Below are 144,179 nucleotides of genomic sequence, written 5' to 3' on the forward strand. Positions count from 1 at the left end.
TGGTCTTTCAAAACCAGTACTGCGATGGCTGAAGGAATAAAGCAAATTCCCATCACTTTCTAAATTGAGCCCAACACCAGTTCTTGCCAATTCTTTTCTTTGCTCCATCTCATAGGCTCCCTTTCTTCACCTAATCTTAGACCAAGGAAAGAACCAGAGACATTGATTTTTAACAGTTCATTTTTTATATACTTTTAATATTTTTAGGACACGTGCTGTGCTGTGTTGCGCTTAGATGCTCAGTCGTGTCTCTTTGAGACCCCGTGGACTGTACCCGCCAGGCTTCTCCATCCATGGGGATTCTCCAGGCTAGAATAATTGAGTGGGTTGCCATGCCCTCCTCCAGGGGATCTTCCAAACCCAGGGATCAAAACCAGGTCTCCCACATTATAGGTGCATTCTTTACCAGCTGAGCTACCAGGAGAACCCTTTTAGGACATACCTGGGGACAAGGTTATTTTGCTTCCCAGGTTTTCAGTATTTTTACCTATAAAGAGATGGGTGATTTGTAGGTTTTCCTTTGTGTCAAAAACTGGGCATGATTCTTGTCTTCTAAGCATGCTCATCAGCCAGCTTTGTGTCCAGTGTTTCCCTTCTGAAATTCATGTGTGCAGAGAGTTACATGTGTGAGAACACATGATGAATTTGGAAAACTACCACAAAGCATTGTCTGTTCCCATAAGCCTGTCTTCTCTTTTCACCTTCTTTGATGTCTGAGGTTCTCACCATGAGATTTCTTGGAGTTAAAATTATCTTTCTACAAGCTCTGTATAAACTATCCAGTACATAAAATATATTTGGAGCAATAAGTACTGCATTGATTATAAAAGTTTTAAACCTGATCATGAAGAAAAAAATTTCACTATGAGGTAAGCATCAGACTGATAGATTGATTTCCAAGTGGCAACATGTAAGTATTTAACAAGACGCTGGCCAGAATACAACCAGTCCTAAAATTGCATTATACTTTCTATTGCAAAAATAAATAGGAATATTTGTGTGTGAGGGATCGTTATTGTAGTTACTGTCCTTAGGTTAACTTATATGTTCTCCGATGCACTGAATTCACATCTTTGAATAATCAGTTCTCATGTTGCCTGACAAGTAACTGAACTGATCCTATTTAGAAGATATGAGGGCTTCCCTGGTGGCTCAGATGGTAAAGAATCTGCCTGCAATCCAGGAGACTCAGGTTTGATTCCTGGCTTGGGAAGATCCCTTGGAGAAAAATAATGGCTATCCACTCCAGTATTCTTGCCTAGAGAATCCTACAGACAGAGGAATCTGGCGGGCTACAGTCCATGGGATCACAAAGAGTTGGACGTGACTGAGTGACTCCCACATACACACACACAAGATCCAAATGGAATGTTATTTTAAAAAAGAAGAAAACTTTTTGCTTCTAAAATATCTAATTTTTCTAATTCATAGTGAAAGAAGTTTCCTTATTTCTTTCACGAGTATAGGGACCAGTATGTGGAGAACACTTCTCAACCTTAAAGAGAATAGAATAAATTATTTAGCTGTATTCTTTGTAAACTCATAGCTAGTTAAAAAACCACGTGGAGAAAGAGGAGCTATTAAATATTCTCTGCTTCCAAACACTCCAGGCCAGGATATCAGGAACTATTTCTGTCTCTCCTTTTGACAAAACCCTGTCCTGGGAACAAGCAATTGCCAAATGTATCTGTAAAAAGGGCTTCCCAGGTAGCTCAGTGGGCTTCTGTTGTGGCTCCGCTGGCAAAGAGTCTGCCTGCAATGCAGGAGACTCAGGTTTGATTCCTGGCTTGGGAAGATTCCATGGAGAAGGTAAAGGCTACCCACTCCAGTATTCTGGCCAGGAGAAGTCCATGGACTGTATATTCCATGGGGTCACAAAGAGTCGGATACAACTGAGTGACTTTCACTCACAGGTGGCTCTGTGGATAAAGAATCTGCCTGCAGTGAAGGAGACACAGGTGAGGTGGGTTCGATTCATGGGTCAGGAAGGTATCTTGGAGAAGGGAATGGCAACCCACTCCAGTATTCTTGCTTGGGAAATCTCATGGACAGAGGAGGCTGGCAGGCTACAGACCATGTGGTTGCAAAGAGTCAGACACAAGTGAGGTGACTGAGCACATACACACACCTGTATATCTGTAAAAACCTCAAGGGAATATGGGGTCAAGGATGTGGCTTACATGATTTTCAAGTTCTTGTAACATTTTCATGCTGTTTATTTTTCTGTAAAACTGCATTCATGTTACAATTTATTATAGTCATAAAATCAGAATTTTGCTTCCCTGGTAGCTCAGCTGGTAAAGAATCTGCCTGCAGTGAAGGAGACTCCAGTTCGATCCCTGGGCTGGGAAGATCCCCTGGAGAAGGGAACGACTACCCACTCCAGTATTCTGGCCTGGAGAATTCCATGTGGTCACAAAGAGGTGGACATGACTAAGTGACTTTCACTTTCAAGATCTTTGAAACTACAGTCAATTTTAAACATCTTCATTTCTTTTGATGAAGTTGATACATATACACGTTAACTTTCCCATATCACAAATTAGTTAGTGGTAGGGCCAAGACTGGAAATGAGGCTTCTGATCTCTAATGACTCTGGTGAATTAAACATAAACTGACCACTGAGGTAAATAGAAAAGCCATCTCTGTGTGGTTCTTTGTGCACTGCAGCGGTGGATAGGGAAGATGGAGTTTCTGCTCTGGCTCCATGGACCTCAAAGCAACAGTTGGAAGTTAGGCCAATAAATAATATTTTCTAGAAAGAATACTTTCTCATGGAAGTGATTTGGAACTCCAGTTATGTTATTACTGTTTTAACATTATCTGCAGACAAAGTGGGTTGACTCCCAGTGCCCTGTAGTCAGTATGCCCAAGTGTCAGTAAATGAATAATATGCATTTAAGTTCTAAAACTGTACAGCAGCCTGACTGCTGCTAATTATTAGATGAGACTCAGACCAGAAAAACTTTGAAGAGGGGCTGAAATTGGGGTTTAAGCAGGAATCCTACCTCTATTGAATAATGAATTTCTTTCTCCAGAGACACTCAAGGTCCGTCTTTGGCTCTGGAGTTGTAAGAACACCCAAATCTAAGACCAAGAGAATAAATATTTGTTTTTTTAACAAGCTCATCCTCTTATACATTCTAACACTATGCAAATGTGTTCTTGGACTAGAATAGTTAAATCTTCGGGTTTTTAAACTTTGCCTCTCATCGATTTATTCATTGCTTGTTACTTTGGATATGAAAGCAAAACTTAGCAAGTCAAATACTGTTGGCAGAATACTCAGGTCTATAGCAAACAAACTGCCCCAAACATAAATCCACTCTACAGTCTACCAAAGTTCAGCTTCTGTACCAACTGAAACAGAAGGTCCAGCTCGGAGATGCAAAGGGGCTGGTTGGCTGGGGAAGGGTGGGCAGGGTACATAAAAAGCAGCTGAGGACCATCTGGGGAAGTCAGCCTCGTCATCCGGCTACGGTCAGAGCTCTGGGCTCCCCTGACAGAGTATCTTCACCATGAGTGGGTGCCCCTTTTTAGGAAACAACGTTGAGTGAGTACTTACCTCTATCCTGAGTATGGTTAAGCTCTTAGGAATGTCAAATATGAACAGTAATTTCAGAATTTCAAGAGCAAGGATGAAAACTGTCAGCCTTCTTCCACTGTTTAATCACCTACTTTGAAAAGTTAGGAATAAGAGAATTCTCGTTGCTCCTATTATTCAGTACTGTGCTTTCTCAAGCTCTATTTTTCCCCCTTTCACTTCTTTCACCTGCAGATATGCTTTTAAACCACTCTCTGCACAAGGCAGTGAAGAAGACAAATCACAGGCCGGTGTGAATAGAGCCAGTAAAGGAGGACTTATCTATGGGAATTATCTGCAAGTAAGTGGCAGTGTCCTTACAAGGATTATCTTTCATTTTTAGGCCCTAAACTCAACTAGGTGACATTTTCATGTTTGGGGATTGTTTTGTGTTTGTTTTTGCAGTTGGGCTTCCCTGGTAGCTCAGCTAGTAAAGAATCCGCCTGCAATGCAGTAGACCCCGGTTCGATTCCTGGGTCAGGAAGATCCCCTAGAGAAGGGATAGGCTACCCACTCCAGTATTCTTGGGCTACCCTGGTGGCTCAGCTGGTAAAGAATTAGCCTGCAGTGTGCGAGACCTGGGTTTTATCCCTTTGTTGGGAAGATCCCCTGGAGAGGGGAACTACTACCCACTCCAGTATTCTTGCCTGGAGAATTTCATGGACCGTATAGTCCATGGGGTCGTAAAGAGTCTCAGTCACCAAATAGTTTTCTGGATCTAAAGATATCTCTTTTTATACAAATGTATGCTTTTTTGAGCATATATTTTTGTTAGAAAATTCTAAAGACTTGTATGTAAAGATTCACCTGTTCGACAAAAGTACAATAACAGCAGAGAAAGCATAAATAACTGGCTGGCATTGCATGACCTGTTCACGTGAGACCTAGTTACTAAATCCCAGCCTAGAATTGCAAATGTAGCCAGACAATTTCTCTTTTAGATTCTTTATTGTAAAGTGGAAATGTTGAAGACATATGTTTAGATGAAAGAAGGGTGTTACAAAGAGGTATTTGAACATTATTTTATCTTTTTTTTTTTTTGGCCACTTGGCATGTGGGAACTTAGTTCCCTGACCAGGGATTGAACCCCCATCTCTTGCACTGGAAGCATGGAGTCCCAACCACTAGACCACCAGGGAAGTTGCTAGAGATAATTTTTAAGATGTGAAATGATTAGAGTCCTTGATGACTTTGTTGATGGGTTTCTAAGGATGAGCTGATAGGCAACGTTAAGACCTTCTTAGAACTGACGCTTTAGGAGAATAAAAGAACAGCAGACACATAGTAGGCTAAGAAAGTTATAGAGCTTTTATGGCACTGGCTGCAAGAGATAGAAGGGATGTGATTTCTCAGTGAGGGTAATAGTACGTATTAGGATAGATTCCTGGGCTTCTCCAGTGGCACTGTGGTAAAGAATCCACCTGCCAATGCAGGAGACTCTAGAGACTAAGGTTTGAACCCTGAGTTGGGAAGATCCTTTAGAGGAGGACATGGCAAGCCACTTCAGTATTCTTTCCTGGATAATGCCATGGACAGGGAGCCTCGTGGGCTACAGTCCATTTGGTCGCAAAGACTCAGACGTGACAGCACACACACATACACAGATACAATTTCTTCTGAAAAGAATAAAACTCATAAATTCAACTCACTCCTTGTGAAGAGACATTAATTGTTTAAAAGAAAGTAGATTGGTTCCTGAGTATTTGGGAGACTTTTTTATAGTATCATATTCTATTTATTAAAGTTGGTAAAAATCAAGTTTTGCAATTTCAATATCAATCTTTTTGTAATCTTTTTTCCAATTTTATCGAGATATAATTGACATATAACTTCACATAAGTTTAAGGTGCCCACATGTTGATTTGATTACACTTACATATGGCATAGTGATTACTACCAGAGCATTAACTAATGCCTGTATCATGTCACATAATCACCTTTCTTTTTTTTTGTGGTAAGAACACTTAAGATCTAGTATACAATGTGTTGTCATTAACTACAATCATTATGGTATACATTAGATCCTAACTGTAACTTATTCATCATGTAAATAGAAGTTTCTGCAAAATCAGTTTTTCTATTTTTTTCTTTGAAGTTGGAAAAAGTTTTGAATGCACAGGAGCTTCAAAGTGAAGTAAAAGGAAATAAAATCCATGATGAACATCTTTTTATCATAACTCATCAAGGTAAGTTGCACACAGGGTTGAGCAGTAACTATTCGTAGTAGTTTCCCATTAGTAATGAGGAAAATTACAATGCTTTTAACTGTAAAATGGTGGAAGAGTAAAGGATCACCTGTGTTAGGATGCTTGCAAATACTTTGCTGTTAGATAAATCATCATAGATCCTCCTTCTGGGATTTATAACAGTCTTCTTTTTGTAACCTCACTACTTATTGGATCAGGTAGGACTTTGTCCTTAATCCAAAGAAACTTCTTATCTCTTGGAATTCACAAAGAATCTGAAAGTTAAGATGTCACTACTTGTCAACTCAGAGCTATTTTCAAGAAATAGATCACTCACATTTACTGTAACTTTATACGTCCTACAGAAATCTGGTACTAAACAGGAATATAAATTTTATCTAAAACGTGTATTCATTCTCTCCAGACTTCTAACCTCTGGGTAGTGGTTTTCTAACGTAGGAGTCCATGACTTTGGAAGTTTAGGAAGTCTTGGAACTCTTTGAATTGTGTGCAAGATTTCACAGATTTCACAAATATGTGTCTTACAGAAGTCTGTGACATTAGGATTTATTCTAAATCCTTTGTGTCATAATATTGTCTTCTGGTTGATCACGGCCCCGTGTCTCATGCTGATCAGTGCTGCCTTTCTAGATGTTTCTTTGTCTTATCAGTTCTTTCTGTCTTTTCTTCAAATGATTGTTTTCTTCACTGACTGGCTAATATAATCAACCCCTTTGAGAAAAAAAAACAAGGAAAATAATTGTCTTAATGTGTTACTTCTCCTGTTTTTTATGTTGACATTCTGTTGGTGGCTTATACCAAGACAAAATCAATGAGGGCAGAATGACAGCAGGTCAGCATATATCTAGAATCAGAAATCTATTTCGAATCCCATCTCTACCATTAAAGATGATGCAACCTCAGTCTGGTTTCTGGACCAGTAATTCTCTCCGTTTCCCCTTCTGTACAATGGGAAGAATGATTACATCTTCTCATTCACAGAGCTCTTGTGAGGATGACATGAGATTAGGTGTGTTACACACTTAGTTCAAGGTACAGCATGCAATGAGCTCATAGTAAATGGTAGCTTGCATCATTTGATGGAGAAACTTTCCTTCCATCAGAACACAAGGTCAGAAGGTCGTGGGACCTGCTACCCAAAGTTATACTTGAAAAACTGATAAATAAACTGATCAAAAAATATTTGATTTGCTCATTTTGTCTAAATATGGAAATTAGATTTCCAAAGTCTCCTTAGCTCTAATTTAAAGGTATATTCCCTTCATTAGTACAGAAGCACAGCCTTTGCCCAAACAGAATGCAAAAGCAATCGTTAAAATGATTCATTTCCATGTTCCTCTAATGACTATGTTTGCTGTTTAATTTATCTATTTATAAAATAATCACCCAGTGTTTTTCTGTCTCAAACATTATGCCAGGAGCTGAGGGAAACTGATGAATATGACAGAGTTTCAGCCTGTTCATAGCTTGTCCTCCCTGTAAAGTCTAAATCTCTAGAAACAAAAATGTTGTCATACTCATTAGGTTGCGTGCATGCATGCTTAGTCGCTCAGTGGCGTCCAGCTCTTGTGACCTTATGGACTGTAGCCCACCAGGCTCCTCTGTCCATGGGATCATCCAGGCAAGAATACTAGAATGGGTAGCCAGTTTCTTCCCCATGGAAACTTTCCAACCCAGGGATTGAACCTGTATTGCAGGGATCAAACTCCTGTATTGCAGGCAGATTCTTTTCTGCCTGAGCCACCAGGGAAGCCCATTCATTAGGTTAATGATTATTAATATCTCACTTTATAGATATTCATTATTACTTCTGCTTCTCCACACACCTCCAGGTTCCACATGGGAAGATAAGATTATTTGCTGTACCAAAAGACATTTACAATATTTTGTTGAAAGAAATCAGTTTGAAAATAACATAAAGCATATAGATAACATACCTGACATATTAAAACATTCATTAAAAGGAGGCTATTTTAACTTGATCACTAATACTTGTTTGTAGCATAAAATAGGGTTATGTTGGCATTTATTGACTTTTAAGTTACATTTTAATTTCTCTTTCAATGTGTTAGCCTTGTCTTTCATATAATTATGGTCAAAAGGCTCATGACTGATGATGATCTTCTCCTTGCAGCTTATGAACTCTGGTTTAAGCAGATCCTGTGGGAATTAGATTCTGTTCGCGAGATCTTTCAGAATGGCCATGTGAGTTGCTATGTCACAGTATTGCTTTCATACTTTTCTTGGAGAGTGTAGAAAATATTATTCATGGGAAAAGTTTAACAACAAATGGTGGAATTAGTATTTAAGGGGAAAAAAGTTTCTAGTGTAGAGAGTTTAGCCATGTTCTTCCAGTGTAATTATCACCATGCCCTTGCTTTAAGATCCCTTTCAAATTTTATTTTCAAGTCCCTTGTTTAGAAATCAATTTTTTCCCCTGCAAAAAGTTATTATGAATGACGACGGACTGCCAGGACAGCTAATGTAGATTCTTTAATCAATAGCTACCAAAATTGTATTTCTAATGAATGTTTGCTATGGGAAGATAGGAGCAATGATGAGGGAGTGCGACAGGAGGAGAGGTGGGGTTAGGGAAAGAGAACAGACAAGATGAGGAGGATGAGCCAGAAGAGAATAAGGAGGAACAGGGTGGGAGGAGGAAGAGTCAGAATCCTGGTGATGTTCCCTCAGTTCCCTGATTTCATTTGCTTTGAAATCAGTGGGAGTTGTGTTCCAGAATTTACTTAAATTGTCCTTCTATATAATTTTTCTAGTTTTAAAGAATAAAATGATTTTAATGTTGCAGGCATTCCTTGCAAACAATTCAGAGCTGCCATTAGTTTAGCATCTACTTAAGGCACATTTTAATGCAAATGTTCCCCTTTAAAGTAGAGATAACATCCACAGTAGTGCATTGTTATTTATACTCTATTTAGTGTCTCCCAGAATCGAGGATTGATTACTCAGTGTCTTGTCTCCTAACACCCAGGTCAGAGATGAGAGGAACATGCTGAAGGTGGTCACCCGAATGCACCGAGTGGTCGTCATCCTCAAACTCTTGGTCCAGCAGTTTTCCGTCCTGGAGACCATGACGGCCTTGGACTTCAATGACTTCAGGTGTGCACTCGGCTCTGCCAGCATGCAGGGGTTACCCTTCCCTTCTGATGGGCTGGAGAGAACGTGCCTGCTGTTTCGTGTGGTGTTAAGGAGTCGGTCCTGCTGACACTCTGTCACTGTGAGCCCTTGGGAGCCGTCATCTCGGAGCACTTGAGTAGCTATTGAAAATATTTCATCTCTTCCTTTTGCATAGGAACATAACAGAATCCATTAAATTCAGCTCATCATGTGTACCCTGGTTTTATCCCAAAAGGATTTTAGACAGCTTAGCAAAATGGCTTAAAAGGCTGATTTAATATGCATAACTAAATTTAAATGATTAAAAACCAAAAGTACAAGAGAAACAGGAATGATATATAAAGAAGCACGTCAGCAAAACTGACAGTATAAGTTATGGATGGAACTACAAATTTTATTGTTTATGTGTTTTAAAATTTTTATTTTATGTTAGACTACAGTTAATTAACAATGCTGTGTTAGTGTCAGGTGTTCAGCAAAGGGATTCAGTTACACATGGACATGTATCTATTCGTTTTCAGATTTTTTTCCCATTTAGGTTATTATGGAATGTTTAGCAGTCAAACTATAAATTTTATAAGAAAACTTTTTTCATAACTAAGATTTGAGAAGAAATTTTAAGAGCATGGGGTGCAGAAGCATTGTCCTCTACATGGTTGGTAATCAAATGAAGAGAAGTGGAATTCCTTTTTAGTATATACTTAACGAATTGAAGTCTTAGTACCAGTTATAGGGAGAACGTTTATAAGGATGTGAGGGTTGTGCCTGGTGGGAGTAATCACATTTTGTGATGCCCAGTTTTGTGCTAGGCAACACCCTATTCATTTCACTTGTAGTGCCTCGCAGTGCTGAACTTTAAGGAGAAACTGAAGAAAATTTATAAAGGACCTTTTAGCAGTACTGAATAAGAAGTATTGCTCAATGTCCATCTGTCTTTATCTTAGGAAAAAACTTAGTATACACACATGCATGTAGATGTATGCCTGGGTCTATATAAGTACACGTGTGAATACACATACACAGATATAAACACACATTGGTACACGTACGACGTTTCACAAACTATGCAAACATCAGCCTACAGAGACGATGATGGCTACTTGCTCATTGTCCTGATTTGGATCGAGTCCAGGTCATGGGTTCAGCCCTGGGCTGTTGTGTGTCTGTGCCTGGTGACACCTGCAGAGTCACATGACCACCCCCTCCCCCCCTCCCCAAGAAGGCAGCGTTACAGCGATGATTTACAGTGTGCACCTTCCCCTGCTCTTCTCTCCCGGGACCTGTTCTCAAAGAGAGTACTTATCCCCGGCGTCCGGCTTCCAGAGTCTGCAGTTCCGCCTGTTAGAAAACAAGATAGGGGTTCTGCAGAGCTTGAGGGTCCCTTACAACAGAAGACACTACCGCGACAGCTTCAGAGGGGAAGACAACGAGCTTCTGCTGAAGTCCGAGCAGGAAAGGACGCTTCTGCAGCTGGTGGAGGTGAGTGTGCGGACGTAACGTTTCGCTCAGCACGTGTCGTTCACTGAGCTTCTGCGAGATCCGGACTTCAAAACTCCTATCGAAATTGGGTTCATTTGTTGTAAATAAGAGAAGAATGAATTTATAAACATACTTCAACTGGCAAATTCCACTAATTAAAATAGTAAGAACTCTCTTGAGAACTTCAGAGATATTTCTATAGTTAATGATATGTTAATATTTAATAACCTCTATATCTTATTAAAACAATCCTTTTAAACATTCCTGCTAAGCAACTAGCATTGGGTTAGCTGATTTTTAAACTGGGTATGGTTATTTATTTAATGAGCTTTACTTTAAAATATTCCATAATTGAAAAGTCCCACAAGTTGAGTATGTTTGTTAATTAAACTACATCACCAAGGTTCATCACTAAGGTTCTGTCCTTCAGAATTTCCCCCAGTCATACCTAATTCTCTGTGGGTCTGTACATGGTCCTGAGGAATTATTAGTTTCTGCACAAGAAAATTATTAGATAAGGATTGTACAGTCTTGATTTCCTGGACAAAGGCCTTTACTTTGCAAATTAAACTTTTATTTTAGCAAATTATGTTCTGCTCACTAATCCCCTGGGCACTGTAAATACAGATTTAGGTTAATATACTATTAATGCCATTTAATGGCTATAGAAAAAGAATCACACAGTTAAATTCAAAACCAAGAATAGGCTACATGGGAGCTCACAGAGATGCATGGACTCATTTTTATTTCTAGATTAAAAATCCTGTGGAATCTTGAAATAATTGAGTACCTAGCTGATTTCAAAGTTGCTAAGTACACAGTGTCCTTGCATTTAGATCAAATCAAATTATATATGTTATGAGTCCTTCAGCTCCTAAGACATAAACTATTTTGAGAATAAACCAGTATACCTCATTAAAACAACATATACATATGTTCATAGATTTATAGAACAAAATTGGGATTTCTGTAATAATTGCTTGTTATTAAAAAGTAAATTTTTAATATGATTGCCTTCTAGATTAGGAGAAAAAAACACTGCTTTTTATAAATGAAGAAATTGAAGGGGGGAGGGGATATAGCTCAGTGGTAGAGCATTTGACTGCAGAAATTGAAAGGAAAGAGAAACATTTACACAAAAAAAGATTAAGGATGTATTGACATTTTCCTCAAAACCAGGAAAATTTTATATTTCAAGTTCACAAATTTTTGTTACAAAACATTTTGCCTATTTTAAATTTTACAATGTATTCACTTGAAAAATATTTACTTCAGGCATGGCTGGAAAGAACCCCAGGTTTAGAGCCGCATGGATTTAACTTCTGGGGAGAGCTTGAAAAGAACATTGTCAAAGGTTTGGAAGAAGAATTCACAAAGATTCAGGTATTTGTGAAACCATAAGTAAACATAAGTTCACTACAGGAGAAGTTTGGGAATTTTATTTTAATTTTATTTTCTCTTAGTCTTTCGTTTTCCTTATATTCTTTTTCTTTTACATGTGCATCTGCTTGTAATATATTACACAAGTGATTTAATTTTATTGATGCATAATAAAAAATAAATGAAGGAGTTTATTGTAGGTAAGATTTTGAGGAGATGAGACTAATAGACATTTTTCATTTTTATTGAAAATTTCATGTTATGATTGCCCACAGAAGTGGGCTCACAAAGGAACAGTCAACCAATACATTAATTCACGCAACTTCCCCTTCACTCGTGTGTGCTGAGCTCTTTCTATTGGCTGAGTTCTTCCTCAGACAACGGCAAACTTCTCTCAGTTAAAACAATACTGTTGATTCTTCAATTTCTCTCATGTTATGGGGCCCTCATCCTTTCTTCATGACCAAATTTTTGGAAGAGTTGTTTCAATTCTACATCTTGAGAGGCTATGTGCACCATGCAGTGTTGTCACAGTCATGGGTCAAATTCCCCTTCTCTTCTTGGTGACCCTGTAACATACCCTTCTGCTACCTAGTTTTCTTTGCTTCCTTCCCTTCATTGGCAAAATGTAAAATATGAGTATTTACGTCAGAGGGATATTGTGAACATTACATTGGATTCATTTTTGCAGGGTATTTAGAACAGCAGTGAGTGTAATTATTTCTTTTTCTCTATCTGATTCTCACCCTGGTTCAGTCTGCGTTCCTGTCATTCATTCACAAATGATCCCGTAGGTAAATCCAATGGCCGTTTTATCTTCATGTTATTTCACTTCCTGCTGGCTTTAACGCTAATGACTACCTACACTTTCTTGAACATTTTCCCCCCAAGGTTTTGGTATCAACATTTTGTCCTCACCTAGTTTTCTGACCCTGACTTCTCCAGCTCTTCCATGGGTTCATGTTTTGTTGTGAAACCAGTAACTGATGGAGATTCACAATGCGTGGGCCCAGGTCCCTCGTATCTGCTTTTTCCTCTCCCACCGGGTGAACTAGTTTACACCTGCTGCTGCAGCATCTGCTCAGACACCAGTAATTCTCAACTATTTGAAATGAAGTGAAGTGAAGTCGCTCAGTCATGTCCGACTCTTTGTGACCCCATGGATTGTAGCCTACCCGTCTCCTCAGTCCATGGAATTTTCCAGGCAAGAATACTGGAGTGGGTTGCCATTTCCTTCTCCAGGGGATCTTCCCCACCCAGGGATCAAACCCCGGTCTCCCGCGTTGCAGGCAGACGCTTTACCGTCTGAGCCTGTTTATCTCTAGCTTATTTGGCTCTTTGAATTTCAGATTCCATTCTTCTTCCCCAGATAACTCTTTCCCAGTCTTCAGGTCTTGGTTCAAGGAAAACTTCAGCAGGAGGGTCTTTCCTGACCTCTCTGCTACTATAAGTTGTTATGGTATGACATTGCTCCTTTACTTCACTGCCTTTGGTTGCAATTATTCAAAAATTTGTTTTTTTAAAAAATTGAGGTATAGTTATTTTACAATGTCGTATTAGTTTCTGCTGTAAAACGAAGTGAATCAGCCGTATGTATACATACATCCCCTCTGTCTTGAGACTCCAAACCCCCCATCCCACCCCTCGAGGTCATCACAGAGCACCAATCTGAGCTCCCTGTTCTATACAGCAGCTTCCCACTAGCTATCTGTTTTATGCGTAGTAGTGTATACATAGGGCTTCCCAGGTGGCGCAGTGGTAAAGGATCCACCTGTCACTGCAGGAGATGCAAGAGAGGTGGGTTTGATCCCTGGGTCAGGAAGATTCCCTGGAGGAGAAAATGGCAACACACTCCAGTATTCTTGCCGGGAAAACCCCATGGACAGAGGCTGCAGTCCATGGGATCACAAAAGAGTCAGACATGACTGAGCACAAACATGCATAGTGTATATATAATCCCAATCTCCCAATTTATCTCACTCTCTTGCCCTCTGTTTCCAGTCTCCCGTGTCCACACATCTGTTCGCTACATCTTCATCTCTATTCCTGCCCTGCACTGTTTACAATAGCCAAGATCTGGCAACAACCTAAATGTCTGTCAACAGAAGAATGGAAGAAGATGTGGTACATTTATAAAATAGAGTATTACTCAGCCATAAAAAAGGAACGAAATTAGGTCATTTGTAGAGAAGTGGATGCACCTAGAGTCTATCATACAGAGTGAAGTAAGTCAGAAAGAGGAGAAATAAAGCATATTAATGCATATATGTGGAGAAATGGTACAGATGAACCTAGTTGTATAGTTGTAATTTAACTTAAGTTTTCAGGGTTTCAGTCCCACCAGATGGAGAACAGGGGACTCAGTTTTTCCTCACAATTTTTTCTCTATCACTAGCTTGACATTTACTGAATAAATGAATAATCTATTGGCCATATAAGGCACACACATTCTGACCACATGATATGCTTGATCTGGTAAATGGAAGTCAGCTGGAGTAACTGATTTTTGCTCCAAGTAACTGAGTTCTAAGAGCATGTGTTCAAGGCAGGAAAATGCAAGTTTCCTTAAACGAATCAATAAATATCAAATGAATAGGGATATAACAGTGAAAAATATCTAAGGAATTGTATTTATAGAATACTGCACTGAAGATAGAATTTCAGTAGAATTAGTAGTTTCTCTGAGTAGGAATTCTTAACTTTTCCTAAGTGGAATTAATTTACTTCCTGTATTAAATAATTGTTGTCTAAAATTAGACATTATTGACCACTCATAGTCACTCCAGTTTTGCCCGAGTTCATTTATCATGACATTTATGAAAAGAGTATTTGAGTTTAACAAATCACTTAAACTTAAACAAAAAGAACCAGTGGGCATGAGGGAGGGCCTGGCTCATAATTTCCAAGCTATAGTCTTAGATGATACAGTGCATATCCTAGGGACATCTTTTCTACATCTGGGCTAGTCTATTTCTCACAAGCAGTATTTTCTAAAATAAGAATTTATTTTCTCTTGAGAGTATTAATGCAGCTTTTATCCCAAAGGCTAAGGAAGAGTCAGAGGAAAAGGAGGAACAAATGGCTGAATTTCAGAAGCAGAAAGAGGTATTACTGTCCTTATTTGATGAGAAACGTCATGAGCATCTCCTTAGTAAAGGTAGGCATTTCTATTCAGAAGTTCCTTCTTCTGGAATATAAGACTGTGAGACCAAAATACCAAATCTTACTTGCGGGGGGATAAAATGGACATTGATATTTCCATTCATAGAAGTAAGGAATTTTAAAATTTATCTTGCAAGTTATCTTTATCAACTTTTTTTTTGAAAGTGACAAAATATATTTAATAAACTTTATAATTGTATAATTTAGTTGCATTATTTTCAATGAGATATTCATAAATGATACAGGAACTAAGTATTTAGAGGAAAAAAGGTCACGTCCTTTTGTCTGTGGCTGTTTATTGCATGATTTCTAACTCTGTCTATTTAAAGGTTTTGAGAATTTAACATGCATGTGTAGATACATGTATGTATTATTTTGTCTTTTAAAATCTAATACTAAAACAATGTTTTAAAAGATAGTTTTCCAAATTCAAGCTAAGGGATAAAATATTTAAGTAACATTCACATTATTTTCTAAAAACATGAACAATTATTTAAGGTGATGATGCCAAATTAACATGAGTTCCTTAAATTACCTATTACATTAAAACTTGTTCCATGTCTTGCAGGAGAAAGAAGGTTATCGTACAAAGCACTTCAGGGGGCCTTGATGATATATTTTTACAGGTAAAAACAAGTCAAAAGAAGGGAATTTGAAGTAAAAATTGGGGAGTAGATATAGATAATGTATCCAGTATAAAGCTTATACATTACAATCATAGTTTTTAAAAAGTCATTTAGATTTGAGGAAAGCTTAGAAAATAATTGTGAAGTTTCATGAGGTTTTTCTTTATTTTAAATAGTAAGAGTCCAATGTTATCCCTGTCATGGGTTAAACACACACACACACACACACACACGCACACACACAAGTTAATCAAATATCCTTTTCATTAAATTCTGTGACATTGTGTCCTAAGGACCCAAAGTTGAATCTGTCTCAGAATCTTAGCCATGAAATAGGTTCTGTCATTTAACGACATTGTTATTCCTGTTTTGTAAAATGAAAAAGAATGAATGAGAAGCACCATATAAATTGCTGTTCTGTTTGCTCTGCAATTTCAATCTAATTGTTGTCACCTTGTGTTTCATAAATTGAATGTGTTAGAGCAATAGATGCCATGCTGGTATAAAGAAAAAAAAAATCTATGTTTACAGCATGTCTTATTTGAATTAATTTAGTGTCTTAATCCTCTCTCACCTATTTTTCAGAATGGCAGGAGCATAAAAACCAGTTTTGACTGTTTTCCTCAATTCTTAGTAAATATATGCCATTCAGGCTTATGTATCCTCTGCAGAAAATACACCGAGAGGGTTGACAAAGGAGATGAAAACAGAAAAAATATATATATATAAATCAAATCATATATATATATAAATTATATATAATATACATATATATAATTTTATTTTATTTATATATATATTTATTATGCATATATGTATTAGAGGAAACTTTAACAGGCAGTCTTTGCTTTCACAGTTTAATATCCTTGCCTGGAAGAAGTTTCTGACTATTATTGGCTAGAAAACCTGAGATGGTATCTGTGTCTGCCTTTTACGAGAAAGGGGTGAGGTGTGTCTCTGGTTATTTCATGTACTTCAAGTAATGTTTTAGAATCTTTAAACACACACTGCAAGATGAATCGTGTTATCCCCTAAGCCTGGGAGAGTGATCCAAGCTGTCACAGCTCCCCAGAGGCAAAGGGGATGTTGGTTTGGGGCCCAACGGATTGTAGAGTATGTGTTCTTCCTGACACACTGGACTTGGCTGGACATGTTTATGGTCTCGATGATGATGGTGGTGATGGTTTGTTCCCTAGGGAAGAGCCCAGGTTCCAGGTCCCTTTCCAGCTGCTGACTTTCTTAATGGATGTGGACTCACTCATGACCAAGTGGAGATGTAAGCCCTCCCCCCCCAACTTGACCCACAACCCTGCTCCCCTTCAAGCCCCCATTACCGCTCTGTCGTCCACTTTGTGTGTGTGTGTGTGTGTGTGTGTGTGTGTTTGTGTGTGTGTTGAGGGGATGGGCTACTTTGTGAAAAAACAGTTCAGCAATTTCTCTGAGGGCCACCCACCTGGTGCACATGGCAGGCAATTTTCAGGGCTCACATATCCTTTGGGGGCCCAGGAAAATGTTGTGTGTTTGATCATCAGAAGGAAAAGTGAAGTGGCTCAGTCATGTCTGACTCTTTGCGACCCCATGGACTGTAGTCTACCAGGCTCCTCAGTGCATGGATTTTTCCAGGCAAGAGTACTCAAGTGGGTTGCCATTTCCTTCTCCAGAGGATTTTCCCAACCCAGGGATCGAACCTGGGTCTCCCTCATTGCAGGCAAATGCTTTACTGTCTGAGCCACCGGGGATCATCAGAAGGAAAAAGTAAACTTCAGGTCAAATAAAATGTTTTAATTTATAATAGTAATGTACTCATCTTTGTGTCAATACAATTTGAAAATATAATGCCAGTAGTTGTGTTTTAATGGACAAAGGGCCCCATGAAGGCGATAGGAACAAGGGCTCATAAAAGTCACAGTGTGCCCCCCGCCCTGGCATCCAAGAGCTAATTCTAGGGGAGAATGGATGCACTGCACAGCCTGGACCAGGTGGAACGCCGGGCAACCTCCCCTTGTGCCGCATCGGCTTATATACGAACCTCCCATGGAATGATGAAGGGGAGCCTTTTCTCAGAGGCAATAATCATTCTGACCCCTCGTCCTCAGCGCCCTGGAGCTAATGTGTGTGTTCGCCTAGATAACCACGTGTGCATGGTGCACAGGATGCTCGGCAGCAAGGCGGGCACCGGCGGGTCCTCTGGGTACCAGTACCTGCGCTCCACCGTGAGGTAAGCCGGCGTTCCCCCTCACCTCCGCGGGGCCACCAGCGCCTGTTTCTCCACGGAGACATGCTTTATCTAGGCAAGTCAATTACATTTGCTCCTGTTTGAACTGCTGGCAACACATTTATCCTTAAATTAAGAAATTCCTACAGGAGCTTTTGGAGATCATTGTAAACATCCTTATTTCTGGAAGGTCATCAATTAGATCCTGGGATGAGAGGGGGCACAGTACCAATATTTTCATCACCTGTGAGGGAGGGAACCAAGTTAACCCAAGAAGAAGTGTTTTTAAGTCATTCTCCCTCAGGTTTGGGCTAGACTAAAACAGGTATCATTAATATCACCAATGTCTTCTTGGCCAGATGAATGACACAGCTTGTTTACTGAAATGACTTTTATAGTATTAAAAACCACTTCCATGTCTCCAGAGTGCCCTTTTCATATTATTTACAAGGAAAGAGGGTAACATTTACTGAGCACTCAAAACATGCTGGAGAGATTTCAAGGACACTTATTTTCTTATTTAGTATTCCCAATGTTATAGATAGATAGATATATAGATAGACACATCTGAAAACTGGAAAACTTATATGGCCCCTTGGGAAAGGAGAATCAGCTCGAGAATAAATGAGGTGTTCACATTTAATCTCTAAAGTTCTTAAAAAAATTTTTTTGAAGTATAGTTGATTTATAATGTTGTGTTAATTTCTGCTGTACAGCAAAGTGACCCTGAAATTCTTTGTAATTCACCTATTTCCATCCCTAATCTTACCACCTGATTGACTAAATTATAAAATGCAGTTTCAGTTTTCATTATTTTTATACATCTTCATTTTCCCAGGAATAAAAGTTAGATTGAATGATTCTAAAAATTTATTAGTTTGAATTTTTATAATCAGTACGCATTTTCTCCTTCCCTGGAAATAAATTCTGTGAGCATGAAACCATAAATGATCATAGAAAATGAGCACAACCATCAGTGGTGGTGAGAATAGTGAACACAAACCACCTTCCTAGTGTGTCACTTTCTCAGTAAATCATCACAAAGGCCTGGTGAGAGGAAGGGATTGTGGTTTTTATTTTATGAAGTTGGAAACCAAAACACTAAGCTTTGGACAACTTGACCAAGGTCACATGAATTGCAAATGACAGCAAAATATGAACCCAAATTTGATTTTAAAGACAAATGTTCTTCTTCAAGTGAAATGCAAGTGAAAACAGTTGGCTAACAAACACAAAAGCAATTTTAAAAGTGAAAACCACTGTTATAGACCTTTATTATATAATCTAAGGTGGTTTTTCAATGTATCAATGCACTCATGTCTGTTACTTGGCAGCTACTTTACAGGTGGGAAATAGTTTCCAATGAACAACTGGGAATTTTTTTTGCTTTCAATTTATTATTTTGCATCCCACCCTTTAAAAGCCAGAAACAGGAACACATCCTTATCTATATGAAGGTAGCATGACAGTAATAACCCTAGGTTTTGTTCTGGCCCAGTCTGGTCCGGATCACTGAAACATGTAATATTGTTTTATGGACATAAACTTTGGATATGGAATAAAAATGAAGCAATCTTAATACTAACACTACTTGATATATACAACACATAACATATATAATATGATAGAATATAGAGATTTATTTATGGTAAAATATCATTATTTGAAAATTTAAAAAATCTTTCATATCAATAATTCTAAAACATCTGTATATATGTGTTTTTCCAGTGACAGGTACAAGGTATTTGTAGATTTATTTAATCTCTCAACATATCTGGTTCCCCGACCCTGGATTCCGAAAATGAACCCAGTCATTCATAAGTTCCTTTACACGGCCGAATACTGTGACAGCTCTTACTTCAGCAGTGATGATTCAGATTAAAATCATCTCCAAAAACCTATGAAGAATATTGCTTTCTCAGTCTGCATTTAAAAAATTTTCCATGAATTTTCATGATTATACAGAGTCCTAATATAATATATATACTTACATATATATACATATATAGCATATATTAAACATATAGCACTGTAGCACTGCTTCAAACCTAGAAATAATTTTATCACCTCATGTTTGTGATAACAGACTAAACATTAAGATAAGAAATTCAGTTAAATTATAACATTGTACATAGTGTGTTTTCCTGTTAAAAACAATGTCCCTAGTACTTATCTTAATGTAACCATGTAATGTAATGGTTATCTCATTTCAAACATTGTAAGCTTGTAAACTTAAGCTGTTTCAAATATTTTATGCAATAAAATGTGTCATTCTGTACAAAAAAGTGTTCAGTCAAACATTTTTGCAAGTATTAAGATTGTTTTTTGACATATATTCTTTTGGAAACATTGCTTGCATTTGTTAGGACTCTTGGTGACCAAGGACAGAAATCTATCTGAAACTTACCTCGAGTGGGTTCACTGGGCAGTTACTCCAGGAGATCCTATATGTGAGAAAAGCTTGGGAAGCTTGGAGCCCCCAGGGATGGATGTGGGCCCTGGAGACCTCAGTTCCTGGCACCTGGGGGGAACTTGGTCTCACCTCTCTTTCTCAGTAGGGGTTGGCCTTGCTCTTCCCTGTTGCGGACCAGTTCTGTCCTCAGGCTGTGTCCATGCTTCAGCCCCTTTAGACTCCCAGAGGGAAAAGTTCTCTTCCCAGCCCCAAGGCTCATGGTCTGGGAGGCAGAGTGCTCCCTAAGGCATGGCAGAATTGAGGTGACCAGGGGTAGTCTTTCCAGAAGAAAGGAGATGCAGATAAACTAAGAAATGATCAAGTTCATTTATCATGAAAAGTGTGAGACCCAGAGTTTAGATCAGACAGGAGTTCTTTTCTTCTCTTTCTAGCATGGCCTGCCAATACTTAGTGGAATTTCTGTTATGAAAATACTATAAAAAAAATTTGGGATGTAGAGTAACCTTGACCTAGGGTGATTATCTCTGGAAGAAGCAGGTTCTTGATGGAACTGAACTATTCTTTGGTCTCAATTGCAACTTTTTCTTATAAGAATCATACTGTCTAGTTTATCTCTAAATTACATATAATTGCTTTTGTCTATATGTGTGTCTGTATACATATGTAGTACCTGATGGTGATTAAGCTGAAAAATTCAGAGACAAATAGCATGGTGGCCGGTGGTAATCCCTTAAGTTTGACAGTAAATGTATCTATTAATTACCTATTTTGATACAACGAGGTTAACCCCCAGTTTCCTATGTATTTAATGGGGATAAAGTTTACAATTTTTGCTTTTTCTCATGAAGTAATGAACAAATATGTTAATGGATGTTCTGTCACCAAGATGCCTTGGAAGTTTGAAATAAATGTTATTTGTCAAGACTTATTGTTTTAATACGGAGAAGGCAATGGCATCCCACTCCAGTACTCTTGCCTGGAAAACCCCATGGACGGAGGAGCCTGGTAGGCTACAGTCCATGGGGTCACTAAGAGTCGGACAAGACTGAGCAACTTCACTTTTACTTTTCCCTTTCATGCACTGGAGAAGGAAATGGCAACCCACTCCAGTATTCTTGCCTGGAGAATCCCAGGGATGGCGGAGCCTGGTGGGCTGCCGTCTATGGGGTCGCACAGAGTCGGACACGACTGAAGTGACTTAGCAGCAGCATTCTTTTAATAAGTAATCTTATTTAATTATTTTTATCTCATTTCTTGGTGTGGTAGGTAATACAGCGTAAGAGTTTTTTTCAAATGATGTATCACTAATTCTTATGTAAATGTCAAAACCACTTATGTACTATGTGTACGTACTCAATTGTGTCCGACTCTGTGCAACCCCATGGACTGTAGCCTGCCAGCTTCCTCTGTCCATGGAATTTTCCAAGCAAGGACACTGGAGTGGGTTGCCATTTCCTACTCCAAAACCACTTATAATGCCCCATTTAAACTTGCTTCTAGTGTCTACAATGCATTTTTAATAATTCTTAAATAAATCAAGAAATCAAGGCTGCCCAATTCAGTATTCACTCTGAGATCACAGTGAAATCACACCCAGGAACATCTTGATGTTTTTCATTATGGCTTCTACTAAATACATGATGATTTCATTGCTCTGCTCTTGGCCTCACTGGGTGAATGCCCAGTAGCTTGTCAGAGCTGGACCATAGCACACACCCACGTGGAATAGTAGCTGGTGATGTTGAGAAGCCAGTGAGAGTTAAAGCTTAGGCAGGCAGTCCAAGGCCCTTTAAGGAGGTGAACAGTCTTGCTCATGCTTTGCTTAAGCCTTGTGCAACAATGTATCTTGCCCGAGATACATATTTAGGTCTGGAACTAATGATCACACAGCACAACGTCTTACTCATAGAAATGCTTTTCTTAGGCTCTATGTTAATGATTATAATTGTAACAGATCTTGCCTGGGAACCTGTTTCTCAAGACTTGTACCCCTGATTGCATAGCAACAGTATATCTCACCCAGAGAGGTTGTCCCGAACCTGTTCTGCCTGGCTAATCTTGTACCAAAGTTATATCAGGATATATGCCTTGGGAAAGGGTCTGGTGGAACTCTGACAACCTTGAGGTATTCTTTTCATCTACTCTTAGCAGCTAGTTGAGAAGCATATAAGGTCCCGCTTAAACTACTGAGGCGGGTACTCTCCTGCCCCCTTCCAGTGCCTCTTGGTGGAAGATTTCTCTATCCCTGTTACTTTAATAAAATCTACACCAAGCTCTGAGTGACTGAGACTTTGGTCCCGGAGTTAAATCTCCTTCGGAGACCACGAATCTGGCAGCACCATTTACTGTAAGCTATCATCTTGCGGGCTTGTCCGGGATCTTTAAGACAAGGTAAGAATACTCAAGAGCTGGGACTTGTTTTTCTCTTTTACTGTAAAGTCTCTACTTTACTAGCTCAGAAGCATATGAACCGAACTTCTTTTCCCCGGTCAGCTTTTCCTTGTCTCTCTGACCATTTCATAAGTGCCTGGGGAATTGAAACTACTAACCTAATCTGTTGACTCATAGACTTTCAAGGGACTTGCAATCCATACTGATACTGTGTACTACTACTTAGACCCCAAATTTGGATTGATAGTCACAAAGCACCTACACTTGTTAGAAGCCAAAAGTTACACCTGGGTTGTCTTTTCATGCACTGCAGACAGGAGCACATTCAGGACCTGGGTGGAGCTCTGGCTCCAGGAACATCTCTCAGGATAAGTGCTCTCTTAGCTGCCTGCCTCAGGGGTCAGCAACCTGAAAGTGAGTTCTTGTCATGGCTGTGCCTCCAGTCCACATGGATGGAGGCACTGCTGGCAACTATGAGATTTCTGAGGACACAGGTTGGGAGTCCTAGGATCTGGTCAGATTGGAAGTGCAATGGGCTTCTTCCTTGGTAAGGTTAGCTCTTAGCAGACCAGAGTATACTCTCTGGTGGCTTTTGTCTCAACTCCTTAGATATTCTTTCTGCGGTATCTGTGGAAATGAACTGGAAGGATTGGCCCTAACAGCTCAAGCACAAAAATCTCTTTTTCCTCGCTGGCTGGCCCTTCACCACCTCTTTTGCTATTACATATCACCCCAGGTGGCGTCAGAGGAGGAGCAAAAAATCAAGCCAATGTTTTAATGGTGAGGAACTGGGTATCAGTCTGGGATTCCATCAGATCTACCACTGGTGCATCTCCACCCCCACCTTGGTGGTAGAATGGGGAGGGACGGTAATGACACACCTGCGTTGGTAAGAGATAGGTTAACTCTGGCCAGGGAAGGAAGCTTAGGTGGAAGACCTGCCTCCGCCCCCATCTAGAGCAAGGAGGGACGCCTCCCGTAGAAAAAACCCACAACTCTGGGTGCCCTTTTTTCTCTCTTACAGATGGGAGCTAACAGTTCCAGAACCACCCTTTTGAATTGTATCTTGAAAAACTGGGATAAATTTGATCCCTGGAGACTAAAAAGTCCCTTATACACAGGCTTTCTTTGTTTTAAGAGAAGACCTCACCTCCCCAGAGAGACACCCTCTGCCTGGACAACATCTTATCAGTCAAGTCTACCTCTGTCATCAGAGCCAACTAGAACACTCTCTGGTTTAAAGTTTAGCTATGAAACTATGACTACAAAAAGGAGAGATGACATTTTTGACACTGAATGGCCATGATATTCTTTAGACCCCAGAGAAAACTGGTTAAAATGAAATCTTTTGAAATTACAAAACTGGTTCTTAGGAAAAAGCTGGCTTGTTAACATACTTTTTGTGGAGCCCTGATCCTGCCTGAGAAACAAAAACATGCCTGGGAAAAAAACTGAAGTTAACTCTTATCATGTCCTTGAGATCCACAGCCCACTCTGTCTGGGACTCTAGCCATAAGCAAACTGGTAGAACTTCACGCCAAGGAAAAAAAGGCAAAGAGACATTTTAAATTTCAAGTGGAAAACTGTGAGATTTCTGTCTGTCTAGATTTATGTGTGTCTCAGTGTGTATTTACATCCTTGACAACATTGCTCAAGGCTAATTGGTCAATGAACTCTATTTGATTGGCCTAAAGAGAAGTAAGCACATACATATCAAACAATTCTAAATTCAAGAAATTAAACTAAAATGAATTTCAGGCTTGTGTGAACTGGGAAATATTCACTATTGAATTGATACCTGGTATTGATGTATGTTTATTGATCTAATTAACACAGACAATGTGAAGATACTTTTGCAAATGATATAGCCTTGGGCGATTTGTATTTACCAACCTACAGAATGATGATATAAAGTACAGTTCATGGTTGCTGAAAGAAAGTAAGACATGTGGTTTCAATAAAAAAGTATAAGGAATGGAATTATATTCTATTAAGGAAAAAGGAAGTAAATCTGAATTTACAGGTGGCTGTCCTCTGAATGGGCAAATAAAGTGATGAATACAGAAAGTGTGAAAAACTTTTGTGGCAAGTGGAAGAGACTTTTGTGCATGATACAAGTTTCTTAAGGTATTAAACTGCCTTTGAAATCTTTTATTGTTACTCTAAGTGAATGACTATTGTTTTACAGCAAATTAAAGCTGGTACCAATCTGGAATTTGGTTTTCTCTTCCTGTTAAAAGAACAAAGTTTTCCTGGAATGTGGTTTTTGATAACAGACTATGGCACACATAGATAAATCTCATTCTGCTTCTACAAAAATTAACCCCTCATAGGGCATATAAAATGGATAAACCATGGCTATTAAACCAAACAGTTGGGGTTATAGGAAATCCAAGACAGCCACTTGACTTTTCCCGGCTCCCTGACAAACTTCACTTTTATTTGATACGATAAAGCCTTTCCTGGCTTCAGGGTTAATATTTCACACTGGATAAAAATGGTTAAAATATGTTTCTTACAATCTCCAATGATTGGGGCACCCACTTTGCTGGCCAGGTCATACAGACATTGGCAAAAAACTTCACGAGCTTCTTGGGGACTATCGTTTTCACTGACGGCCTCAGTCACTGGGCAGGGACAGCAGAACAAAGGGATTGGTGACACGAGATTGAATAGGCTGCTATAATATGACTCAATTTTTATGACTTTTTGTCTGACATATTACAGGCTTCTAATCTTTGTTTTCAGATATAAAGAAGTTCTTCTCCTTAAGTTACTGATGGTTTAAAACAATTTAGTGACTTATCCCTGTGGGTAAAATTAAAACATTTTTGTTTTCTCTCTGTCTCATCCCTCCAGAAATTGGAGACACTTGGGTTCTGAACAGCCTCATTAAGGTAAAAAACAAAAACAAAAACAAAAACAAACCAAAACCTGTCTCCTGACATATACAGAAATCTCAAAGTATACTGGGGAGCTCTAAAAGAAAAAAATCTACCCAACTGATGTCAGCCCTACGGCGTCTATTATGTTTCACTAAATATTAAGTTCTAGTTTTGTTCCCTCGTAGCTCAGATGGTAAAGAATCTGCCTGCAGTGCAGGAGACCCGGATTTGATCCCTGGGTCGGGAAGATCCCTTGAAGAAGGAAATGGCAACCCACTCCAGTATCCTTGCCTGGAAAATCCCATGGACAGAGGAGCCTGGTGGGCTGCAGTCCATGGGGTTGCAAAGTGTCAGGCACAACTGAGCGACTAACACACACTTGTGTTTACTAAGACTCACTTCCGAGATAGTTCCTTGTGGTTATGTTACATTGCTAAGAGGTTTAATTAAGTTATTAAAAAGGATACTCTGAGTTTGTTTCTAAACTTTATCTCAGTAGTCTTTGAGTAAACATCAGATGCTCCAGGGCCTACAACCAGGAGATTAACAACAAGATACAGTCATTTAACAAACTAAGTCAGATGACCTGGAGATGTCACTGGGCTACACCTAATGGAAGTTCTTGACTCAAGTTCTTACTTATGACTTTACTATTACTGCTAACTATATTGTTTTCTGCATTGCCTGTTTCAAGAAGTGTTGTCCCTTACATTATGGAGTGTTACTGAGCCACTGATATGATAGTATACAGTTCCATATGGTGTGACTCTGTATATGAGAAGAAGCAACAACAGGGAATATTTCCCTGGACCAGGAGACTAGTGAGACAGGTACAGTCTAGAGACTTTTGCTACTCACAGGACCTAGTCCAGTAACAGCACATTGAGTGGCCTGCCAGTGAAATCTTCAACAGCTCTGGGAATGAGCCCTTCCAGCACCGTGGGACAAGGTGGTCATGATACGCCCCGCAAACCATGGTCAAACTCATGGCCATAAAGGAGCCCTATGACTAGAAACTGGCACTTGCTGTCTGCCTCTACAAAGACTGAATCCTGGATACTACAGCTACTGACCTTCAACAGCCCCTGAATGGAATTCAGGGTAGAAATCAGAAATTAGGCACGCACTCTGTGCTCTGGAAAAATGGACAAAACAGGCCTTTGGACAGTTAGATATTTTCAGGTAAAGATTTTCTTGAGCCCAAATTCTTGCATCTTCTAATAACTAGAAAAATGCTGAAATTGTGAGTAGTGACAACTACTTTGGCTGATACGTGAATACCACAATAAGAGGCTAAAGCCTACTTGGATGAACTTAGGCAACTGGCTACCTAGCTATAAGTCTCCCTAAGACAGCTGTGTACATGGGGGTTGAGAATCGTTCTTCTAAAAAGAAATGGTAATATTTGTCTGTTAACTTTCAGGTTGTCACTCTTTTAACTGCTTCTAACTAGGTTTGCTATACCTACATTCAACATGTAAATGAACACACCAAATGGCTCCAGTCTTATAAATAGGGCAGCCCAAGTGTTGACTCTATCTAGACCATGATCAAAGTTACTACCAAATGTAACCTGATTCGTTGACTCTTGCTTGGACTGCTGATTACAGAATGCTTTTACTGACTTTTGGTCTCTGCCTTTTCACCTACTTGTCTAGTTTGTTCTTTCTAAAGGATACAATGGCTTCCCAGACAAAGTAACGGTGATGCAGAGAGTCTGGTCACTCTTCAAAATGGACTCCCCTGATATTCCACTCTGGTCACAGATACAATCTTGGTTTACAAACCCTCCTTGGTGGAAAACTATCTTGACTGGAAAAATTGTAATCATCTTATTCTTCCTGTTTTCTCCCTATATCTGTAACTTTATAATGAAATTTGTATATAAGTAGCTTGAGGGATTTAAGTTACAAATGATTGTTCATGTTCCTACAGTTTATACTGCCTTCTCTAGCTATTACTCAGGGCTCTTGAATCAGAGACACTCAATATGAGGGTAAGGAGAATATTTTGCCTCAACCATTTAGGGTCTGCACACCTTACCAGCAGGAAGAAGTTATGGAATGATTTCTCCACCCCATCCCTGGTAACCATATTCTCCTAAAAGAAAAAGGGGGGAATGAAAGAGTTAAAGCTTAGGCAGGCAGTCCAAGGCCCTTTAAGGAAGAGGTGAACATTCTCACTCATGCTTTCCTTAAGCCTTGTGCAACAATGTATCTTGCCTGAGAACTGGCCTTTCTTTAGGTCAGGAACTAATGATCACACAGCACAATGTCTTACTCATGGAAATGCTTTTCTTAGGCTCTATGTTAATGATTATAATTGTAACAGATCTTGCCTGGGAACCTGTTTCTCAAGACTTGTACTCCTGATTACAGCAACAGTGTATCTCGCCTGGAGACATTGCAGGGAACCCTTCTCCCTGGCTAATCTTGTGCCAAAGTTATCTCAGGATGTATGCCTTGGGAAAGGGTCTGGTGAACTCTTGCAACCTTGAGGTATTCTTTTTATGTATTCTCAGCAGGTAGTTGAAAAGCATATAAGGTCCTGCTTGAACTAGTGAGGCAGGTACTCTCCTGCCCCCTTCCATTGTCTCTTGCTAGAAGCTTTCTTTATCCCTGTTACTTTAATAAAATCTACACAAAGCTCTGAGTGACTGAGACTGTCTTTGGTCCCAGAGTTAAATCTTCTCCTTCGGAGACCACGAACCCAGCAGCACCATTTACTGTGAGCTATCAACAGGAAGTGGCTTCTTTGGGAAATCTCTTTTAGAGGAGTTGATGTGTGATCTTAATATCCACTGGATCATCGAAAAACCAAGAGAGTTCCAGAAAAACATCTATTTCTGCTTTATGGACTATGCCAAAGCCTTTGACTGTGTGGATCACAATAAACTGTGGAAAATTCTGAAAGAGATGGGAATACCAGACCATCTGACCTGTCTCTTGAGAAACCTGTATGCAGGTCAGGAAGCAACAGTTAGAACTGGACATGGAACAACAGACTGGTTCCAAATAGGAAAAGGAGTACGTCAAGGCTGGATATTGTCACCCTGCTTATTTAACTTATATGCAGAGTACATCATGAGAAACGCTGGGCTGGAAGAAGCACAAGCTGGAATGAAGATTGCCGGGAGAAATATCAATAACCTCAGATATGCAGATGACACCACCCTTATGGCAGAAAGTGACGAAGAACTAAAGAGCCTCTTGATGAAAGTGAAAGAGGAGAGTGAAAAAGTTGGCTTAAAGCTCAACGTTCAGAAAACTAAGATCATGGCATCTGGTCCCATCACTATGGGAAATAGATGGGGAAACAGTGGAAACAGTGTCAGACTTTATTTTTTTGGGCTCCAAAATCACTGCTGATGGTGATTGCAGCCATGAAATTAAGAGACGCTTACTCCTTGGAAGGAAGGTTATGGCCAACCTAGATAGCATATTTAAAAGCAGAGACATTACTTTGCCAAAAAAGTCCGTCTAGTCAAGGCTATGGTTTTTCCAGTGGTCATGTATGGATGTGAGAGTTGGACAGTGAAGAAAGCTGAGCACCGAAGAATTGATGCTTTTGAACTGAGGTGTTGGAGAAGACTCTTGAGGGTCCCTTGGACTGCAAGGAGATTCAATCAATCCATCCTAAAAGAGATCAGTCCTAGGTGTTCATTGGAAGGACTGATGTTGAAGCTGAAACTTCAATACTTTGGCCGCCTCATGTGAAGAGTTGACTCATTGGAAAAGACCCTAATGCTGGGTAAGATTGGGGGCAGGAGGAGAAGGGGACGACAGAGGATGAGATGGTTGGATGGCATCACTGACTCGATGGACATGGGTTTGGGTAGACTCAGGGAGTTGGTGATGGACAGAGAGGCCTGGCATACTGCAATTCATGGGGTCACAAAGAGTTGGACACAACTGAGTGAACTTTTAGGCATGGAGAGACCCTTAAAAGGCTAAAATGGGGGGATAACATGATTGTGGTGTCTTTTAAAACTGTCAACCCAGGGAACACAGAGCAGATGGATTGGCATCCTATCCATCACAAACACCTGGGGAGGACTGATAAAACAGTTTTCCATCCTCAGGTGACTCCTGGTCTGGGGACCACACTTGAGAAGCCTTGGATTAAAGGACATGGACTTAGTGGGTCAATTCCTGGGCAGTGGGGGTGAGAGATGCTAAAGAATATGCGCGGAGGAAAGGATGGAGAGAGGAAATGGAGAAGTGGCAGGTGATCAGGTGATGGATCAGGTATAGCCGAACTGGTAAAACACCCAAGATTTCCCTCAATCTTATTGATTGGGTCATTATATAATGCTCACGAGTTACCAAAAACAGAGACTCTAAGAGGTGTGGGGAGGGTTTTTTTGTGTGTGTGTGTGTATTTCCTAAGGAGGGAAAGGAGATTGTTTGCAGACATTGCAGTTCAAGTGTCTATGTGCATGCATGCTAAATCACTCCAGTCATGGCCGACTCTTTGCAACCAACCCTATGGACTGTAGACCACCAGGCTCCTCTGTACATGGGATTCTCCAGGCAAGAATAGTGGAGTGGGTTGCCATGCCCTCCTTCAGGGGATTTTCCCGATCTAGGGACTGAACCCATGTCTTTATGTCTCCTCCATTGACAGGAGGGTTCTTCACCACTAGTATCATCTGGGAAGCCCAATGTGTCTATAGAGAAAATTTAAAAAATCAATATGTGGATTCAGAGCTGAGGAAACTCCTGTGTGAATGTAAAACACATTAACACTGTGTTCACAAAATGTAAGTCATACACAAGGACAGAGTCTTCTTAACTCAGAGTCAAATATAGGTTGTTTCATTATTGATTTTATAAAAATCCACAAAAGCTGAAAAGTATGCATCATTCTGTAATTAAAAATATCATTTGTAAAAGAGTATTAGAAAATAATTTACATTTTACAAGAATTAGTACATCATCACAAACTAGGACAATCAAGACATATTCCTTTCTGGTATAGTTGGATATTTAGAATATTAATCAAATAAAATATCAATTTTCATTCTGAAGCATTTCTAAACCTGAGTCAACACATATTCGTTTGAAATTGCTTCTGGCTGGTGTAAGGAAAAGAAATAGTGTCCTGTTGTGGATTTTCTTTTTCTAATAAGGAGACTGATAAAGGCCAACCATGAGAGAAAAAAATAGGATGTCTCACCTGTTTTCAGTGGTTGTTGCTACCTTTACAGTTTTGCTTCTATTGAGATTGGAAAGTGACCATGGATCTTAGAGAGGAAATGTTTAAATATGTAGTATTTGATGCAGCTGTGCTAACTCCTATGATACGATTGTACTTATATTCAATCAGAAGAGCAGCTTTCATGCTCTGAGATTCTTACACAGCCACACTGACTTAGCAAGAGAGGAGACAACCTCAAGAACCAGGGACGAGCTGAAAGCCCAAAGGATGCACAGAAAAGTAGCTAGGATGGGAGTCTGCAAAAAACAAGAAGAAAGCTGGAAAAACGGGGGCTGGGGAGCTCACATTTTGGCTAATACAGTCTCAAATTACTGAGACTGAATTTTGAAAGGAGTGGTGCCTCCACATGACAGAGGAGAAGACAGGTGAGGTCCTGACATGGGTAAAGCCTTAGAGACAGCTGGAGCCAAATAAATGGTTATAAAATAGAAATGGAAGGTAAAAAATGAGACTTCTTTAGCCAGGGAAGCCAGACCATGAGGAAGATTTAAAGTTTCACAGTTGAGAGTAAGAGAAAATGTGAGAACATATAGGAAGGCCCACTGGTCCTCAATCCAGGGAGAACCAAGGAGGAAATAAAATGCGCTGGAGGGACGTCCCTCGTGGTCCTGTGGTTCAGACTTGGTGTTTCCAAAGCAGGGGTGCAGGTTTGATCCCTGGTCTGGGAGCTAGGGTTCCGCATGCCATGAGGCCAAAAAAATCAAAACATAAAACAGAAACAATATTGTAACCAACTCAATGAAGACCTTAAAAATGGTACACATTAAAAAAAAATGCATTGAAATCCTACTGATAGTGAAACTTCACAAATAACAATTTGTCTCTCATGCAAGGCTACTTGAGGTTTTCCCATTACATAGTTGCCATACGGGTTACTTAGTTTGATCATATCAATTGTTTGTTTTTGAAAAGTGATTGTCTTTTTGGCTCTTTCTACATGACCTCTGCACTGGTCAAGGTGTGAGCACCATTTTGGGGGGTAAAGCAACTGGCATTTCACAACTCTTATGAAATTCCCTCTGGGAGGCTGGGAACACCTCTACGACAGGCACACGCAGATCTAGGTTGGCTGTTCTTGTGTGTAGGGGCAGCTGAGGCTGGTGACTGTATCCCATAAAGGAAAAGGACTGCTTATCCTCTCTTTAATCCTGTTGGAAATATGTCATAAAAACAAACAACAAATAGAAACAACAATCAAACAAAACCAGATAATAGCTGCTTCAGAATGAAGAGACCTAAAACACTTTCTAATCCGACCTTCCTCCCAGGAGGAAACTGTTCCCAGTCTTCCCCTCAGGCCGTGGTGCTGGTCTTCTTCCTTCTGGCTTGGGCAGTCCACTCTCTCTAAGAGAATTTTCATAGCTTAGTTTCAACATGACCAGGTCCTAGAACCTGTCTTTGTGGGAAGTTGCAAAAGCATAATGATGAAATGCCAAGAATGAAGTGTCAGATCTCATTATGAACCTTCAGTTTTGTATTCGACTCTCAATCTGGCAAACATATTACACGAATACAGCCGAAACAGAATCTGCAATACCTAAGAAAAAAAGGAAATCATTGGTACTACTCTATTTTTTCTTTATATGTTGTTTTTTTTCCACTAATGTGAATGAGTTTATTATGCACCACTATGATTTAACCCTTCGTCACTAATTTTTTAAATTTAAATTTATTTTTAATTGAAGGATAATTGCTTTACAATATTGTGTTGGTTTCTGCCATACATCAACATGAATCAGCCGTAGGTATGTCCCTTCCCTCTTGAACCTTCCTTCCACCTCCCACCACTTCCCACCACTCTAGGTTTTTACAGAGCCCCAGTTTGAGTTCCCTGAGTGACATAGCAAATTTCCATTGAATATTTATTTTACATATGGTAGTGTATATGTTTCCATGCTACTCTCTCCATTCAAAAAATATGCAATGCTCCACTAATTCGCATGTCATCCTTGCACAGGGGCCATCCTAATCTTCTCTGTATCATTCCAAATTTAGTAAATGTGCTGCTGAAGTGGGCACTACATCTCTTTTAAATATTAAATTAAAAGTTTTGATTTGGGTTCAGAAAGTTAATATCTACTAAGAAAATAGCTTACTGCTTCTAGCTACCTGTCCATATAAACATGGCAACCTCAAAAGCAGATATCAGCAGAGATGCTTAATGTTTTTATTTCAAGACACTATTAAAAAAACCTAAAACAACTTATTAACTGAACAGATGAATGTATCTGAAATATGGAATGCACTTGTATATACTTTAGAGGCAATATAATAATTTATAGGATTATTTTAAATATAACTTAAAACCGTTAAATTCTAAGACTTGAACTTCAACAAAATTTCAATCAGTCACAAGTGTGCGATACTTCCTTAGCATGAAAGTGCAGGGATCACACTGCCATGCCAGAAGGGATGAAACATCCTATTTGAAGACTGGATTTGTCTGTGATTAGCTGTGTCTTTAAAACTTCTTGGGGCCACAGAATTGCTACCTGCCTTGGATGGTTGTTCATGAGAGTAATATGATCATATCAGGGATTTAACTTTCAGGAAATACTTTCAGAAAGGATGTGGGCTCCTATATAATGACTAACCAGGCAGGGTGTGCAGACTTAATTGGGGAACAGAAAGAAATGACCCCAACCACCCTTTGTAGCTGGGGGCTGGGAGAGGTTGGGACAGGGTACAGAGTCATGATTGAGGTGAAGATGAACCAGTGTCTGAATCATGTTCCTGCAACTCTCCTTCTAGAGCTTTAACAGCAGCTGCCCCTCAGCCCAGATGCAGGCACCACATTCCACAGTCAGAGATAAACTGGAGGTAGCAAGGGTTCAGGAACCACATCAGCCTTCTACCTGCAAAGCCCCCCAGGGATGCTGAAAGGAGAGGCGCGGCTGGGGTCTGGTGCTCTGGCTGCAACGCTCCAGTTGCCACTTGGTGGAACAACGGAGCTGTTGTCACTAGGTTGAATCAAAATATAAGCTCTCAGGGACTTCCTTAACTACTGGTGGCCCAGTGGTTAAGAATATGCCCTTGCAATGGAGAAGGTGTCGGTTCAATCCCTGGTTGGGGAGCCAAGATCCCATATGCCGGAGCAACTGAGCGTGCATGTCGCAACTAGTGAGCCAGTCTGCTCTGGAGCCCGCGCTCTGCAACTAGAGAAGCCACCACATGCCACAGCGAGAGAAAGCCCGCAGGCTGAATAGAAGACCCAGCACAGCCAAAGTAATACATATATATATATATAGTCATATACATATAAAAGATACATAATACATATATATATTTACATATATATATGAAAGAAGCAAAAAAATATATATGCTCTCAAAATTGGAGAAGGCAGTGGCAACCCACTCCAGTACTCTTGCCTGGAAAATCCCATGGATGGAGGAGCCTGGTAGGCTGCAGTCCATGGGGTCGCGAAGAGTCAGACACTACTGAGCGACTTCACTTTCACTTTTCACTTTCACGCATTGGAGAAGGAAATGGCAACCCACTCCAGTATTCTTGCCTGGAGAATCCCGGGGACGGGGGAGCCTGGTGGGCTGCCATCTCTGGGGTCACACAGAGTCGGACACGACTGAAGTGACTTAGCAGCAGCAGCTCTCAAAATTTTCCATAACTTTCTCTCTTTTTTTTAAAAAAACTCAGAATTTATTGTAAGAACTTCAGTAAACTGTTCCTCAGGTAAAAAATCTATTTGGTCCTATTCAAGAGGATTGGCTTAAATTAGCATATTTGTTTCATTGCTCTAATTTCTCTGTGCAAATTTTGCACTTTCAAATAGAGAACTATGCTCCAGCTATGGGCAATACACTGTTTCATATTTTATCCACTTCAGTAGCAATGTCAAATCAATAATAAAAACATCTAAAAATGACTCTTTATCATTTTATCATAAATATCACAAGCTGGGGTGTTCCACAACTTTTAAAAAGTTATATATTTGTTAGAACTAATGAGAAATTAAATAACTGCTCTCACACATAATATGGTTTGGATCAACTCAATTCAGTAAAACTTGCTGATTTTCCAGATCAAAAGTTTTAGAATAGGGCTTGAATATAGATTTTTAGAATACATTTAAAATACTTAAATAGCTATTTTAATTTATTAATTTAATTTAATAACAAAAATGTTATTATTCAACAAAAGAGTGTGTCTGGTATTTATTGAAGCCTCTCAATTCCAGGGAACAGAATTTTTTGCTAGAATTTTATAGGTGGCAGGAGGTATATTAAATCTGAAACAACATTAATGCTCAGATTTTCACTCAGTTTGATACAAAGAAAAAGTGATTCTTGATGATCCGAAGGTAGGCATTATAATACATAAAATAATGGACAGTCATATAGTTACAAAAAGCAAATTTGGAATTGGAGACATTTTTGGAGTTCAGCTTCTTAAGTGGGTTTTTGGAAGTAGTTAACTTTGGTAAATTATTGCTATATCTTACAATGTTCTGCTCATTACATTGGTTTTTACTACAGTCCCTCTTCCTTTTAAAAACATGAATATGTGCAGCGGTGTCTTTTTTAAAAAAAACACTTTCATTTTTATCAATTATCTGAAGGATGACCATTACTACTGTAACAGTGGTTTGAGAACCCTGGATGCACACTATGAATGGGACAGGCTCATAATTTTAATCTATTCACAGCCTCTTCCTTGACATTGAGCCTGGAATTTTCAATATAAGTTCAAGACTCACCGCAAATATTTCCTCCCATTTTCACACGGACATAGCCATCGATGCCCCATGAAGTTCCCCAGGAGTTCCGTACAATCCAGTATGGGATACTTCCTACAAAATATAAATCAGACCCTGGAGAACATAGCTGTGGTGAGAGAATGTTCATTTGAAGCTCAGGTGGCACCGTGGTAAAGAAGCTGCCTGCCAATGCAGGAGATGTAGGAGACGTGGGTTCGATCCCTGAATCAGGAAGATCCCCTGGAGGAAGAAATGGCAACGCACTCCAGGATTCTTGCTGGGAAATCTCATGGACAGAGGAGCCTGGTGGGCTACAGTCCATGGGGTCTCAAAGAGTCAGACATGACTGAACACTTCCTGAAAAGCAGAGTGGTTTTAAGAAAACAAACAAACAAACAAAACTAACAAAATGCTAACAAACTAGCCAAGTGAGCTGAACTGTACTAGTGTCACACTGCAATCAATGGAAAAGGGGTTTGAATTCATTTTGCTTGTTATAGTTACTGCATAAAATGAAAACACACATATATACACATTTCCAAGCAATTTGAAAAAAAGAAAGGAAAAGAACTGTTAGATAAGTATGATGAAATAATAAGCACTTCTCTTCTCCCAGCAATTATCCTAAACATGGCAGATGGAGAAGGTCCAATATTTAGATCAAGAATTTAGTGTCATTTTAACACGGCATCTACCAAAAATTGACCAGGGGATCTGCAGGGCGTGTATACCTGGAAGTTTAGGGCAAAGTTGTAAAGCTCATGAGAACTTAGATGTAAGAGGACCAAGGTTCAGCATTTTAAAGGATGGAATCATGTGTCAAGCTGGAGTTCAAGCTGCAAAGCAATCAGTCACATCTCACCAGCACTCACCTGTTTTATCAAAGCCCGTTACAAGGACGGCGTGATTTGATTCTCCACTGGAGCAATGATGCTGTATAATGCCTCCCAGGTAATCTTGCCAGCTCATGGCATCTACCACCACTATCAGAGGTCCCAAGGCAAGAAGTGTTTTTGCCATTTTGTCTTCTTGGCCACTATCGAAAGAAAACAAAATTATTTGGTTAAGAAGTTTAGTTTCCAAGGTAAAAATACTTTACAAAAGTGATGTATTTAATCTGTATATGGCAAGGAGTAGGTTTGGTGGCAATTATCAAGTTCTAAACAGTGGAGGCTGTAAGAAGTCTGGAAGACTGGCAGTCCAGGTGGGCTATGGGACTATAGGATATCAGGATCTGGGTTCTTCTTATATGAGGCTTCCATTCCCAAGATCACTTCATGACCTAAGAAGGCTGCTAGAGTGCCAGCCATTTCACTCATATTTCAGACAGTAAGAAGTAGAAAGGGGAGGTGCTATGTCCCTGTTGAGATTCCAGAAGTGATCACACATTCTGTACACATCTGCATGGGTCTCATTGGATAGATATCAGTCCTACGGCCAAGGTTAGTTTTAAGGAAGATGGGAAATTAAATTTCATAGCTGGTTGACAAAGTATCATGCTAAAATATAGGGATTCTCTTAATAAGCAGAGTGGAGAGCCTGGATGTGGTGATATCTCATCACCTCTGCCACACCAAGTAAAAATCAAGAGAACAGACAGCCTAGGTTAGTGAATATCAAATAAAGAAAACTACAGAAAAGAGTTACCCAAAAATGTGGGGGGCAGGGAGTGTAATTATAGGGCAGGAGGGATGTTAAGATGCCAGGAGAACTAGGGCCGAACTGGGAAGACAGCAGGGCACGCAGTTCTGCCTTCCCACCTGGACCCGAATTGATAAAGTCTGATGTTACATAACATATAGCCTTCATCAATCTTAAAAGTACACAATTAAACCATTAATTGTATTTTTAAAGGTCAGCTTTGTGGGTGCAGGACATGAAACTAAGTTACTGATATTTCAGCCCATTAAGATAGCATTTGATAGTTTATTGCTGTAGCAAAGCATGGTGGATTAGTGACTAGAAAGAGTAGATAAGCCCTCATCCTGCCAGCTGGAGACCAGTTTCTATTAAGGGGATACTGTGTCCAAAGACGAGGGAAAAATATGAATGCCTACCAATGGGATTTGCTGAAACAGAAACCACAAGTTCATTCTAAACAATTACTCACATTATCTGTTGAGGAGACAATGCTTTTGGAGATTTACAAGCAGGCATTTCTAATTTTTGCTGCTGTAAAAATAATTGGTACTCATTAAAGAGAGTCAAAATTATAAAATTCAGGAGGAGAACATGGTAGGGTACGGGCTTTGAGGTTCCAGAGTTGGTTCAAATTCCAGTTTCATGCCACAGCCATCGCACCCACCTTCAGAATCAACATAAAGATACAATTATAGGCATAGGTTTCATAGCCTGCTTAACCCATAAATTATACCCCAGGTTTATAATAAACATTGTGTCCTTCCCTCATTTCTAAGTTATCTAATAAACTAGTTTTCTTCACACAGCTTTTAGTGTATAACGTCTATTTTATTTAAATTTGGGGAATGTTTTGTAATGCAACTGTGACAAACATGATAATCTCCATATTAACCAGAAGACAACGGCCTCCACCTTTTAGAGATAACAAAAGCTATCCAGTAAATTATTTCAGTAAAATCAAAGATCATTTTACAGAGATGGTGTGAGGGAAGAAGGATGAAAGAGAGAAGTTTGAGGGAATTGCAGAAGGTGGTGAACACTATGGGGTCATGGAAACAGTTTAGTTATGATCTCTGCTTGAGGGAGGACCAGGAAAAAGATTCCACAGCTGCTGGAAAACAGGAAATAGGAGGGCACCTGTGGTCTAGACCAGCAGGGAAAGGCTCCAGGGAAAGGCTCCATTTAGCCCCAGAACTGTTGTCCCTCATCTTTCAGAAAGGTGTGGGCTAGAAACAAGTTACAATACATTCCAAAAAGTATCTTTATTTCCATCTTAGCCCAATATGGAACTACTATCATATTATCAAACCTTGTTCCATGAGCTTACTATTGCTTTCGCTGATCAGTAAGAGACAAATCCTACAGTCTTTAAGAATTCTCCTAAAGATTTGGTGATTAGGGCGAGTCTTACCGGTTACAGACCCTTGATGAGCACATGGGTTTACACTTCATCTTCCCTATGGCATCCTAGCTTTTCCGTCCACAGTTATATGTGGTAGGTTCTTTCCCTTTTTATTTATTTAAATAGTCACATTCATTTTCTAGTTTGGCTTCTGAAATGTTTTTCCTGAGGTCTGGTGAGCAAAAATGCAGGATGCAGCCTGTGTATGAATGATCATTCCGCTTTAAGGCTAGATTATGCTTTTTGGATTCAGAAGGGTTTTATATGTAAATATATATTTTCAGAGTTAGCAGACAATCTTGTGAACTTTTTGCTGATAGCTATGATCTGGGCTGGTGTTGTCTGGGAATACTAAAAAACTAAGAGAGCATGGCAGTAAAAATAGAGGTCGGGGGAAACTCCCAGGAGATGATGTACATCGACACGGGTGGGGCATCATTTCTGACATGCATAGTCTGCCCATCTCCGGAGGTCCCAGTAGGACTGAGAGCCAGGTTACTCCCAGGATTAACTTGCCTCCTGAGGACACTTGGCTCTCTGTTTCTGCTTCACACCCTAGTCCTCCCAGCTTCCTGGGATTACTTTCTATGTGTCTGTGTCTCACGTGGACCTGCTGTTCTCTGTTTCTGTCTGAGACTTTCCAACTTCATGCCTGGCAATTCCATTCTTTCAGTCTTTCAGGGCAAAAAGCCTAGAGTCTTCCCTGACATTCTCCTCTCTTATCCTCACAAATATCCCTCAATACGCTCTGTGGGGCTTTATTCTCTATCCCATCTAAGATATCTAAGACCATTTGTCCAAAGCTGCCCCAAGATCATTCCCTGATGACCTCTGTCACCTCATCACCTCCAGTCTAGTGTGTCTCTCCATGACATGACACAACACACCATGACAAGACAGTCACAGTGGCTTCCTCACTGCCCTACAGCTGTGCCAGACCTGTGTCTGCCGCAGGGCCTTTGCACATACAATCCTTCTGCCAGGAGCTGTGTTTCCCCAGGTACCTGCAGGGTTAAGTCTTTACTAAATGTTACATCCTCCAGGAACCCGTTCCTGGGCTTCCATCCTGAGACTGCAACCCCCTACCCCTGTTGCATCCTCTTCACCTCATGGATGTTTTGTTCTCTTTAAAGCTATTTCATCTAACAGACCATTCATATTTTTATTTCTTTGGATTACTGCTTATCTCTGTCACTAAAATATAGTCCAGAGGGCAGAGCTTTTGTCCGCTGTGTTCACTGCCAAATCCCCACAACCTGAAACAGGGTTCAGTAAATATCTGAATGAATGAATAAAGCAAAGGAAGGTATTCTTGCAGAGAAAGTCTAATGTGGTTAGCTTGGTGCCGTGTTCTCAGAGTTTAATATTCTGTGTGATGGGGGATGGGTTTTTCACAGCGGCCTTTGCTTTCTGATCCAAGGATGGATGAATCTTGCAGTCACCTTTGCTTTGTCTCCCTCTCTCTAAAGTAGACTGATGGCCATTGTTCTTTTATTTCTTCCTAACTTTCTCAATCTGCTCCTTGTGACAAGGGGTGCCTTGAGTTCTCTCTGATCACACTGTCAACCTCAGGAGGTTCCTGTACACACAGTCACCTTAGACTCTCCAGGAGCTGGCAGCATAGGTGCTCACTTGCTCATTTAGAAAGTATGTGACCTTCACCCTCAAGGGAGGTGGGGACCACTGTGCTCATGGACGCTGCCCGTTTATCATGATTCTGTGCATCCTGCCCTTGGGGACTGAGCTGTCAGGTGACAGTTGCTCCGGGAGCTAGGAACCGAGGGGACGGTCAGCCCATCCTCAGACACATGGATGCTGGTGTGGGTTCCACTTTGTTCAAGGATCCAGAGTCACTCATGATTTCTTTCAGATTCCATGGGGACATGCCATCTAGATCCAGAGATGTTTTTATATTCAGGAAGTAGTAGACCAGTCTGTCACCTTAGCCAAATTTAATTTTTTTTGCTTTCTCTGTTTCAAAACCCTGTGCAGAGCTTCCTTCATACTTCTAAAAAATGAAGCGAGGAGTTGGATGGTTCTGTTTCTCATCCCCGAGCACCTATTTTGCACTAAATAAAATGGTCATAATGGTTCTTTAGCTGGCTTTGAGTGTCATGTGTTTTTAAAGCATTTTTAAATGATTGTTTCCCCTGAACCCACCTCAAGTCATCATGCCCTTCCCACTCCCACACAACTCCCTTCCTCACCTACCCCCGCATCCCATCATGCCTGCAGGATGAGCTCGTCACCTGCCCCATTATATACTCTGTCCACTTGCCTCTAATAGGAAAACTTCATTTTATATCTTTCTGACAGTTGATGACTTGAAAAATGTAAGGAACAGAGAGGGGGTTCAAAAATGCTTCTTGGTAAGTAAGACTGCTTGACATTAGCTTCAAACTCTACAGAAAGCAAGTTTTTATTATTATTATTATTAATTAAGGGTAAGACTGAAATGCGCCAAGGGTAATTGTGACACTAAAACTTGGTAGGAGGTGCTAAATATCAGTTATACCTTCAAATGAATTTAAATGTGTTAATTTAATTGCATTATTTCTGTTGGTAGAGACATGGGAAAAAAGTATATCATATTTAAGAAACAAAATCCACAGTCCTCCATGGTGACTGCCAATTCCTCTCTCTAATAAAAATGTTAGTCACTCAGTCATGTCTGACTCTTTGTTGACCCCTTGGACTGTAGCCCACCAAACTCCTCTGTCCATGGAATTCTCCAGGCAAGAATACTGGAGTGGGTGGCCATTCCCTTTTCCAGGGCATCTTCCTGACCCAAAGGTGGAACCCTGGTCTCCTGCATTGCATGCAGATTCTTTACCATCTGAGCCACCAGGGAATCAAGTGTATTTTAAAACATTTAAAAGTATGCAACAATGCTGCCAATCAACTTATTAATTCCAAGTAGTCAATAGATAATAACTTAAGAAACATAGAGAAAACCACAAGAGAGGGAGACATTTACCTGAAGTCATATGCAGAATAACCTTTGATTGAAGATCCAGAATGTGAGTCGGAAAAGTAACGGCAGAGGCCGTTCTGGGCTTGAAATGGGTATTCTGAATCTCTCACCAGCTTGACTTGCAGCTAAAGAAAATAATCATCCAACATAATCTATGTCACATGGTTGTGTCAAAGATCAAACAGAACTTACAACAAGGAGTCTAAGATTCAACTTGGTCACAGTTCATTATCTGGGTATTCTTTGAGTTATGAAAATCTTAGGTTAAAACTTTAAGTGTTTTTTATGGACAGCCTAGGTAGTTAAACTGTTTGTCTTTGTCTTTGCTCCTGTTTTCTCTGTATCTCCTGTTCCTAGAACCTCCACTGATTCGATAATAAAGTCTGGTTATATTTATCCCGAAGGTATAAGAGCATAAACATCTTCCTTCCACAGCTCTGGCTCTGGGTTATCAAGCCTTTGAGGTCATGCATTATGCTCACAAGCATCCTTCCATCGCTGCTCTCTGTGCCATTCATGTGGCGGTGACTCCAGACACAGCAAACAAACAACAGAGGGATGCTCAACTTTGGGAACTCTGTCTTGACAGCTTTTCACAGTACACAACAGCACCCTCATCGCTGGCTTCACGTCACTGCTGCTGGACCAGGAGAGTGTCAGAGGGTGTGTGCTGGGGGTGGGTGGGAGGTGGGGAGAGGACCAGGGTGCTGCCCGTCTCAGCTAATGACCTGGCAACAGGGTCTCACCTCCCAGGGCTCAGTTCTGCATCTACACAGAGGCACCCAACCAGTTGACCTTTAATCCCCTTTTAACCTGGGTATTCAGAAGTTCTATGGAAATGAGTAATCATACGCTGTCATCTTTATGGGTCATCTGCAAAAAAAGCATTTACTAAGTAATACTAGGGAATAAACTTAAATATTTTTCTGAACACAGATTACAGGTAAGATTTTTCACACTTTGGTTTCTCTCTTGATGGCTGACCTACACAGAAGCAATTCTTATTTTTGGGGGTGGAGGGCTTAAACAACTGACATTTATTTTCGCACAGTTGTTGGACACTGGAAGTTCAAGGTCAAGGTGCCAGCAGGGTCACCTGCTGGTGAGAACTTTCTCTTTGAGGTGCAGACGTTCACCTTCTCACTGCGTCCTCACACGGAGACAGAGACCCTGCCCTCTTCATCCTCTTCTGTCACATCCTATCAAATTAGGGCCCCAGGCTGATAATCTTGTGTGTGTGTGCTGAGTTGTTTCAGTCGTGTCCAACTCTGCTATGCTATGGACCGCGGCCCGCCAGGTTCCTCTGTCCATGGGATTCTCCAGGCGAGAATACTGGAGTGGGTTGTCATTTCCTCCTCCAGGGGATCTTCCCAACCTATGTATTGAACCCACATCTCCCGTGTCTCCTGCATTGCAGGAGGACTCTTTACTGCTCAGCCATCAAGGAAGCCCCTTATGACCTCATTTAACCTCAATAACCTCCTAAAGACCCCATTTCTAGATATACATAGTCAGATATATGGGAAATCTTTGGATTAATTCAAGCTCTGGTTAGTTACATTCCCAAACTTGACAATATTATTTAGTAAATGACAGACTGAATGCACAGTAAACAAGCAGCTTAAAAGACTGCAGGGCCACTCACCTTATTGAGCCAGTACAAAGCATTGAGCGGGGATCCTCCGTTGCAGCCATAGTTGCTGTAAGAACAGTCTATCACCTGCTGAACACTCAGCGCCTCCAAGGGCTGCCCTTTTATTGCACACACAGACTCCACAGCACCTACCACGCTGAAGGCCCAGCATCCGCCACACTGAGATAGAATGATGGTAGAAATAGAGATAGAATGATATTTGTTATCTAACAATGTGCAAATCATGTCTAGCGACATCTCTGACAACACAAATGATCAAATCAAGTGAGCAGAATCTGGAGGCCTAAAGAATATAAATGCCAATCCTGCTGATTTTCAATTCAATTCTCTTATAAGCATCAAAATTTACTATTCATTAAAGGTAAACTGGTAGTATCACTATTGCAAGTTAGACATTGCAAAATAAAAGTGAACTTTAGAGATTAGGAAAACACTTGGACTGATGTTCTTTTTAAAAAAACAAGTCAGCACAAACATAGGTAACTGACTTGTAGTTGCCAAGGGGGAGGGGATGGGGGAGGGGTGGACAGGGAATTTGGGATTAACAGATGCAAACTATTACTTATAGGATGGATAAACAACAAGTTCCTACTGTATAGTACACGGAACTATGTTCAATATTCTGTGATAAACCATCATGGAAAAAATATGAGAAAGCGTGTGTGCTTCTACCCTGACAGTCTGCTCTGCCCTCCAACACCTCCCCTCCAAGGGGAGAAGGCAGGGAAAAGGTGAGCAGAGCAGAGGTGCATGGTGCATATTTGTTCTCATTAACAGATAAGCACAGGACCTGGATGAATGACTTGTTAGCCCATCAGGATTATGAACGCACACGTAATGTCCCAATTATAGGAACTCACAGCAATCGTTCTTCATTGAAATACTTGCTAACAATCTTTCTGACTCTGGGTCTCTTAACTTGCTTTTATTGGATAAACTGGAACAAAGGAATGAAAAGGAATGGAATCAAGAATTTCACATAAGAAAGAAGAATCACCGGAAAGGCAGAGATGAGAGTGGGATTTCAAAATGGGTGGAAGCTCCTTAATCCTGGGACCAGGTGCTGCAGGAAAGACAGGAAGGGCAGCTGGTGGTTCTTGTGGAGTGTAGTTCTGAGAGATCTCAGAACTTATCTATATCTCTAGCTCCAGGGCATGTGGAGAGTACAGCATTCACTCAGGGATGATACTGCAGGCTCTGCACCCCTTGAGAAAGGTAAATGCAGGTTGCTTCAGGTCACCCACCTACTGCTGCCCCAAGAGGGTGGTGGCTGCTACAAAACATCTTTCCTTTAGTACAAAGATTCCTAAATAAAAGTTCTACTTTAAGACACTGTAAGCACTTCCTGGATAGACTGGGTTTTAGACTACATCACTCTTCATTAGAATCCAGTAATAAAGCACATGATACGGTGGTAAATTTCAATCCACAACAACAAATACAGAATCTGAGAAACAAAAGGAGCTCATCTTAATGAGATGGTCACTGGGGAACTGTTGGACCCAAAATGCTGGCCTTACAAGAGGACGCTGAGTGACCTGTTGAGGTTCCCACTGCAGACAAACTGAGACTACCTCCCTGTAGTTAGGGATCAACTTTTCCTGGTGAGCTGACATCCCTGTGCCTGGCAGGGGTGCAGGGCACACCACCTGTCCTCTAATGTCTGCCAGCAAGATGGCTCATCGTGGGCTATGAGCACCCCCACCCGCATCCGGGGTTCTGCTTTCCCTCTGATTCCAGATAATCTTCACAGGCACACCCAGGACTTCTGCAAGGTAAATGGCTGCATTTTTAAAATTTATCTTTTCACTGAGTATAGTTGATTTACATGTAGTATTAATTTCTGCTATATAGCAAAGTGAATCTGTTATATACACACACACCCACACACACCCACATTCTTTTTCATATTCTTTTCCATTCTGGTTTATCATAAGATATTGATTATCATTTCCTGTGTTGTACAGTAGGACTTAGTTGTTTATCCATTCTATATGTAATAGTTTGCATGTGCTAACCCCTAACTCTCACTGCATCCCCTTACACCCCTCCTCCCTGGCAAGAGGAAGTCTGTTCTCTGTGTCGAGTCTGTTTTTGTTTCGTAGATAAGTTCATTTGTGCCATATTTTAGATTTCACATATAAGTGATATCCCATGGTGGTAAATGGTTGCATTTACTGCAGAACTTACACATTTCTTTATCATTCAACACAGGTAAAACTGTGCTGTTACTTTTACTACTTTCTTGTTCTTTTTTCTTCTTTTTAATGTGTCATGAATTTTTAGTGTGGAGTCTTAACCTCATTTCTCCCACAATCCCTTTCATTTTCATTGTATGATTTTGCACAGTTGGTAATTTCCAGGAACGTCTATGTCATATCACAGCAGATGTGACAGCTTTTTTAAGGACCACAGATAAAACGTGTGTGATTCTGCAGGGGTGGGGCTGGGGGCAGGGTCTCTGAGGGAGCTCAAGGGATGGACCCAAGGGTTCAGGGAGCACTGAGGGACCAGGCACCTGATTTCAAGTTGTTTCCCTTTTGAGCTGCTTAACTTGGTCAAGTTACCTCCTTCAGCCTTCCACCCAATGTTCTGCAGAGTCCTGGGAACCGTGGCACCAAGCAGCAGCCCCGAGTCTGTGTGCCAAGTGGGGGCCGGGCAGGCAAGGAGGGCCACCCGCAGAGCTGAGCCCCCGAGTGAAGCTGGGCCTAACAGCGCCTCCTCCCTCCAGGGGGGGTCTCCTCATCATTTTATGATGACTGAGGTGTGAATTTACCTACTGATAGGATGGTTCCATCACAAGTTTGATTGAACTTGACCAAAAAAGTGACTCCCACCCTAAAGTGATTGAAAAGAAAAAAAAAAAAAACAGACCCTAAGACATACCGTCTTCTGGTTTCTCACTTGGGTGACGACATGCTTATCCCTCCAGTCAAATCTTAACGGCAAAGACAGGTTGGAGATGGACGTGTACTCTTCTGCTGAAAATCGGGGAAACTTGGAAGTGCTGCTTCTTAAATAAATGGCTGAGGACACATACAAGGTGAAAGGACAACCAACATTATATTACAGGGATTCCTTTCAGAGGGATGTTTCAACAGAAACAGTGGAGCTTCTGATAAAGTCTGCCTTTTATTCTTTTCCATAATTGGAATGGAGTAGACAAAAGCTATAAAAGATGAGAATTCTTCTAATAGGGCTGGGTTGTCACATGAAATGGTTTGACAGAAGCAGATCAATAAAAAATGAGTGTAATTGACATCATCTGTTTTATCATAACTAGGGGGGGTCTCGAACAGAAATAGCATAGAAAACTGGAGGAGGGATAAGGTGCTATTCCTCAGAGCCAAAGGAAAACGTCTGCATTTATAGTATTTAGTTCTTAAGTGACTGTTAGAAGAAAGTGGCCACGAGCTTATTTCTCCAACTGTCAGCACCAGGTACTTGGTTGACACTTTTAAGCATTTAAGCAATGTTAACTATTACTCAGTTTACTAGCTTCACAACTGAAGATTCTGAAAAATTAAGGAAACAAGTTAAAATCAGGAAACTAATCAGCTAATAACCCCAGAGTTCATACCTTTAAACTCTTCAGGAAACAAATAAGAAAACTGGTTTATTCCATAGATGGCAGTGGAGTTTTCATGAGGAAATAAAGAATTCAAGTATCGATGTCTATTAAGACTTTCCTGGAAAAAAAAAAACATACTAATTTCTATCATCTATGTTAACTTTCTGGAGCAATGTGCATGTAACTGACTTAGGAATAGTTTTCAGATGCAAAAGTAAAAGCTTGATTTATTTCCTGTGGATCACAATGAAAGGTTATCTAAGATAACAGATGAGATTTATCAATGTTTTGTATTAAAAATACTATCTGACTTCAGGAATAATTTCTGAGGCTGGGAAAGAATTGTCTTATCTATTTATAATTCCTCTTTACCAAGCATTTTGAAAGCACTAAATATGCTTATTTAATATAGTGGAAAAAAGAAAATAAATTGCAAATAAATACCAGACACTAGTAGGAATTGTTACCAGTAAGTATTCATGTGATCTTTGTCTTAGCACAATGAATGAAGCATGAAAAAAGGAATAAATAACTAATGGATAAATAAGTGTGGTTCTATCTGAGCTTTACAGAGATCTTGTTTCACTTGGGTAAAAGGCTTTGGGAAAGAGATTTCAATCCTGGAAATGTTCCAGGAAGATGGCTTAGTTTGTCTGTCTGAAGAGAAAATTAGATCCTTGTTTACAGATTCCTCCAATTTGAATTTTGGGCTAAGTATGTTAGGCTCATCTTTTACACAAACAAGCTTCAATTTGCTAGTACTAACCAACTGTGTGGGGTAAACGCAACTTCAGGAGACCACCATTCATTAAGTTTCTAACTTCGGCTACTCTAAACTTGCTTGTTCACTTATATTTTTATTGTGTGTCTGTCTTATAAACCTATAAGCAAAATGAGGGCCAGGCTGATCTGTCTTATTCATTGCTGTTTCTGCCTCACTGAGCACACACCTGGCACATAACATATGCTTAATTAGCATTTTTTGTTGAATAACGCATAATTATATTTTATATACCTCATGCCCTTGATAGCGCTAAGCTATTTTGTTTACATATGTATATATAATTATTTTCAGATTGTTTTCCATTATGGGTTATTACAAGATAATGAATATAGTTCCCTGTGCTATACAGTAGGACCTTTTTGGTTATCTATTTTATATGTAGTAGGTGTATATCATTAATTTAAAATTCCTAATTTATACCTCCCCCAACCCCATTACCCTTTGGAAACCATAAATTAGTTCCTATGCATGTGAGTCTATTTCTGGCTTATATATAAGTTCATTTGTACCATTTTTTAGGTTTCACATATAAGCGATATGGGTATTTGTCTTTCAATGTCTGACTTTCTTCACTTAGCATGATAATCTCTAGGGTCATTTCCTGTTGCTGCAAATGGCATAAACTGTTTATTTTTAAGCAAAGTATTCCTGGGATTTATCATGATCGTATTTTTCCTTACTGAGCATACGTAGGATTGCTGATCTATGAAATTATCAACAGTTATCGAGTTTCAGGCATTCAAAAGATAATCTTGATGAAGCAAGACTTTGAATATAACTTGGGAAGAAGATGTATACACCTAAAAATAGAACTTAACTATAAAGCGAGTGTGTGACAAATATAAGCCAGTGACTGCAAACTGCTGAGCAGTTCAGAGGGTTCCTTGGTCCTAAAGGCATCTCCTGGACTTCATTGTGAGTTGGAGGAATGATGGAGGTCCTGAGGGTGTAGGACCTTTATGGATGCACAGGAAAGTACATGGCAGCCACGAGGGTGGGCCTCACAGACTGACTACAGAGAGGAGGCCCAGGTTCCTACAACCTGGCCCACGACCAAGCAGTCAGGTGGCCTACTGGGGGAAGGGACTCCCCTGAAGGTTGGTTTGTGATTACTGCATCCCCACGGCTTCCTGACCCTGCCCTCGCCTGCAAGGTGTCCAGGGCACATCCCCCAGGCCCTCTCCCCCCCTTCTCTCCGCTTAGAGCTTTGCTCTCGTCAGATGCTCTCCCTGAGCCCCTTCCCTGCACTTTCTCAGTCCTGACTCCTGTGATAAAGAAAAAAGAAGAAAAAGAAGAGAAGACACGTAAGTCACCACTATTGGGAACGAAAGAAGGGCCACAAAGATGCTCAGGCACCAGAAGAATCATATTTTGAGGACTTGAGGCCAACAAGTTTGATAACCTATGCAAAATGGACAACCCCCAAGGAAGACATACATCACCAAATCTGGATACAACAAAAATAGAGAATTTGAACAACTTTTTATCAACTAAAGTCATTAAATTCCTAACCGAAAATCATCCCACAAAGAAAACTCCAGGCCCAGATGGCTTCACTGGTGAATTCCATATAATTAAAAAAGAAATGCCAATACCAACTGTACACATACATTCATGGGAACCCCTTGCAACTGGTTATATAAGGCCTGATTCCAAAACCAGACAGAAACACCTCATGACAAGAGAAATATTGCCATGGGCACCAATAGCCCTCATGACTGCAGATGTAAAATCCTTAAAAAAAAAATCAGCAAATCAAATTAAAAAATTTATAAGACAAGAGATCATGACCAAGCGAGGTCCATTGGTTTAGTATCTGAATATCAATCAACATAATACACCCTACTCATGGAATAAATACAGGACAAACACTTTGTTCTCAAGCAATCATACCAGTGCTTCTGGTTTTGAAAGCTAGAGCAATAAGTAGGAGATAAAAATATATATCTTCCTTTGGGCAAAAATACAAATAGAATCAGGTGAAGTTGGCACTTCCCACACACTAGGGCTCCAGGGGACCATCAGGAGGGGTAGAAGGGAGCACAGCTTCAGAATCCCTGGCAAACCTCAAGAAAATACCAGGAAAAAGAACAAATACCAGGAAAAAGAACAAATACAACTTCAATAAGCAGCAGGATTACTTTACTTCCTGATTAGGAATGAATGAACTTTCTTTGACAGCAAAATTAAACCATGATGATGACCTCTCACAATTTAAAACTATTAAATAGTATCGGATATATATTAATAGAACACAGAGGTCCACTCTAAATCATTCTCTCTTGAAGCTTCCTTAGTTTCAGGGAAAACCTTATTGATACTCAGCTAACTGGTGTGCTCCTGAGTTTTAACGCTGGGGTGCAATCTGAGACTATGAAGCCTTTTCAAAATAATCTGAAAAGGAAATTAAACGCTATCCCCTTCTCTAAATCAGTCTCCACCAAGTCAGGTGAACTTGTAGGGTGTGCGCTAGTCCAAGGAGCCCGCTGCTGCTGCTGCTAAGTCGCGTCAGTAGTGTCCGACTGCGCGACCCCATAGACGGCAGCCCACCAGGCTCCTTCGTCCCTGGGATTCTCCAGGAAAGAATACCGGAGTGGGTTGCCATTTCTTCTCCAATGCATGAAAGTGAAAAGTGAAAGTGAAGTCGCTCAGTCGGTCCAACCCCATGGACTGTAGCCTACCAGGCTCCTCCTTACATGGGATTTTCCAGGCAAGAGTACTGGAGTGGGTTGCCGTTGCCTTCTCCCAAGGAGCCTGGGTTCATAAATGGGCAGCATTCCTTGAGCTCTGAATGCTGGCTCTTTTCGGATAAAATTCTGATTTGAGGAGGAGGTGATCAGTGTCCTCCTCCGGAAAACGGCCAGGTTTCTTCCGCCTACTTCTGGTTCCAGTCCCTGAAATGCACAGTCCGGGGGGGGGGGGGCAGCTGTGCCTTTCCATTAGGACTACCTTGGACATAATCAGTGGGCAACCTGGGACGAATCATATAAACCCTCGGGCACACATCCTTCCTGGAGGACCAATCTGTGGGTCAGCATGCCCTGGGAAACCCTGGGATGGAGTCCGGGTCTGGAACCCGGGCGCGTCACCAGACAGAGTTTAGGCGACCCCCCGGGGATGGCGTTCGAGCGCCAACCCCCTCACCCCCACCTCTGGAAAGGACGGCGCAGGTATTCCCTGGGGGTGCTCGCGTGGCCCTTCCATCCCGCTCAGCCCGGGGTCAGGCGGGGCGTGCAACCCCTCGCGGTGGAGCTCAGGTGCCCCCTCTCCCAGCCCGGGGACCAGACAGGGTAAGCGACCCCCGCGAGTGGCACTCGCGTGGCCCCTCAGCCCCAGGACAGGACGGGGCTTGAGATACTCCCCCCACCCCACTCCACCGCCCCGGTGTGGAGCTCAGGTGCCACAGCCCCACCTCCCGCCCCGGGAAAGGACAAGGCAGGTAACCCGCCGGGATCGGCTCGAGTGGCACCTCGGACCAGCTCAGCCTAGCCTGGGGCTGGAAAATCCGGGAGACTCCAGGGTGTGGAGCTCAAGTGCCCCGCCCTCCGCCCCGGGACCGGAAGGGGCCGGCGACCCCGGGGGTGGGAGGGGGTGGGGCTCGAGCGGCCCCCTCCGGCCCGCCCAGCCCGGGACTGGAAGCGCCGGCAGGGGTCCGCCGGCGTGCGCGGTACCCGGAAGGCCGCGGGCGGGTCGCGGCCGAGCGGCGGGGTCAGGGCGGCGCAGGGGGCCCAGCAGCAGAAGCAGCAGCAGCAGCGGAGAAGCCAGAGGCGCCACAGCTCCATCCCGCGCTTCCTCGTCTGTTCCGAGCTCCTCCCCGCCGGCGGGTCCGGGGCGGGGCGCCGGGCTGACACGGTGACGCCCCCACGATTCCTGGCGGCTCTGAGCCCGGATGTGGGGTAGGCTGCAAACCGCAGGGTTCACGCTATTTTCAGTGCGAGCACCTGCCCAGGACCACGTGCCCTGGGGTCTCACTTATGCTAGAAAAGAGCCTCTTCACACGGAAGAGTGACCGTGTAGACAGCTGTGTGACCTGCACTTCCTGCGTCAAGTGGAAGTTTTATCTTTTTTCTTTTTCCTTTATCTCAGATGGAAGAATGCAGGCAACAGTGGAATCCAAAGGATCTTAATTCTGTTTCTCTTTGTGATGGGCCCTTACTTTCGGAACCCAATTCCAAAATGCTTGTGAATTTACACAGACATTCCTTCAGCAAGTGTTTATAACTGCGTGTCAAAACACACAGTTGTGAAAATAATACACCACGTTTTGATGATTTAGATCCTAGCCAGTTCAAACTTTGGAAGTCAGTTTCTGAATGTAGCACTTACTTGTTACGTTTGTGTTGAGATTTAAATAAAGTATTTCAAACAGTTTGTAATGCCCAGAACGTTTTAAGCGTTTGGTTTATTAGCTATTTATTTTGTTTTTAAGGCAGCTTTCCCCCTCTTATTATCATTACACTGCTTTCCCCCTGCTCAGCTTAGTTCATAGTAACCCATTCTTCATGTTTTCTTCTCTCTTTTATTTATTTTTTCAAATCATTTCATTTCATAGCAACTTAATCCTAGAGAATGGACCACAGACTCAATAGAAGTAATGTTCAAATCAGTTAACATCCCAATCTGGCAGCATTTCAGGTTAAGGATTTTCTGGTGAAGGTAGAAGGTCCCCTTTAAGGATGAAAGGGGCTCTTTTGCTCTTTTTTTTTGTTTGCCCATTTCTATGCCCTCGAACCTTAAAAACCTAATTGTAGGAATGAGATCCCTAGGCATTGAAACTAACTCCTGACTTATGCTCTCCTGAGTGCACACCATGCCGAGCCTGACCTGTTGATTCTTCTAGATAAAAAGAAGTAAGAATGAAGAATTCAGCAGCTAAAGAGTGGCTCCCTCTTTACCCAGAACAGCCCCCTGACCAGTCCTGCTGGTGGATCACACAGGCAAGATAACATCTGAAGAGTCAGCCAGCCTGCAGCTATGGAGGACCACGCAGAACCCACCCTCCTGCTTTCCTGACTCACTGAGACTCTGCCCCCATCTGTTTTTCCCTTGAAAAGGTACCATGACTGTGCAAAATGTTTGGAGTTTGTCTCAGGACATGAATCCACCTTCTCCCCAGATTGCTGGCTTTTCTGATTAAATCACCTTTCTTTTCTGTTCACACTTGCCTCTTGGCTTTTGAGCCACGAGCAGCTGCGACCTAAGTTCAGTAGTAACAAGGAGACCAGGCCACTTGTAACGTGTGTTGTCATTGGTGTCCTGGATGGCTTTTGAAAGGGCACAGATTTGTTTCTCAAATTTAAAGTGCACATCGAATGCAAATTCTGATGCAGGGGTTCTGGAGTGGGTCCCGATTCTGCTTTTTTAACCATCTCTCGGGCCTGCTGCTGGTGGCATCAGGGTTCCTGTTTGGAACAGCAAGCAGTGTAACTTGCTGCTGTTTCTCCGCTCCCCTAACTCAGGAGGGACATGGGGAGAAGGCTGGAGTGTCTCCCCCAGGGAAAATTCATATTCTTTCCTGGTCATTCTACCTCTGCTCATTTCCTTGAGCAGTGAATTGTACTGAAACAGAGCAGGGCCCTATGGTCCCTGTCCCTCTTGTCCTCTGCCTGCCTTTGTGGAAAAACTTTAGCCAAAGAATAAGTTTAATCAGAGAAGTGGGAAAATGCAGACACAAAGGAAAATAGTCTGACAGGACAAAGCTATAATAATTCAGTCAGTAAGCAATGTCAAAGATGTTTTGTTCCTTCTCAAGGGCTATAGATAACATTCTGAGACATAGCCTGTGAGCTGTCTTATAAATATTGAAACCCCTACCAGGTAAGAGAAGTTAACTGTATGATGACCAGACTGTAGCCATGACGGTAGCTGCCACAGTTCTGAGAACTGGCCTGAAGACATGGGAACAGACTGACCCTGGAACTGAAGATTAACTGTACCTAAAACAAACAAGATGGCACTGGTCAGACCTCTAATGACCAACTTCAAGATGATGGTCAGAGCTAACTGTGCTGTTTCTGTATATAGCCCCCTCCCTCCATCTATAAAATTTCTTGCCCCCTGACTGTCAGTGTATATGTGTGTTGGGGGGGTGGGGGGTGGAGTAGCCTTAGGACGGGCATGTGCCCTCCCCACAGGTTGCCAGAATCCAAAAGCAAATTTTCCTTTTCACCAACCTAGTCTCCTTAATGGCTTTTGAGCAGTGAGCAGCTGGACAACTTTTGGTTACCATAGTGAGTAATATTGTTTTCTCTGGCTTCAGGGCAGCTACGTGATTTGCAGGGTCCTGTGTAAACAGAATATTAGTAAGGACTTTAGGACGGCAACAGTAGAACATTAAACCAAGGATGAGTCTCTCTCGCACAGGGTCCTATGTGGCTACCCAGGCCACATACCCACACAGGCAACTTACTGGGTCTTTCTGCTATAATCTTCTCTAAACGACTTTCAAGAGTCTTCCGAATTGATGTCATGGTCATCCCTTTTAGACTTTTTAGACTCACTATCTGATTTACGTCCTTAGTTTTTACCTAGGTACAGTGAGTCATGCTATTCTCTGATGGAAAATTGTTAATAAAGATAATGCATGTTAATAAAGGTAATGTATTAGGAGTAAAGACATGGAAATTTTTTTTATGCATATATGAAGAGATGATTGCTCTCAGAATGTAGGTGGTAAAGACTTTATTTAAACAGTTAGTTCACAGGTCAGTGTTCATATCATCCCCGGCAGTTCTGCATCCAGACCTTCCTTGTAAGATGCTCAAGCTAATAAATATATACAGTGAGTCCCCTATATACGAACTGCCAAGTGGCAAACTTTCAAAGACACGAACACGGGTTCACATGTTCAATCACAGAGACTAGTTCCCATGTCTGGTGTACATTGTCACCTGCATGCATCCTCTACAAGTGGTTGTGCTTTTGTGTACCTTACTGTACAGTGCTATATAGAGTACAGTAGGGCTGTATCTTTATTTCAAGTTCAGGATGTCCAGAAGCAAGTGTGAAAGCAATGGTGACATAGCTGGCACTGCTAAGAAGAGATCCTGGACACAGGAAATGGCAGGGGAATCTTCTTTATCTGAGGAGGCACTGTTAGCTTTTGAGGCACAGGGACCTGAATGTAGAATGGTGCACACAGGTTGCAGCAGACATTTGGAATTCAACCCAGTGCTACCGTGTCATCTATGATGAGAAAAAAAGAGCTACTACCCAGACATTACTGGGTCATTTTTTTCAAGACAGTGAGAGAGTCAGTTCCTGGGTAGGTTGATAAGAACTCCGGGGTCCCCAAGGAGGAGGAAGAGAAAGGGGCCTGGGGCTGTCAAAGAGGAGATAGGGGTCTGGAATTCTCAAGGAGGAAAGGGCAAACATTTTTTTGTGGCAGTGGGTCTAGTAAGATCTTTACAAACTTGAGACATTCTTTTGATTTATTGTGATCAATTAAAAAAGTGTATAACTGCCTTGCTAGCACTAGTAAGGGGGACACTCTCCATCCCCCTTCTGATGTCTATGTCAGAAGCTTTCTCTGTTCCTTTTCATACTTTAATAAAACTGCTACACAAAAGCTCTTGAGTGATCAACGCTGGTCCCTGGTTCTGAAGCTAAATCTTCTTCAAAGATCAAGAATCTGACACTGTTGACTGTAAGCTAGCAAAGGTAGATAGAATTGAATCCATCAAGGAGCCAGACCTATGGCATCAATGTCAGGAGTGAGTGACTTTCCAGCTTGCCCTCTGTCTCCTGTTGCTGATGACTCTTCACCTCTACCATCTCCCACCTCCTCTCCCTCCTCCAGTCAGTAACTCTTCTTGCCTGTTCACTCAGTGCCAGCCCCTGTATGCCAGCTGTTGTACTGTGTGTGTGTGTGTGTGTTGGTCCGTCAGTCATGTCCGACTCTTTGTGACTCATGGACCCACCAGGCTCCTTTGGCCATGGAACTCTCCAGGCAAGAATACTGGAGTGGTTTGCCATTCCCTTCTCCAGGGGATCTTCCCATCCCAGGGATTGCATCCAGGTCTCCTGCACTGCAGGCAGATTCCTTACCATCTGAGCTACCTGGGAAGCTCTGTTGTACTGTACTACTGTACTTTTCAAGATACTGTAATGTAGAATTAAAAATGTTTTCTTTATTTTTTGTGTTTGTTTTTTATGTATTATTTGTGTGAAAAGTATTATAAACCTTATTACAATACAGTGCTATATAGCCAATTGTATTGGGTACCTAGGCTAACTTCGTTGGACTTATATGAACAAATTGAATAAATATGTTCTTGAAAGGGAACTTGTTCATGTTTAGGGGAGTTACTGTGTTTGTATATGTGTATATATCTGCAACATCTTAGCAAAAAAAAAAAATGAACTTTTTGGTCAACTCAATATAAACAAAAGTTTGCATTCAGATCATAGCTACTGTTTATTGATAACCTACTGAGTCAGAAAATTTAAATAGAATGACCACCTTACCCCAGAAATATTGGTATGGAAAAAAAAAACATTTAAACTAAATTTACTTCCTAAGCTCACATCAACAAATATATGTTGAGCACCTGTTAAGTACCAGACATGGTTCTAGTTGATGAGGATCTGTTAGTAAATAAGTGATGAAAGTGACAAAATTCCCCACCCTCATGGAGTTGGTGTCCAGTGAGGAAAGATACACGTAAAAACCAGTAAAATGTGTTACAAGGCAATTAAATGGGATACAGAGGGTCAGAAGTGTGAGCAGGTGGGGCTGCAATTTTCCTGAGGATGTTTGGGATGAACCTCCACAAGGAAGAGACTAAGGAGTGACAGTGAGATGCTCTTGAATCTGGGAGAAGAGAAACAGATGGGAGGAATCATCAGTGCCTGTCCTTGAGGTGGGAGTGTGCCTGCGCGTTCCCAAAACATTGAAGACAGCGTGAGTGGAGAGGAGAGAAAGTGGGGGAGAGCAGAGGATGAGGAGGCAAGTAACTCTCAGACTGTGTGAGTCTCTGTAGGTTAAAGGGGAATGAAAGTTATTTATTGAATGGTTTTTGAAAGTGATTGAAAAAGCTTTTATCTTGAAAATTTAAGGTTGCACATTCAGTTCAGTTCAGTCGCTCAGTCGTGTCTGACTCTTTGTGACCCTATGGACTGTGCACGCCAGGCCTCCCTGTTCATCACCAACTCCTGAGCTTGCTCAGACTCATGTCCATTGAATCAGTCATGCCATCCAACCATCTCATCCTCTGTTGTCCCCTTCTCCTCCTGCCTTCAATCTTTCCCAGCATCAGGGTGTTTTCCACTGAGTCAGTTCTTCGCATCAGGTAGCCAAAGTATTGGAGTTTCAGCTTCAGCATCAGTCCTTCCAATAAATATTCAGGACTGATTTCCTTTAGGATGGACTAGCTGGATCTCCTTGCAGTCCACGGAACTCTCAAGAGTCTTCTCCAACACCACAGTTCAAAAGCATCAATTCTTTGGCCCTCAGCTTTCTTTATAGTCCAATTCTCCCATCCATACATGATTACTGGAAAAACCGTAGCTTTGACTAGATGGACATTTCTTGGTAAAGTAACGTCTCTGCTTTTTAATATGCTGTCTAGGTTTGCCATAGCTTTGCTTCCAAGGAGCAGGTGTCTTTTAGCTTCACAGCTGAGGTCACCATCTGCAGTGATTTTGGAGCCCAAGAAAATAAAGTCTCTTACTGTTTCCATTATTTCCACAAGTATTTGCCATGAAGTGATGGGAGTGGATGCCATGATCTTAGTTTTTTGAAAGTTGAGTTTTAAGCCAACTTTTCCACTCTTCTTTTTCACTTTCATCAAGAGGCTCTTTATTTCTTCTTTGTTTTCTGCCATAAGGGGTGTGTCATCTGCCTATCTGAGGTTATTGATATTTCTCCCGGCAATCTTGATTCCAACTTGTGCTTCATCCAGCCTGGCATCTCGCATGATATACTCTGCATATAAGTTAAATAAGCAGGGTGACAGTATACAGCCTTGATGTACTCCTTTCCCAATTTGGAACCAGTCTGTTGCTCCTTGTCCGGTTCTAACTGTTGCTTCTTGACCTGCATACAGATTTCTCAGGAGGCAGGTCAGGTGGTCTGGTATTCCCATCTCCTTAAGAATTTTCCACGGTTTGTTGTGATCCACATAGTCAAAGGCTTGCTAATTTTTAGAATAAACACTATCAATTGCATCTCCGTGGGAAGTAATTGTTCTCATTAACTTTGCAGAATAGCACATAGGAGTTCCTTCGCTTCTGTGTTAGTTGTTGCTACACAACAATGATCCCAAACTTAGTAGCTTAAAGTCCTAACCTTTATGATCTCATACAGTCTCTGTGGAGCAAGCAGCTAAGAGGGACCTAGCTGGATGGTTTGGGCTCAGGCTCTCTCATGGGGTTGCAGATGTCAGTGAGGAAGCCTGCCATATCACTAAGCAAAGGATGTTGCCACCTTCAAGGCTTTACATGACAGCCACCCTGACAGTGAGCCTTAAGGAAACAGGATGGAAAGAGGGTGCCCTCCATCCAGCAGTCAGTCCTGCAGCCACCTTGCACTGAAGCACCCCAGGGAGACTCAGGATGAGAAAATACAGGATAATGGCCCCAGACAGTGGAGGTGTACATCAGAGAAATGATTTCAGTGAGCCCAGACTCTCGCAGCTTCCCAAACATAGAAAAGCTCTGAATTCCTTAACCTGAGATATCTGGTTTTCTTTGATGAACAGTAATCTTTTGAAGTTCCTACTACCTGGTGTTTGTTGTAAAAGCTCCTATATACCCTGGCTCCTCCCTTGCCTCTTTGAAGAGGTCCCTCAGAGTGATCTGAGAGGGCTGCCCCAGGCTTACTTCATCAGGATGTCTGCCAAATAAAACATAATTCTCAACTTTTTGGCTGTGCCTTTTCCCCCAGTGGACACAGACAAGCTTCTGAGAGCAGCTGTGGTTGTCTGAAAGCTTCACAGGGCTGGGGTTGAGATTTCAAGCTCACGTCACTGTTGGTAGGAGTTCTCAGATGTCCTCAGGCTTTTGGACAAAAGCCTCAGGGCCCCACCACCTGGGCTCTCCCCAGGGCTCTATGGGGCCTGCAAGCTGTGTTCCTCCAGAGTGAGGATTGGAGGTGTGGGGAGAACAGGCAAGGAAGTGACTGAGATGAGGCAGCAGTGTCTTCTGGGACCTGATCTTGAAGTTGCACAGCATACTGCTGCCCAGGGTTACATAGACCAAGCCTGGTCCAGGGTGGGGGGCAGAGAGGACACAGGCTGTGAACACCAGGAGCTGGGCCCACTGGTGTGTCTGGGAAATCAGTTGCCAAGGCCTCATCTGGATACAAGCGGTCCTACAGCCCACATGGTCATCTGTGTGGGTATGACAATAATCATGACAATAATCCAGCTCTTTGGCTACTTCACAAATGCTACTCAAGTTCTGTGATAGTCAAATCATTATTTATTAATGCTTCTACCTTGTCATAAACCTTCTGGGTTTCTTTAGCTTATAATCATTTTACTTTATTTTAAAATGACTTTGCTATGCAGCACAATTTACAATAGCTGAGTCATCGAGGCAACCACATGTCCATTGACAGAGGAATGTATAAAGAAGTGGTGGTACACATATACAATGGAATATTACTCAGCCATAACAAAGAAGGAAATAACAGCATTTGCAACAACATGGATGGGCCTGGAGGTTACTTATCTAAGTGAAGTAAGCTAAACAAAGACAAATATCATAGGATATCACTTATGCACGAAATCTAAAATATAACACGGATGAACTTATCCATGAAAGAGAAACAGGCTCATAGACACAGAGAACAGACTTGTGGTTGCCAAAGGGGAGGGGTTGGGGGGAGAGATGGATTGAGAGGTTGTAAATCAGCTAAATTTCAATTAAAAAGTAAAAATGAATAAAACGACTTTACTATGGAGTTGTTTTTTTTGTTTTTATTTTTTCTTAATAAACACCCATGTTTATGATTTTCTAAGCATTGTTCTAAGTACTTTACAAGTATTACCTTTATTTAATCCTCATACAAACCCTTGTAGGAGATGGTATTATCATTATTTCTGCTCCGTACGTGGGAAACTGAGACACAGAAAAGTTGAGGTACTTGCTTGAGGTTGTGCATCTGAAAACTGGTCCATCTGAATCAGCAGAGTCTGGCTCTCATCTCTGCTATGCAGCCTCTCCAGTCCTTCATCCTCATTTTTGAATGCTTTATTAAATTTTGAACATTCTTAAGAGATGCATTATAGTACTCATTCAATGAGTACTGTAATGCATGAGATTTTGTAAACTTTAATCAGCTAAAGTTTGTCAAGTATAAACTGAGGAAGCTGCTAGTTTTAAACTGGGGGAAATGTTTCAATGGATATTAATTTTATAAGAGATTAGTAGTTTATTGATGTTTTTCATGATATGGGAAATTGCGTAACATCTAACTTCATGATTTCAGGATTTCAGATAATGAATATACTGATCAGAAGGACACTTACCCACTACCTTTGATCCTTGAAACATCTCTGCAAGGTAGGAATTCTCATCCTCCCTCCACAGATGAAGAAACTGACTTGAGAAAGAAAATTATTTAAGATCCTAGGTAGTCAGTAGTTGTGATGAGATGTAAATTAAGCTCTTACTTCAGAGCCCATTTTGCCCTCAGTTATTCCAAGGAACATTTGTGGTGGTTTCTTCTTTGTTTTATTTTGTGTTGACTTCCCTTTATTATTAATATTTTTGTAGTCTACTACAAGTTTCCTATGTTTTAATATGATTACAGAACAACATGATGCTCGATAGTGTACTTGGGTCCTTGTATCACCTCTGGGTTGAAGATCTGCTTTTCTCCTCTTTAACTTTTCTCTTCCCAGTAAAGGAGGGGATTCTATTCCTCCAGCCAATTAGTTAGATAGTGTATGGGTTGAAATATTTTATTTTCTTCAGTCTTGAGTTTTGCACTGAAAGATTTATTAATGCCACGAAATCCTCCCCCACCATGCATCGGCTTTTGTTGTTGTTGCTAACTGGGTTCATACAGTCATCAAAGTTGTATTGACGTCCTTCATTGGCTACATTTCATAGGAACTACATAAATCCTGAATGAAAAAATACATTACAAAAATCTCTAGGTACCAGACTTTCAAATTTCCTTTCAGGCCAGAGAAGAGAGATGCTGTCTGAATAGTCACTGCTGATGGGTAGGATCTGTAGGCTTTAGAAGTAGTTCATTCCATTTTCTCAGCCACAGGGAAAGCTGCAACTGGGGGCTGCCAAAAATGTGGTAAAACAAAGGACAAGGTGGTAACTCCACCCACCAGCTTCTAACCAGGAGGGAAAATGTCATTAGTGAAAAGCCCTAATGTATATCTCCTTTCTCCAAGCAATTAATGAAATAAAATACCCCGAGAAACAACTGAAACCACAAATGGTTTCCATAGAAACTTCAATCCATTTCTATATGGCTGACATTTGAGTAAATGTGAGCAGAGAAAAGCTTTAGCTTTGCTGCACTGCATGTGCTATGGTGACAGCTAATGGTTTATCTTAAAACCATTATTAACTGCTCATATCAAAATAGTAGCAGTTCTTCTCATAGACTCAAGGTGATTCCATGTGTGCTGCGCTGTGCTAAGTCAATTCAGTCGGGTCCGACTCAGTGCAACCCTATGGACAGTAGCCTGCCAGGCTCCTCTGTCCATGGGATTCTCCAGGCAAGAATACCAGAGTGGGTTGCCATGCCTTCTTCCTCCAGGGGATCTTCCCGACCCAGGGATCAAACTCGCATCTCTTAAGTCTCCTGCATTGAAGGCAGGTTTTTTACCACTAGTGCCACCTGGGAAGCTCGGGGTGATTCCATAGTCTTAAGAATTTCAGAAAAACCTAGGACTCATAGGTGGCAACAATACATTTCACATGACAGTAGTACTTTGCAAGAGCCTGAAACTCCCTTTCTCTTTCATGTAATCATTTTAAATATCAGAAATGTGTGCTTTTCATAATCTAAGAAAAGTAATTCTAGTATCCTTTATTCTCTGTATGTCATTAGTACTAACGTACTTTCTGTTTTAATACTTCTCCACTCCCTGGAGTTAGATGGAGCCTGAAACAATTACATACCTTTTAACTTTCATTGCCTGTGCAAAAATCACAGTGCTGCAAAGATAAGATGTGAGAAAAAAGGAAGACGTACAGGGAGGGACACACAATAAAAAAATTAAAAATACTGTCCTCAGGTGGAATTTGCATGAATGAGGATGGGTCTTACCATAAATCTAGCCTTACGCTCCACAATCACAGAAAAATCTATACTCCAGGAAGTATACAAAAAAGAAAACTACTTGCAGCCGAACTACAGAGGCAGTTGACTGCAGAATGGCACGGTTTCATGGCTTTGAAGGATTACTCAGCTTAAATGACTTTTTAATTGATCACTATCTTTTTCAAATTAATAAGTTGTATTTTTAGAGTCGTTATAGGTTTGGAGCAAAACGGAACAAAAGCACAGTGAATTTCCATATATTGCTTGTCCCTCCCCCTACATGTATGATCTCCCCCACCATCAACATCCCCACCGGATAGTATGCTTGTTATAATCAATAATCAATATTAGCTCATCACTCTTCTCCATTGGGGTTCACTCTTGATATTGGATATTATACGGGTTTTGATGAATGTGTAATGACATGTATCCACCATCATAGAATCATACAGAATTGTTTTACTGCCCTAAACATCCTCTGTGCTCCTATTCATCTTTCCCAACCCCTGACCCTTGGCTACTGCCAGTCATTTTATATTCTCCATAATTTTGCCTTTTCCAGCATGTCATATAGTTGGCATCATAACATAATTCAGCCTTTTCAAATTAACTTAACTTTCTCATAGTAATATGTATTTGTTTCCTCCACGTTTTTTCAAGGCTTAATAACTCATTTCTTTTTAGTGCTAAATAATATTCTTTAGTTTGGATAAATCACAGCTTATTTATCCAGTCACCTACTGAAGGATATCATGGTTGCTTCCAAGTTCTGGCAATTATGACTAGGGCTTCTACAATATAAACATCCATGTGCAGGTTTTTTTGGGGGAACAGAAGTTTTCAATTTCATTTGAATACTACAAAGGGCCATTGCTGTATTGTATAGTAAGAGTATATTTACTTCTGTAAGAAACTGTCAAGCTGTCTTTCAAAGTGTCTGCACCATTTTGCATTACTACCATTACTATATATAAGTTCCTGTTGCTCCACAGCCTTGACAGCATTTGGTGATGTCAGTGTTTTGGATTTCACTCATTCTGATAGGCGTGTAGTGGTATCTCACCGATGTTTTCATTTGTACTTTGTTAATAACATATGATATTGAATATTTTTATGTGTTACTTGTCATCTATGTATCTTCTTTGGTGAAGTGTCTGTTAAGATCTTTGACCCATTTTCTGTATATATATATATATATATATATATATTCTTATTGTTGAGTTTTAAGAGTTCTTTGTATATTTTGAATAGCAATTCTTTATCAGCTGTGTCTTTTTCAACTATTTTCTTCCAGTCTATGTCTTATCCTCTCACTCGCTTGACATGGTCTTTCATAGACAAACTTTTACATTTTAACGAAGTCTAGCTTATGATTTCCTTCTTTCATAGGTTGTGAATTTGGTATTGTGCTTTGGAAGTCATCACCATGCCGAAGGAAGTCTCGGTTTTCTCCTATGTTATCTTTTAGGATTTTTATAGTTTGCTTTTTGCATTCAGGTCTCTATTCTGTGAAAGTTGTAAGTCTGTGACTAGGTTTGTTATTTTATGTGTAGAAGTATAGCTGCTCCAGAACCATTAGTTGTGGAGATAGTCCACTGTATTGCTTTTGCTTATTTGTCAGAGACCAGTTGATTATAATTAATGTGTCAGAGAACAGTTGATTATATTACATTTATATGGATCTAATTCTGAGGTTTCTATTTTGTTTCTTTAAGCTATCTGTCTGTTCTTTCACTGATACCATGATGTCCTGATTGCTGTAACTTCGTACAAAGTCTCAAAGTCAGTTAGTGTCTATTCTCTGATTTTGCTCTGCTGTATCCTTTGCTTCTTCATATACACTTTACAATCGGTCAATATCTACAAAATAACTTGCTGGGACTTTGGGATTCTGTTGAAATCACAGATTAAACTGGGAAGAACTGACATCTTGACAATATTGCGTCTTTCTATCCATGAACATGAGATATTTTTCCATTTATTTAGTTCTTCTTTTTTTTTCTTTTAATAAATTTATTTATTTTAGTTGGGGGCTAATTACTTTACAATATTGTAGTGGTTTTTGCCATACATTGACATGAATCAGCCATGGGTTTACATGTGTTCCCCATCCTGAACGCCCCTCCCACCTCCCTCCCCATCCCATCCCTCTGGGTCATCCCATTGCCCCAGCCCTGAGCATTTGTCTCATGCATTGAAACTGGAATGGTGTTCTGTTTCACATATGGTAATATACATGTTTCAATGCTATTCTCCCAGAACGTCCCACCCTCACCTTCTCCCTCAGAGTCCATAAGACTGTTCTATGCATCTGTGTCTCTTATTCTGTCTTGCATATAGGGTTATCGTTGCTGCTGCTACTGCTGCTAAATCGCTTCAGTCGTGTCCGACTCTGTGCGACCCCACAGACGGCAGCCCACCAGGCTCCGCCGTCCCTGGGGTTCTCCAGGCAAGAACACTGAAGTGGGTTGCCATTTCCTTCTCCAGTGCATGAAAGGGAAAAGTGAAAGTGAAGTCGCTCAGTCGTGTCGGACTCTTAGCGACCCCGTGGACTGCAGCCCACCAGGCTCCTCCGTCCATGGGATTTTCCAGGCAAGAGTACTGGAGTGGGGTGCCAGTGCCTTCTCCAAGGGTTATCGTTACCATCTTTCAAATTCCATATATATGCATTAATTCAAATTAAATTAGAAAGAATATATTTGAATCAGTTCTATTGAGATGGATGAAACTGGAGCCCATTATACAGAGTGAAGTAAGCCAGAAAGAAAAACACCAATACAGTATACTAATGCATATATGTGGAATTTGAAATATATATATAATATATATAACAATATATATAATATATAACAATATATATTATATATATAATATAATATATAATATATGATATATATAATATATTATTATATATGATATATAATATAATATATATTATATATTGATATTAAATATAGTATATATTAATATTAATATATATTAACACATATTATATAATATATATAATATAATATAATATAATATATATCATATATTATATATGTATATGATATATAATATATATTAATATATATTATATTATATATAATACAATATAATATATTATATATAATATAATGTATTATATATATAATATAATATATATTACATATATAATATATTATATATAACCTTATATATGATATATATTATATATATCATATATAATACATATTATATGATATATATAATGTCTGATGTATATAATATATTATTTATATATAATATATAATAATATATAATGTAAAATAATATATAATAATATATAATATATATAATAATATAATATGTAATACATTATATATATAATATATAATATAATATATAACATATATAATATATAACATATAATATATAATATATTATATATATTTATATATAATATATTATATATTTTAATATATATTATATATTAATATATATAAATATAATATATAAATATAATATATATTATACATATATTAATATATATTATATTATATATGATATATGTAATATATTTATTAATATAATGCATATTATACAATATAGTATATATATTATATATGTTAATATATATATCAAGATGCTAATATAAATATCAATATATATATTATATATATTATATATATATAATATATATAATATAATATAATATAATGTAATATAACATAATATAATATATAATAATGTTATATATTATATAATATATATAATATAATATAATATATTATATATTATATAATACATATATTATAAGATAATAATATATAATATATAGTATATAATATATAATATATTATATATATAATATATAATAAGATATAATATACTATCTTATTATATATCATATCATATCATATTATATTATATATAATACATATTAATATGTATTAATTAATATATATTTATATATATTAATTAATTATATTAATCAAATTATTAATTAATTAAAATTAATTAACTAAAAATAAATAAATTAAAAAATATATTAATTAATGATAATATATAATTAATATATATTAATATATATTGTATATTATATATTATATTTTCATATTATATATTATATATATTAATATTAATATATTATATATTATATTATGTAGTATAATATATAATATAATATAATATATAATAATATATAATATATAATAATATAATATATCATAATATATCATAATATATAATATATAATTCCATATATATGAATTAATATACTGTATTGGTGTTTTTCTATCTGGCTTACTTCACTCTGTATAATGGGCTCCAGTTTCATCCATCTCAATAGAACTGATTCAAATGTATTCTTTTTAATTTAATTTAAATTAATCTTTTTAATTTAATCTTTTTAATTTAATTCTTTATTATCTTTCATCAGAGTTTTGTAGTTTTTCTCATACATATATTGTAATATTTTTGAATTTGTCCTGAGTTTTAATTTTGGGGGTCCTAATGTAAATGATATTATGTTTTTAATTTCGTGTTCCACTTGTTCATTGCTGTTATCATAAAAGAGATTGACTTAACCATATTAACATTACATCTTTCAACATTGCTGTGATAACTTACTAATTCTAGGAGTTTTTTGGTTGATTTTTCAGATTTTCTACATTGATTAATCTGTCATCTGTGAACAAAGACAGTTTATGTCTTCCCTCTCAATCTGCATAGCCTTAATTTTCTTGTCTGATTGCATTAGCTAGGACATCAAGTATAATGTTCAAAAGCAGTGCTGAGAAAGAGTATCCTTACCTTGTTCCTGATGGTTACCATTTTTGATACTATATTTGTTCATTATGGTCTTTAAGGTAATTCTTGAGCTAAGACCCTAGGTAATACCAGAGTGCATGTGACAAAAAGTGGGTAAAACACAGCCTCGTGTATGTGTTAGTCACTCAGTCATGTCCGATTTTTTGCGACACCATGGACTATAGCTTGCCAGGCTCCTTTGACCGCGGAATTCTCCAGGCAAGAATACTGGAGTGGGGTGCCATTTCCTTCTCCAAGGGATCTTCCCAACCCAGGGATAGAACCCTGGTCTCCTGCATTGCAGGCAGATTCTTTGTTGTCTTAGTTATCAGGGAAGCCTAAAACACAACCTTGGATTTGGGTAAACGTGAACTCTTCTACTTGTTTGCTTATTGTCTGTGTGACTTTAAGGAATTATTTATCTTTCTTGGGCCTCAATTACATTCTATATAAGTTAGATATAATTCCTAGTTCTGGTGTTGTTATTAGGATTAGAGATAATGGATCAAGAGTTCTTAAGCCATAGCTATTGATTCATAATAGTAGCTATGGTTGTTTGGCTATAAAATTTCCCTTTGTGATAAGATGCAGAACCAACATCTGTGGATTTTACTCTCTTTATTGTTCAGTCCTTATACAAAAATCATTCCATATTTGCAGATGGTAGCCTTACTTTGTCTTTTCTGCATCTTAGTGACCTTTACTGATCTCAACAGTGGACTAGTAGTCATACATCTTAAAAGCTAGCTATTATTATTATCAGGAATATATGGTAACTTCCTAATGACTAACTTGTTTAGGTTTTATAAATACTGTAATAATTCCTTCTTAGATAGTCTCACTGACCCAACAAATTTGGACATTTTTGTGTAGGTTTTTATTTCTTCCTTCAGAGATGTTTAAGGAAATAGGATTCTTGGAGTTTGAAACAGAACAGAGGAAACATGAATGGCAGAGGCAGCAGCACTATTTTTGCATGGAATCTGGGGAGAGAGATTGGCATGTGAAATTCAGTCACTGGCTTTCTCTGTCCAAATGACGCTTTAAAAAGATCTGATAGCACATGCTCTATCATTGACTTATTGTGGGGAAAGGTAAGACTGTTAACCTTACATGTCATGTGGCTGGTTGAGAAATAACTGAATAAGTTAAATAAAGCCTAAGCAAACACAAATCCTTCTGCCACATGACTATACAATTATGAAACAAAGTAGACCAAAGATGAAGGTGATCTGAACTCAAGACGTTTTAGAATCACTAGGATCAAACCCTAGAATCTAATCTTTTTAATTTGCAGATGAGACATTTTCTAATGAGATGAAATACTCCTAAATTTCACATGGTCAGCCCCTGGAGAGCCAGCGATTAACATGGTATTTTGGCTGCTACTGCCTCTCTGAGTAGACACATCTTCTCATTTTTAAACTAAAAATAGCTCTTTTTTTGCAACTTGAAATGCAGTCACTGCTGATCTGCCTTGTGCAGTCATCCAACAAAAATATAAACCTGAAATAAATCCTCTTTCATTCCTAAGCTCTTAACAGATCTTTTTGCACTTACCAGGGATAGGGTTTGAACTGTTTAGAAGATCAGTACTCACTGGTTGATTTAAGATACTTAATCTCTTTTTTGATTCACATCCCAATAGGTTGGTAGTGAATATTAGTTATTAAATAAAGCAATATTATTCTGTTAGCAATAGGATACTTAATTCAGAAAGAAGTTAACATTTTTTGAGCTCCTATTTTCATACTAGGCATTGCATTTGTATAGTTTTCATATATATTATATTATCTCACCTCTTTTTGGAGAAGGAAATGGCAATCCACTCCAGTACTCTTGCTTGGAAAATCCCATGGATGGAGGAGCCAGGTAGGCTGCAGTCCATTGGGTCGCTAAGAGTCGGACACGACTGAGCGGCTTCACTTTCACTTTTCACTTTCATGCATTGGAGAAGGAAATGGCAACCCACTCCAGTGTTCTTGCCTGGAGAATCCCAGGGACGGCGGAGCCTGGTGGGCTGTCGTCTATGGGGTCGCGCAGAGTCCTACACGACTGAAGCGACTTAGCAGCAGCAGCAATAGCACCTCATTTTCAAGAATTCTTTGTCCCTTTCTTTATGCATGTCTCCTGATAATGGAATATTAGAAAATGTACTTTTGTTAATATAAAAGAATTGAACAAGACAAGGATATGATGGTGAAAGAGTTTCGGCTCTGAGTCAGAAAAATCAGCTTTATACTGGCCTTTACATTTATTTATTGACATCCTGGCACTTTCCCCGTATGTGTTTTAGTGTCCACACCTGAAAAATGATATATCAAAACAGCCTATGCTTGAAAAATTAAGTGAGATGAGGTATGTAAAATTTTACCTTGCCTAGCTCTTAGCTAATGCTCATTCATGTTAACTCATGTTAGAATCTGTATTATTATTCCTAGAGGAAAATTTTGCATCCGTGTGAGTGGGTAAAACCTTGACGCTTTTAGTGGATAGGTGATCCAAATTGATTTTGTTACTATTTAGGAATTTTATCTTCAAGTGTAGGATTTCACTTGACATTAATTAAAACAAAAATTGTACTTACTGGTTTCCTTAAATGTGTGTCATTTCAAGTCTGACCACATGAGGGCAGCATGGTACTTTTAAAAACAGAAGCGCCTGGCTTGGGGGGGGTGGGGGGGAATATCTAGTATTAAATCTATAGAAATCATAGGTACAAAATTAAAACGGGAAGACTCCATAATGACTCTCTAATCCAAACTTTCTTTTTAAAAAGAAGGAATTGAGGTCCAAAGAGGCCAATTAACAAGTCCCTTGTCACACAGCTGGCATCTATGGCTGCAGAGCAGAGAACCAGCCCACAGCACTGAGGAAGCAATAGTAATTGCGTTATTGGAGCACGTAAGTACTAAGGACGTTTTATTATGCACTAGTATTGTGTGCGGCCGTATTGTAGAGGAAATTGAGTGTTTCTGATAACGAATTGGGCTCCAGAATCTTCCCTTCTAGAGAAATAGAAAAACAGAAAGATAGAGCCTCATTTTCTCAAGATGTAAGTGCGTCCTTCAAGGCAGAAGACTGAACGGGGCGACTTCCCAAGGTTGTCATTAATATTTTGCTCACAGCCCCGTGCTTGTGTGCGGCCTTTAAACGGAAGTACTGACTCCAGGATCCAGTGGCCGGCAAAGGAGGAGTGCACACCCACCGAGTATATCTAGTATATATCTAGCATACCTAGTATATCTGCCCCCTTTCTTTAACCCAGTTTTCTCCACACCCCTCTTCCCAGCTACATACAAACACATACATATCCAGGAACACGCAGAAACGTACAGCCCAGTGGCATTGCCACAGCCCGGGGACTTGCTGGGGAGAGTTATTTTAACTTGGCACCCATGGTCTTCATCACATACACCCCTTTCCCAAACTCCACCAATCAGGTGATCTGGTTCAGGGGGATATGCTTGTCATGAACCCTGCTGTCCCCACTTCCCTTACTTCCTTCATATCTTTTAAATTTTTGCAATTTCTTCCCTGCTCTACTGCCATGGTCATCATTATTTGTGTTAAGCAACTTTGAAAAGTGGACATCATGATGTTTAATTTTATGTGACACCCTGACTGGGGCACAGGGGTCCCAGACATTGGGTGAGACAAAATCTGGGTGTTTCCATGAGGATGTTTTTGGGTGAGATTAACATTTAAGTCACTAGCCTGTGTAAAGCATCCTCCTGGATGTGGATGGGCTGTGGGCAAGCATGTGAAAGCTGAATAAAAAGATGAGAACAAAATGGCTAATCTGGAGAATCCCTCCTGATTGACTCCTTTCAAACCGGGACATTGGCACTCTTCCGCCTCCGGCGCAAACTGAAATCCTGGCTCTTCCTGGACCAGAAGGCAGCCAATCTTCAGACCAGAACATCACCATCAGCTTTCCTGGTTCACAGGTCTTCAGACTCCCTCCTGTAGAAGATGCTGGGTCTCCAGTTGACTCACCGTGCAGGTCTTGACACTTGCTTGTCTCCATAATCATGTGATAATCATTCTCCATAATTCCTTGTAATAAATCAATCAAGCAATCAATAAGTTCTTGTATTCTTTTACTTCTGGAGAATCCTGACTGCTGCAGATACTCTGGGTCTCTTCCATCTATTTTCAACTGAAACCAGAGTATCATTTGTACAATTTACTAATTATAACTATCCATTAATTTGATAAATTACCAATTAAATGTGAAATCCAAACCTTACCCACTCCAGTACTCTTGCCTAGAAAATTCCATGGATGGAGGAGCCTGGTGGGCTACAGTCCATGGGGTTGCAAAGAGTCGGACACGACTGAGCGACTTCACTTTCACTTTCACTTATGCTAGCATTAACCTTGACTCCTTAGTGATCATCATAGTTTTTGACATTTAGTGGATATTTAACAGGTATGTGTTGACTCAATGAATATATACATTCTATTTGTTATCTTTTGAAAGGATTTTTGTTTCTATCAGAGCTCTAGCATTTTCCCTTCCATCTATAAGTGAGCATATTGCAGTTATTAACTTAGTATGAAAGAAGCACTTATTTCTCTATTGCTAGGATATTGCTTTGTCCAGACACAAAGCTATACATATTATAGTTTTAGGCTGAAGGACGAAACTGATGCCAAGTATGATTAACATATAGAAGCTTAACATAACAGTGTTAGTTGTCAGTCAATGTTAGATCATTAGATTTTTTATTTAATTTATTAAAGCCTACGATAGCACCTTGACAATATAGATACCTACATTTTATAGGTAAGAGAAATGAGGGCCTTAAGAGTGGTTCATTTGGCCAAGTCTATACAGTTAGTAAATGAGAGAGTAGAAATAAGGTCCCCAAATACCCAGTCTTTGCCGTCTCGTCATTGGCAAATCTCTTCTCCGTTAACCTGTACCCAGCAACTCCTGAAATTCACCCCCCTGGAAACCACCATCATCCATGTTAAATTCCTTTGGTGACCTGCCCACCAGGATGATCCCACCAGGTATGCGTCCCCTTGCTCCCCGGGCATCAGCATGCCATCTTCCTCACTGTGTCTCTTCGTCACCACAGGTATATTCACACATGAGGATCTTGCCTATTTTCCTCTGAGCCCGGAGCTCTGTCCTCCCTGATCTTCACGTTGCTGGGAACCCACACCACTCAGCCCTTTATTCCTTTAGATTCAGCTCAGATGTCTCCCCCAACCACCATAATTCAAGCAGCACACAGTCTGGGAGTCATTTCCTACCCCATTTCTCTGCTTATTTTCTTCATAAACGTTAAACTATCAAAAATACATTTTATTTTTAATTTGTTTGCTCTTATCTGTACCCCAGGCAGATAATTTCTGCAAACTACAGACAAATCTCCATCATGCTAGAAGCTTACAAAATAATCTTATGTTTTGCAGAGTGTACATTGCAGATAATCCTTGTGTGATCTCTGAAATGACTGGCCTTGAGTCCATGATACAATCTGAAAATGCAGTTCATGAGGAGCAGACTTCTATATCAGATGCTTATTTGAGAATAGGGTTCAAGACTAAATAATTAAGTCTGCCTGCAATGCAGGAAACCCAGGTTCAATCCCTGAATAGGAAGATCCCCTGGAGAAGGGAATGGCAACCCACTCCAGTTTTGTTGCTTGGAGAATCCCGTGGACAGGGGAGCCTGATGAGCTACGGTCCATTGGGTCACAAAGAGTCAGACATGACTGAGCTACTAACACTTTCTCACTTTCTCTTTCAAATGCAAAGTGCTGTCTGTGTCAGGAAGTGCATTATTTAAATGCATTTGTAAAATCTGGATGGAATTTCTAAGCTTTGAAATTGGATGGGCTGCATGTATGTGATACTGGTGTTTGTTTTGAATGAAAGATATGTGTGTCTTTAATTATCAAAGATAATGTTATAACTTTGTCTCACTTACTTAGTATCATCTGAGTAGGATTATCTGAAGCCTTCATATGAATGGGGTTACCAAAAAATCGAATACAGGAGTAGATGTCGTGTAGAAAGTGACTGGAAGTCTTAATGACAGAAGCAGGGATAAAAGCAGAAACTGTTCTATTCTACCATCATTCATGATTTTTCTGATATCTAGGAAGCCTAACAGCTTACATTTAGCCTTTACTTTGAATGAAATATATAAAATTGAATTGCGACGCTGTTATTAATAATCTAAATTCATAATATATTTTGATTGATTTGTAACTTTCAATGGTTTTGAGAATAAACATTCTCAACAATATGTTGAATGGGGACTTCCTTGATGGTCTATTGTTAAGAATCTGCCTTGCAGTGTGGGGGACGTGGGTTCGATCCCTGGTTGGGGGTCCCGCATGCCTCAGGGCATCTAAACTGGCTCAACAACAGAAGTCTGCAAGCTGAAACAAAGACCCAGCATAGTAAAAATAACAATATATAATAAAATTTAAAAAAAGAAAAGAAAAGGTTATTTAAAAAATAAGACATTGGATGATTCCTGGGTGGAATACCCAGAGTCAGGAGTCAAGGTTGTCGAGTTCTAAGTGCCAAGTGCCGATGGGGAGAGGTTGGCAGTGGGAAAACAAGACCCAGGTTGAGTGGAAGTGAAGGATTTGATGAGTGAATTTCCTAGCCAGGCTGGAGCCAAACCCAGAAGAAATGCCATTTGGGAAATTGCTGCTGAAACTCTAACCCATATGTAGGGGAACAGGGTGTGCTGTGTCCCTGAGTCAGGAGCACGTCAGCCTCAGGGACTGACGGTGATGATCATGCAGGTGTGACCTTGAGACGTCCTTTCCTAGCAGATGCATCACTCTATCCTGACTTCTTCCCCGCTGTGGTGTTTGCAAGTTTTCCCAGACAGTGGGCATTATTATCTGTGTTTTTACTTACATTTCTGAGGTGGATTATATCACGGCTCCTTTGTCCTGCGTTTCTCCCTTGCTGGGCTATCACCCTCCCGGGGGATGGGATGTACTTTCTCAGTCACTGACTTTGGGCCTGGCCACGTGACAGCTACTTTGGCACAAGTGAAATCCGGGGCAGAGGTCATCATAGGCTTTCCAAACTGGCGCCTTCCTGGCAAGTTTCAGCGGATACTTGAGGAACACCTGCCCTTTGCCTCAAGAGGAGTGTATCTCACGGAGCTACTCCTTCTCTCTTTCTTTCACCCTGAAGAGAAGACCCAGGCCAATCTGAAGCTTATGATCCTGTCTAGCTCAGAAAGTGAGACAAGCCCAGTTGAGATCAACCAAACAGCAGATCACCCACCAACATGTGACTGTGGAAAAAATGATTCTTTTCATAAGCTACAGAAATCTGGGTGCAGTTTGCCATGCAGCATGGTTACAGCAGAAACCTAATTCACCCATTCATAAAATACGCATGGTATGTGCATGCATGGTAAGTCACTTCAGTCATGTCTGACTCTTTGTGACACTATGGACCGTAGCCCACCAGGCTCCTTTGTCCATGGGAAATTCCAGGCAAGAATACGGAGCGGGTTGCTATGCTGTCCTCCAGGGGATCTTCTCAACCCAGGGATCTAACCCACACCTTTTATGTCTCCTCCATTGGCAGGTGGGTTCTTTACCACTAATCCCCCCTGGGAAGCCCCCGTAAAATGTAGTTAGAAAAATTATTAATTTACTGTAGAAAAGATAAAATGATTAATTGAAACACATTTATAGAAATTGAACAATTGTATTCCAATGTAATTGAGAAAAATGACCTCATCACTGTTTATTTATTTTTCAATAGCCAGCTAGATCTCTTTAGAATGATGTTAATAATTTATTTACAACAATGTCTCAAAACAGCCCAGATTGTCTGGACTTCGACCTGCAGTATCTCTATCTTGAAGGAAGAAAGCAATCCCAGGGCAAGATTCCATTTTAGGAAGGACAAACACAATCTGTACATTGTAATTTTCCAAAGTGCATGTTCTGGGTGCGCATTTCCAAGGAACGCCATGTTACCAGCCTACTTGGACCATGTGCAAAGTAATGTATGAAACTAGGGAGACCTCTAGAGGGGAAAACTGATAGTGATTCCTCTGTATTATGACAGATGGCCCTGTATTATCGGGGACTCTAGTCTTCTCAGATTGTGTCTGGGGCAAACAAGGAAAGAATTACAGCGATATTCTCATCTTTAAAGGCTTGTGTGCTCCAAACAAAAGCTATGTCTGATGCATTTGTTTGGATTTTTAAATTACTAGAATATTTATTCATCTGTAAGGATGCTCCTTTTTAGATTTTTCTATTTAATTTTAAACATTGTGCAGGTAGACATGGTTGCTTTCTTTAAAGTTATTCACAGGGCATTCTAGAAAAATTTTGTGAAAAGTGAATATTCAGTGGTTGTTGCTAATTGCCTGTGTTCTCCACTTTGCTACTGCAGACGTGGCCAAAGACTGTCTGAATGAATCCCACCTTTGTTCCAGTTAATAATCCTGCTTTTGGGAGAAGTGAACCCTGCTATTTAAAACAAGTAATAAATACGTGTCACACACTGAGGGAAAGCTCTCGTTACTCCATGAATAAAAAGCTGTGATCCAAATGAAAGGCTAGGTTATTTTATTGTTTTGAAAGGTCAGCAAATTCAGAGTTTTGGAGACATTTTGGCTTCACATCTTATTCACACATCTGTAACTGATAATTATACTTTTTAAAAGTAGGAAAACTGACCAAACCTAGAAAAGACTTTGTTGTTGTCGTTCAGTCACTAAGTTGTATCTGACTCTTTGTGACCCCATGGACTGCAGCATGGCAGGCTCCTCTGTCCTCCTCTACCCCCCAGAGTTTGCTCAAATTCGTGTCCGTTGAGTTGGTGATGCTCTCTAACCACTTCATCCTGTGCCTTCTCCACCCCTTTTGCTTTCAATCTTTAAAATTTAGTAACATTAAAAATAAACCACTTAAATTAACATCGGTACATTTTCAAAGATGTCTGGGAACACAAATGCTTTAAAAATTCACTCCAATGTCAACTTTGAAATATTGGTTCTGAGGTTTTGCCAAGTTATGACCTGGAGGGATTACAGGGTCATATCAACTAAAGAGCCTGGGGGGAAACTGACTCGAATTTCTTTTTTTTTCCAAAATAATTTTTATGATATGTAATAGAATTTCTTGTAAGGAAAGAATGACCTTCAGCTCAAGGGTGTCATTTCTTAGATGTTCAGTATGACTATATTTTTTCAACTACCAAATAGATTTTCTAGCAATCAAATTGAACTAGCAAATGGACCATGCATTTGAAAAATCTAAATGGTATTAATATATCATTTCAAAGAAGGACCAAACTTCTGTAAATTATGAAAAGATGTTTATTTTCTGTGGTAACTGGGATTACTTTTAAATACCACTTTTATTTTCTGTATCATAAATTCTATAATATTAATATGTACCTATGCTGAGATCTTTCCAAGTCTGTGATAACACAATTACCAGATCTACAGTTCATTATATCTTTATCTTTAATGAGGGCAATACAATCTCATTACAACATTGCAGTGAGATTTTTAAAATACTAAATTGAAGCAAAAATAATGTAACAAAAACACCTACCAGAAATCACCTTTCTTCTGTCAACTACATTGGAGGTAATGATGATCCTGAGTAATATCAGTGAACTAAATATTTGACAGTTCAGTCTCTTTTCATCAATGATTAAAACTTTCCAAGGGAAACTTTACAGTTACAGAGAATGGACAGGAAAAACACAGAGCTTTAAAATCATCCCACAGAGGACAAAAGAGCCAGGATCCTTGTTCTGAGGATGAGGGGGATGGTCAGACACAAGGGTTCTCATTGGTACCTCTAATGCTGTTTGGCTCCTGTAAGTGATGGATGCTGAGCGGAGGACCTGTGGGTGGCATGGAGGCTGCCAAGGTCATAGGAAGATGAACTTGTCTCAGTGGCTGTCAGGACCAGGGGATCTGGGAGAGAATGGGCTATCTAGCTCTGCACAAAGCTGAGCCTGTAGTTAGTCAGCTACTGACTCTCCCACAGATGGTGGTTAGATCACCCAGGGATGGACCCAGGCTATGTGCACCCAAGAAACATTAAGGGGGCCATGGAAGAGCCAAGGTGGCATGGGTCCTGGGGAGGCTGCACAGACCTGAGGATCCATTCATCATGCTTCCCCAAGGGCCCGAGGGTCCCTATATTCGGAGAAACACTGCTTTAGGGGGAACCTGACGGAGAGCGGATGTGCTGAGCTAACAGACTGGATTCCACCCCTACTCCCTTTCCAGTCCCACATCTTGCGTGGAAGCTTGTGAGGACGGCAAGAAGAGCTATGCAGTTGTGGTTGGAGTAAGTATGTGACAACATTACAGCGGGAAAAGCAAACTGTGGCTGGGCCAAACATGTGCGTTTCCTGCCGTTTATTCCATGTCACTATTTCTCAGACTTTTCTTTGCCATTTTTACGTATTTATGGTGATACTATCATCCAACATTGACTCACATCTTCAGTTCATTTCAGTTCAGTTCAGTCGCTCAGTCATGTCCGACTCTTTGCGACCCCGTGAACTGAAGCATGCCAGGCCTCCCTGTCCATCACCAACTCCCTGAGTCCACCCAAACTCATGTCCATTGAGTCGGTGATGCCATCCAACCATCTCATCCTCTGTCACCCCCTTCTCCTCCTGCCTTCAATCTTTCCCAACATCAGGGTCTTTTCAAATGAGTCAGCTCTTCGCATCAGGTGGCCAAAGTATTGGAGTTTCAGCTTCAACATCAGTCCTTCCAATGAACACTCAGGACTGATCTCCCTTAGGATGGCACATCTTCACTTCACCCTAAAAGTGATGGCCTGGATCCATAGTGGAAACTGACAGAGCCCCCCACCCCCCACCCCACAGTTTGGAGAGAACAACCAGCAGCTGAAGATGGACACACCTGCAGAATCAGCTCCATGAATGTGAGAAGCCCAGTCCCTTCAAGACTGAGAGGCGAAGCCTGAGGAGGGAAGGAAAAACCATCAGCCTCTTGGGAGGTATAGTGTTGGTGACGGTCCTGAGCCCCTCCAGCCCAGCCCCCAGCCTCAGTGACCACAGTGGGGCTAGTGGGGAGCATGTGGGATAAAGGCTGGTTTGTGGACGTGGACACCAAGGGCAGCCCGGAGTCTGTGTGCAGGTGGATGCTTCTCTGGGCACCCCACCTGCTACCCGGCCAGAGGCCCACGTGGGTAGAGGCAAAGGTGATCTGAGGGAGAGGAGGCTTCCCTGCCATGTCATCAGGGCAAGAACGTATGTTTTCATGGGTCAGATGGAGGTTTCCTGGGGCTGAGCTGTACTCTGTTTCTTTTTCTTTTTTAATTTAATTTTTATTTTATAGTGGAGTAGAGTTGATTTACTCTGTTGTGTTAGTTTCAGGTGTACAGCAAAGTGAATCAGTTATAAATAAATACATATCAGGCCGTACTACAGGGAGGGAGCACAGCCCCACCCATCAGCAGATAATTAAAAATGTATTGAGCATGGCCCTGCCCACCAGAGTAAGACCCAGTTTTCCCCACAGCCAGTCCTTTCCATCAGGAACCTTGCACAAGCCTCTTATCCTCATCCATCAGAAGGCAGACAGAATGGAAACCACAATCACAGAAAACTAACCAAAATGATCATGTGGATCACAGCCTGGTCTAATTCAGTGAAACTATGAGCCATGCACTGTAGGGATACCCAGTACAGATGGGTCATGGTGGAGAGTTCTGACAAAACATGGTCCACTGGAGAAGGGAATGGTAAACCACTTCAACATTCTTGCCTTGAGCACCCCATAAACAGTATGAAAGGCAAAAAGATATGACAATGAAAGATGAATCTCCCCAGGTCTGTATGTGTCCAATAGGCTCCTGGAGAAGAGCAGAGAAATAGCTCCAGAAAGAATGAAGAGTCTGAGCCAAAGCAGAAACGATGTCCAGATGCGGATGTATCTGGTGGCGAAAGTAAAGTTCAATGCTGTAAAGAACAATATTGCATAGGAACCTGGAAAGTTAGCTCCATGAATCAAGATAAATTGGATGTGGTCAAATAGGAGATGGCAAGAGTGAACACCAACATTTTAGGAATCAGTGAACTAAAATGGACTGAAACAGGTGAATTTAATTCAGATGACCATTGTATCTATTATTGTGAGCAAGAATCCTCTAGAGAAATGGAGTAGCCCTCATAGTCAACAAAAGAGTTCAAAACTCAGTACTTGGGTGCAATCTCAAAAACGACAGAATGACCTCAGTTCCTTTCCAAGGCAAATCACTCAACATCACAGTAATCCAAGTCTATGCCCCAACCACTAATGCTGAAGAAGATGAAGCTGAATGGTTCTATGAAGACCTACAAGACCATCTAGAATTAACACCAAAAAAAAGATGTCCTTTTCATCATAGGGGACTGGAATGCAAAAGAAAGAAGAGATACTTGGAGTAATAGAGAAGTTGGCTTTGGAGTACAAAATGAAGCAGGGCAAAGGCTAATAGAGTTCTTTCAAGATAATGCACTCGTCATAGCAGACACTCTCCTCCAACAACACAAGAGATGACTCTACACATGGACATCACCAGATGGTCAATACTGAAATCAGATTGATTATATTTTTTGCAACTGAAGATGGAGAAGCTCTATACAGTCAGCAAAAACAAGACCTGGAGTTGACTGTGGCTCAGATCATGAGCTCCTTATTGTAAAATTCAGACTTAAATTGAAGAAAGTAGGGAAAACCCATACCCTGAGCCATTCAGATATGAACTGAATCACATCTCTTATGATTATACAGTGGAAGTGACAATAGGTTCAAGGGCTTAGATCTGATAGAGTGCTTTAAGAACTATGGATGGAGGTTTCTAACACTGTATAGGAGGCAGTGAAAAACATCTCAAAGAAAAAGAAATGCAAGAAAGAAAATTGGTTGTCTGAAGATGCCTTACAAATGGCTGAGGAGAGAAGTGAAAGGCAAAGGAGAAAAGGAAAAATACACCTATCTGAATACAGAGTTCCAAAGAATAGCAAGGAGAGATAAGAAAGCCTTCCTCAGTGATCAATGCAAAGAAATAGAGGAAAACAATAGAATAGGAAAGACTAGATATTGCTTCAAGAAAATTAGCGATACCAAAATTTCTTGCAAAGATGGGCACAATAAAGGACAGAAAAGGTATGGACCTAACAGAAGCAGAAGATATTAAGAAGAGGTGGCAAGAATACACAGAACTTACAAAATAGGTCTTAATGACCTGGATAACCACAATGATGTGGAGAGCCAGACATCCTGAAGTGTTAAGTCAAGTGGCTTTAGGAAGCATTGCTAAGAACAAAGTTAGTGGAGGTGATGGAATTCCAGCTGAGCTATTTCAAATCCTAAAAGATGATGCTGTGAAAGAGCTGCTCTCAATATGCCAGCAAATTTGGAAAACTCAGCAGTACCCACAGGACTTGAAAAGGTCAGTTTTCATTCAGATACTAAAGAAAGGCAATGCCAAAGAATATTCAAACTACTGCACAATTGTGCTCTTCTCACATGCTTGCAAAGGAATGCTCAAAATCCTTCAAGCTAGGCTTCAATAATACATGAACCAAGAAATTCAGGAGGTATAAGCTGGATTTAGAAAAGGCAGAGGAATCAGAGATCAAATCGCCAACATCCATTGGATCATAGAAAAAGCAAGGGAATTCCAGAAAAATCTCTACTTCTGCTTCATTGACTACTCTAAAGCCTTTGGCTGTGTGGATTACAACAAACTGGAAAATTCTCCAAAAAAATGGGAAAACCAGACTACATTACCTGCTTCCTGAGAAACCTGGAAGGTCAAGGAAACCTATGCAAGTCAAGAAACAACAGTTAGAACAGGACATGGAACAAAAGACTGGTTCAAAATTGTGAAAGGAGTATGTCAAGGCTCTATATTGTCACCCTGCTTATTTAACTTATATGCAGAGTACATCATGAGAAGTACCAGGCTGGATGAATCACAAGCTGGAATCAAGATTGCTGGGAGAAATATCACCACCTCAAATATGCAGATGATACCACTTTAACGGCAGAAAGTGAAGAGGAACTAAAGAGCTTCTTGATAAAGGTGAAAGAGGAAGGTTTTACCTGGTTTGAAAGCTGTTTTAAAACTCAGGATTCAAAAAACTAAGATCATGACATTTGGTCCCATCACATCATGGCAACTAGATGGGGAAAAAAATGGAAACTGTGGCAGACTATTTTCTTGTGGTCCAAAATCACTGTGGATGGTGACTGCAATCACAAAATTAAAAGACATTTGCTCCTTGGAAAAAAAGCTATGACAATCCTAGACAGTGTATTCAAAAGCAGAGACATCACTTTGTGGACAAAGGTCCATATAGTCAAAGCTATGGTTTTCCCAGTGTCATTTACGAATGTGAGAGTTGCACCATAAAGAAAGCTGAGTGCCAAAGAATTGATGTTTTTGAACCATGGTGCTGAACAAAACTCTTGAGAGTCCCTTGGAGAGCAAGGAGATCCAATCAGTCAAACCTAAAGGAAACCAATGCTGAATATTCATTGGAAAGATTGATGCTGAAGCTGAAACTCCAATACTTTGGCCGCCTGATGCAAAGAGCCAACCCATTGAAAAAGATCCTGATGCTGAGAAAGACTGAGGGCAAGAGGAGAAGTGGAGGGGGGAGCGACAGAGGATAAGATGGTTGGATGGCATCACTGACTCGATGGATATGAGTTTGAGTAAACTCTGGGAGATAGTGAAGGACAGGAAAGCCTGGCATGCTGCAGTCCATGGGGTCGCAAACAGTTAGACACGACTGAACAACTGAATTAAACTGATACTCTTTTTCAGATTCTTTCCCTGTTTAGGTTATTACAGAGTATTGAGTATAATGCCCTGTGCTATGCAGCAGGTCCTTGTTGTTTATCTATTTATTATATAATACTGTGTATGTGTTAATCCCAAACTCCTAATTTATCACCCCCCTTTCCCCCCTTAGTTATCTTAAGTTTGTTTTCTTAGTCTGTGAGTCTGTTTTATAGATAAGTTCATTGGTGTCATACTTTAGCTTCCACCTATAGATGATATCATGTGATCTTTGTCTCTATCTGACTTTACTTATGAAAGTAAGTACTTTACTTACTTTTACATACTCTGCTTACTATGATAATCTCTAGGTCCATCCATTTTGCCACAAATTGCATTATTTTATTCTCTTTTTAGTGACAAGATAGTATTCATTTGTATATATGTACCATACCTTCTTTATCCATTCATCTGTCAATGGATATTTAAGTTGCTTCCATGACTTGGGTGTTATAAATACTGTTGCAATGAGCATTGGGTGTGTGTGTGTGGTGTGTGTATCTTTGTGAATTATGATTTTCTCTGAATATATGTCCAGCAGTATGATTGTTGGTCCCATAGTAGCTCTGTCTTTCTGGAAAGCTCACTCTGTAGGGGACCCAAATAGTAGTGGGCTTGTTGGATCTTCAGGGGCTGGAGCTGGATTGTCCTGGACACTGAACCAGATCCAAGTTTATCATTTCAGGGAGTTGTGCACCAGGGGGGCCTCAAAGGACTTCATAGGTGTGTTCAAGGAGGGGCTGACCCTGGGGTGTCCCCCTGAGAGAGGGCAATGCTGGCCAGGCATCAACAGCTAGAGGAGCAATGATGACCCTCCAGGGGGTGTTGGTTCAGCAAAGTGACATCTGCCCTGTCCCTCCCTACTCCCCATCATCTGGTCATGACGATCCAAGGCTTCAGGCTGACAAAGGCATCAGATATGGGGGGAGATGACCATATCTCTTTCCTTGGACAACTTCACAGCAGCAGAAGGGGAAGTGTTGAATTAGATCTGAGACTGGAATTTAAACTTGGACTGGACCACATTCTAATAAGGAAAAATATTCAGAAAGTTGTGAAATCAGCTGTGATGACATTCAGGGACAGGAAAGGGCATTCACGTGAGGACAGTTGAGAGGAGTGGCTGGAAAAATACAGTCATTTCATGTTCATAGCCCCAGTGATCTGCTTTTCAATAAAGGAACAGTTATGAATTCAGATCAAAGTAATGGAGACGATTTTACAAGGAAAGCAGGGAGAGTAACTTTTACTGAGCACTTTTTAACAGTCAGGTGCTTTGCTGATATCTCTTATCTTATTTATTCTTGCGGTGAGTTGCCCACAATTCTCGTCCTTTAACCAGTGAAACTGAAACTGAGAGTCATTAAGTAACTTACCCAAGGACACAGCTAATTAATGATGGACCTAGGGTTAAACTTAGGAAAACATGAGGCTAAAACCAGCTGCCCACAGCTCCAATTGAGATGGGCTGTTAAACATGCTACATAATAACACTTCCTTCTTGTCTACTTTTCTTTTCATGTCTTATCCAGGATGAAAATTGTTCTTTGAGGGACAGTTGATGCCAGTTAGGTTTGTCAAATGTATGTGAGGATTCTTTGTCAGTTCAGATATGAATTTCTGATAGTAAGTGTAGCATCTCGCTTTAGTTGTGGATTTCCTGTTTGGGTGGTATGGTTGATGTTGAGTCAATTCCTAGGCAGGTTGATAAGAAGTCCAGGGTCCCCCAGGAGGAGAAAGGGATCTGAGGCTCTCAAGGAGGAGGAAAGGACAAACGTCTCTTTTTTCCCCTACGTTCCTTAGTCTTAGTCACATAAAATGTTTTTTTCTTTAAGCCTGGAAATGATTACACAACAAAAAACTCAGTTTAAACTCTGTACTAAGGATTATATAACAACAATGTATCCTGCTTGAGGACAGTTTCTCCTTCTTGAAAACCTTCTGACTAATCCTGTTATTTTAGAATGTATATTATGGGAATGGGTCTGGTAAGATATTTCTATTGTTAGTTCTAATCCTGTCATCTTAAATTGTAAATTATGGGAGTGGGTCTAGTAAGATCTTTACAACCTTGAGACATTCTTTTGATTTATTGTTAACAATCAACTAAAAAAGTATATAACTCCCTTGCTAACACTAGCAAGGGGGGCACTCTCCTTCTCCTTTCTGATGTCTGTTTCAGAAGCTTTCTCTGTCCATTATTATACTTTAATAAAAGTCTGTTACACAAAAACTCTTGAGTGATCAAGCCTGGTCCCTGGTGCCGAAGCTAAATCTTCTTCTTCAGAGATCACGAATTGGACACCTTTCACCATAAGCTATCAATGCCATGGAGATAAGGTTCACAGACAGATGTTAACACAACTCTACAAACATGCCTGTCCTCACCATCTGCTGGAAGTGAAGGGTCTATAAGCATTTAATAGCATGTTCCCCCCCAGGACTGGAGACAAACCTTGCTTACGAACACATGTTCACTGTGAATGACGAGCTTCTTTTCTGTTCGTGTCTGGTTCAGATTCCTGAATTCAAGTTTCAATTTCCATTTTGAAGAGTGGATAGTGGGGAAAGAAGATGCAGGATGAGGGATTTGGTGAGAAAATGGTTCTTTTAAAATGCTTGATGCTGAAGATGTTGGTAGAACAACTCTGGAGCCAAGCAGTGACGAATGATTGACTCAGATTTTCCCAACTAAGGATGCCAAGATCCTAACATCACAGATTAATTTTTCTGATGCTCCTCTGTTCCCTTCAGTTCAGTTCAGTCACTCAGTCGTGTCCGACTCTTTGCGACCCCATGGATAGCAGCACGCCAGGCCTCCCTATCCATCACCAACTCCCAGAGTTCACCCAAACTCATGTCCATCGAGTCGGTGATGCCATTCAGCCATCTCATCCTCTGTCGTCCCCTTCTCCTCCTGTATCAATGTCTTTTCAAATGCGTCAGTTCAAATGCATGAGGTCTTCGGCACTCAACTTTCTTCACAGTCCAACTCTCACATCCATACATGACTACTGGAAAAACCATAGCCTTGACTAGATGGACCTTTGTTTGCAAAGTAATGTCTCTGCTTTTTAATATTCTATCTAGGTTGGTCATAACTTTCCTTCCAAGGAGTAAGCGTCTTTTAATTTCATGGCTGCAATCACCATCTGCAGTGATTTTGGAGCCCCCCAAAATAAAAGTCTGACACTGTTTCCACTGTTTCCCCATCTATTTGCCATGAAGTGATGGGACCAGATGCCATGATCTTAGTTTTTTGAATGTTGGGGTTTAAGCCAACTTTTTCACTCTCCTTTCTCACTTTCATCAAGAGGCTTTTTAGTTCCTCTTCACTTTCTGTCATAAGGGTGGTGTCATCTGCATATCTGAGGTTATTGATATTTCTCCCGGCAATCTTGATTCCAGCTTGCGCTTCTTTCAGCCCAGCATTTCTCATGATGTACTCTGCATATAAGTTAAATAAGCAGGGTGACAATATACAGCCTTGACGTACTCCTTTTCCTATTTGGAACCAGTCTGTTGTTCCATGTCCAGTTCTAACTGTTGCTTCCTGACCTGCATACATGTTTCTCAAGAGGCAGGTCAGGTGGTCTGGTATGCCCATCTCTTTCAGAATTTTCCACAGTTTCTTGTGATCCACGCAGTCAAAGGCTTTGGTATAGTCAATAAAGCAGAAATAGATGTTTTTCTGAACTGTCTTGCTTTTTCAGTGATCCAGCGGATGTTGGCAATTTGATCTCTGTTCCCTTAGCTTCCATGAATTACTCAATCTCCCAGTTTTGAGATTTCATACTTGACTCTGTGCTCAGTATTTGATTGACTCTTATGTTTATGTTTCCCAGTCTACTTAAAATTGTTAGTTTAATTATTAGAGATAGGACTGAATTACACCAAATGCTTCCTTTTATCCTGTATATTAATATCTTCCACAGGGACATTTCCTTTTAACACCTGCTGATATACAATAGCTTCAGACCTTAAGACCTCATGTGCTTTTAATCTTGAAATTAGATCCATTTGGAGTTTATTTTTTTTCAGTTGCATATCTGTAGAAATTTATATAACCCGGAATCCATTCCACCAGTCAATAGCTAGTCTCATAGCAGTAGGCAAAGCGTTAGTCTCCCAAGAACACACAGAAAGATACTCTAAGTTGAAGAGGAAAAAAATCCATAAAACAAAAGACCTATACAAACTTTACTAATAATTTAAAAGATAAGTTTCAGGTTACAATTAGGAATACTTCTAGCGTTGCATATGTCTTACATTTTAATCTCTAACTTCACAGTTGTGCTCATGGCTGACTAACTTCAGACCAACTTCAGATTAACTTCAGGCCAACTGAGTAGTTTATTGGGGCAGGTGACCAGTTTAATCTTATCCATCCTTGTTAAGTTTTTGAGACTTGTTAGAACAAGTATCAACACTTTAATTTTTGTTTTCCACTCCATTTTTACAAAACATAACAGCAGATGCTTTATAAAAGTCAATGAACACCATCAACAAAAACAAAGTCAAAGAATTGCACAAACCCTGCTTTACTGACAAAAGTGGTGATGTTCTGAAATTAAATTGCTGGTCAGAGGACCATCCAGAATGAGATCACTCCAAATATTTAACGTCAGATGCTGTACAAATGTTTGAGTTTGGCAAACAGAAGGAGACTTAAGGTTCCCAGTGAACAACATATACAGGTATAGTTTGTGTAAAATTTGAATTTTAGAAAATTTCAGTCTAAGTTTTTTACATTTGCATTTACCAAATCCAAATTTTGCTGTATGCCAAGAAACACACACACACACACACACACACACACACACACACACACAAATGTAAAGAAGATCCCATATAGATTATCTTGAATGCCCCTGCTATCAACTTTAAAGGCTGCTGTGGTACCATTCCTGACTTAATGTCTGTAGAAGGCGAGGTTCAGAAGGTCACAGGCTATGGCCAACATTGGCAAGGACGAACTAAGAGGGAATGGAAGGTATCAGTTGATTGATGCAGGCAGTCGGTTTGATGGAATCTGCTTAAGAGTATCTATTCCCAATTCACCTAACCAAGTGAGTGACCATGTGAATCCAGTGATTATCTTTAGTAGTAGTAGTGTCAGTTGCTCAGTCATGTCTGACTCTTTGCGACCCCATGGACTGTGGCCCGCCAGGCTCCTCTGTCCATGGGATTCTCCAGGCAAGAATACTGGAGTGGACTGCCATTCTCTTCTTCAGAGGATCTTTCCAATCCAGGGATTGAACCCGGGTCTTCTTCCTTGCAGGCAGATTCTTTACCGTCTGACCTACAGGGAAGATCACTTTATCTTTAGCAACTGTTTACTCTTTTGAGTTGAAAGCACAGAAGTGATGGCCTGGATTCACTGTAAAAAACGATGAGTGATGCCAAGATCTTTTAGTATTCTCTTTACCGTCTGACCTACAGGGAAGATCACTTTATCTTTAGCAACTGTTTACTCTTTTGAGTTGAAAGCACAGAAGTGATGGCCTGGATTCACTGTAAAAAACGATGAGTGATGCCAAGATCTTTTAGTATTCCCATGAGCGCTCTCTTCTAAGCACCATTTCCATCTCACTGAGTGGGTGTTTGAAAAGCTCCCTTAGTAAAAACTCTGAACTGTAATTTTCTCTTTAGCTGAATGAGAACATCTGAAAGTCCATCTCCCATTTTCTTTCACTGACATTAACTCAGTTTGACAGTCTGCACCCAAGAGAACTATACATCACAACATGAACGAGAGTTAGCCAGACGTTTAAATGCTTTTCCAGCCCTGAACCCACAAGGCCATTTTTAACCATTATTTTGTTTGTAGACTGCTGTTCAAGGTAAGTTCCCAAGTAAAGTGACTGCCATTGTTCCACACAGAGTTCACCTCTATTTGTGAGACTGACAATCTAATTTTTCTTATTTATTTTATTGAAAAACACTTGAGAAGCCCCAGAAGCTAACTTTTCTTTCTTTCCCATCCAATATTCACCCACTTGTTAACTTGTGACAAACTGGTGGCCAATCACAGTCATGAAAAACAGATGATACATGAAAAATCAATATAAATTGTGCACATAAAGCTGAGTACATTTATATCTAGGAAGCAGAACACACACTTAAGCCTTCAAACAATTTTGTCTTAAATCAGTCTAAATTGAGGGATCCCATTTTCCCATGATTTTTTCTGGTTCTTTTTGAAATTGCTCCTAAACTGAATCTATCATTCTTGTGTACCATGATGAAGACCTAGAGCTGAACATGCATGCGTGCTCAGTTGCTCAGTCATGTCCAACTCTGTGACCCCAAGAACTGTAGCCCGCCAGGTTCCTCTGTCCATGGTATTTTTCCAGGCAAGAATACTGGAGTGAGTTGCCTTTCCTATTCCAACTTTGTGTTTATTTTACTTTAATTTGTTGGAGCAAATGAAATTTAGAACCCACATTTTACATTCTTATTTTGTCTTTCTTTCCTTCTTGCATCATGACATTCTATGTGGTTCCAGTTTCAGCAATTACGTCTAACCTGATGAAAATATTTTTGGTCTCTTCATTTTTTAGTGCTTGACATTTGGAGGTATGTTGAGCTGGCTGATTTCCCAAGGCAATGGGGACTTCGGTATAACATTAGTTTTACTTTTATATCTTTTTTTTTTTTTAATATTTATTCGGCTGTGCCGAGTTTTAGTTGCAACACTAGGGATCTTTGATATTCCTTGAGACATGTGGGATCTTTTAGTATTCTTGCCTGGAAAATTCCACGGACAGAGGAAGTTGCGGTGGGCTACAGCCCATGGGGTCTCAAAGAGTCAGACGTGACTGAGTGATTGAGCACATTCACATCCACAAAGTCTAGTTTCCTGTCCAAGGATCGAATCCAGGCCCCCTGCATTGGGAACATGGAGTTTCAGTTCCCATGGACCACCAGGGAAGTCCTTATATAACATTAGCTTTTCTTCTTAGCCATTGTTTCTAAGAAAAGCCCCTAAATTCATTCTTTAAAAATACCTCTTTGTATCTTAATGTGCAAGACGCTGGTTCCTACAGTGGAAGAATTTACCTCCTGGTGCAGAATAAAAGGCATGGACACAACACAACACAGTCTGTGAGGTTCTGGGTCACCCGGAGGTAAAGATAAGTATTGGTGGTCCGGAGGAAGGAAAGGTTGTCATAGGAGCCTTCTAACCTAAGAGAATGTGACATCCTTGAATGATAATCAAGAACTTGATGTGCAGAAATCAGGTTGAAGACAAAAGAGGGCAGGACATCATGGATATTTCTGTGGCTTGGTGTTTCTCTTACAATAAAAAGTTAAGGTTTTTTCTTTAGCAGGCAAAATGGACATCAGTGATTTTCCTCTTTGGCTGAACTTCAGAATCTAACCCTGAGCTTCACTTAGAGATTCAGATTAACTTATCTGAAGGTCACCTGATGAAGAGCCAGAGTTGAGACTCACTAAGGGGAGTACTGAGGCCCCTACCTCCTTCTCGGACTGCGTCCCCCACCACGTTCCTCCCTGTTCACTCAGCCTCCGCTCCACGGGCTCCCACCTTGCCTTCTGTTTCCCAGGAGCATCATTCCTGTTAGGATAACCTGCTCTCACCTTTACCCAGACTACTATTTCAGAGATGACAAGAGCTCACGGTTACCAAGCACTCAGAGTCCCAGGTGCCCCGTAGTACAAGGATCATGAAAGGTACTCATTCGTATAATCCTCTTGGTGGTCATATGAGATGTCCTTGTTATGAAGCTGAGGGACCAGAGACACAGGTGGTGATGTTTGTACAAGTGTGCAGCTGAGCTGACATTCAATGTCCTTGAACCTCAGAGTCCTGATGCTAAACTCCATCAACCACCTCCTTTTTCCTTCATGTTATTGAAGCCTTTATCCAATGTCACCTTTTCTGAGAAGCTTTGTTCAGTTCAGTCGCTCAGTCGTGTCCGACTCTTTGCAACCCCACAAACTGCAGCATGCCAGGCCTCCCTGTCCATCATCAACCCCCAGAGTCCACCCAAACTCATGTCCATTGAGTCGGTGATGCCATCCAACCATCTCATCCTCTGTCGTCCCTCTTCTCCTGCCCTCAATCTTTCCCAGCTTCAGGGTCTTTTCAAAAGAGTCAACCTCTTCGCATGAAGTAGCCAAAGTATTGGAGCTTCAGCTTCAATATCAGTCCTTCCAATGAACACCCAGGACTGATCTCCTTTAGGATGGACTGGTTGGATCTCCTTGAAGTCCAAGGGACTCTCAAAAGTCTTCTCTAACACCACAGTTCAAAAGCATCAATTCTTCTGCGCTCAGCTTTCTTTATAGTCCAACTCTCACAGACCACCCTTTCTAAAATATCCCCCACCTCATCCCACCAGTCTGAGCTCTGGCCCTTCCCTTGCTATTATAATATTCATTTACATTTTCTCGGCCAAGTCTTTCCTCCATTATCATGTAAATTCCACTAACCTGACTGCTTCTTCACCTCTGTATCTCTAGTACCAGAAAAATGGCACACAGGTTTTCAACACATATGTTGTCAGAGCACAGAATGGGTTTCTGGTTTAAGGTGGATCCAAGTGGGGATAGATTTGTTCCAGGCACGGTCTTCTCTGGTGTGTGTCTGGCACAATGACGTCATGATTTGAAATTCCAAAGGGAAGACTGAGGCTAAGGACTTTTTGACTTCATGTGCTTCGTGCCTGCTTGAACATGCTGGGAACATGGCTTCTGGGGTGGACACCTATAGCAGACACCCTGCTGTGTGCACTGTATCATCGTTTCCAAGTCCCTGCGGACAGAGTTGTCCTGGGATTCCTCCTCCAGGAGACTTGGGTGAGCCCACCTCCGCATCCCTGCACGGTGAATCCTGAGGGTGGGAGCCCACCACAGTGCTGCTGGTCCACTTGCCAATGACCACCTGCTGGGGCAGGTGTGACAGTTCTGGCGAGTGAGACCTGAGCAAAGGTCTGAAGGGGCCCTTGGCAAAGGGCTTCTGGCTCTTAAAGTGAACGCAAGGGAGTGGGCATCTCATCTACCCTTTGACACTGTCCCATATGGAAGGAATGCCTGAAGAGGCCAGTACGACTTGCAAGGATAAGATTAGACAGCCTGACAGTTAGGAAGACAGGCTTCCGAATGGGATACTGGCGTCTTTCTCCAGCTCGGCCACGTGATGGCCACCTGGTCTTGTGCAAGGTGCCCAGTCTCCCATGACTCTCTCCCCTTCTCCGTGAAGTGGGCAACGTTGGATATTCTGAGGATAATTGAGTTAATATGTACTTCAAGTCCCCTCATATGAAAATAAGAATAATAAGAGGTCTACCAGGCAGGACTACTATGAGGATGACATGAATTGAAACACGTCTAAGGCACTGACGCTGAGGCCGGTGTACAGACGGTGTTCACGAGTGTAGTGTGAAACAAAAGAGCAGATGGCAGAGTCAGGTAGCCCCAGGGGCAGTGCAACTGAAGCCCCGATTGCACTGAGTTTGCCTTCCCTGGTGGCTCAGATGGTAAAGCATCTGCCTGCAATGTGGAGGACCCGGGTTCGATCCCTGTGTCTCCTCTGGAGAAGGAAATGGCAACCCACTCCAGTATTCTTGCCTGGAAAATTCCATGAAATGAGGAGCCTGGTGGGCTACACAGTCCATGGGGTTGCAAAGAGTAGGACACGACTGAGTGACTTCACTTCACTTAGCTTCAAAGTGTTTTTATATAGGATTTTTAAAAGTAATGTTATAACCTGAGCCTTTAGAATCAGGGTTTTCTGTATCATCCAGTGAAGACCATCTTAACTGATATGTGTCACCCCTAAGTGCACAAATAGTGGAGCTGATGGCCAGTCACACCTGAGACAGTGAATCATAAGCTTCTTTTTCTTAGGTTGGACCCTGGTCAGGAAGACAGGAATGTTCATTCATACTGAGCAATCTGCTTTCACAAGGGTAAGAATCAGCATTTTAATTCAATCCTCAACATTTAAATTTAAATGCTCTCCACCTCAAGGGCCACTGGAGCTGAGAGCAACTATAGGGCCCAGTTCTGAATGCAGATACTGTGAAGCATCTTAGAATAATGCAGTTTTAAAAATCTTCTTCTCAGGCTAAAATGACAAGGAAAGCTTGACATTTTGCTTTCTTCTCTATCTAGCTCCCATGGCTAAAATTCTCAAGTCCAGAACATGCACTGTTCAATTATCTGACAACTCCTGAATCTCACTGGAGCAAAAACAGTTTGATTGATGGGTCCAGCTGTGACCATTGTATAGCATGAATTTTCTGATGGCCCTAAAATGTTGGCTCTGCAGCTGTCATCTGGAATTTGAGAATGTACTAGCATTAAAACTCCAAGGAAGAGAAGTGGCATTCTTCAGGGCAACATCAACATACAATTTGTTACATAGTCTGGTGATGCTCTCACCAGTGTGAATGTTTTTGGTTTTCTTAAATTCTTGTATTAGTGTAATTGAGTAGTTCTGAAAGGAGTTATCTCAGGCCACTTATTTTCCCAGTAAAGGACTGTTTGCTGAAGTTTTATATTCCTGCCTATACAATGATGCTGATGATGGCTGAGATGGTGGAAAGTGATTGCTGGTTCCTGCATCCCACAATTTGTACAGTTTATTAGGGAAACCATTAAAGGAAGGGTTAGTCCATGTCTTTCTCACCAAGACTGCCATAGGGGGATAAGGAGAGTTGAAGGAAGGGCCAGAAGCAGGAAAACTTCTAAGTCAGAGAAGCATGGAGACAATGAAGCAGCAGGCTCCAGGCTTGTCTCTGAGTCATCTCTGATTGTTTAGGGCACTCAGGTGGGGTTATTCCCATCTTCCATCGAAACCACCTACCTGGCCCCTCTAGAAGTAGGGGAGAAGAAGATGAAATTTCTACAGAAACTTTAGTGACATGAAGGACCTGGGGTTTTCAAGTGGCCAAATAAAGAATGACATGTTTTTATATAGCATCATTTAAAATGATGCTTACCTATATGCTTTCTTTGTTGTGCTCCAATGACCTGCATCTTCCCTGTGTCTGTAGGAGTAAAAGCAATCTAAATGTAACTGGGGTATTTTGATGTCCAATTCTGATAGATCATTTTTGTGCTTTCAAGGTCACCTTTTCCATTGACAAACAAAAAGAAAGCAAAAATTATTATTTAGTTGGAAATATCTGCTTTGACATTACAGAAGGGTGAACAAATTTCCTTCAAGCTACTTCTCTCTGAAATTTATAAACATTAACAACATGAGCCGTTATATAGAAGGCTATCTTTCTCTTCCTTTTTGAATATTTCTTCTCTAAACCCACTCGGGTGTGCTTAGCATAGTAACAATTTGTGACCTTTGTCACTACCAATTCCCAGCAGATGATTTCTGCTGTTTTGGGTAATATTGAGAAAGAGAAGAATTAGCTGTAGATATGTGGAAAGCTTGGTAACATTATAGTGAGCATTTAGACTTGGAAATATTCCATATAAAGTAGACACTCCTGTACAATTATCAGAGTTACTTACTCACATGAGATATATTGACCTTTGTTTTTCTTTGGCTGAACAGAATTCCCCAAGAGTGGATTCCTTCTGTTCAACTCATCACTTGCCCACAACAACAACCAATAATGATTTAAGTTCTTTTGGTTCAGGGACAATTTTTTTTTGTTGTTGTTATTTTTCAGGTCTGAAAGTCAAAGATTTAATTAAATTTTTTCATATTCTTTACTGGCTAGTAGGAAAGCTATTATCTTACTGCATTGTAGCTGGGACTGGCCCTATGAGAAGTCTTGGTCAAAGGGAAGGTGGAATGAAATGTCACAGCTGTGAAGATTCAAGTGGACATGAAGTTACACTTGACTGATTGCTCTGAGCTTGCAATCATAGTTATGATTGCAAGAATTATTGGAAGGATAAGTGAAATAGATTTTCCTATTGTTTCCTTTTTATTTCAGGGTGTATAATGAGAGGATAGTAAAAATTTACAAACCTAGGTACAAAGTAACAGAATTTAGCAATATTGTTAGATAATTTCTGTTTTTTATAAACCTTCTTGCTATTCTTCACCATTATAGTATTCAGAATTTTTGGTAACAAACTAAGAAAAAAAGACATTATATATATGTTTATATATTATTATAAGTTATATATATATGTATAATATATACGAGCATGAGTCTACTTCACTCAGATAATGATTTGCATTTAATGTATGAGAATGCTTGTTTTTACATTTTTACCTAAAATACTGAATTTTTTTTTGTTGCTTGCCATTGAATAAATTTTTCATTATTTATATGATACAGAAAACTCTTCCTACTTTTTATGCATTTAAGTAGCCAGTTTGTTTTGTATTTATTTGTATCTGTTTATAGCATCTTTTAAAATGTCCTGTGCCCTGTACAAGAAACTATCTTCTCTTCCAGTTGACCGAACAAAAACAAAGCAAAAACAAAAAGCAGATTGAAAGTATTAAAACATTAAGATATCAAAGGTAGACTAAGATAGAGGCAACATTTATTTAATAGGGTTTCAAAAGAAAAAACAAATAAAAGTAGAGAAGAAGCAAAATTAATATAAATAATAGATATCTTGGACTGATATGAAAGGATGAAGTTTTTAGAAAAGAAGAAAACTATAGTAAAAAATTAAAATGATGCTGGTAAATGCATAATTTACATATATGGAAAATACAATAACAATTTAATGATGATGAATTAAAACACTGAGATTTTAAATACACAGAGAGACTACTTTGCCAGGCAAATTTTATAATGTAAGATGGATCAAAGCTTTCTAATTATTAGTAGTAATACAGAAATATTAATGTACATCTTTATTAAGTCAAATGTACACATAAAAATTTAAGAGTAATCAACAGAAGAATAGGTTCTTAAATATAGCTAGAGAGAAGATGAGTAGACTGAAAGATGTATTTAAAGATATTATTTAGAATGCAGTACAAAGATTAAGCATACGTAAAAATGAGAGTGTAAGATAAGAAGAGTATTCAGAAAGTTGAATACACCACCGATCGAAATTCTGGAAGAGAAGAACAATGAAGAGAGAAAGCTTTGGAAGTTATACTGAGAGTATATTGTTGTTGTTGTTTAGTTACTCAGTTGTGTCCAGCTGTTTGCGATCCCATGGTCTGCAGCACACAAGACTTCCCTGTCCTTCACGATCTCCCGGAGCTTGCTCAAACTCATGTCCATTGATTCAGTGATGCCATCCAACCATCTCATCCTCTGTCATCCCCTTCTTCTCCTGCCCTCAATCTTTCCCATCATCTGGGTCTTTTCTAACGAGTCAGCTCTTGGCATCAGGTGGCCAAAATATTGGAGCTTCAGCTTCAGCATCAGTCCTTCCAGTGAATATTCAGGATTGATTTCCTTTAGAGGTGACAAAAGATTGCAATCAGCAGATTCAAGGGGTCACATAAATGAAAGCATATTCATCTTCTGTGAGATTGTATTATTACTCTCAAACATTTCCTGATCCTTCCTATGGAGGAAAATATTTTTCACCCAATTAATATTGAGCTTGGCAGTACAACTTGCTTTAGTTAATGAAGTGGAAGTATCAGTGTCAAGGGTCTCATCTAAGCTGAAGTGTTGAGAGTTAGTGTATGTTTTGTCCAGCTGTTCTTCCCTTTCATTCTCTTTCTGCTGTGATTCCTGGAAATGCCCTAAATAAAGGCTTCTTTACCAGTCTAGATCCCAGACAAATGAAGACATGGAGCAAAGCCATGGTCAACCCCCAGTGGGCATGTAGCATAGATGAGGCATAAATATTTGTTGTTATAATCTACCGATACATTTTGAAGGTGTTTTTGTGATTACTGTTTAAACTAACTGGGCAGTTCTCAGTGTGGAATGACTCTGCTCCCTGGGGATGTTTGCAGTTGCTGGGGGCACTTTTGGTGGACACAGCTGGGGAGAGGGCTGTGATCTAGCAAGTGGCACTGACTGCGTAAAGCCCAGGTATCCGCTAATCCTCCTACAAGATATGGGACAGCCTCCACCACAGAGAGCTATCCAGCCTCAAATGTGAGTGGTGCCAGGGTGAGGCCCCCCTGACCCAGTCTCTTCTCCTGGCTATAGGCACCCTAACACAGTGCAGCTAATAGCAGATCACTGCAGACTCATGGACCTTACAAGGAACCACAGACAACTGACTGATTACGATCCAAGAACTAACAGTTGGATGGTCAGCTGATTGTTCCATAGAAATCAGAGGAATATGGCTACTGCTTCAAAATTCTGAAAGAGATAGCCATAGACATAGACGTGTATAATCAACAAAACTGTATCTTAGATATGAGAGCAAACTAATGGCATTTGCATGTAAACAAAAACTAGGACATTTACCACAAATAGACCTTAAGTAACGAGTATATTCCAGCCTGTCCTGACTAAAAGCAACTGTAGGTGAGAGGTCTGAAAGGGAAAAAGCAATGATGAGCAAGCAAAATTGTAATCTGAGGGCATATTTTAGTAAACATGGAGTATACAACATAATACCTCACAGAGTCAAAGAAAAATGAAGATAAAAGCTAAAATCCATGATAACCATAATATACAAATTACAGTTAATATTTTCAAACTTCTTGTATCATTTGAAGTTGATTATGGTTCAGTATAGAAATTTAAACTGCTAAGGTTTCTGAGTCAAAATATACAAAACCAAAATTGGCAGTGTTGACCGGGAAAAATATTGCACAGTGTGATAGTTGTGAGTTAAATTTTATTTGGGGCAAAATGAGGATTGCAGTCCAGGAGACTGCTTCTAAGACAGCTCAGAGAAACTGCTCCAAAGAGGTGGTGGGGGGGGAGGTCAGTACCTATGTGGTTTTGGTGAATGGCTACATGTAGTTAAGCACATATTTTGGCAGATGCTTTTTGCTAGTCACAAGGAGCAAATGTCTCTGTTAATTGTTTTAGTGCTTTTCTAGATAGGAGATACAAGAGTTGGGCTCATGAAGTCTTCTCCTGAAAATATCTGTCTAAAGACCTGTTCTGCCAGTTTTCCCCAGAGTACAGAGCACCTCATTTCTGATCTCTGCCCTGAACTTCTTTCAGGGGGTGTTGAATGTCAGCAGCTACAGTGGCTATTAACCTAATCCTTGTGAAGGCAGATGGCCAGTTACAATTTTTGGTTGCCAGCAGATACAAGAGAAACTGACAAATTTACAGTTATCTTGGGTTTTCCCCATCACGTGTGAGTTCATTCCATGCCCACACCCAAAATACTTGCTAAATGAGTCTGTAAAGCAAGTTTTGGAGATACTAAAGTGCAGGTTTGGCTTTTTTTCTTTCCAGTTTGATAGTATAAGTTTTTTCAATCCATGGGCAATATTGGACTAATATCTAGATGGGAAACTGTCAGTTAAATGAACATACATATATGAAACCCCTTCAAGGATCACAGCCTTGTTTTGGTGAAGAGGCTTCTGAAACTCAATGAAGCCATGAGCCGTCCCATCCAAAATGGATGGGTCATAGTGGAGAGTTCTGACAAAATGTGATCCACTGGAGAAGGAAATGGCAAACCACTCCAGGATTCTTGCCATGAGAACTCGATGGGAAGTATGAAAAGGTAAAAAGATATGACACTGGAAGATGAGATCACTGGGTCAAAAGATGTCCAATATGCTACCGGGCAAGAGCAGAGGGCAATTACTAATAACTCCAGGAATAATGAAGAGGCTGGGTCAAAGCAGAAATGATGCTCAGTTGTGGTGACGCTAGTGGTAAAGAACCTGCCTGCCAATGCAGGAGACATAAGAGACACGTGTTTGATCCCTGTGTCTAGAAGATCCCCTGGAGAAGGACATGGTAACCCACTCCAGTATTCTTGCCTGGAGAATCCCATGGACAGACGAGCCTGGCGGGCTACAGTCCATAGGGTCACAAAGAGCTGGACACGACTGAAGTGACTTAGCATGCATGCACTGATAGTGAAAGTAAAGTCTGATGTTGTAAAGAAAAATATTGCCTAGGAACCTGGAATGTTTTAAAAAGGGAAAGGAACCAGAGATCAAACTGCCAGCATTCATTGGATCATACAGAAAGCAAGGGAACTCCAGAACCACTTTACTGTCTCCTGAGAAACCTGCACGCAGGTCAAAAAGCAACAGTTAGAACTGGACATGGAACAATTGACTAGTTCCAAATTGGGAAAGGAGTACATCAAGGCTATATATTGTCACCCTGCTTATTTAACTTCTATGCAGGGTACATCATGCAAAATGCTGGGCTGGATGAATCACAGGTTGGAATCAGGATTGTCGGGAGAAATATCAATAACTTCAGATATGCAGATGACACCACTCTAATGGCAGAAAGTGAAGAAGAACTAAAGAGTCTCTTGATGAAGGTGAAAGAGGAGAGTGAAAAATCTGGCTTAACATTCAAGAAACTAAGATATGGCATCTGGTCCCAACACTTTGTGACAAATAGAAGAGGAAAAAGTGGAAGCACTGACAGATTTTATTTTCTTGGGCTCCAAAACCACTGCAGACAGTGACTGCAGCCATGAAAGTAAACATGCTTGCTCCTTGGAAGGAAAGCTATGACAAACCTAGACAGCACATTGAAAAGTAGAGACATTACTTTGCCAACAAAGGTCCGTCTAGTCAAAGCTATGGTTTTTCTAATAGTCATGTAAAGATATGATAGTTGGATCATAAAGAAAGCTGAGCACCAAAGAATTTTGACGCTTTCAAATTGTGATGCTGGAGAAGATTTAGAGAGTCCCTTGGATTGCAGAGAGATCCAACTAGTCAATCCTAAAGGAAATCAATCCTGAATATTCATTGGAAGGACTGATGCTGAAGCTGAAGCTCCAGTTCTTTGGCTACTTGATGCAAAGAGCTGACTCACTGGAAAAGATCCCGATGGGAAAGATTGAAGGCAAAAGAAGGGAACGGCAGAAGATGAGATGGTTAGATAGCATCACCGACTCAATGGACATGAATTTAAGTGATCTCTGGGAGTTAGTGAAGGACAAGGAAGCCTGCAGTCCATGGGGTCACAAGGAGTTGGGTAGGACTTAGTGACTGAACAACAACATACATAAAAATATAACAAACAGGATCTCATGTTTCCATATTATTTCTGAGTCAGATTCTGACTACTGTGTGGACCAATGCTGCCAGGATTGCATCTAAGATTCGTAGTTTTATTGTAGTCATTGGTAATGTAAATCATAAAATAAAGATGGCATTTTATTTCTATTATATCACCCAAATAATGTAACATTAATTATTTAAAATCACTGGGAGCATTATTAGATATGCCAATTACATGTGAAACAAATGGAAATTTAAAAAATACTTTTTTCATTCATTTACTATACACTACCATATATTACTCTACACTTTAGCCAGAGATGAGCAACAGGCAGATAGAGTTAAAGACTAACCTTATAATTGTGAGGCATAGTTTCTAATTTTAATATTGAGGCCTTTGGGAAAAAGACAGAGAAAAAAATTAAAATTATAAAGAGAATATTAAATATGCAGTTCTGGCAGGACACAAATTGGTCTCACAGAACATTTCAGTACAGGGGTTAATGAGAATTTGTTGGACTGGTTACATCTGTGAAATTAATAGCCTCCATATATTTCTTTTACTCATTTATTTTCCTTTGGCATAGGCACTGTATGTTATTGAGTTGGCACATTAGATAAGCAGATATTTTTCTCAGACACATAGCCTAACTGGACATACTGATCATTATTTTTCATGTTTTACTGCAATGTGAGAAAATAAACAAATTTAAAAAAAAGTATTTTTCTTTCACAAATGGAAAAAATTAAAGTAGAAAAAATTTCATTTAATCAATTTTGAACCCACTAATCACTTTCTGTAATATTCCCCACATTTTTCTGAGTTTCATTTTGAATGATGATCTGCATGTAACAGCTCACTCAGTATCATAAATTACTATTTCATACTTAATTTTCATGCTTACTTTGGGAAAATCAGCTAGAGCTTTTAATTTCTCCATGTTCTCAAGGTGACTCCTAGATTGCTTCTACAGCTCCATTTGCAAATATGTGAACTTTCTTCTGAGAATTGAACTATGAAGACTCTCATTATACAGTTGTCAAAGGAGTAAATGAATTATGACTAGCATAAAAAGAAAATATAATCATAATAATAACTAAAATTTTTTTCAGGAGTTTTCCATGAACTATACAAGCAATTTACATGTCAAATTCATCTAATTCTTGAAAAATCCAATATATAAGATTGCTATTAAACTCATTTTATAAACTGGGAAACGTATAATAAAAGTTTTTGCCTCAGTCCATAGAGATCTGGCCTTTGTCCCCAGTTACTAGGAACTATCCTCTAGACTCTTGGAGTTACCTGGGGGATGAGGTATCCTAGTTATTCTGGTGGATCTTCAAGTCCACACTGCATGGTTTGTGCTAATGAGATGATTCTGTTTGTTAGTCACTCAGTCCCCCCATAGACTGCAGCCCATCAGGCTCCTCGGTCCATGGGATTTTCCAGGCAAGGATACTGGAGTGGTTTGCCATTGATTGCATTATGCTAATGAGGAGGACTTACCATGTGATTAGAGGATTAGGGCTTCTGGCCAGGTGACCATCAGATCCGCCTCTAGGAAGCGGGGAGCTGGAGACTGAGTTCAGCCACATGGCAATGACTCAATCTCCAAGCTTACATAAAGAAACACAAGTATAAACTCTGAATATTGAGGTCTGCTGAGCCCCCCCCCTGGGTTGGCGACAGTCTGGGTTGGTGACAGTCTGTACACATTCCTGAGAACCAGGAAGCCTCACATTTGGAACACCCCACCCCCCTATTCCACTCTGCACCTCTTACCTTGGCTGATTCTCATTTGTATCCTTTGGCTATAATTAAACAGTAATAGTAATTGCATCACCCACTCAATGGAAATGAGTTTGAGTAAACTCTGGGAGATAGTGAAGGACAAGGAAGCCTGGTGTGCTGTAGTCCGTGGGGTCGCAAAGTGTCAAACATGACTTAGGGACTGAACAACGGCAACAACGGTTGTATACAATAGTAAATATAGACATACTAAGTATATCTAATTTTTATGAATGCTGTGAGTTTTTCCAGGAAATTCTCAATCTTGAAGGAAGTTGTGAGCACCCTCAGATTTAGTCAGCTGGTCTGAAATGAGAGGGGTCCTGCAGACCCTCAACCTACCAGCTGGAGTATGAATCAAGGGGAGTTTTGTGAGGATCGTTCCCTCAGACTTCTCAGTTTGACAATCTCATTGCAGAACTTGGGCGGATTTGGTGGTCTGGAACCTCTGTCTGTATCCTTGAGTCTGGCTGACTGTGGGTAGAAAACAAAGGTTTATATGTTATAGCGCATTTGCTCAAATTCTGGAGCAAATGTTTGCACATTTGGTACCTAGATCTAGCAGTGTAGTCTGATTCCAGGATCCATTCAGTTTGCCTCAATCCGCTTTATAAAACTGTTGAATGAGAAGATGCAGCAAGTTTCCTACATATGAATGATTTCCTTTCCAAGAGTGCGTTTGCAAGTCCAGTTTGTTTGTAAGTCCAACAAAGTTAGCTTAGGTACCCAACTGGCACAATCAGCTATTATAGAATTATACTGTAATATGTTTATAATGCTTTTCACACAAATAATAAATAAAAACAAATACAAGGAATAAAGAAAACATTTTGAATCTTTCAGTACAGTGCCTTGAAAAGTACAGTAGCACAGTTCAACAGCTGGCATACAGGGACTGGCATGGAGTGAACAGGCAAGAACAGTTACTAACTGGAAGAAGGAGAGGAGGTGGGAGATGGTAGAGCTGAAGGATGGTCAGCAACAGGAACTGGAGAACAATTTCACTACATACCTGATGTTGTAATAAAATCAACGTAATAAATGACATTAATGAGATGGAGAAAAACCACATGATCGTCTCAATTGATACAAAAAGGGCATTTGACAAAATTCATGATAAAAACACTCAACAAATTAGGTACAGAAAGAAGCTATCTCAACATAATTAAGCTCACATATGAAAAACCCAAACCCAACATTATATTCAGTGATGAAAGACTGAAAGCTTTTAAGATCAGGAACAAGATAACGTCTACTCAACATGGTGCCTGAAATCCTACCTACAGTGATTAAGATGGTAAAGGAAGAAAGGCATCCATATTGGGAGGGAAGAAAAGAGTCTCTGTCCACAGGGGATCGTTTCAAAGCTACTGCTGTGGTCCAGGTGAGGGAGGTGAGTGGCTTGGATACTTTGAAAGTTGTGTCAGAGAAAGCTTCTCTTTTGAATTGACTTTTGAGTTGAAACCAGAAGGATGAGGACAGATACATGAACAGCCAAGAACAGAGCTTTCCAGACACTTCTGCTCTAGATGGGAGTGCTGAGCCATGCAGAGAGAAGGTATAAACCAGATCATTTCTTCTTTTTTTTTTTTACATCCTTTTTTCTTCTTCTTTTTATTTTTTTGGCTGCACTACAGGGTGTGTGGGATCTTAGTTTCTCTACCAGGGATCAAATCTCAGTCTCTGCATTGGAGCAGGCAGTCTTAACCACTGGACCACCAGGGAAGCCCCAGACCACGTCTGTCTTTGCAGCCCTCTGGGGATTTGAAATGAACTCAGAAGACATTTCAGATCATGGCCTTGTGGTATACACAGCAAGACATTTGTACAATAACAGGAACAGAATAGAGGATGGCCAAACAGAGGCACAAGACTTTTACTGCTGCATCAGAGGGAAAGAATAATCTAATTCAATTTTTCTATTGACATATATCTTTTTGAAGAAAAGTAGTATTCATATCTTGAAGGATGAGTATACTTTCAGTAAACAGGGACAGAGGGGAGCACAGTCCAGACTCTGAGACTCACAGAAATAAGTTCCAGTGGAGAGTGTCCTAGTTTATTAAATTATATCCAGTAAATATCCTCTTACCTTAAATAAATACTCCCCCCTCAAGGTGAAATTAAGGCGTGTTACTTTAGCCCTCACTCAGCGCTATACTTGTGGGTGGTACAGGGTCACCTTAGGAAACTCTGGTGACAACAGTCATGTGCGTGCGTGCATGCTCAGTTGCTCAATTGTGTCTGACTCTGTGACCCCATGGACTGTAGCCCTCCTCTGTCCATGGGATTTTTGAGGCAAGAATGCCGGAGTGGGTTGCCATGCCCCCTCCAGGGGATTTTTCTGACCCAGGGATAGAACCTACGTCTCCTGTGGCTCCTGCATTGACAGGTGGATTCTTTACCACTGAGCCACCTGGAAAGCACACAGCTATACTTTTGTTCTGTTTTGAGAACTTGTTTGTACAAACAGCATAGGGGAAACTGATTAAAGTTTTCAAACAAGCAGATGTACCATCTCTGCTTTGTGGACCCTGTTAAATAGTGATAAGCACAATTGACTGGTGAAGATATTAACCACGTTTTATCAGCAGACATAGAACAATAATTATGGTTACTGAAAACAGCATCTCCAGCTAATACATGTGAATAATGCATCACCTCACACTTCACAATTGCACTTTGAAATACGTAATATTATTATGCCAATTTGCAGATGAGTCCACTGAGGCCCAGTGAGGTACAAGCTATAGTCAAAGACATTCACCTGTGAAATTCTAAGCTAGAGTCCGATGAAGTCCAGCTGACCCTTGAAGCCAAGTCTCTGGTTATTATACCCCACTGGCAATTCAGTGTTACTACTGACTTTTAAAAGAATCTTGGCTTGGAATGCTGTGCAATGTCAATATTTTTAAACAGATATTTAGAGATCTAGTTGACCTCTTTTTTGGAGTACACTTTATTTTCTGGACATTTCAAGTAGGGTTGAAGTTGCTCCCAAATACATACAGCATAAACACAACCAGAATTGTGTTTTCAAGGGCTAAGTTAATCTTTTGGTAAATGCTTTGTATTTTAGTTCATATTATTCTGTTAAGCAAATAAGATTAAGCACTGTTGTGTAGTTGTTTCAAAGCAAGTTTCACACAAACTTAAGAGAAGCCTTTGTAGAATGTTGTTTGTTTCATTACTTTTTATTAGTTGATCAACAACCTGTAACACAACATTCAATTTTGTTCTCTGTGAAAATGTGCAGCTTAATAGGTTTCATACGTTGTTCAGTTTATCTGCCTATTAGGAGAAGCATTAAGTGGAAGAAACCAGCTTTTGGAAATAATGAGGTTTTCATTTACTGGTGCAGGCATTTACTTTAAAAAGGCATCATTAATCACGTAGTTAAACCACTAATTAAAAACGTTTTACTTAAATTTGCTTTATTTTCCTGAACAACATGAAATGCCAGTTTATCATGTAGATGGCATGCAAAAATCAAAGACCTCTGTGGTCCCAGTTGTCATTAAAAATTAATAGTAGCTCAGCTTTGCCTTTCTTTTGTCACGTGCCCTTGTGCGTGTGCATATAGCTTTAGTCACTCAGTCCTGTCCGACTCTTGGTGATCCCATGGACTGTAGCCTGACAGTCTCCTCTGTCCATGGAATTCTCCAGGCAAGAATACTGAAGCAGGTCGCCATTCCCTTCTCCAGGGGATCTTCCTGACCCAGGGATCGGGCCTGGGTCTCCCACATTGTGGGCAGATTCTTTACCATCTGAGCCTCCAGGGAAGCCTGTGTGTACGTATGTGTGTGAGAAATATTCTACTCAGTCACGTGTGTGAGATAGTTTCTATTAACAAAGAAATCACCTTTCAAAATATATGTCAAGTTTAAAAGCAAATTATCTGAATATACAAAATGTACCAAAAGTAAACAATAGTTGCCGGAATTTTTGTTTTTATTTCTACTGGTGTCTTTTTGTTGGTTTAAATGAAAATACTTGATTTCTAAACTCTCCATTAGATAAGGATCATGTTTTAAGGGAACTAATGTGTTCTAGCCCTTCTTTTTAAATAAATTTTTGGAACATCACTAGAAGATAAGAAGCAGGATATTTGGGTAGAAAAACAATAGAATGGGAAACAAAGAGATTACTGTTGTGTTTACAGCCTGCCGCCGACTTGCTATGCAGTGCAGATCACTACAGTTCTTGGGGCCTGAACTTTCCACAACTTGCAAAATGACAAAGTTAAAGCTCATGGTTTATTTTTGCTTCTAGATGTAATGTACCATGATGTTACACTATCATTTCATTTTTAGGTAAAGAAACACATTTTCTAAGAACATAGATACACAAAATATTTCTTTTCCTCACATACCTTGCCATTTTACAATGTTTTATATTATGTTACTTGATTTGAAGGTTCTGAACCACTGGATTAAGGTCTGATCTCATATGAAGAAAATAAGAAAAATGATAAATGCTGGGATATCACCTGTTTTCCTTTTTCCCAAAAGATAAAAGGGAATTGTGCTGTGTTACTGTTTCACATCATCTAAAGACAAAGGCATTCCTGTCTCCCCAGTGTGGCACTGTGTGCTGAGGTTAATAAAATCTGGATGCTTACTAGTGTGGATGTGCACTACAAGGCTTCCCAGGTGGCTCAGATCATAAAGAACCTGCCTGCCAATGCAGTTGATCCCTGGGTTGGGAAGATCCCCTGGAGAAGAGAGTGGCTACCCACTCCAGTATTCTTGCCTCGAGAATTCCATAGATAGAAGAGCCTGGCAGGCTATAGTCTAGAGGGTCACGAAGAGTCAGACACGACTGAGCAATTTTCAAACACACTTTTCACACATGTACACTTCAGAGCAGAATCTTGTTTTGTTCTTTTTTTTTCTTTTTGGCATGTCAGAATTGAGAGCAATAGAGAAATATAACTGAAGGTATAAAGAGATCATCCACATTGCTCTAATTTACTTGAAAGTGTTAGCTATTTTCAGTTTAGGAGGTTGATAGCTTAACTGTCATTGGTGTGAGTGCTAATAAAAGAAACCATGGCAACAAGTGACATTGGGAAGTGGAGAGGACCATTCTGCACAGCAACCCACCAGAATTATTTACTTATTGTTTCTCCTGTGCTTTTTTTCCTTCCTGAAAATGTTAAGTGTAGTGTAATAGCATGAATTTTGGACTCAGGGTTGGCTCTAGTTGAACACTTTGGGCAGCCTAATAAATCTTAGTGGATCTAATCGTCATCTATTGTGAAATGGGGGTCAGTAGAGCCTACTTCATGGATGTGTTTGACAGTTGAGTGAAATGACATCATCTATTTGACAGCTTCTATGGGGTTCCTGCTGTTTCCCAAGCATGGAAGGAAAACGAAGAGTCGGAATGGCAGGGTTCCAATCCTAATGGATCTTATATTCCACTCAAGTTATGAATAAATGTATATGTGGTTCCTTGAAGTGATAATTAGCAGACATGCACACTGTGTTTATGAAAATCTATTAGATCCTTACTCTCATGTAATACAACTGTTCATCTAAAGCTTGACTCCATTGTACAGCACGTTCACTAAATGATTGTTTAGAGTCCTCTCGAATATACAGAACTTACCTTATATAAGAACTTACCTCCCAAGGAAACCCACTAACTTGGGGGAAAGCACTAATATATAGATGTTACTGAACCAAAGTCATCACCATCCCCCAGTCCTCCCTGAATGATACATTCAGATGTTGGAAGACCTGAAACCTTCCCCCAATGTCATCTGTTTCCTAGACAAGCACCTTTGACCATGATCCATGAGCAAGTTCTGGAGCCCTTCAATTTTCTTTCACTGCTTGAGTTTTCCTATTTTCTTTTTAATATCAAAATGCCATATGGCTTTTGGCCAGTGAAGAATAAAATACACTCATGAATCTGATGCTAATGTTATCTTTGTTCTGGAGTTTTCCCTGTCTGTATACTTTAGCCTAAGATCACATTAACTCTTTTGTCATTCAGGTAGCACAGTTGTTATTATTCAGATTACTATCAGAACTTGTTAGACTTTTTAAATTTTCACTTCAACTTTTAGCCTGTCCTTCCTTCCTTCCCTCCTTTCTTTCATTTCTTTGTCTCTTTCTTCCTTCCTCCCTTTCTTTCTTTTCTAGCTCTGTTCCCACTGCTTTTCTGGGACTGCATATTTGATGTTCTGCAACCCAGTGCAGGAGCAATATTTCTTTTCATGAGACTGATTTGGGAATTATGGAGATAATCATTTCACTGTCTCTGGCTTGTGTTATGTTGATACTTGGATGTAATTCAGCATCCTTGGGTGTGGTTGCTTAAGCAGTTACATATTCCCTCATGTTGGAGAAGGAAATGGTGACCCACTCCAGTATACTTGCCTGGAGAATCCCCATGGACAGAGGAGCCTGGTGGGTTACAGTCTATGGGGTTGCAAACAGTCAGACACAACTGAGCACTCACACACATACATTCCCTTATTGCAACTTATTTATCAGTCTGGTTTAACATGAAAATCACAAAATCCATGCATCCATCTTATCTGAGTGTGGATGGCTTGTGCATCTTAGATCAAAGTGCTTCAAGTTCAGCCTCTGCTGGGGCCTCTGCCCGGTGACCTGGCCTGGAGGGCTGTTTCCGTGATCTTCTCTGGACTGGCCATCCCTCACCTCAGAATTCTTCTTTTGTTTCCCATTTGTGAGGACCTGAGACTTGTAGTAGTTTTGGGAGTCTAGGATTTCACATCTCCATCTCCATTTCACTTCACTTCCTTCTTCACTGCTGACTTATATTGTGTCTTGTTGTGTTTTCTAAGTTACAGCAGAAAAAGAGGAAGCGCTGTGCACTTTTGTTGATGAAAGAGACTTTTGGTTTGAGTTTCAAGCTTGCAACGTCACCCATTGGACAGTTATTGGTAAATTGACTCATCCAGTGTAGCAGCATTAAACTTGACAACAATGTTAGTGACATTTTCATGCATTAGAGAGACATTTAGAAAATCATTGCTTGCCCTGACTTTGCTTCCACTGAGAGAATATACAGTCATACTTACTAATCAGAACAACTCTTTCTTTGTTCTGGCCAAAGAGACATGGATCAGAAGCTCAACCAGCAGCAACACTCACTGGGAGGTGTCATAATTCTATATGCTTGTTCATCTGAAAGTTGAGTGAACATGATTTAATGATGACACCCTCCAAGCTTTTGATTTAAAATTATATACAACATATATCTAATTCCTTGGAAATTCTTTAAGAGAGTATTTTCTTTGATTTTTTAGTTTTTTCTCAATATTTGTTAAAGCTAATTTTTTATTTCAAGATAATTGTAGTGATTGCATGCTCAGTTGTGTCTCTTAGTGAACCCAGGGACTGTAGCCCACCAGACTCTTCTGTCCATGGAATTCTGCAGACAAGAATACTGGAGCAGGTTGTCATTTAATTCTCCAAGGAATCTTTCTGACCCAGGGATCAAACTCGAGTCTCCTGTATCTTCTCCATTGGTGGGTGGATTCTTTACCACTGAATCACCTGGGAAGCCTGAGAGAACTGTAGACTCACATACAGTTATAGGGCTTCCCAGTGTCTCTGATGGTAAAGAATCTGCCTGCAATGCAGGAGACCTGGGTTTGATCTCTAGGTTGGGAAGATCCCCTGGAGAAGGGGACAACAACCCACTCCAGTATTCTTGCCTGGAAAATTCCATAGGCAGAGGATCCTTGCGGGCTACAGTCCATGGGGCTGCAAAGAGTCAGATATGATTGATCGACTAACACTTGCATGCAGTTATAAGAAGTAACACAGAGAGATCCCAGGCATCTTTTACTGATCTCCTTCAATGATAATATTTTGTAAAGCGACAACATTACATGTACATTAACACAACCAGGAAATTGGAATTGGTGCAGTGAAAATGCTGAACATTACCATCAGCACAGGGGTTCCTTCAATGGCCCTTCTACACCACATCCACTTGCTGCCTGCTCACCTCACCTTCATCCTTAAACCCTGGAAACCACCAACTGGCTCTCCAGTTCATCAATTTTGTCACTTCTGGAACATTACATGAATATAATCATACAATATGTAAACTTTCAAGATTGGATTTGATCATTCAGTATATTTCTCTGAAGATTCATTGAGGTTGATGTGCATATCAATAGATGCTTTTCTTTTATACTGCCAGGTAATATTCCATGATATTTACATATCAGTTTTTTATATCTGTTCTATTATTTTTTGTTATCTGTTCTCCCACTGAAGATGGTAATTTCCAATCCGGGGTTATTGAATCAAGATACTATCAACATTTGTGTATATGTTTTTGTACAGAAAATGTAAGTCTTCACTTCTCTGGGATATAAAACCAAAAATGGAACTGCTAGGTTGCATGGTGGCTGCATGTAAAAATTATTTCCATTTTTACAACTATAATTCTCAAGTAACACCTCAGTGATGGAAATTATACAGAAAAGGCTTTTTGAAGTTGAATGTTCATAAATTAAATCACATTTTTAATATAATACCATGGCTGTATGTTTTGAAAAATGAAGAATTAAGAAAAATGTCTACATTAGTAATAATTATTCCCTAGTTATTAGCTTTATTCCATAGCTCCATATATGCTGGCTTCATTATGTATATTGGATTTTTAATGGACAGCCTCCAGTGAATTTCTATAGCACTTGCTCATTTCACAAGGGTAGTAGTGGAGCTAATTATGAGCTGCTCTGTCGCTCCATAACCATTCTGAGCATTCGTTATTATCCTGTCCCCAGGCATTATATTTTCATAATCCAGCACTGAAAATAGGTTTAGGTATTTAAGTTTTGATTAAAATGAACTTTGTCTTTCTTTTCCTCTGCATTGTTCATCATCAAAGGGTAGCAGCCTAATTCAACTAATGCATTTGGGATACAACCAAGACAAAACTCATCAGGGTCTTGGGTGGTTAAATTGTTTGAACATTATGATTTCTCTTTAAAATTTTATCTTTCATTGAGATATAGTTTAATACTATACAATGATTGATTTACAATGTTGCATTAGTTTCATTACGATTTCTTGATGAAGCAGTTTTTCCCTGAGGTCACAGGCATGATGTCATTCTTTACGTTAAAAAAAACACTTAACTTAGAGAAACTTTTTTTCCCTACAGTTATCTATTAGTTAGATATATGTTTGAAGAAAGTCTTCATTGTTCTGGTTTATTTAACTAAAGGGTTTATGTGTTTTTTGAACTTTAGTTTAAAGTAGACTTTTCAGTGTGTTTTGCTCAGTTTTTTTTCTTAAATAAACAGAAATACATTTCATAGAATTGTGCAGATTTATTTCAATTATGTAGTCTGGTTAAAACATAATTTAAAATGTAATACATTTTAATGCTTTAAGACACATTTGATTTATTTACTATTTCCCTTATATTTTTTTGGAAAGAACACATTAGTTCATCTATTGAAAGTTTTGTTATAACCTATGAAATCACTGTAATTAAGTATTAAAATTTCTAAACAAAAATATATGGAATTAGCACCTGAATGAGAGAGACTTCCATCATCCAAGATGCTCACAGCATGTCATTCGTGAGGTTTACATCTGACTTTCAGGTGTGAAGTGGCTTCCTTCTCTATGTGCAAAATTGGAGCAAACATTTTCTAATCTATGAAAATATCCTTCTAATATAATAGCTATCTTCTGTCTCAAGTTGTTGGATCCAAGGGGAATTATATGAACAGACAGTAGAAACAAAATAATCATTTGCAAGATAATCTAAAGAGAATATTTATGTTATTTTGTTGAGAATGAGTTTAACTGATAATCATTAGAGAGGTGAGAAATGATCACTGTACCTTGATCAATCAAATAGATTTCCCTTCTGATTAGGTTTCTAAGAGTCTGTGTATGGGGAAGTCTCAAGGAAAAAAATGCATCTAAATCACCAGTTAAGGGCCTTTCCCCCAAATCCTCATCTGGTTCTCATATTGTGGACTAGTGACTTGAACCATGTGTAAACATCAAGAGTGTTTCAACTTCAGACCAGGTGCAAAGCTGTCTGGAGCTTCTTTGTCCCTTTTTCCCAGATCCATCCCTTGCATCCTTAATGTGAGGCCATCTAGATGCTGGCTACCAAACCAGCTGCACCAAAGTGAAGGAGAAAGTGAGGAAAATACACTAGAGAAGAAAGCAACTGACCTCAAGCGGTTCTACTTATCACTTTCTTCCCTCCCTTGTAAACTCCGGTCCCCTGGACGGTCTATGTGCGGGTCCATGTGGACTCCACATCTTCTGTGACGACAGAACATGTCTTCCTGTGTGTCCTCTGGGGTGGATGGGACAGACTGAGGCATGGAACTTCCAGAGATGACAAGCCTGGAACCAGGATATCAGAGATTACCTCACCTAGCCTCCTGATGTTGTAAATGAGGATTAGGGTTTGGAGAGCTGTACCTGCTTTTCCAGGTCCACAATGCTGTCTTAATTCTAATTCACCATGCTGCTCAATTCAGACACTGTTTTTCCAAATTTTCTTACTCATTCCCTAACTGAGGCTCATTTCTTTCAGGGAGTTTCAATGTCATCGTATCCAGTTCATTAAAGTTATATTTTAAGTTCATGAGAGAAGCTGTGGAGTTCCAGCCTCACAAAAGAAAGAAAGAAATAAGATGACCTGCAAAGTCCTGTTCCATTAAAATTGTCCATAACAGCAGATGGCTGAGTTTTCAGCTGCTGATTTTGTCCCCTCAATGGGCCTTCATGGAGGCCATGAATGTCCTCTCTCAATACTTCTAGAAAGATTGTTGACATCTGAACTGTTCCTTTCTCAAAACACTCATCCTCTGCTGTGTATGAGGTTCTTCTCTATCAAGTATAGTGGTAAAACAGAAAACAGTCCCCACAAACAAAAACATAATCTATTTTACTGGTAACCATTATGAGATAAACCCCTTCATGGATCACTGCCTTGTTGTGGTGAAGGGGATTGTGTAACTCAGTGAAGCTATGAACTCAATCAACTCTATGACAAATAGAAGAGGAAAAGGTGGAAGTAGTGACAGATGTCCTCTTCTTGGGCTCTAAAATCACTACAGATGGTGACTGCAACCATGAAAGCAGAAGATGATTGCTTCTTGGCAGGAAAGTGATGACAAACTTAGACAGTGTGTTGAAAAGCAGAGTCATTACTCTGCTGACAAAGGTCCCTATAGTCAAGGCCGTGGTCTCCCAATGGTCACATATGGTTGTGAGACCTGGACCATAAAGAAAGCAGAGCGCCAAAGAATTCATGTCTTCAAACTATAGTGCTGGAGAAGACTCCTAAGAGTCTTGGGCAGAGAGGAGATCAAACCAGTCAATCTTAAGGGAACCCTGATTACTCACTGGAAGGACTGATGCTGAAGCTGAAGCTCCAGTATTTTGGTCACCTGATGTGAACAGCCGACTCATAGGAAAAGTCCCTGATGCTGGGAAAGATTGAGAGGAGGAAGAGAAGAAGCATCAGAGGATGATGTGGCTGGATGGACTCACTGATACAATGAACATGAACTTGGGAAAACGTCAGGAGATGGCGAGGAATAGAGAGGCCTGGCGTGCTGCAGTCCGTGGGGTCGCAAAGAGGCAGACACAGCTGGGTGACTGAAAAACATTATGGATAAAACATGGGGATGAAAGAAAACAAAATCATCATTTGGGATAAGTTGCTCAATTTAGAAATTCAGCAGAATCCTGGAATCATAATCCGGTGCTCCTTAAGACATAGTGTGATTGGGAATTCCCTGGGGTTCTTGTTAAAATCTAGCTGTTAACCATTTTTTCAGGGTATGAGACCCGGCAACTTGCATTTTAGATAAGAACTCTCCCACTCCCCTCACTCTCTCCAGCTGGTTCTTTTCTGACCAGTCCTGAGGAGCATGGTCTTTTGGCTGACTAGCTGAAGACCCTTCCAAATGGTGGGGGGAGGATTCTGGAAGTCACGTACTATGGCTCCTACATCAGCCTCCAGGACGGTCACAACTAGAAAGGCTGATGGAATTCCCGGTCCCTCACAGATCCTCAGAGCTATAATTCCAGGATTCTGTCTAGTCAGTTTAGGAATGAATGACTCATAGTAGACAGTGATGAAACAGGTTTGACTTCAGTATCATATCAGAAATGTGCAGCCCTGGAAGGAGAGTAAGAAGCACACATAAATAAGGGTGTTGCTTCAGAAGCAGAGAAATCCTTATTTCACTCTATCTGTAGGCCACTGTAATTGCTAGGTCATTGGTTACCCATAGCAGAATTTTATTTTCATGATGAGATAAAGAGTTTATACATAGAATTCTATCTATTAAAACATTTTATATGATTTATTTTTTAAAATGGCAAATCTGTGAATAAGATAGAAGATTGACTAGATAATACAGATTTATAAATAGGGAGAAAAGGCATAGAAGGCAAAATTAATTTTTCAAAATGTATTAGCATAATTTGGGCTTCCTAGTGCAAAGAACCTGCTTGCCAATGCAGGGGATGTAAAGAGACGTGGGTAGGAGTTGGATCCCTGGATTGGGAAGATCCTCCGGGGAAGGGAATGGCTACCCACTCCAGTATTCTTGCCTGGAGAATCTCTTGAACAGAGGAGCCTGGCAGGCTACAGTCCATAGGATCACAAAGAGTCGGACACAACTGAAGAGACTTAGCACATGTGAACACATTAGCATAATTTATACTGGAACTTGAACGATGGGATCCTGGGTAAGGTTACCGTGGTTCCCTGGGAATGTGGAATATTCATGGATAAGGTGAGAGAAGATTGCCCTGCAATAGAGTCTGTTTGCTCATAGTGTGAGGAAAGTTCAGGCAGGTTTCCACAGCATTTATTTCAAATCTCTCTCATATCTAGGGATTTCTTCCCTCCTGGTGCTAGTCAGGATCCCACTGGCAAGCAATGCAAACGTTTCCATTCACAGATGAACTTTCTAGCTCTGATTTCTTTGGGAAAAGGTAGCTGACTTTTGTCTTTCAAAGTTTTTTTTTTTTTCCTACTGTGAAAATGTGCTGGATTGTATTTTTGTTAGATTAATCTTGTATGGTCTGTGCCACTTAACCATGGCAACTGGAAAACAAAAACATTCTATTAAATCTACATTACATTATCTTGTTAGTCTTTCAAAAGTATGAAAAAAGCTGATTCATTTTTACCTTTTGAGTAGTTAATGCAATACATTTTTCTGAATAGTGAATTTTCAAGGAAGAGATATGTTACCCTAGCAGGGCTGATATGGCAATTTAAAAAGCTGTGGACAGTCTCTCACTCACAATGTAGCATCATACCTATTAGGTTAGCTGTGAATTACAAATGGAAAAAAAGATACCCCTAAATAGGACAACCACTGATGATCACGACCAAATAAGTGGCCAATGTTATGAAAATTTAGTGACAATGCATATCTTAAATGAAACAAATGCTGGATTCTCAATCACGGTAATATAATGAACTGATTCTGTGATAACTTTTGTAATATACTTATTAGTAATATCTAAGAAGTAATCTATAATATTCCTTCTAGATATTCTATAAACTCTCAACATTAGCAGGCATAGAATCATAACTGAATATACAGTTTTCTTATGGTATAAAATAGCTGAATAAACATACAAAAAAATACTATCATATCCCATAGCAATGTAATCCTGCTCAAAATGTTAAACAGAGAATAAAACTGATTATTTCCAGTTTCAAATGATGTTTTTCTTGAAGAAAGAGATGTGTAGAACCTTTTCCAATTTTCCATAAATGAAAAGATATGGACTAGGAAAAGAGCATTTGTTAAAAGTTATTCGAAACTGGTGCAAAAACCTAATTATTATCAGAATTTTGAAGTTTACATTCACTTTAAAAGTCAAAAGTAATAAGATTATATGTAAACAATTATCTATTTCTACCACTGATTTCATGTTCAGAGCACACAATCACTTTACCCGTGTATTTAGTGACAGTAATCACTAAGGTGGTGTTGGCAATCAGCAGAAATCTTCCCCCAAATGCATAAAAAGCATAATCACTATGCATGCAAACTTGTCTTATGGGCACAAGAGCCTTTCTGTTCTTATTCAGAGATATTGTAATTATGAAAATGAGCTGAAGACACATAAAATTTAGTGATTTAACCCCCATGGAGCTGGGCTGCCACTAAGAATGGGTCCCCAAGGAACTGTTGGCTCAATAACAAGAGGAAATCACTTTTATGAACAAAAGATTATTCCTTTAGATTCTCAGGGTAGAGAATGTTTCCTTTCTTCCTTTACAGCTGGTTGCCATTAATATTTCTTAAAATGAACAACACTCTGCCTTTCAAGCCCCTTCCTCTATTGTACATTAGGAAGATAAAGATGATTAAAAGACCAAGATGGAAGGACTCTGGCTAAATATACTTTTGTACCCTTCTTCTCTCACTCAATAAAACGACTGTGGAGGGGCAGTCTGGCCCGAATCACTGTGGTTGGGTTGAGACATATCTCTGTTTTGTTCTGGCATTTTAAACATGAAATCCTGAACAGAAGGAACAGCCAGTCTGAGATGTGAAGAACTGGCATACAGTGTCAGTGTTACTGATCAGTACTGTCAGGCCACTCACCTTGTTTGCAGACTCTGCTTTCTATTCTTTCAGGACTATTGGAAAAGAGGGCTGATTTTCTGTCCTCTGTGTTTACTTGAGCATGGATGTATTGATAAAATAGGTTTCGAGTAGCTTCAGTATTAAGCCTGATTTTGACACTTCTTTTTTTCTTGTGAGAACATCTGTTATGTTTCAGCTGGAGTTTGGTAGAGAATGAAAAGGCTGTATATTTCAGACTGCTTCATATACATCATTTTATGACCATTTACACTTATTAGTTCAGGAATTATCTGCCTTTAACAGGCGATGGAATTGAACCTCAGAAATATAGTGTTCAAGGTTATTGAGCAGGTACATAGTGAAGACAGTATTAAATCTAGGCCGTGACTGGAGCCCATTGTAAAGCAGCAACTGAGTCCCCTGCTTTTACCATTTGAAGCTGATATGGACATACTCTGAGAAACAGGCCAACGGCCTCGTTTGCATAGGATCAGGGAGTTTCTCAGGATGCAGTGCTCTTGGTGCTGAGATTGGTAGAGTCCAGGGAAAAGCATCACCATCTAGGCCGTTTCCGTAGACTTAGAATTTGAAATCAAAGTATTCCCTTGGCTTTGTGAAACACACACAAAATTATTCAGCCAGTTAAAAAAATCTTAAGATTTCACCTGGCTTCCCTGATGGCACCTTGACTACTATCTGCCAATCAAATCTACTTGCAGGATTTTTCCTCTTTCTAAAGAAAGCCATTAATATGAGTATTTCTTCTCCATCTCTCTCACCTGTCTCCTTTCTTTATATCTGTGGAAACTTTCATTCTTTCTTGTCTTTATCTGTCAGGATAAATGGATATATGTAATATTAATATTTCAAATATAAATGAATTCCTTTATATACTGATGATAATTCTGGTTCACTGCCATTAATTATGAATTTATTCTGATCTACTGTAATGATAACTTTTTATAATATTATATCATCTAAAATATCTAAGACAGAAAACAGTTTTTAGTACTTTGTCTTTGATTTAGTCATAGTATGTGGTCTTCAAACAGTGACTGTAACTGGCATTTCCAGAAAATGAAAAAAAAATCAACAATCAAAATACTATTTCAGATAGCTAAGACCTTCCCTCTTGTTTGGAATGTGAACTAGAATCTTCTCAAAGTTCTACTTGAGTTCCTTCCCCATCTCATTCAAAGGCAATGCAATATTTATGGACATAAAACTATTCTTTATGTTGCCCAGAATCTTAGAAACCTACAGTGTGAATGTAGTGTGAACCTACAGCTCCACATGGCCATTTTCTAAAATTGCTTCATTAACCTCAGAATCCCTAGAAGACATTTAAAAGAATTTTATATATCAAAAGTAATAAAGACTTTTGTCTCGGTGAAATTAGTCTCTTTGTAACAGGAATGGTCTGTAGGAAAGCTCACTGTGTGGAAAGTTTTCTGATGTGCCTGCTACTGTTCATTATGATGAGCTTTTGATTTAATTTTCAATGGCACAGTGCAAATATCTGGGACATGCATTCATTTGGCCAACACTAAATCAATATTTGCTACATCCAATCTATCAGGTTGTCATTTACATTCAACAATAACAAGAGAACAAAGCAATGCTTTTTACTCCAGGTGTTTGTGGAGCCAACAAAAGTGTAAATACTCAGGCTATAAAACAAAATGCCATCAAATCATCCTTCATTACAGACCACTCTAATTAGTGATTAAAAGCAAGAGTCTCCTCTCCTCCAAAATGTTTCATTATTTTCCCCCAAACATTTCCTTATGTCACTCATGATGTTGAATAAAAACGTGTCTGATGTTTTTCTGACCAGAGTGAGTGATTTAAGGGTCATGGGAGGAAGCAAGCTGGGGGCTGGAGCTCGGGTAGAGAGAGAAGTCTGTGTCCTCCGCTGAGTTCACCTCGTCCCTGAGACCAAGTGGCCTCAGAGACACAGCCTGTGGGTCCCTGTCAGCACTTCAGTATTGAGAGGAGCAACCGGGATGTCCTCCAAGATCCCCTCCTGGGAAAACCCAACCCTCTCAATGGAGAACTTTTGTTAAGAGAAAAGCACAGTTAAAGAAATGGATCTTTCAAGGAAAGTTTTTACTGAGGTATAGTTCATTTACAATGTTGTGTTAGTTTCTGGCATACAGCAAATTATTCAGTTATATGTGTATATATATATTCTTTTATATATTCATTTTCATATAGGTTATTACAGGGTACCAAATATAGTACCCTGTGCTATACAGTAGGACCTTTTGTTTATCTAAAAAAATGAACCTCTCTTTGTCCACATGACATGTTGTAATGAAGCACAAGTAATGGTAAATCTGAGTGAATTGTCTTTATATGTATAAGATAAAGTATATATTAAATAAATATTTATAATTACATAAATGTAAAATAGATATATACATATATTTAATTAAAATATTAACTACATATATTATATTACATATACCTATATTTTAATTAATTCCTAAGAGCAATATGGCCTTGTTTAATGCAGCTGGACTTCTGAACAATTTCAAGGTTGACTTGAATAGAAAATGCAACCAATGGTGCTGTAGAGACCCAGACTGTAGCTTCTCTGACCCACATCCCTGGGGCACTCAGGGTCATGGCTTATATTCTCTGTGGTAAAGGCTATACTGAGACAGGAGATAGATGGGCTCCAGGTTAGACATTTACAACCTGTTTGCACTTCATGGGGCATGAAGAAGTGGGCTTCAGGCTGGATACTTTAACTGTTATCATTTTCTGAGTTAAGAGATAGGTGGACTCCAGTTAAGGTATTTACAATCAGCCTCCTGTTTGCCCTCTAAAATGGAATTAACAACAGAAGCTTGGTAAATAGCCAGTGTTTGTCTCTTGTAAATACCTTAAGGTAATATCACGGCAATGGCCAAGGTAATAGTCATGGCAAGGACAAAGAGCGGCAAAACCCTGTTTGAGTAAAGGATTAAGGGATCTCCCTCTCCCTTCTTCTGGGAACAAGGGAGACACTACACATGCACAGAAAGGCTCCTTGTGGGTCAAAAGTCAAGGGATAATTCCAGGCCATAATGAGTCTTGCTCCTCCCAGAAGCCTTCACTTCAAGATCCATCTTTGCTGAAGGGTGTGTGTGTACCCAGCGGAGGGTCCTAAGGTAGGTCAGGTGTGGAAAAAGAAACCAGATAATTGACATGAAGAAAGACAAAGGCCAGGAAGAACTGACCTATATAAATGACTTAACCGTCTCTTCTTACAGCACTCCTCCTCACTGAGGGGACGCTCGCTATGCTCGCACCCTTCCTCTCTGGCTGTGCATCTCTGCCTTGCTTTTGTCTTAACTAAATAAACTGTTTCTCTGTGTGCTCTCCCAGTTGCTTTATACTATGTCTCTAATAATATACTTTATGCTTGCATTTATAGCTTCTGCCTCCATGATAAATGAATTTTTCACTACAGCAGTCAATTCTAAAGGAAATCAACCCTGAGTATTCATTAGAAGGACTGATGTTGAAGCTCCAATACTTTGGCCACCAGATGAGAAGAGACCCTGAACTGGGGAAGATTGAAAGCAGGAGAAGAAGGGGACAGCAGAGGATGAGATGGTTGGATAGCATCATTGACTCAATGGACATGAGTTTGAGCAAACTCTGGGAGATGGTGAAGGACAGGGAAGCCTGCCTGCTGCAGTTCATGGGGTCTCAGGGTTGGAAATGACTTAGCAGCTGAACAACAATAAAAATCCAGAGAAAAATACCTTCTAGCCTCTAACTCTTGCTGGTCTGGTGGCTAGGATTCCTGGTTTTCATCCAGGCTACCCAGGTTCTATTTCTGGGCAGAAATTAAGATCTCACTTCACACCACCACTCACTGCTGCCTCACTGAGATCAGTAGAACTGAACTTGCCAAAGTTCATTGAGGAGTGGACTAGTCATTCAGCAGCAGGGGTGATGGGCAGACATCTTTCCTTCCTTCTTGGCCTGGAAGGATGCATTGCTCTCTCGGCTCAGAGTGAAGGAAGGGATACCCATGGGTACCATCATATCATTTCAGTTCTTTTATTGCAAATATGTCTAAAGCCACTTTGTCACTCTGAGTTTCTGCTTTGTGAGGACACCATGTTGTTTTGCTACTTCTCTGCATTTTTTGACAGTGTGTGTCTTGATCAGTAGCATTATCTGACCCATCGCAGTTTTGTACTGTGTGGTAACCAGCCTGTGTCACCGACGGGGAATCTCCTGTTTCTGGTGATCCAGGTGCAGGGTCCTGATCTCCAGCCCCGCAGCCTCGGGCAGCTTCAGGGCCTCCTGTGTCCTCCATGGCTCATGTCCTCGTGTTTTCCCTTTGTCTTCACTTGTGAGACACTGTGGACTTGACATCACAGTGAGATGTTAGAGCTGACTTTCCATTTTCTCCCAAACACCAGATCACACAAACGTTCTGAAGGTTCAAGGTGGCCAAGAGGGGTCATCACACACACCAGATATAGCCTTCCACAGTTTTGATAATTCCATTTGTTCACGTCCCAGCACTTTCCCTGGTTGCTGACAGGAGACCCTCCTAAGATCCTCTGAGAAATGTGGACCAGTCTCCATCACTGAACTGGAAGCCGTGGAATTCTGGTGGCTAAAATTTTCTCCACTGTGGGTTAACTGCTCTTTTTTGTAAGATAGAACTTTGACATGCTGTGCTGTGCTTAGTTGCTCAGTCATGTCTGACTCTTTGTGACCCCATGGACTGTAGCCCGCCAGGCTCCTCTGTCCATGGGGATTCTCCAGGCAAGAATACTGGAGTGGGTTTCCATGCCCTCCCCCAGGGGATTTTTCCTACCCAGGGATCGAACCCAGGTCTCCTGAATTGCAGGCGGATTCTTTACCATCTGAGCCACCAGGGAAGCCTGAACTTTGACATATGACATGCCAAAGTAGTGCCATTATACAGTAATGCTGCTGGTCTTGGTGGACCCAGGGAGTGTCAACTTAAAAAAAATGGTCAAAACCTAAAAATGGAGAGTTATGTTTTATTTGAAAAGAATTTTCGGACTTTAAGCCTGGTGGATAACTTCTCAAGTAACCCTGAGAGAACTGTTCCAGGAGGCAGGGGAAGGAGTCAGGTTACTTAGAAGTTTTCCAACAAGGGATAGGTAGACTGAACATCAAAAGATTATTGTTAACTAAGGAAAACCAGATATCTGAAGTTAAGGAATTTAACGCTTTTCTTTGTATGGGAATATGCAAGAGTCTGGGTTTACTGAAATCATTCCTTTCATATGCATAAAATGAAATAAAGTCATAGGATCAGCAAAGGAAGGGAATTTAGAGAACAAGGGTGATTTGACAATTCCATACCTTTTTGAGAAGAGTGATGACAGATAAATGGATGAGGAAGTGGCAGCCACGGAGGAAGTTGCTGGTCCCGACTCCACTTCACACCCTCCAGCGGGGAAAGTCTTCCCCATTAGCTAGCAAACACCTTGTAGAGGCTTTTCCTTAAAAAACGAAAAGGATTAATTAGGCAACAACAAATCACTGTTAGGCGAGACACCAGAACCATAGAGACAAATGTGGGCTTTTGATGGAACACTTTTCCAGACTAGCCCACCCCCTGCTAATCCCAGAGATGAGGCTGCTTCCAGAAACACGGGGTTCCTAGAGATCTGTGGTCCGGGGGGGCTCCTGGACAAGGACATTCACAGAGATCCCAGGTATGGCAACCCAGAAGGCCATGCTGAAATGCGAGCTGAAAGCCACTGTGAGGCAAACAGAGAAGAAACTAGTCATGTGGAAGAGAAGAAGTAGGCTAAAATAAATGATCGCACACCTTATTGTGGGGCAGGGAGGAAAGCACTGGATAGAATTTAGGAAAAGAAAGGAATGAATCAAATTCACACAGAAGGACGAGAAAACAAAGAAAGAATGAAAACAAGAACGAGCTCTTAGGTTAAAAATTCAACATAGTAGATAATAAAAATTGATTTTACTATTTGAATACAAACCTACAGTATCAGTCACAAAGGCATTTAAGGAAGTTTTTTTCTGCATCTTTTGGTTTGTTTTCTTTTTGCGAATTAGGCCAAAACTTTTTTGTAAATATTGTCCCTATTTTCTGAAATCACATTTCTAAATAATCTGCTATTGAAAATAATCTCTGCCCTGGGCAACTCACTTGGCTTTATTGAGAAATGGTGCTTTGTAGATAATATTGTTAACTGGAAAATCTATCCAATGACATTAGTCATTACCATTATTCTAATATTTAAAAATACTTTAAACAGCAACTGCCCATTCAAAGTCTTCATAAACCTAGAGAGAATAAAAGAAAACTCTGACAATATCTCGGAACCTACTTAAAAACTCTGCAATAGCTTTTTTCTTTTTGCCCCCTAGTACCCCTGTGACCTGGTACAGATTTGCTACAATGAGTATTGTTTTACTTTTGGAATGCAAAGAGATTATTTAGAAAATTGTTCATTTCTATTCTTGAGGACTCCTCAGGTGATAGTTCAGCACCATCCTCCCCCACTTTCCGGCATCCCTAACAGACTGATGCCTACACTTGTCCATCCAGTAAAGTAAGGGACGGAAGGGATCGTGCACATGACGTCTTCAGTCACTGACCCTCCCTCACTCAGTCTGACTGTTCAGGGACCCGGTGTCCTAGTTACGGTGCAGAGTGAACAAGAGATGTGCAGCACTGGAAGCTTCATTATTGATGCTTTGAAATGGCACCAAGTGAGGGGAGGGAATCCTGGAGACAGGATATGAATGTTGTGAGTGAAGGAGAGAGAAAATGAAGCTATAACCTTGTAGCTTCATAATATGGCCCAGATAAAACCTTTTTTCTACCATTTAAAATAATCTTTTACAGCAACTCTGTGCTCACAGTATGCAGATTGGAGGCCCATTGTGTACAATAAGGAGGTAACTTAGTTTTTTCAAACAGCAGAGCAATATGGTAAAGTAATGTTACTAGAAGTTATTCTTCTGTGTGTAAATTAGGTGGGGATGAGAAGATGGTGCGATAATAATCAGGATAATTAGGGCTTGGATAAGAATGATGTTTTGGGGAAATACTGTACTAAAGTTATCATTCAGCTTTAACTTCACCAAATTACTAGAATTAGGATAATATTTTCTTTATCACTCTTCTGGGTCTAAAGTTATGATACTTCCAAGTGGAATAACAGTATTTACATTTTGCTTTACTAAACTTGGCCTAGAAATATTATTCAAATTTATGTAAAGAGATTATTCCTTTTAGTCAAAATTCTGTAGATTACGCTAAAATTTGTGGTTTCTTTTTTTTTTTTGGAGTTTTTGAATCTCTTGATTTTCAATTAAGAAAATAAAAATGAGATCATCTTGTATTTGTGATAAAAATTATATCCTGTAATTTTATTTAACATGAATAATATTTACTTTTAAACTTGACTTTAATGCTTTACAATATATCATTTTCTCCCAGTAGACTTTTCTTTTCCTTCAGCTTTTCACTACATGACTTCATAAAATTTCAGAATAAAAGAAATATCCTGAAGCTGACACTCAGTTGACTCAGTTTTACTTAACAGCCCCTACCCCCTGTAGTGTGACAGACAGGTTTAGAAATAGGGCTTTATAGTGAACCTTCTGACAGGGCGCTAACTGGAAGGTGTGTGTGGGTGAGTTAACTGGTATAGGCTTGTCTATAGGGATAAATGAGTTTAAAGTGCATCCAGAACTTCATGCCTACCATGTGCAAGAATATATTCTAATCCCCTGTGATGTTACATTCTTGAAAGTGATTATCATGATGTCAGACACAGAGTACATATTCTTTCCTTTATTGTTCTCACATGGTGTGTTCCTAAAACACTCTACCTTCCTATAAGTAAATTCAGTAAAGAAACATCTTGTCTCATTACTAAACATTCATTGCTAAAAAATTCTCTGTTTATTGAAGTCAAAATTTGACTTTCATTTCCAACAACTGATTATAGTTTCTTTTATATTGAGAATGGAGAAGGAAATGGCAACTCACTCCAGTATTCTTGCCTGGAAAATCCCACAGATGGAGGAGCCTGGCAGGCTAAAGTCCATGGGGTCGTGAAGAGTTGGAGACGACTGAGCGACTTCTATCTTTTCACTGAGAAACTGGAAGTCAAATATTTGAAATAATATATTCCTCTAGCTTTCTCTTTTTCTAAGCCAAACCATACTAGTTCCTTTTGAATGATCCTCATAACAATTCAGATGTCATGCCATTCTTTAAGTTGTAGTCATAAATGTTGCGCTAGTCCTGGGTGACATGTATAGGCTGCATTTGCTGATACTTTCTTATTTTACAGCATGTGTGTTCACTGTGGCAGATGTGAAGGTGGCATCTCTTTCCATACAGAATTCCAGGCACTGCAACTGATTCACCATTTTGAGAGTTAAAAAAATTTCATCTTTAAATTAGCATAGAATTCAAAGAGTATTAGTAAATAACCTAAACTCAAGAAGCTAGTTATGACAGACTGGCTTCTCCTTCCATACCTGTCTCATTGTCTACTTCTTTTCTGATTACTCTACAGTACTTGGCCACCGTCAAATATCAGTGCTCTATTTGGTGATACAAGTTTTGCGGCACTCTTAGTAATATATAAGAATCTGGGGTAATGATTTAAATTCATTCAAAAGAAAAAAAAACTATGCTTATTCATATACATACTGGTATTTACAGTCTTGCTTGTGTTTGCATATTTACTGGTAATATAGGATATATGTGTATATACACATATATACACATATATGTGTATATGTGTATGCACACACACACATATATATCATGGCTGAGTGACTATGAAATGATAATTCTTAGCATGATTGATTTTGTTTTAAAACAACAAAATCAAAATAGAGAGAAATTTAAGAAATAAAGAGAAGGGACTGTATTGCTTAGTGAAACTAACTGGTCACCTGCAGTGCTCGGTTTAGGCACGGGGGACTGAATGTCATCATCTGGTCTTTGTTTACCAATTTCCCTGCTTTGCTTCTCCATGATGTTACTCTTGTCTTCAGCTTCTGTAAGAAGCTTCTCAGTTGACAAGAAAACAATGCCACAAGCAACTACAGTTATGATCCATGGTCTCAGTGGACATGAGGGCAGTTTCTTGCTGCTCATAGAAATAACTTGAGGATGATTATTCCTAGAGATACTCAGATGACCTTGCAAACTGAAAGGTTTCTAGATATTTTCCCATGTTTACAATCTGTTCTTGATCTGAAAGAGATGGAATTTGATTGCTCTGATGTATGGTCCTTGAAGGTTCTGGCCACTCCTTTCAAAGAGACAATTTCTACACATTTAATAAAGGGAAGGAAGTTGGCCTCTCTCTCTCCAGTCACGTACACATAAATTATGCCTGCTTAATCGTTTTCTAGTGTTTCCCTAGAGATAAGAAAAAAATAAGTTGGCTTTCAGTGACTTGAATGATAAAAGGATGCCAGTTGTCTGATTTATACAAGAAATGTCCCTCTTGTAGTTATTGATCAGAGCTTGGCCAGGTTATAATCTGTCCTTTTGTCTTCCTCTTCTAAGATGGTAGATTTCTTCACTGCTCAGATACTAGAAACAAAAGAGAAAAAGAAAGTTCAATAGCAGAGGATAGAGAAAACTCTATGGATAATATTTACTGTATATAATATTGTATATTAGAGAATAAAAGAATCCATATGAAAACTCTTTTGATATTTTTTATCTCATAGTATTCTGAAATCCTTAATGAGTGCTGCAGGAAAAAATTACAGATTGATTCCCCTTTCTAGCATTATGACAAGCTAGATGTACTTTAGACTTTAAAGTACATCTGGGCTTCCGTGGTGGCTCAGCTGGTAAAGAATCCACCTGCAATGTGGGAGACCTGGGTTCAATCCCTGGGTTGGAAAGATCCCCTGAAGAAGGGAATGGCTACCCTCTCCGGTGTTCTGGCCTGGAGAATTCCATGAACTATGTTTTGGCTTCCCTGATAGCTCAGTTGGCAAAGAATATGCCTGAAATGCAGGAGACCCTGGTTCGATTCCTGGGTCAGGCAGGTCTGCTGGAGAAGGGATAGGCTACCCACTCCAGTATTCTTGGGCTTCCCTTGTGGCTCAACTGGTAAAGAATCTGCCTGCAATGTGGGAGATCTGGGTTCGATCCCTGGGTTGGGAAGATCCTCTGGAGAAGGGAATGACTACCCACTCCAGTATTCTGGCCTGCAGAATTCCATGGACTGTATAGTCCCTGAGGTCACAAAGAGTTAGACACAACTGAGAGACTTTCACTTTCAATATTCTGAATAAGATATACAAACTATTTAAAAATAGTCAGTTGTGCTTGAAACTTAGAAAAATAAGAGTCCAGAAAGCATGGGTAAGAAAAAATGTAGAGAAGTGAAAAGTTGAAGCTTGTGTTTGCTTGACGAAATATGCCCTATATTCTTGCATGAAGAACTCACTTTTAAATTAGCCTCAAAATTCCCATACAGAATATCTAAGGAGCATTTGTTCACACTCAGGAATCACAAACACATGACAATGAAAGTCCTGATGTGAGAGTCAGATAAACAACAAATCATAGAACCAGAGCTTATTTGAGTCTGTATCTTATTTGAATTGATTTGGACTTTTCTAAGCTTAAATACGCATAACAATGTCTAGTAACATATACGTGTGTGTGTGAGTGTGTGTGTGGGGGGGTGTGGAAAGAAAGACTAGAAATGAAAAATATAATTTCCAAGCAATAAAAGAAAAAGTGAAACAAACATAAAATCAGTCAATCCAACTGAAAGTAAGAGAAGAGAAATGAAAGAGAAAAAAGACAAATAGTACAAAGTAAAGTGAAAGTGAAAGTCGCTCAGTCATGTTTGATTCTTTGCTAGCCATGGACTATACAGTCCATGGATTTCTCCAGACCAGAATACTGGAGTGGGTAGCCTTTCCCTTCTCCAGGGGGGTCTTTCCAATCCAGGGATTAAACCCAGGTCTCCCTCACTGAAGCAGATTCTTTACCAGCTGAGCCACCAGGGAAGCCCAAGGTGATGTGAAAGTTGGACCATAAAGAAGGCTGAGTGCTGACCAATTGATACTTTTGAACTGTGGTGCTGGAGAAGACTCTTGAGAGTCTCTTGGACAACAAGGAGATGAAACCAGTCAATCCTAAAGGAAATCAATCCTGAATATTCATTGGAAGGACTAATGCTGAAGGTGAAGCTCCAATACTTTGGCTACCTGATGTTAAGAGCCAAATCATTAGAAAAGACCCTGATGCTTGGAAAGATTGAAGGCAAGAGAAGAAGGGGGAGACAGAGGATAAGATGGTTGGATGGCATCATGGACTCCTTGGGCATGAGTTTGAGCAAGCTCTGGGAGATAGTGAAGGACAGGGATGCCTGATGTGCTGCAGTCCATGGGGTCACAAAGAGTCAGACATGACTTTGTGACTGAACAACAACAACAAAGATGATGGAAACATATCTCAATAAATTAGTAATGACAAAAATCTCAAGTGGAGATCTTAAAATGCTAAACTGTATGCATCTATGAATAATAACAGCTTCAAAATCTGCAGATAAAAAATTGGTGTAAGTAGAAGGTGAAATAGATGAATCCACTAAAATTTTGGGGTTTAATACAACTTTTTCAGAAATAGATCTGTTAATCAGATTTCGCTGTTCTTATAGTGACATGCATTGTCTACATGTTTATATAATTATTATGAAATGTTGAAAGCCAACGTGATGATCCACAGATGTGAGATTTTGTATTGTTGTAGCTGCTGATAGCTGATAAATGTTAGGTTATAGGTATTAAAAAGGCTTCTCCTTCTAACCTCGCTACCAGGTAATTTTTGTAGTAGAAAGTACCAGATAATACCACAACACCGAATAATGCTATATAATCAAAGCAATAAGGCACAGAGACAGGCACTATGAGAGATATGATGCCAAAGAATAGGGAAGGTGGGAAGTTAAGGATCCTGCAGAAACAAGACAGAATCCCAAACATACCAAGCCCTTCATCCAAAAAGATCACCCTTAAAGAAACTGCACTGCCTTAAACTAATGGAGGGTGTATACTTCTAAAGCAGGAAAGTCATCAATTGCTCCAAGTTCTTCCACTGTCCAGAAGCTCAGGAGGAAAGACAGAAGAAAGAGGGAAAGAAAGAAGGAAGGAGGAAAGGAAAGGAAGATGAAAAAAAGAAAGAAAGCAAGAAAGGAAGAAAGAAAGAAAAGCCACCTATATCCATACAAAGTTGCTGAAAGAAGAAAACAGAAAATAAGAATCATACACTTATAGCCATTGACATCTCTATTGTGCAATTAGTTGAACAAACATTTAGATTATGGAGTAAATGTAGCAGTGAAAAGAATGAGAACAATTTACAAACTGGAGTGATTTCCAGGATATTTTGTTAATAAGTAAAGTGCATAGACTATATACACTATTCTACTTTTGTGGAAGAAACAAGGGCTATAAGAACATAAACATGGTACTTGCTTTTTTGTCTTAAGAAACATAAAAGGACAATTTCTATAACTTGTGTAACTTTGACTTCTAGAAACGTGTTACTGTTTGATATTTCCAACAAACACAATGAGATTAACAAGAAGGGAAATACCCAAATCTGAATATTAACAGAATTAGACACTGGAATTGTGTTAACAACACAAAGAATATACCTGAAAAATAACAATGCCTTTTGAGCACAGTGCTTTGATACTGGAAGCTCAGTTAAAAACAAAGATAATTGCAATGAAATATCAGATTTCTCAAATAACTATGTTGTTGGTAATGGTACATACAGATGTAATAACTTGAAACTATTTTGTTTCTGTCAAACTGACAACTGCATATATTGTTATTTCAGGGCACCGGGGTTCTTATAGTAAAAGAAAGAATACAAAATGGGAAAGGTAGGAAATAACACTATGATATTCGATTGTAGTTAGAAGTGTCATTATGAAATAATAATAATTTAAAAAACCCCTCAGTTTCCTAACTCTGACCTCTAAAAGGACCTTGAAATAAGGACAACCCAGTGACTATGAGAGCATGATCCTTTGCCTGGAGAATTCCATGGAAAGAGGAGCCTGGTGGGCTACAGTTCAAGGGATCGCAGAGTTGGACACCACTGAGCAACTAACACTTTCTCTTTTTCACTAATGACTGTGAGCACAACTAATGGTCATGCCTTTTTCTCCCCCCCTAAATAATATTCCACACTAAGAATTATCAGAATTCTCTGGGAAAATGTCTGATTCCTGAGCTGACACAGGGAAGGTACAAAGTGAGCTTGCAACATTTTGTGTCAGAAAATAGATGAGAATTAAATGAAGCAGGGGAACCTCAAAGGACATAGGAACCAGTTTCACAGGTTTCCATTGGCCACCTTATATGCAGAGTACATCATACGAAATGCCTGGTTGGATGAAGCACAAGCTGGAAAGATTGCCAGGAGAAATATAAAATAACCTCAGATATGCAGATGACACCACCATTATGGCAGAAAGCGAAGAGGAACTAACAGCCTCTTGATGAGGGTGAAAGAAGAGAGTGAGTAAGCTGGCTTAAAACTCAACACTCAGAAAAGTAAATCATGGTATCTGGTTTCATCACTTCAATGCAAATAGATGGGGAAACAATGGATACAGTGACAGACTTTATTTTCTTGGGCTCCAAAATCAATGGACACAGTGACTACAGCCATGAAATTAAAAGATGCTTGCTCCTTGGAAGAAAAGCTATGACCAAACTAGACAGCTTATTAAAAAGCAGAGACATTACTTTGCCAACCAACGTCTGTCTAGTCAAAGCTATGGTTTTTCTAGTAGTCATGTATGGATGTGAAAGCTGGACCATAAAGGAAGCTGAACCTTGAAGAATTGATGCTTTGGAACTGTGGTGTTGGAGAAGATTCTTGAGAGTACCTTGGGCTGCAAGGAGATCCTACCAGTCCATCCTAAAGGAAATCAGTCCTGAATACTCATTGGAAAGACTGATGCTGAAGCTGAAGCTCCAATACTTTGGCCATCTGATGTGAAGAGCCAACTCATTGGAAGAGACCCTGATGCTAGGAAAGATAGAAGGCAGGAGGAGAAGGGGATGACAGAGGATGAGATGGTTGGATGGCATCACCAACTCAATGGACATGAGTTTGAGCAAACTCTTGGAGATGGTGAAGGACAGGGAGGCCTGATGTGCTTCAGTCCATGGGGTTGCAAAGAGTCAGACACAACTGAGTGACTGACCAACAACAGCTTTGGCCAAACCTGGGAAAATCTGATAAATGAGTGACAGTAACAGATTATAGAGCCTTTCAAAATTCAGAAGTCTATAATAATACTTTTGCGATATTCTGATTTATAATAAGAAATATACATTTGGTCTTTGTCCCCCTTTCTGGCACAGGCCTTCTATATTCCTAGGAACTGCCTAAGTTGTGAGGGAGATCAAGCGTCTTTTGTCATGTTAATGAGGTGAGTTTTAGAAAATCTGGAGTCACCTAAGGGTAGAGGCTGGTTGCCAGAGGAAACAACACATGATTGGAGGAGTCCCACCCCTACTCCTGGGAGGAGGAGGGTTGGAGGTTGAATCATCATCAATGGTCAATGATTTAATCAATCATGATTGCGTAATTAAGTCTTTCTGAAATCCCAAAAGGATGGGGTTCAGAGGGCTTCAGAGTTGGTGAACGTTGGAGATTTGGGGAGAGAGGTGGGCTCAGAGTGGGGAAGCTCCACACCCCTCCCATAACCTGCCCTGTGCACTGCTGCCTTCTGACTCTTTCTGAGTTGTGCGAGCACTTATTCGCTCAGTTGTGTCTGACTCTTTGCAGCCCCATGAACTGTAGCCTGTCAGGCTCCTCTGTCCATGGAATTCTCCAGGCAAGAATACTGGAGTGGGTAACCATTCCCTTCTCCAGAGGATTTTCCCAACCCAGGGATCGAACCTGGGTCTCCTGCATCGCAGGTGGATTCTTTCTAATCTGAGCAATACCAGGGAGGCCTGTTCCTGAGTTACATCCTTTTATAATACACTGATTGTCTCAATCATAAAATGTTTCTCTGAGTTGTGCGAGCTGTTCCAGCAAATTAAACCGGAAGACGGGGTTGCAGGAACCTCTGATCTACAGTCCATTAGTCAGAAGTGCAGGTGACAACATGGGCTTGTGATCCACATGTGAAGTGATGGGGGATGGTCTTGTGGAAACACTTAGCCTGTGAGGGGGTGGAGTCTGGACTGAGCTGAGTTGTAGGACACCTAGCTGGGGTCAGGGAATCACTTGCTGGTGTGGAAACCCCTCCTTCCATTGAACTGTAACTGGGATCTGGATCTTTTATGGTAAGAATACTAACTAATAAAAGTAGAAGAAGCAATGAAGTCAGAAAGTCATTTGTAACCATCATGTGTCAGCAAAGCTACATGCTTTTGGAAATTCTCGGAGAAATCTCTTCCCTCACTGGTTTCAGTTCCTAGAGACCAGCTACACCCTTGGCTAGGGGTCCCTTCTTCCACCTTCTGAGAATTCATATGAGGACATCTGAGGGGATTACTCTGCCTATCCTAAAACTCATTTTGGAAACTCATTATAATACTGGTGCAATTCATTAAAATAAAAATTTTATTTAAAAAGTTTACACTTTAGAGAAGTTGATAATGATTTAGATCTAAAATTCTAGCTTATAGTGATTATGACTGCCTTAGAACATAGGGACAACGTGAAAATGGACTAGTGAAAAACTTCTGCCAGGAAACCTTAAACTTAATTTACAAGGTTAAAAAATTATGCATATGTGTAATATAGATAGTTATTATTTTCATATATATAAACTTTATGTATATATATGCATGTATTTCTGGGGAGGCAGAGTTCTCATGACGTTATTGACACAAATATAATGTGCACACAAGCTGTGTGCACATTTTCTCTGCTTCACCGGCTGGCATTGGGATCCATCTCTATGATGGCCATCGGGTGTCTTTGAAAGGCCTTTCACAGCCCAGAGCTCCAGCATCATCTATACAAGTAAATTTTTTTCTAGTGCTTAAAGATTTTTTATGTAGGATCATTATGATTCTAACTTTTCCCTCCTCTAAATGATTAACTGCTGTCTTAACATGTTTTTGCAAGTAATCTGTATTTTCTCATGAACAGTAAATGCTGCTTTTGTTAAATTTTAAATAACTCAACCGTATTTGAAAATAGTAGTCCCTTATCTGAATCTTTCAGATGCTGCTTTGTTGTGGTCAGTGTGTGGTTTTTCTTAGGTGGCTAAGTCTTTGGGATGACTGTATGCTTAATGAAATCATAATGCATTTGTTAAATATGATGAATTATGTCTGTGTCAGTCTCTGATATTTAGTACTAAGATTGAAAGATGCTGTTTTCTTCCCCCCTTTGGTAGACCTAAAGGACAATTTAAAAATTCATGTGGTATACTGCAGAGAGGCTCATAAAACTGACATTTCAAATTCATTGTACAGAGTCTCTGAGTCACATTTAAAACCTGAGCTGTAATTTGACAGGAGAAAGTTTCATCAAGAGTTGGAACCCCACAGAGTGTGACCAGCATCTCAAGCAAGTGTTCTGAAAACTGCATCTGACACTGACAGCATGACTATCTCACAGAAAGATGTGTTTATGTACTGACATTCCGGGGTAATTATTTTTATTGAAAAAGAAAAATAAGGAGGGAAAAAAGGAGAGAAGCAAGGAAAAAAGGAAAGAAGAAAGGAAGGAAAGAAAAAAGGAAGAAAGCGAGGAAGGGAGAAAAAGAAAATGAAATGGAAAATAGTTCATCAAATACTCTCTACGGCTGTCATAGCACTTGGAGGGCCAAATGCAGTAGGCTCTGGAACCATATAACTCAATGTAAGTCATTACTTAGTAACTATTTTTTGTGCAAATTATGTTACAATAAGAAACGTCAAACTTCTGCTTAATGGTTTTCAACTCCAGAGAACAGAGGCATTGAAGTGTATTGGCAAAAATGATTATTTTACTGGATTTAATCAATTCTAAGTCTGTGAATTTTTTTGTCCTTGACACAATGTTCTTTAAATAATATTTTCAAGAATGAAATAACATAAAACATAAAAGCACAAGCTTTGATGTCAAATCTGTCTTTCATCTCCTTTTCTTCTCATTCTTCCTTACACATGTCCTGGATGAGACAGTGGGTCCATCAATATCTTTATTATTATTGTAGCATTTCATGCACCATCATAGAAAATAACCTATTTCTAGGTTTCATATTTTTTTTTATAAACATGTCAAATATGCTAATGTGAAATTTTGAAGGTCATCAGTTTTTGAAAATGAAATGAACATTTTTTTCTGAATTTACAAAACAAATTATGGGCTAGCCATCCTAATATAGATAAGTAAAATAATTTCAAAAAGATTTTTTTCTTGTGTTTCATTTTTTAACACTGTAAGAGTCATCATAAACTGCTGTACACACCGTTAAAAGATTTGTTAATAAATTCATTTTTTTTTACCAAATCCAATGACATGGAAAAATCTACTGTTATTTATTATCTGAAATGTGGATTTTAGTTTGAAACTCTTACTGAGGTGACAGTCAGTTCCGGGTGTTTTGGACCATCTTGGTTTGCCCCTGTTGTCCTGGTATAATTATTAATAGTGTCTCCTTTCATTCTTAAAGTGCTCTTGTTTGTCACCATAATCATAATCAATCCTTTATATTTTTTAAAGATAAGAATTTTCCAAAGTGACATCTAGAAAGATTGCAAAAGAATTTCTTTTCTGGACATTTATAAATATTTGTTGGTGGTGGTTGTACAAAATACAAGAAGAGTAATTGACCTTGGCTATTCCCCAAACCAACAGGATTGTTATTGCCAGCAAGGCAAACATCTTTAGATGAAATACTATCCTCAATCACAGGTCTTTTTCTGGAAATTCATTTAACCATGAAAATCATTTAACCATAGAAAGGGCACTTTTGTAAATGAAGGAGATGAACCGAGTCTTACCAATGCAGGCTTCCCTGGTGGCTCAGACAGTAAAGAATCTGCCTGCAGTGCGAGAGACTTGGGTTCGATCTCTGGGTTGGGAAGATCCCCTGGAGAAGGGCATGGCAACCCACTCCAGTATTCTTGACTGGAGAATCCCCATGCATCAGCTGGGAGAGGTTGAAGGCAAGAGGAGAAGGGGATGACAGAGGATGAGATGGTTGGATGGGATCACCAACTCAATGAACATGAGTTTGAACAGGCTTTGGGAGATGGTGAAGGACAGGGAAGCCTGGCGTGCTGCAGTCCAACAACAATTTCCACTGATTCTAATTATGTTGGATGAAAGCAATGTACAAGAGAAATATAAGAACCTTAGACCTGATGAATAGACTTTAAAGCCTACTTATGCATTAGGATTTGTGAAAATTCAATGACTCATAACGGTAACAGAAATGAATTGAAAGTGAAAGTCACTCAGCCGTGTCCTACTCTTTGCAACCCCATGGACTATACAGTCCATAGAATTCTCTAGGCCAGAATACTGGAGTGGGTAGCCTTTCCCTTCTCTAGGGGATCTTCCCAACCTAGGGATCAAACCCTGGTCTCCTGCATTGCAGGCAGATTCCTTACCAGCTGAGCCACGAGGGAAGCCATGAATTGCTATTGCTCAAATTGTGCCTGACATTAGAGTCAAAGCGTTAGAAAGAAGATAAGAAGTTTGCTTTTCCACTGGGAAGGATGTTCTTATTGTGAGCACCCAGGTGCCCTCTTTAAACTCAGAGCAAAACTTCATATCATATGCTTTCTTTTATCCTATTGATTGTTCTTGTATGACTGTTGGAATAAATGCGGCAGTGCTGTGTGGGGCTGTTTCACTGTCTTTAAGAAAAAAGATGAAAGGGTTAGAAAAAAGGAGGAAAGCTTTTTTAGCACTAGAGGAAGTGACTTCAATACTCAGGCTGGAAGAAAAGCCTTTGAGAACATGAAAAAAGTGTACTATAAGTTCTATTCATAGTAAATTTAATGTGTAAAGATGGAGGGAGAAAATGAAACAAATAAAAAACCAATCAAACAAACCAAAAAAGAAGTAAAAAGATGGGGAAAATGCCCAGGAGGAAGAAGAATTTGTATATTATGAAAGTTGTCATTAAATCTACTTAAATTCTTAATTAATAGTTTAGCATTCGTTTTGAAAAGAGAAATAATGTGAAAGTATGAATGATCCTTCTCTTGTTTGTGAATAAATGCTGGCAAACAAAGCAAACCTTGAAGATACAAACATACATAGGGGCTCAGCAATTTACTTACTAAACTATGAATTCATGAGCATTCCCTGAATAGCTGCTCTACATAGGATGTGGGAAGAAGTCCTTGATCCTAGCATCCTCCTGGGAAAGCTACCATCCAGAGAAAACCTAGGAGCTGGCTGAGCAACATAGAATCCTGTTATTAGGATGAGGTCCATGCTGTGGATGGGTTCTGAGTGTGGTGGATGTGTAGATTAAGAAGCTCATGAAGAAGAGTTACAGAAACAGGGTCAATAGCCAGTCTTTATCTCTTGTAAACATCTCAAGGAAATAATCATGGCAAGGACAAAGAGAGGTAAAACCCTGTCTGAGTAAAGGATTAAAGGATCTCCACTTTCTCCTTTTTTAGGGTAAGGGAGATACTACATGTGTGCAGAAAGGCTCCTTGGAGTCAAAAGTCAGAGGATAACTCCAGGCCTTAGTGAGTCTTGCTCTTCCCAGAAGCCTTCACTTCAAGATCCATCTTGGCTAAGGGGTGTGTGTGCACCCCAGGGGGAGGGTCCTGAGACAAATTAACTGGGAGTGGGAGGCAGAGCAAGATGATTGGCCTGAGGGAAGACAAAGACCCAGAAAACTGCTCTCATGTAAAGCATTTGAACTTCACAAAGGCACGACTCTCTCTCTGAGTTCACCCATGCACCTTTTCACACCTGCTTTTCTTTTCAATAAACTTTTTACTCTATTCTTTACCTTCTGCCTCCTCATCTGAATTCGTTCTTGACTAGGCAGGCAAGGACTAGGGACTCTATCCCTAACTGCTGGCTCCTGTGGTCCAGTGGTTAGGACTCCCGGTCTGGGAAACTAAGACCTTGCTTCCAGCCACCGCTTGCTGCTGCTTGCTGAAAGCTGCCCTTTACTGCTACGCGCGTCTGAAATCAGATTCATGAAACCGGGCATGAGAACTGACCATAGGAGATTGTCAGCACAGTGAAGCCAAATGCACTCTCTGTACCAATTCAATCTTGGAGACAAGAGTTTAAGGGAATGTAGAAAAAGACTGCTTTATTGCTTTGCCAGGCAAAGGGGGCCACAGTGGGCTAATACCCTCAAAACTGTGAGTCTCACCCTGGAGGGGGTAGTGAGGAGTTGTATAGGAATGGTGCAAAGAGGATGTGATCATCTTGTGGACATTCTTCTGATTGGTTAGTGGTGAGGTAATCGGGAGTCAGCATCATCAACCTTCTGGTTCCAAATGGTCTGCTTGTGGGGAGCAGACAGTTAAGTTCTCCTACCTGCTGGGGGTTTCGGTCTCTTCAAAACAGCTCAAAAATACTGTTATGTATATGCCTTAAGGGGGAACCAGGACCTTGCCTTAAGGCTGCACTATTGCTTCTTGATGGCTCTTCCCTTGTTTCTGTATCTCCTCTTTTCCCTGATTAGCAACTGCTTAAATCGGCTTGTTGGACCTGAGGGAAGGCCATGGAGGCTGAGTGAAGCATGTTTCCTGTAATCATGAAATGGGGGACACAGAAAGGCTTTCGTGTCCAGGAGCCACACAGGGTCCTGCTCAGTACTGAAAGCAGCCCAGTTTGAAGGACTAATGCTAAACTTTGGATATTCTTTCTTTCTTTGGCAAGTTTAGAAATTTCAGTAGTCTAGAAAAATAGAATTGTATAAAATTGAGAGGAAATGTTCCCAAACTTTCCCATCCACAACTTATTGCCAATTTGTGGCCAGTTTTGTCTTTGAGATGCTTTCAAAGCTTTTATGAGTATATTTCCTGTATCTCATATGTTTATATACATATTGTTTTATTATTTTCTATTTTTTAACTCTCCTAAAAATACATAACATTTAGTAGTTACATTTTCCCATCTTTCACCTTGTACCTTTTTGTTGTTGTTGCTTAGTCACTAAAATTGCGTCTGACTCTTTGCAACCCTGTGAACTGTAGCCCACCAGGCTCCCCTGTCCATGGAATTCTTCAGGTAAGAATACTGGAGTGAGTTGCCATTTCCTTCTCCAGGGAATCTTCCCGACTCAGGGATCGAACCTGTGTCTCCACCTTGGCAGGCAGATTCTTTACTACTGAGCCACCTGGGAAGCCCTTCTATCTTTTAACAGCTGCTTAATAATCTTTTGGTGAGATATATCCTCATTAGACAGCCTTGTTCCATTGATGAACACTCAGGTTGTTACTGAGATTTTGCTGGTAAAAATTTAGGATGAATTTAAAAAATGCAGCATGTGTGTGTATGCAGCCAAGTCTGTGTATGTTTAGACACAGAATTGATAAATCAGGGAAAGCTCCTTTTAAAGACGTTATAGGTATTGGCAGTTGTCCCCTATGTTGTTCCAATTTTTAACTCCATCAACAGTGTTGGAGAGGAAAGTAGCAAAAAGTTTCAGACAAGACAAGGGGGCTGGAAAACTGACAGGAAAACTTCTGAAGTTCTTTTAATTGATTCAGACCCATGGAATCTCAGAGCAGTCTTGGGACTTAAGTCTGTTGAAAGCAACAACCTATAATAGCCATGGTGTCATCTCTGGAAATATTTTTCTACTAGTTGGTAAGTTATCTTTGGCACTGGAAGTAATTCTTAACCTCAGTTGGGCAGAGAGTGGGTGCTTGGATCAGGAATGGTGTCTTTATCATTGAATTGGGTCTCGGATGAACAGTTTTCCTAGGTGACCAGGAGCAAGGAGGGCTGTTTGTACACAAGTGGTCCAGTCTCATCACAGAGACAGAGCTGAGCCAATGTAAGTTTTGGTCCATTTCTCCTATTGTTCTGGTACCATCTCCTGACTTCTCAGTTTATTCAGTTTGTAGCAGTCCCTCATGTCTGCATTCATAATCAAGTTCTCTAAAATTGCCCAAGTGGAAAACAAGAGCATCTGGGAAAATCCCCCCATCTAGATTCTAAGGAAATTTAGGTTGGGATAATTGGAAGCTAAATAAAGCAACTGAATGGAATAACAGGAGGCTCCCTACTATAATGGAAGGAGGAACAGAAAAGAGGATTTTAGGTAGGATATGCTTTTCACTTTGATGAACTTCAAAGAAATATGCTTTCTATGAGTGAAATAAAAGAAGTCGATATAAGACAGTTGGTATAAGAGAAAAGGTCAGAACTATAAACACTTTATAACTGTGAAACTGTGAAAACAAAATCAGCAATATGAAGGACAAAAATGATAAAGCCTCTCAGAATTCAGAAGCAGAAATAGAGGGTTGAAAACAACCAGGAATCTATTTTACAACAAGATAATGCAGATGCTAAATACCAACTTACCTAATTGGTTAATTGGTTCTCTGTAAGAAAGAGTGAAAACTTTGGAAGAAGACAAATATTCAGAGACATAAGTAGGGAGGATGAAGGGGAGGAAAAATTTTGTGTGTAGACCTCTGTTCACAGAGCTAAACAGTTAAGAGATACCAGGCAAAATGACTGGGGTGAGAAACCTGTGTTCAAGGAAAAAAAGCCTGATGTACCTTTACTAGAGTCTTTTACTGGAAGAACAATATATCTTATATAATTCTTGGTTAAAGAGACATAGAAGTTAAAGAGAAAAAAAAACCATTGTTGCAAATGAATAAAATTATACTATTATTAGACATCATCCTGAATGTCAGAATAAACACCGAAAGCGTGAACTGGCAAGCGAAAAAAAAAAAAAAAAACAATAACACAAAACCAAACATCTTAATAACAGTTGAGTAAAGGACAGAACTTGTCTTTGCCTGACGTGTTTCAGTTAGCACACTGCCCACAAAGTCCATACTACCCACAAAGCATCCATGTTGCTGCAGATGGCAGGAATTGTGGAATATAAAAATAAAAATTACCTATCTCCCAGAAAAAGAGATCAGATTCATGGTTTTCAGAGGTGCAGATTGGACGAAGGCAGTCAAAAGGCACAGACTTCCAGTTACAAGATAAAGAAGTATTGGGCATGGCCTGTGCACCATGATGATTATAACTAGTGTACGGTATATTTGAAAGTTGCTAAGGGAGTAAATCCTAAGAATACTTAGTACAAAAAGACATTTTTTACTCTGTTTGGGGGTGAACTATAGGTAGTGGTGAAGTGGTGGGTGTTAACTGTATTTACTGTGTTAAGCAATAAGTCAAGTCATTGTGTGTGCACCTTACACTTATCTGAAGCTGTATGTCAATGACACCTCAATAAAACTGAAAGGAAAAAAAAAGGACAGGAACAGGTAATTCATGAAAAAATATATGACAGAAACAAATTCAAACCTCTCAAATATGGACAATACTTCAAATACAGTGCTGACTAAAATTAGAAGTTCCTATTTTCATTACCCTATCGACAATAATGAAGTCTATGGGTGTCCAGTGTTTTAAAACAGTTACACAAACATCATTCAGTGGACAGTTGATAGCGTCACAGATTTATTTACTCCTGGAACTGAGCCTGATGCTCCTTAGGGACAGCCCCCTTCGCTTTCACTAAGCCTGTAAATTCAGAGGAACTGACCACACCCACAGGACAGGGCTTGCTGCAGAGGTGGGCACAGCCTGTGTCAGCCCAGGTGAGACTTGATGCCAGCATTTTTGTTCACTGTCCCGAGGAGACTGACCCCTCTGCTGGGTTCAGTGTTGCAATGGTGTGAATCTGAAGTCACTGGGGGTGGTCAGAGGGCAGTCACCACAAGGAGAATGGGGATGGAGCAAACACCTCGGGACTGGCAAAGCTAATCGGGGGGTTCCAGTGGCATCATTTTAGCCCAGAATGAAGACACAGCTCATGTCACTTAAAAGTAAGAAAGATATACCTCTAAAACTCTTGAGTTGTGCAAGCCAGTAAATTCTCAAATGAATTTATTTCTCACAAGAGAAAGGATCTTAGTCAATATGTGTGAGTACCCATAACCCACCAAGAATCCTAGGAATGGATACCAAGTCTAAGACTAAAGTGGCGTGCATGTGTGTGTTGCTTACTACACAGATAGTTTTACAATAATTTAAAATTTTATTTACTAAAAGGCAGCGTAAACAGAGGGTGGATAAACTTTGGTATGTTAAAGTGACACCGTAAAGGATATATGACTAATGATACAACTGCAAAGGCAGCCTTTTTATTCTTTTTTATTAAATAATTTTAAAATTGAAGTATAGTTGATTTACAATGTTGTGTTGGTTATTTGTGTACAGAACAATGATTCAGTTATACATACAAATACATATATTCTTTTTCATATTATTTTCCACTATGTTTTATTACAAGATATTGACTATAGTTCCCTCTGCAAAACAATAGGACTTTGTTGTCGATCCATTCATATGTAACAATTTGCATCTGCTAATCCCAAACTCCCATTCCTTCCCTTCTGTACACCCTTCCTCCTCAGCAACCACCAGTCTGTTCTCTATGTTTGTGAGTCTGTTTCTGTTTTGTAGATAAGTTCAATTGTGTCATATTTTAGATTCCACATATAAGCGGTATCATATGATATTTGTGTCACAGTCTGACTTACTTCACTTCGTATGATAATCTTTAGTCCTGTCCATGTTGTTGCAAATGTCATTATTTCGTTCTTTTTAATGGTTGAGCAATATTCCGTTGCATATATGGACCACATCTTCTTTATCCATTCCTCTGTTGATGGACACTGAGGTTGCTTCCATGCCTTGGCTACTGTAAATAGTGCTGCTATAAATAGAACTTAGGGGTTCATGAAAGACAGCCTTTTTAGATGCTGTTAATCTAGGGCTGACCCTCCAGCTGAGGTAACTAGATCACCTGCCTCGTTCTATTCAAACTGTACCTGGAGTCTGGCTGGTTTCAAGGTCAACTGCAGATGTTTTTCTCCCTTGTTCCCAATGAAAACCTTGTCCTCAGAGGCCTCTTTGGAATGCAACTGAGATCAGGGTTTGGGAGTTTGGATGAACATGCTGGTCCTGTTTCCCTTTTTCTATTCTCAGCAGTGATCTCTGACTAATGGGATTATGGGAGTTTTAGTATTTTTATTGTCTCAAGTTTTCTACTTTTTCCAAATCTTACTAAATAAGGACCAGCCTGAGAGGCAGGATGAGAGAGGCCCAAGATGATGTCTTTGTATGGAGGGTCCCAAAGGCGGAGACCCTTAAGGTCTCCGGGGCAAGTGTGAGGTGTAGGAATCACACGCGATGTTACCAAGGGATGGGGGTTACAGCATCACAGATCTTCCTGCTGAGCATGTGTTTAGAGTGGGACTCGTAAATGAGAGGCCAGAATGCTGCAGGGGAAAACAGGGGGAGGCTTGGAGGTCTGAGGAAAAGATTTGCTACAGTTGATATTTTAAACACACTGTTTGTGTATGCTCGGTTGTGTCCGACTCTTTGGGACCCAATGGACTGTAGCCAGTCAGCCTTCTCTGTGGAATTTTCCAAGCAAAAATACTGGAGTGAGCTGCCATTTCCTCCTCCAGGGGATCTTCCCAGCCCAGGAATGAACCCACCTCTCCTGTGTTTCCCACATTGGCAGATGGATTCTTTACCACTGCACCACCTTTAAACTCAATAGTGGAACATTAATAAATGGGAAAAATAATGGTTCCTAGGAAGGCCCAGAAGAGCTTGGACAGAAAGTAGCTTTAGGAAATCTAGTTCTGGGGAGTCCTCATCCTAGTCTGCCCAAACTGGTCCTTTAAAAGGATAGGTGAACCCATTTGCAGGGCACGAGTAGAGATGCAGATGTAGAGAACAGATTTATGGGCATGGCGGGGAGGAGTTGTGGGGGATGTAGTGAATTGGGAGATTAGGATTGACACATATACACCGCCGTGTATAAAACAGACAGCTAGTGGGAACCTGCTGTATAGCACAGGGCGCTCAACTCATCACAGTCATCTGTGATGACCTAGATGGGTGGGATGGGGTGGGGTGGGAAGGAGGCTCAAGAGGAAGGGGATATATGTATACATATAGCTGATTCACAGTGACGTACGGCAGAAACTAGCACAATGTTGTAAAGCAATTATATTCTAATATAATAAATAAATTAAATTTAAAAAGTAAAAATACAAAGAAAAGAACCTCTGAGCTAAACCAAAGTCCACATTTTACAATTAAACAGGAAGAATGTTCATGAGTGTGTCAAGAATTCCTCCCCTGATGAGAAAAACGTTCTCCTTGACAGAACATCAAAATTGGTTTCATGGAGTTGAATTAATGCAGGTCAAGTGCTTTTGAGATCCCTAGTGGAAAGAATAATAAAATTGCCAAGTGCAAACTATCCTTTATCCTTCATGTTTGAGAGATTCCTGGATCTGTCACAAAAATAAAAAGAATTTCAACTTTTGAATAGCAAGTTTAAAGTCGATTATTCTTGATGGTTATCAGGATTTGTCTATTACAAAACAAAAAGCTACATGTTCTGACAGCTTAATGTGTGTTTTTATGCATTCTTACTTTACCAAATTGGAAAGGAAGCAAGTCATTTATTGTTTTGTTGTTTTTGTCATTTAAAAATTATTACTTAAAGACATTTTGTTGAAGGTTTTTGAATAAGGCAATGATTTTACGGGGCTTCCTGCTTTCAGTGATGTGAACCAGGGCCTTATTACATAGTTTCATGAGAAATACCGCCAGTGACCACAGCTTCGCCAAGAATTTGTTTGCATTCTTATAGTTTATTTTTCTTTTTCATCTAATTCATTATTATCTAATGAAAGAATGGGGCAAAATAAGTATTCCTTAAGGCTCAAACATGTGAAGTGCTTTTACTTTGTTTGTTCTGTTAAGGTTATCGTTAGTCTCAGACCAAGAGATTAAGACCTTAAAAATGAAATTGTATTAAAATTCTGTAAATGTAGATTTTATAAGGAAAATTGCATTTTTAGGGTTAGTTTAGATAAAAAGAATGTTTTCACTTATTGTAATTATGAAACTTCGAGCATGAGTCTTTGAGCAAGAGTCTACAATGCTGAGGAATAGATCTTAAAAGGAAAATTGCATTTTAGATTCAGTTTAGGCAAAAGAAAATAAGTTTTTATTTAGTGTACTTATAACATGAACCTTTCAGTATGAATCATAAAGCTCAATGTTCCCCTGAAAAGTCTCTCTCTAGTCTGTTAGTCTAATACAGATTTCTGTTTGTTTTTGTTCCCATGACTTTTAAAAAATCTTTTTTCCACCAGTTTTTATTTTGTATTGGAGTATAGTCAATTAACAATGTTGTGATAGTTTCAAGTGAACAGTGAAGGGACTCAGCTATACATATACATGTATCCATTCTCCCCAAACTCCCCTCCCACCCAGACTGCCACATAACACTGAGCAGATTTCCCTGTGCTATATGGTAACTCCTTGTTGGTTATCCATTTTAAATACTGTAATGTGTACCTGCCATACCAAACTGTTAACTGAGGTGAAATTTGTATAATATATCTATTATTTTATTTTATTTTATTTTTTTTTGAATTTTTTTTTTGAATTATTATTTTAAAGTAAACAAATCAGTGGCATTGAGAACACTCTTAATGCTATACAATGAGCAACCCCATCTAATTCCAAAATAGTCTTTTCTCTCCAAAGTGATTCCACATCTATTAAAGTACTGTCCATTCTCTGCTAACCACCACTCTTCAATCTGTTTCTGTGATTTTAGCTGTTATGAATGTGTCATATAAATGGAATCATGCAGTGTTGATATTTCGTTCCTGGATTTTTTCACTTAATATCGTATTTCCAAGGTTTGGCCATGTAGTATGCATTAGCACTTCATTCACTTTTATGACTGAGTAATATTCTGCTGCTTGTATATCCTACAATTTGTTTGTCCACTAACCCATTAATGTGAGTTGCTTCCATCTTTAGGCTATTGTGAATAGTGTTACAATGAAGATGTGTGTCCTTTTATCTGGTTGAGGATCTATTTTAATTTTTGTCTTCCACACCTATGCTTGGAATTGCTGAGTTCCTTGGTAAGTCTATGTTTAACCTTTTGAGGAATTGCCAACTCTCTTCTGCAGCTTTTAAACCTTCTCATCAGCAAGGTACAAGGTTTATAATTCATCTACAACCATGACAAGATTTGCTATTTTTCGTTTACTGAATTTTAGATATCCTAGTGTGTGTGAGTGGTGCTGCATTGTGGTTTTAGTTTGCGTTTTCATAACCACTAATGATGTTGAACACCTTTTCATATACTTGTTGGTCATTTGTATATTTTATTTGAAGAAATGTCTGTTTAGTTCTTTTTGATCATTCTGTTGCTTATTTTGACCATTTAAAATATCAGATTGTCTTTTTCTTATTGAGTTATATGAGTTATTTTTCGTTCTGATTATCAGACAGACCCTTAGTAGATAGTGACTTATAAATATTTCTTCCTTTCTATGGGTTTCCTTTTTCACCTTATCAGTAACATCCTTTGATATACTGAAGATTTTATTATTAACGAAATCCAGTTTACCCACTTTTTCTTTTGATTCTAATGCTTTTGTTGATGTATCTAAAAAATTATTGCCAAGTCCAAGTCAGAAATATTTACTGTTGTATTTTCTTCTATGAGATTTATGATTTCTGCTCTTGTATTGGTCATTGATACATTTAGGGTTGATTTTTATATATTGTGTGTGGTAGGGGTCACCTTAGGATATCATCTCACCAATATAACTTTTTAAATAATCAGTGTTCTTTACCCATTTATTGATCATAACAATGTTCAGAATCAATTGGCCACGGATGAATGGCTTCATTTTTGGGCTCTCAGTTCTATTCCATTGTGCTTGTGCTTATACTACGTAGTTTATTATTGTAACTTTGTTGTGAGCTTTGAAAAGGACATATGTGAGGTCTTCCGGGTTGTTCTTCTATTTTTATATTGTTTTGGCTCTTGAAGTTTCTTTCCAAATTCTATACGAACTTGATGACTGGGTTTTCATTTCTGTTAAAAAGACTTTGGGAATTTTGATAGGGCTTGTGTTGAATATATAGATTACTTTGGGAGTACTGCCATTTAAAAATTGTTAAGTGTTCATTACACAAGTACTGCACATCTTTACATTTATTTAGACCTTATTTAATTTCTTTAAAAATGTCTTAATTTTGAGTGTATAAATCTTACAATTCATTGGTTAAATTTATTCTTAGGCATTTTATTCTTTTGAATACTGTTATAAAAATGGACTCAAGTTATTAATTTCCCTTTGAATAGTTCGTTTCTGGCATGTAGAATCAAAACTGATTTTTGTGAGACAAT

General features: G+C 39.8%; 2 protein-coding genes, 3 long non-coding RNA genes and 1 other non-coding gene across 8 annotated transcripts; 3 read left to right on the top strand and 3 right to left on the bottom strand.

Annotated features, from left to right (window-relative positions):
• The first annotated feature begins 3,518 nt into the window (after positions 1 to 3,518).
• On the top strand, positions 3,519 to 19,669 carry TDO2 (tryptophan 2,3-dioxygenase). The gene is made up of 12 exons (XM_081544533.1): positions 3,519 to 3,553; positions 3,779 to 3,884; positions 5,679 to 5,769; positions 7,925 to 7,995; positions 8,780 to 8,907; positions 10,218 to 10,404; positions 11,680 to 11,787; positions 14,830 to 14,941; positions 15,515 to 15,572; positions 16,769 to 16,848; positions 17,700 to 17,790; positions 19,516 to 19,669. The coding sequence occupies exons 1-12, from the start codon at positions 3,519 to 3,521 to the stop codon at positions 19,667 to 19,669; spliced, it is 1,221 nt and encodes a 406-aa protein (XP_081400659.1).
• Positions 19,670 to 22,089: 2,420 nt separating this feature from the next.
• On the top strand, positions 22,090 to 28,128 carry LOC145527099 (uncharacterized). The gene is made up of 2 exons (XR_014069496.1): positions 22,090 to 22,591; positions 23,616 to 28,128. It is a non-coding gene; the product is annotated as an uncharacterized LOC145527099 (long non-coding RNA).
• Positions 28,129 to 30,273: 2,145 nt separating this feature from the next.
• CTSO (cathepsin O) lies at positions 30,274 to 51,240 on the bottom strand. 3 transcript variants are annotated; one of them, XR_014069497.1, is made up of 8 exons: positions 51,108 to 51,240; positions 46,662 to 46,770; positions 45,968 to 46,107; positions 43,073 to 43,240; positions 41,431 to 41,552; positions 36,283 to 36,446; positions 35,411 to 35,767; positions 30,274 to 32,233 (listed from the first exon to the last, which is right to left on the bottom strand). XR_014069497.1 is itself a non-coding variant. In XM_081544534.1 (8 exons), exons 1-8 carry the CDS (start codon positions 51,216 to 51,218, stop codon positions 32,199 to 32,201), a joined length of 942 nt encoding a protein of 313 aa, XP_081400660.1. In that variant the 5' UTR covers positions 51,219 to 51,240; the 3' UTR covers positions 30,274 to 32,198. The 3 variants fall into 3 exon arrangements, 2 of the variants coding, with proteins under 2 accessions (XP_081400660.1, XP_081400662.1); XM_081544534.1 differs by having other exon boundaries at positions 35,411 to 35,503; XM_081544536.1 differs by having other exon boundaries at positions 35,411 to 35,503; positions 50,133 to 51,240.
• Positions 32,609 to 32,715, bottom strand: LOC145528015 (U6 spliceosomal RNA). The gene has a single exon (XR_014070095.1). It is a non-coding gene; the product is annotated as a U6 spliceosomal RNA (small nuclear RNA).
• Positions 51,041 to 55,715, top strand: LOC145527101 (uncharacterized). Its single transcript, XR_014069498.1, has 2 exons — positions 51,041 to 51,332; positions 52,277 to 55,715. It is a non-coding gene; the product is annotated as an uncharacterized LOC145527101 (long non-coding RNA).
• Positions 55,716 to 118,778: 63,063 nt separating this feature from the next.
• LOC145525328 (uncharacterized) lies at positions 118,779 to 124,957 on the bottom strand. Its single transcript, XR_014068110.1, has 5 exons — positions 124,821 to 124,957; positions 123,676 to 124,324; positions 122,756 to 123,129; positions 120,085 to 120,224; positions 118,779 to 119,107 (listed from the first exon to the last, which is right to left on the bottom strand). It is a non-coding gene; the product is annotated as an uncharacterized LOC145525328 (long non-coding RNA).
• Positions 124,958 to 144,179: the final 19,222 nt, after the last annotated feature.

This window comes from Giraffa tippelskirchi, chromosome 11 (genome assembly GCF_054371585.1).
Source record: "Giraffa tippelskirchi isolate mGirTip1 chromosome 11, T2T-mGirTip1v1.2.pri, whole genome shotgun sequence".
NCBI lineage: Eukaryota > Metazoa > Chordata > Mammalia > Artiodactyla > Giraffidae > Giraffa > Giraffa tippelskirchi.

Bases quoted from the DNA above. Each gene is read 5' to 3' on its own strand.
- TDO2 (XM_081544533.1), top strand. From the start codon at position 3,519: ATGAGTGGGTGCCCCTTTTTAGGAAACAACGTTGA. The intron at 5,770-7,924 runs GTAAGTTGCACA...TTCTCCTTGCAG, and splicing joins TTTTATCATAACTCATCAAG to CTTATGAACTCTGGTTTAAG. The intron at 8,908-10,217 runs GTGTGCACTCGG...CTGTTCTCAAAG, and splicing joins TTGGACTTCAATGACTTCAG to AGAGTACTTATCCCCGGCGT.
- CTSO (XM_081544534.1), bottom strand. From the start codon at position 51,218: ATGGAGCTGTGGCGCCTCTGGCTTCTCCGCTGCTGCTGCTGCTTCTGC. The intron at 43,241-45,967 runs GTATGTCTTAGG...ATTCTATCTCAG, and splicing joins AAGTGAGAAACCAGAAGACG to TGTGGCGGATGCTGGGCCTT. The intron at 35,504-36,282 runs GTGAGTGCTGGT...TATATTTTGTAG, and splicing joins AACGGGCTTTGATAAAACAG to GAAGTATCCCATACTGGATT.